The sequence below is a fragment of the Neoarius graeffei genome, chromosome 17 (assembly GCF_027579695.1).
Source record: "Neoarius graeffei isolate fNeoGra1 chromosome 17, fNeoGra1.pri, whole genome shotgun sequence".
Lineage (NCBI taxonomy): Eukaryota > Metazoa > Chordata > Actinopteri > Siluriformes > Ariidae > Neoarius > Neoarius graeffei.
The window spans coordinates 35604191-35748369 of record NC_083585.1 but is presented as its reverse complement, the minus strand read 5'-3'; the positions used below and the strand labels follow the sequence as shown (position 1 = coordinate 35748369).

The following is a 144179-nucleotide window of genomic DNA, read 5'->3' as shown; positions in this document are numbered from 1 at the left end:
ATTTAGTTCTCTCTTCTTAACTTAGCATAATTAATGTATACAGTGATCATGACAAAAATACTGATGAAAAGTGGTTAAATGGGATTTAAGAGTTGGGAGAGCCCTTCTTCTTTCACTGTTCCCAACAATAGGAACAGCACAATTGAATTTATTATTATATGGACAACTTTTCACATTAACATCACAAAAATGTAATTAAAATAAGATGCCAGTATTCCTGTTTCTGTATAAAGGGCTTAATTTAAACCCATAACAGTTAGGTGCTCATACCTTAAATTTATAGTATTTCTTGTTTATCAATTTTAAGATGAAAATATCAAAATGATAAAATACCTTCTAAATTCTTCCTGGCAGAGGTACATATTTTAGTTCAGTTAAACTAAAAAAAAAAAAAAAAGGAACCCATTTTGCTTTTTATAATCAAATATACAGTAATATGCACAGCAGTGAACTTGCCTTGGTTGGAGGTTTACAATTTATAATAATGAAATAAAAGCACTTCACTCCAAAGCAACGTGAAATGATAACATCATTAACACCATTATGCCATGATAGTTCTAGCTAATTCAGTCCCTGCTGATGAATTACCAAAAAAAAAAAAAATATTGCACTTTCCAGAGTCTGGGCACAAAGAATGTGCCAACAGAATGTCTCACTGGTGTCAGGAAATTCAGAACATCCAAAAATATTATAAGAGCTGGCAGTAAACCAGTACAAAGCTAAACCCTTAATTCTGAAATGAAATATAGTAGAGATTTGTCTAATAATTAAAGATACTTTAATTAATTAAAAATGTTGGGGTTTTGGGCGGCACGGTGGTGTAGTGGTTAGCGCTGTCGCCTCACAGCAAGAAGGTCCGGGTTCGAGCCCCGTGGCCGGCGAGGGCCTTTCTGTGCGGAGTTTGCATGTTGTCCGCTTGGGTTTGCTCCGGTTTCCCCCACAGTCCAAAGACATGCAGGTTAGGTTAATTGGTGACTCTAAATTGACCGTAGGTGTGAATGTGAGTGTGAATGGTTGTCTGTGTCTATGTGTCAGCCCTGTGATGACCTGGCGACTTGTCCAGGGTGTACCCTGCCTTTCTCCCGTAGTCAGCTGGGATAGGCTCCAGCTTGCCTGCGACCCTGTAGAACAGGATAAAGTGGCTACAGATGATGAGATGTTGTTGTTTTTTTTAGTATTTGGAGTTATGTAGTTTTATATATAAAACACACATCTATCTATCTATCTATCTATCTATCTATCTATCTATCTATCTATCTATCTATCTATCTATCTATCTGTCTGTCTGTCTGTCTGGACACAGTCAAGAATAAAAAAGAACTGTAATTGGGTGGGTTTCCCAAAAGCCTCTTAATGCTAAAAGCATCGTAACTAGGAGAGACAGTGTTCACTGTGCTGCTCGCTCTACCATTTAACAATGATCATTGTGCTGCAGTGGCTTTGGGAAACTCAGGCCTTTATGAGAAGAGGATTATATTTATCCCCATAAAGTCTGATTATTTGTGGCAATGTACATTCTCCTGCTACTTTATTAGGAACACATGTACACCTGCTCATTCATGCAAATACTCAATCAGCCCATCATATACAGTAGCAGTGCACTGCATAAAATCATGCAGATACAGGTCAAGAGCTGGACAGATGAAGACTGGAAATTGACCAGGTGATATTTTTATGCCTCCGCCACCTTAAGGTGCAGGAGGCATTATGTTTTCGGGTTTTCCGTCTGTCCGTCCGTGCATGCGTCCGTCCCGAGACCTTGTGAACACGATATCTCAAAGGCTAATGAAAGGAATTTCACCAAACTTTCACCATTTATGCGCTTTGGGACAAACATGAACTGATTAGATTTTGAGGTTAAAAGGTCTAAGGTCAAGGTCACTGTGAGGTCAAATGTCTGTCCGAAAACCTTGCGAGCACAATATCTCCAAGGCAAATGGAAGGAATTTCACCAAACTTTCACCATTTGTGCACTTTGGGACAAACACGAACTGATTAGATTTTGAGGTTAATGGGTCACAGGTCAAGATTACTGTGAGGTCAATTGTCCATCCCCAAACTTTGTGAACACCATATCTCAAAGACTAATGAAAGGAATTTCACCAAACTTTCACCATTTGTGCAATTTGGGACAAAGATGAAATTATTAGATTTTGAGATCAAAAGCTCTAAGGTCAAGGTCACTGTAAGGTCAAATGTCTGTCCGAAAACCTTGTGAACACAATATCTCCAAGGCAAATGAAAGGAATTTCACCAAACTTTCACCATTTGTGCGCTTTGGGACAAACATGAACTGATTAGATTTTGAGGTTAATGGGTCACAGGTCAAGATTACTGTGAGGTCAAATGTCCATCCCCAAATCACAACTTAATAAGGCGTGTAGTCTACCAGGCGGAGGCATCCCCATCGACGCCGCTGGCGTTGAGTTCTTCTAGTTTCCAATCTTCAACTGCTAGAAATGCAATCAACTAGTTTCGGTGAGCCTGTAGCCACTATGGCATCAAATTTCTATTCTTGAGTAACAGAAGTGCAACCTGATGTGTTCTTATGCTGTTGTTGTAGCCCATCTATCTCAAGGTTCGATATGCTGTGCATTCTGAGATGCTTTTCTTCTCAGCACAATTGTAAAGAGTGGGTATTTGACTTACTTATTTACTGATTTCAATTACTGTAGTTTTCCTGTCAGCTTGAACCAGTCTGACCATTCGCCTCCTACCTCTCCCATCAACAAGGTGTAAACTCCAGTGGCTGTTGTGGATGAAAATCCAGCAGATCAGAAAGTTTCTAATATATGCAAACCTGCCCATCTGGTAAAAAGACACCAAGACCAAGAGCTGATGCTCTTGACCTGTATCGGCATGATTTTATGCATTGCACTGCTGACACTTGATTTCTAATTAGATAATTACATGAATGTTCTGGGGTACAGGTGTTCATATTAAAGTGGCCAGTGAGTGTATTACAAGATGGAAATAAATAAAAGCACAGGAAATAAATTTCCCAGTGTATCACCAGTATATTTCTGCTAACTACTGTATGTTCCAGAACATAACACATTATGTTTTATTAGAACCCTCTACATATAATTATTTCTGGCTAATTAAATACATAATCAACTAATTAAAGTGACTTAACTTTATAGGAGTATTTTAAAGGACATCAGCAGTCTCCATTAAAAAAAGCAACCTACAATTTATGCTTCTTATTGCATTTTTTTCATTTATTACACGTCTCTTTCATAATAAACTCATGCAGAATTAACTGACACTCATTCTTGGAAAAACAAAACAAAACAAAATGAAAACCCATGTAGAGTTTATATCTGCCGGAAGGCATTGGGGTACTGTTTACCTCTCCACTAATCTCTGTCCAAATGTCAGCACTTCAGAGCATATTAATTTGTTATGAATGGCATATTATAAAAACCAAAGTGCCGCCTATTTTCCTTCCATTGTGTTAGGGATGAAAGGGATGAATTTTCTACATAATTAGTAAAAAACCAAACAGATGGTTAAAAAAACCCTACATTTACAAAATCTGTCTCTACAGACTTGTAAAGTTAAGGGTATTGCACTTTTTTTTTTTTAAATTGAATCTCACTTTAAGGTGGCATGGTGGTGTAGTGGTTAGCGCTGTTGCCTCACAGTAAGAAGGTCCTGGGTTCGAGCCCAGCAGCTGACGGGGGCCTTTCTGTGTGCAGTTTGCATGTTCTCCCCATGTCTGCGTGGGTTTCCTCCGGGTGCTCCGGTTTCCCCCACAGTCCAAAGACATGCAGGTTAGGTTAACTGGTGACTCTAAATTGACCGTAGGTGTGAATGAGTGTGAATGGTTGTTTGTTTCTCTGTCAGCCCTGCAATGATCTGGCACCTTGTCCAGGGTGTACCCTGCCTCTCGCCCATAGTCAGCTGGGATAGGCTCCAGCTTGCCTGCGACCCTGTAGAACAGGATAACCAGCTACGGTACAAATAATGGATGGATGGATCTCACTTTAAGATGCATATAATTTGGAATATTAGTAACACTATAATATATTTCTAACTTTTTTCTCTTTAAGGACATTTGTCATGCTTAATTGGAGTTTGTAACTGGTGCAAAATGATTGCCAAGTGTGAACATAGAAAAAGTGTCAAAGTACTATAGTTTTAGACCCTGGAGGGAAAAGGAATAAAGAAGAGAGTAGTGAGCATACGTAGCTCTTGTGGGTATCTGATACTGTGTGAACTGTTCTGGGTGAGCTTCAGTGTTTGGCTGGAAGGCTGGTAACTTCAGGTTACTCTATTCATGCAGCTGACTTGGGAGCAGTCAAGCTGGTTCTTGCTGTTGATGTCCAAGAAGCAGATCTGCAATATTCACCAGCATCTCACTGAACGTTTGATATTAGGTTTGCACAGAGCCTATACAACTTCAGAATGTGGTCTTATTTATAATATGAACAGTTTGAAAAGAAGGAAAAGAGCCATAACAGTGTTTAATCATCAAATAGGCAGACAGTGATGTGAGCTGCAGCTCCAAGCCTTTTATCCCAGGGCCAGGAAATGGCAGATAAAACCATCTGAAATCATCTGTCAGCTTTCAAGACTTTAAAAACTGTAAGGCTTCAAAAACATTAATATTACCTTTGTATAATTGACAGGGGTGGGTTTTAAAGAAATACGTAAATATATAAATAAAGAAGATATAAAAAAAGACCTGAGTCTGCACAGAGGCTTGCTGCTTTTACCATTGAAAATAATGAGTATGCTCCAGGGAGAAATGGTAGCTGTAGAGCTTGTTAGCTTGCTTGTTTGTTTCAATGTGCAGTTGAGAGGCAGGCATTGAGTGAGACATTTGTACAGGATGTCAGCCAGACAATCCCCTTGAAGTTGTAGGCTGTTTTGCATGGGCTGCTTCTTCACCTTCATTATGAAAGAGACACAACCTGTGAGATATAACCTGGCAGTCATGGGCCTTATTGATTGTACATGCCCACATAGTCAACACAGACATCTCCCTTTCAGTTAGAGCTTCAGGGTTTCACTGTCAGATTGAGAAAACCATTCACAAATTGACCACATTCTGAATGCAGGTGTGCATCAATGACATGACCACAAGGTGAAAAATCTCTGGTACCCTTCAGCTTCACCTTACAGTGCTTATCTAAACATCTAAAACTGAAAAGGCATATTGTTAGTTCTTTAATATATCATGAATTAATTTCAAGCTCTGAGCTGCTTATGGGTGTGAAGCATTTTGTACTGCCACAAGTAAAATGCAATTAATCCAGATGTCCAAAAAAAAAAAAAACCTCCAAAAAATTCCCAAAGAACTATCTTTAAATGGGTTTAGTCCCACAAGCCAACCCAGAACATTTTTTATTTTGACACAGTGTGAAACTACAGACCTCCATCAGATTTTCAATAAAAATCTCATTCTCATTATCTCTAGCCGCTTTATCCTGTTCTACAGGGTCGCAGGCAAGCTGGAGCCTATCCCAGCTGACTACGGGCGAAAGGCGGGGTACACCCTGGACAAGTCGCCAGGTCATCACAGGGCTGACACATAGGCACAGACAACCATTCACACTCACATTCACACCTACGGTCAATTTAGAGCCACCAGTTAACCTAACCTGCATGTCTTTGGACCTCAATAAAAATCATTTCAAAAATTCATCAAATCTTTGCAGCAGATTTGTTTTCCTTAATAGAGGCAGAAAAAAAACCCAAAGTCACATACTAAGCAAATTAGCATACATTACACCATGAGTCAAAATATTGCCAAATCAGAGTTATTTGGTAGTTAAATACAGTCCTCTCTGAAAATATTGGATCGGTAAGGCCAATTCTTTTATTTTTCCTGTACAGTGATGGTATTTGGGTTTGAGAACAAAAGATGAATATGAAACAATAGATCAGAATTTCAGCTTTTATTTCCTGATATTTACATATAGATGTGTTAAACAACTTAGAACATGACACCTTTTGTGACAGACCATCCAGTTTTTCAAGTGATTAAAAAATATTAGAACTGACAGGTGTTTCTTGTTGCCCAGGTATGACCTGTTAGATTGATTGTTTAAATAATTAACAGTTGGCTCTGTACATTATTATTTCATTTTGCAATGAGTGTAAACCTCTGTGCCACTTATACAACCTATCCATATGACAGCTCGTGATTTATGCTGGATTTTTTCACGGTTATCAACTGGCAGCATATTTAGCAGATGTATATCCAATACTTTTAGTATTTTCTGCGTTCACAGCTTTAGTCATTTTTAGCACTTTCTGTGTTCACAGCTTTAGTTATTTGAATGGCTTTTTTTTTTCTTGCCTGCAATGATGAAATGGGTCTGCAGCCAGCCTTATGCAGATTGCCTGCTGACATACGGCTCTCTAAAGCAGGTGCTGTTTCACAGATGATGGATGACACATGAGTCAAACTGACAAACAAATGCTGTTAGCACTAAAGTGACAATTTTTCTTGCCGCATATTAGCAAACTGTGGGCTTGCAATAATACAGTTTGGCTCAGATGGGTGACACAGAGCATAACTGTTTCTTTGGTAAGGGTCTGTAGGTTTACATGAAGATGTAAAGCCCATCCAGGGAAAAATGCAGAACATTAATTTTTTTTCTTCAGTTGCAAGTATGGCAGCATTCCAATAAAGTATATCAAACACACCAGACAGTAAAATAGCGGATTTGCTATATACATCCACTTTTTATTATCCCATAGTTATCCCGTTCAAGAATCATTCATACTGTTCCTAACATGCATACTCATAAGATTTGGATAAGGGTTCTATATGCTGAAGATAGTTATTCAGGATTCTGTCTGTACTACAAATTGTTTGTTCACCACTTCTTGATTAAATTATTTGCTGTGCAGTTTCCAGATGAGCCAATTACACTGCTTGTCAGCAGAGCAGTGAAGAGGTGTGTCCACACACAGCTAATCAAATCACCCCAAAATAGAAAACAAATTATCTGACAACAGGTTGCAGTATGCAGGGAAATAAAATAAGCCTATACAGGTGAATGTGAAGAATTTCAAAAAAAAAATTGGGTAAAAGAAATCAAGAAGGTATTACATTGTGTGGACATATACAGTAAGTGAGATGCGATTTGTCTTGTGTGACTCCTTTATTCTTTGAAGAAATGTAACTGCAGCAGGCGTGCTAAATAACATTTCATTAAAAATGAAAGAAAACTCTAGCCAAAAGAGAACTCAGAACAAATTCCTGTCTCCCAGAGAAATGATGACCCTTGGATCATTGCAATTGTTAGAGTGAATCTTTTGCCTTGGATACCAAGCAATATATCACTTTGATCTCTGCATATATATTACATATAATAAAAAAATATTCACACAAAATGGCTAGCTTGTCAAATATTACAAGAGTGAGCCTCAGAAATTTCATGTTTATATTTGAATAGTTTCTTATGACAGCACTGCCTGAAGGGAGCATCCAGTGAAACTTCTATTTATGGAAGGCTCCATGAAGTCATGAGATATGGAAGGCTCGATGAATATGAATATGAATATGAATATGCAATGAAGCAACTGCTACAAATTCAGGCACATGCATACAAATATTTGACTTCAGAGCAGTATTGGGATTTGACAAGACTGTGTTTGATGATAATTAACTGGAATGCTTTTCAATTAACAGGTGTGCCTTGTCAAAAGTTAATTAGTGGAATTTCTTGCCAACAGTAAATAGTAAATTATAAAAAATACAGTAAATAGTCCTATTCGAGGGGGCGGCACGGTGGTGTAGTGGTTAGCGCTGTCGCCTCACAGCAAGAAGGTCCGGGTTCGAGCCCCGTGGCTGGCGAGGGCCTTTCTGTGTGGAGTTTGCATGTTCTCCCCGTGTCCACGTGGGTTTCCTCCAGGTGCTCTGGTTTCCCCCACAGTCCAAAGACATGCAGGTTAGGTTAACTGGTGACTCTAAATTGACCGTAGGTGTGAATGTGAGTGTGAATGGTTGTCTGTGTCTATGTGTCAGCCCTGTGATGACCTGGCGACTTGTCCAGGGTGTACCCTGCCTTTCGCCCGTAGTCAGCTGGGATAGGCTCCAGCTTGCCTGCGACCCTGTAGAACAGGATAAAGCGGCTAGAGATAATGAGATGAGATGAGATGAGATGAGTCCTATTCGACAACTGTAGTAATCCATATTATGTCAAGAACCGCTCAACTAAGTAAAGAGAAACAATATCCATCATTACTTTAAGATTTGACATGTCTTTTAATAGCCCTGTGATGACCTGGCGACTTGTCCAGGGTGTACCCCGCCTTTCGCCCGTAGTCAGCTGGGATAGGCTCCAGCTTGCCTGCGACCCTGTAGAACAGGATAAAGTGGCTACAGATAATGAGATGAGAATGAGATGTCTTTTAATTAATAAAAATAAAGAAAGACCATGAATTAGAAGCTATGTGCAAACTTTTGACTGGTACTGCATGTACTAACTCAGTGTTCAACAGATCAAAAACTATTTTATATTTTAAATTCCTAACAATATTCTTGATGAGGTTTCATGAGGCAGCATTTCATTGGCCTTTATCAAAACAAATCTAATAACACACTTAACTAAACTGAACTAAACTAAATAAAATGTAATCTAATACAAAAAATGAGCTAAAAGTGTTGACATGCTGTAGATATGAACACTATTCTATTTCGTAACTGGAGTAAAACTGCAGCAGAGGGAGACGACCTTGGCATGATTAAAGATCTATGGCTCCGGCATGCTGTCTCAGTGGATTTTCTATTCTGCAGTGCCATGCTTTCTCCCATAAAGTAGTTCATACAAATCTATGGTGGCTGCAAGATGTTAAATGGAACCATTTCACTTTTAAGCACCAAACTTTACGGAAATTTTCCAGACTGTGCAGTGACCTAGACCTTCACAAAACAACAAGATTAATATGCCAGTGTCAAAGAAAACAAAACATGAATACATATGTATCTCCATATATCCATATATGGGATATATATATAGTTATATATAAATCCACCTGAAGGTTTGACATGGTTGAGTATACAGAGACGCTATGACGGAATTGCCCTGTGCTATCACCAGCGGGCTCATCAGTTAATCTGCCACCTGTCTTGGGGAGTTTCAGCCCTCTTATAATCAAGACTCCCTCGAGATGAGGGGCCAGCAGTGCAAAAAGAAGGGCGCCATTTCCCGCTGGTGAGCGTAAAGATTAACAGCAAGTGGTGCCCTTGTTTTTGCACTGCTGGCCCCCCACCTCAAGGGAATCTTGATCGTAAGAGGGCTGAAAGACTCCCTCAAGGTGGGGGGCCAGCAGTGCAAAAAGAGAGCACCACTTCCCGTTAATATATATATAAAACAGCCAGTTCTTGGCTGGCAGTAGTGGAACCCAATGTGGACTTCTGATGTTGTAGCCCATCCACCTAAAGGTTTGACATGTTATGTCATCTGAGATGCTTTTCTGCTCACCACAGTTGAAAAGACTGATTATTTGAGTTACTGTATTTCTGTCATCTCAAACCGTTCTAGCAATTCTCTTCTGAACTCTCTTATCAAACATTTGCTTCTGTCTGCAGAACTGCTGCTCACCAGATGTTTTATGTGTGTGTGTGTGTGTGTGTGTGTGTTTGCACAATTATGTGTAAACTCTAGAGACAGTTATTTGCAAAAATTTAAGGTGATCAGCAGTCTACTCAAACTGGCACGCCCATTCCAAATTCAAAGTCACTGAGATCACATTTTTCCCCATTCTGATGTTTGATTTAAACATTAACTGAAAAATATTTGAAACAACAGTGTCACTCACTCACTCCAGATGTGTCCAGAACCTAGTGTCCTAGACTGACCTTGGTCTCAAGACCAGTCTCAATACCACTTTTTGAAGTTCTCAGTCTCATCTCAGAATTGACCACATTTTTTCTTGGTCTTGTCTTGGTCTCAGACATAGAGGACTCAGGATTTTATTTCAAGACCGTTCAAGACCACAATTGCGCAGATTTCACTAAACTGCCTGTGTATTGCCTGATTTATTTGTTAAAATCATTACTGTGACTGGATGTAAAATTTCCTGATTCAAATGCAACCAATAACATGACTCACTGCTAATTTGAAAATTTTCTGCCTGTTAATGGCTGTTACCCTCCCCACCCCCTTCACACACACTGGTCTGGACATGGTATTGACTCGGTCTCGCTCTGGTTTGTTCTTGATCTTGACTTGGCCTCTGTCCCTCAGTCCTGGTCTTGTCTCGGTCTCGATACACTCTGGTTTTGGTCATGACTTGGTCTTGGTTGAGGTGGTCTTGACTACAGCACTACCAGAATTACTACCAAAACTGTAATTAACTGGCTAGCTGCAGTGGTTAGCTCATTAGTAATAACAAACTTTCTAGGTGTCCACATAAACTACTACAGTTAGGTCTATAAATATTTGGACAGAGACAACATTTTTCTAATTTTGGTTCTGTACATTACCACAATGGATTTTGAACAAAACAATTCAGATGCAGTTGAAGTTCAGACTTTCAGCTTTAATTCAGTGGGTTGAACAAAATGATTGCATAAAAATGTGAGGAACTAAAGCATTTTTTAAACACAATCCCTTCATTTCAGGGGCTCAAAAGCAATTGGACAAATTAAATAATTGTAAATAAAATGTTAATTTCTAATACTTGGTTGAAAACCCTTTGTTGGCAATGACTGCCTGAAGTCTCGAACTCATGGACATCACCAGACACTGGGTTTCCTCCTTTTTAATGCTCTGCCAGGCCTTTACGGCAGCGATTTTCAGTTGCTGTTTGTTTGTAGGCCTTTCTGTCTGAAGTTTAGTCTTTAACAAGTGAAATGCATGCTCAATTGGGTTGAAATCAGGTGACTGACTTGGCCATTCAAGAATATTCCACTTCTTTGCTTTAATAAACTCCTGGGTTGCTTTGGCTCTATGTTTTGGGTCATTGTCCATCTGTATTATGAAACTCTGACCAATCAGTTTGGCTGGATTTGAGCACACAGTATGTCTCTGAATACCTCAGAATTCATCCGGCTGCTTCTGTCCTGTGTCACATCATCAATAAACACTAGTGACCCAGTGCCACTGGCAGCCATGCATGCCCAAGCCATCACACTGCCTCTGCTGTGTTTTACAGATGATGTGGTATGCTTTGGATCATGAGCTGTACCACGCCTTCACCATACTTTTTTCTTTCCATCATTCTGGTAGAGGTTGATCTTGGTTTCATCTGTCCAAAGAATGTTCTTGCAGAACTGTGCTGGCTTTTTTAGATGTTTTTTAGCAAAGTCCAATCTAGCCTTTTTATTCTTGAGGCTTATGAGTGGCTCGCACCGTGCAGTGATCCCTCTGTATTTACTTTCATGCAGTCTTCTCTTTATGGTAGATTTGGATATTGATACGCCTACCTCCTGTAGAGTGTTGTTCACTTGGTTGGCTGTTGTGAAGGGGTTTCTCTTCACCATGGAAATTATTCTGCGATCATCCACCACTGTTGTCTTCTGTGAGTGTTCAGGTCTTTTTGCACTGATGAGTTCACCAGTGCTTTCTTTCTTTCTTTCTTGCTCAGGATGTACCAAACTGTAGATTTTGCCACTCCTAATATTGTAGCAATCTCTCAGATGGTTTTTTTCTGTTTTCGCAGCTTAAAGATGGCTTGTTTCACCTGCATGGAGAGCTCCTTTGACTGCATGTTTTCTTCACAGCAAAATCTTCCAAATGCAAGCACCACACCTCAAATCAACTCCAGGCCTTTTATCTACTTAATTGAGAATGACATAATGAAGGAATTGCCCACACCTGCCCATGAAATAGCCTTTGAGTCAATTGTCCAATTACTTTTGGTCCCTTTAAAAACAGGGTGGCACATGTTAAGGAGCTGAAACTCCTAAACCCTTCATCCAATTTTAATGTGGATTCCCTCAAATGAAAGCTGAAAGTCTGGACTTTATGTCCATGTCGATTATATAACTATAACTTGAATATGTTTCAGTAAACAGGTAAAAAAACAAAATTTGTGTCAGTGTCCAAATATATATGGACCTAACTGTATGCTAGTCATTTAATGTTCAGAAATGTTTTCATAAAAAGGGGAATGATCACAACGTATTGCTGTCATGCAGTCATGAATCCACCCAGAACTCCATTTCCCAGAAAGCACCATAGCCTTCAAACATGGCTGCCATGGACTACATCTCCCAGTGCACGTGTGCACGCACACACACACACACACACACACACACACACTGACTTACCAAACCTTGGTATTTTGTGATTGACAGGCTGTTTATTGATCTCATTTTGCTTCCTGGTTTTTGTATGTTGCCTGGTTCATGTTGTTTGCCGATCACATGTTTTTTGACATTGTTTTTTGCACCAGTCTTCTTGAACTTTAATACAACTTCTTAGTGCAATTGCATCCGCTTACTGTCTGCATTCCCGACAATCACGTTATCATTAGGAAAAGTGTTGTGCTCAGGTCACATGAAGGCTAATATTGTTAGTAAAGTGCTGTGAGAATACCTCTGTGAGAAAATAAGTACTATTCCGAGTCCAAAATCAGCATCTGTAAAATGCTACTGCACAGCACACACTGAACTTTCACCATCCAGTTGTTGACTATTGAAGTAATTAGTGTGGGCAGGAAAAAAAAAACAGCATGAAAATTAACCTTAGATTTAAGTTACTTTGGAGCTTTTCCTGCAGGACAGTATCTGAACAGAGTTCTGACTTGTTGTTATAATTTATTGCTGCATACAGTGTCATTACAAAACAAATGTCTCTAATCAAAAGAAATACATCAATAAACTGTGTGGTAGCAGAAAGAGTAGATTTATTGATGATTCAGCAAACCATGAGTTGGTATAAATGAGTTGGTCTTGAGAGCGACTGATGTATTGAGAACTTAATACCCTTTTTATGCTGCTGGCCCTTCCCTGGTAGAGATTACACATTGCTACAACTTGCCACTTCTTCGTGTCTGAGGATAATGCTCATCTGAGTACTGTTGTTTCTTGCTTTAATGTTTCCTTACTTCTTGAGAATACCATTCTAATGTACTCTTCTTCTGATACAAAACGTAGATAAAGGAAATAGTAGTTTCATAAACTAATATACATTATATGTTTATCAGAAAAATATGCAGCCATGGGCATTCCATGTCTGTAGCGAAAGTTAGGATGCAGTCTGCTTATTAGAACAAGGCATTCCACTGGCGCGCCATCCAGAACATCTGCCACCTCAACCTATCCACTACTGAAAAGAGTAATGATTTCTCAAAGACAGCAGAATCAACAAACAGAAGCCTTACTACCATCACAATAAAGTTAACATACTTTCTGTCCCTACTAGCATGCATACATGAAAAATATTTCCCCCAACAGACATGATGCGGTTATCTAGCCAACATCTCAGTAGCGTTTGTGGAATAAAATTGAACGAGAGAGAGAGAGAGAGAGAGATAGAGAGATGAATGCTTTCTACTGGCTGTGTTACTTGTGTTTACCATATGAAAAGCACAAGCTTTATGCAAGGAATGGGCTGTCATAAATATGCTTTAAAAAAGTAAAATTATTTATTACATATTGATCTTATTCAAACAGCATAGTGGTAGAGGTGGCTGATGTTAAACTATGTTGGTGCAGAATGTGGTATACAGAGCATTCATGCAAATGTTTGATACGATGGTGTGCATCACAGGCTTGTGCCAGAATATTGATATTCGTTGTATAGAAGGTGCTGTAGATAAGTTATATAAGTCATATTCATTGTTTGAATTTTGTGGAAACTCCTAAGGGACTCTGATTAATTGATAGCCTTAACTCTTATATAGCTGTGTGTGTACTCACATATTTAACGTGACAATCATTTCCATGAGAAACAGTAGGGTAGTATAAAATCATTCATAAAGTGTTTCTTCAGTGCTTTATTCAGATAAACAGAGATACACTATAGTATGCTGTTGACTAATCAAAACGGGAAATTTAATTCATATATGGAATCCATCCATTATTCGTAACCACTTATCCTGTGCAGGGTCGCGGGCAAGCTGGTACCTATCCCAGCTGACTATGGGTGAGAGGTGGGATACACCCTGGACAAGTTGCCAGGTCATCACAAGGCTGACACATAGACACAGACAACCATTCACACTCATACCTATTAATTTAGAGCCACCAATTAACCTAACCTGCATGTCTTTGGACTGTGGGGGAAACCGGAGCACCCAGAGGAAACCCAAGCAGACACGGGGAGAACATGCAAACTCCACACAGAAAGGCCCCCATTGACCACTGGGCTCAAACCCAAAACCTTCTTGCTGTGAGGTGATAGTGCTAACCACTACACCACTGTGACGTCCTTATATGGAATGCACTACATTAAAAAAAAAAAAAAATCATACAACTAAATAATGCATGCAATCCTACATGCAATACAGTAGACCTAGAACCTACCGTATGGTCATTGCTGATGTTTACTTTTTGCTCCATTGCAATGCAACATAGTGGTTGAACATTATTGTAATGGACCACACTAAGTTAAACATTCAGAGTTAAACAGTGATGTAATTAGGTAAGGACATTTTCACATGTCGTACTTTTTAAATGAACCAAACTCAGTCTTCATAAAGTAGACCAAAACGTGGACCAACAGAGAAGGGACTTGGTCTTTTTGTGTTCACATTGTGAGTTCACTTAAAAGAGGACTAATTTCTCTTTCTAGTCCATTTAAGCTCTGATGGGGCCTCAGTCCTTTTTCTGTTCACAATATAGGTTCTCTGGAGCTCTCAGACCTTTATATTTTATTTTTGGAGTGTCCCATTGCAATAACGTGATCTGTCGATGGCAAGCCTAGAAGGATAAAATATAATGGCAAAAGGTGAAGCAAACCTGGAGTATTTTGTGTTCACAATGCATAGGTTAAGCCACCCACAATGTGGACCTGAAGCAAACAGAACCGACGTGGTTTCAGTTTGGTTCATTTCAGAGAAGTCTGAATTGGTTTGGAGTGTTCACGTATGTGCAAAACAAAATGCTGACTAACCTCTCTGAATTCGTTTTGATGGCTGAAAGGGATCAAGTGTGAAAACACCCTGAGTGTTTATAGGGGAATCCCAACATCCTTTATTCATTCAGCTTCAATAAGTGTTATATCCTGGTCAGGGTTATGGATCTAGAGCCTATTCCTGCATAACGCAATTCCAGCACCCTTTCAAGAGTATTAGTACTTATTAAGTAGCCAAAATGTGTCCGGAGTATTGTTTAAAAAAATAAAAACCTTGAACAAAGTAGCAATATCTATCATACGTTAATACAAATCACCCATACACTAGAACAACCCCAGTGATAAACCCTCAGTGTCAAATCAGTTAATGGTAAAATTTTAAAAGTATATATCTTGTGTGTGATGTGTGAAATAAGATTGTTAGACATACTTGTTTGTGCAGTGAAAACCGGTGACATGATCTCTCGTGTTGTTCTAGGTGTAACACATATCTCTAATGACTCATATTAATCAAGTAAGAAAAGTCTACTATTGTCCCTCATTATAATTTATTATAATACAGAGATAGCAAAGTTATTGCATTCACAGGCTGTTTCAAAAAGTCTTGACGGTCCGAGTTATGAACTTATTTCTTTTCATACTTTTTTAAGTATCAGGTGTCCAATGAACAGGGGCTACATTATTCTAAACTTTTCAGTATCTCTCTGACAAGTAAGTCTTTAGCAGTGTAACAGTGTAACTTTAACTCTGTATCACTGCATCTGAACCCTTCACCTGTTTGTTTTTCCAGTCACTTTCTAAATGAGGAAAATTATGCTGAGGTCATAATTGGTTCCACCAACACACTACCTGGTCCTGTGGATTTTCATCAAAACATAAATGGCATACATGTAATTACCATTTACGACCAGAGTCCTACAGTGTTTTTCAGTAGATCAGAACCCTGGCAACAAGAATAAAAAATGACACCTGTTTTGATTAACCTACTGCATTTAAATCCAATGAGAGTTTGGGAGAGCTGAACACAAGCTTCTGAAAATCTGCACATGTATAGACACAGACAAACTTAACCCTTTGATGCAAAACGTATGCACAGCCCTTCTAATGCACAACATGGGTCAAAAATGACCCACATTCATTTTCCAGGTTATTTCATGCTGACTGAGTTTTTCTTTGCTCTATCTTTTGAAATCAATTTATTTTATGATTGAATATTCCAAGTATTCTTTAAATATCTTGTTTTTAATTACCACAAATCATTAATTTAATTTTTTATTTCCTACTTTATGAACAAAAATACTTTTTATATTACTACACATGGGTCATCTAAGTGTGATTTAAAATTAAATGTCTTAATACTATAATAATAATTTGTTTCAAGTAATTACTTTAGCAGTGAATGGGGCCAGTTATTTATTTATTTATTAACTATGTAGTTAGCTAAGCCAACTACAATAAAATTAGCTAACTAAAGTAGATCATGTCAACAGCTCGGTAGCTAATAGTAATTACTTGTAACTTTCTGACAAGTAATCTACAACCCCAATTCCAGAAAAGTTGGGACAAAGTACAAATTGTAAATAAAAACGGAATGCAATAATTTACAAATCTCAAAATCTGATATTGTATTCACAATAGAACATAGACAACATATCAAATGTCGAAAGTGAGACATTTTGAAATTTCATGCCAAATATTGGCTCATTTGAAATTTCATGACAGCAACACATCTCAAAAAAGTTGGGACAGGGGCAATAAGAGGCTGGAAAAGTTAAAGGTACAAAAAAGGAACAGCTGGAGGACCAAATTGCAACTCATTAGGTCAATTGGCAATAGGTCATTAACATGACTGGGTATAAAAAGAGCATCTTGGAGTGGCAGCGGCTCTCAGAAGTAAAGATGGGAAGAGGATCACCAATCCCTCTAATTCTGCGCCGACAAATAGTGGAGCAATATCAGAAAGGAGTTCGACAGTGTAAAATTGCAAAGAGTTTGAACATATCATCATCTACAGTGCATAATATCATCAAAAGATTCAGAGAATCTGGAAGAATCTCTGTGCGTAAGGGTCAAGGCCGGAAAACCATACTGGGTGCCCGTGATCTTTGGGCCCTTAGACGGCACTGCATCACATACAGGCATGCTTCTGTATTGGAAATCACAAAATGGGCTCAGGAATATTTCCAGAGAACATTATCTGTGAACACAATTCACTGTGCCATCCGCCGTTGCCAGCTAAAACTCTATAGTTCAAAGAAGAAGCCGTATCTAAACATGATCCAGAAGCGCAGACGTCTTCTCTGGGCCAAGGCTCATTTAAAATGGACTGTGGCAAAGTGGAAAACTGTTCTGTGGTCAGACGAATCAAAATTTGAAGTTCTTTATGGAAATCAGGGACGCCGTGTCATTCGGACTAAAGAGGAGAAGGACGACCCAAGTTGTTATCAGCGCTCAGTTCAGAAGCCTGCATCTCTGATGGTATGGGGTTGCATTAGTGCGTGTGGCATGAGCAGCTTACACATCTGGAAAGACACCATCAATGCTGAAAGGTATATCCAGGTTCTAGAGCAACATGTGCTCCCATCCAGACGACGTCTCTTTCAGGGAAGACCTTGCATTTTTCAACATGACAATGCCAAACCACATACTGCATCAATTACAGCATCATGGCTGCGTAGAAGAAGGGTCCGGGTACTGAACTGGCCAGCCTGCAGTCCAGATCTTTCACCCATAGAAAACATTTGGCGCATCATAAAACGGAAGATACGACAAAAAAGACCTAAGACAGTTGAGCAACTAGAATCCTACATTAGACAAGAATGGGTTAACATTCCTATCCCTAAACTTGAGCAACTTGTCTCCTCAGTCCCCAGACGTTTACAGACTGTTGTAAAGAGAAAAGGGGATGTCTCACAGTGGGAAACATGGCCTTGTCCCAACTTTTTTGAGATGTGTCGTTGTCATTAAATTTAAAATCACCTAATTTTTCTCTTTAAATGATAAATTTTCTCAGTTTAAACATTTGATATGTCATCTATGTTCTATTCTGAATAAAATATGGAATTTTGAAACTTCCACATCATTGCATTCTGTTTTTATTTACAATTTCTACTTTGTCCCAACTTTTTTGGAATCGGGGTTGTACTCACTCTCAAGGTAACCTAAACATAATCAATTTTTTTCTAAGGTAATGTTAGAACAATTGAAAAACATTACTTACATGTATTAGATGGGCAAAGGGCGCTGTGCTGAGCTGTGAAATGTCTGACACAAGCACAATTCACAGTTCCCACCAAACGCTGGAGTAAATGCATGCGGGTCGTTTCTGACCCATGTGTGTAAACTCGATGTAGAATTACAAAAGCTGTGCTTGTTCATAACTTAAGAAAGGAAAAATAAAAATGATGATTTGTGCTAAACAAAAACAAGATATTTACTGCATATTTGGAAAAGTAAATGACAAAATGAATTTATTTCAAAAGTATATCATAGAAACACTCAGCCATACATGAAATAACCTGGAAAATGAATGCAGGTCGTTTTTGACCCATGTTGTGCATTAGAAGGGTAGTGATACAAAAAGGGTTTTTATTCAAAAAGTAAGAAAGGAAAAAAATAAAATAAGGATGTATGATGATCAAAAAAAGTTAATTGAGGAATACCTTGAATACTGAATGATGGAATTAATTTATTGCAAAGATATAGAAGATAAAAACTCAGCCGGGTCACTTTTGACCCATGTTTTGCATCAAAGGGTTAATATACCTTTATTGAAGTATGGAGGACAAAATTAGCAAGTATGTATAAATTATATAATAGTATTTGTACTATTTCAGCTTTATTCTAATGTTATTTTTATTTTCATGACAGTGGATCTAAGGCAAAGGTAAAAAGAGGTTAGACTATGAAATGTGGAGATACATGAGACCCATAAGCTGCTACCTTTTTCATGGATCCCTGAAAATCTCCCTACTTCTACACAAAAACAGTTAAGAGGCTAGCTTCAAATTTAGCTAAAAGGTTATTTAATTGGATCTGGGAAGGAGCATCTCAGAGATTAAACCTGGGGTTTAGAATAATACAATGGCCTGAATTCGTCATGTGTATTATTTATGGAAATACAGAACTTTCTCAGAACGTGTGGTGATTTTATATCCTAAATGTAACCATGTACACATCCCTTGATGTCATCACATAAGCAATAATTTGGTTTATGATGATTGTATTTTGATTCATATGTAATCACACACACTGATTTCCTCTTATGCTGGTTATATTAATTCAAAGCCAAGTATCTTGATTTTCAGTAAAGAGTAAATGAAGTTGATTCGATTAAAAGTAATAATAAATTGATTTACGAATGATCATAATTACAGTAAACTACAGTAAAGATATCTCATCTCATCTCCTCTAGCCGCTTTATCCTGTTCTACAGGGTCACAGGCGAGCTGGAGCCTATCCCAGCTGACTACGGGTGAAAGGCGGGGTACACCCTGGACAAGTCGCCAGGTCATCACAGGGCTGACACATAGACAAAGACAACCATTCACACTCACATTCACACCTACGGTCAATTTAGAGTCACCAGTTAACCTAACCTGCATGTCTTTGGACTGTGGGGGAAACCGGAGCACCCGGAGGAAACCCACGCGGACACGGGGAGAACATGCAAACTCCACACAGAAAGGCCTTCGCCGGCCACGGGGCTCGAACCCGGACCTTCTTGCTGTGAGGCGACAGCGCTAACCACTACACCACCGTGCCGCCCAGTAAAGATATCAAGATTGTTTATACTGAAAGGTTGTTTTCTGTTAAATTACAAGCCTATTCAAAAGTGTATATGTAGCAGTTTGTTATGAATGAGTGGCGCACAGAGGACGGCAGGACAGAGATCAGGTTGATACACGTAATTTATTGTCACACTTTTCAGTCTAACAACTGTTTTACAGTTTACAGACACCCACACACTCGGCATCTGGTTCCGGGAAGAGCCCCTCTGCTCTCGCTCTCCCTCCTTAAATAGGGCGCGGCCACTGGGAAGACACACACAAACACAGGTTAATTGCAGTCAGGTGTAGCGATTCTGCCACTTACCTTCCCTGACTCCGCCTTCCTGTCACAGACCGGCGCTTGACCACGCCCCCGCTGCCACAGTATAATTCTAACTCCAGCACCTGCAGTGTTATCATATGTTGTAATGAGTTAACCAAGACCAGGTTGAATTCTGGAGTGTTTTGCATTCTAATATAATACATTTTATCAAGTTATTCTGAATTGGGTATTGTTACAAGCTGCAATGTGCATTTTCTTTTCTTTTTTTAATTCTATGGTGTGGTAGACTGGTCAACGCCACGAGTGTTGTCCTCATTTGCATCTGCAGCTTGTATCAATCTTTAACCTGATTTGACTCCAGTCATTTTGAACCATGTATTGTACGCTTTGAACACTGTGTTGTTCATGACGTATCACTTCTTATCATATGTTTGATTCTTCCTGAATTGACCATACTGGAAAATTTGGCTCGGTTGACACAAAATATGAGAAGCATAAGATGTACTGCCCAAAAGAAAATGCTGAAGTGGTATGACATGATATGTTAACCAATAAGATTATTTGTATACACTGTTTTTTTTTGAAGCTGTAGAAAATGAGAACTTTGTGATTTTGAGTTGATTCACTCTGCAGACCGAACACAGCTTTTATTAAGTGATTTAATAAAAGTCTAAACTTTTCTACACTGAAAAAAGTAACCTATAGAATTTACCCAATAAATCTGAGGTAACAATTTGCATTGACTTGTTTGGGGTAGATTTCATTCCATATACTGAGTATAAAATAACTGAAATAAAAAGCTATGAAATACTTAAATAAATTGGGTAAAATTTACCTCACATTTATGTATCTGTTCAACAGCTACTTTCTCACTGAAATTGGGTAAAATTATCTCTTGTTTGCTAGTAGGTAATCCCTGATAATTACTAATCAAAGGTAATTAATATCACTTAGTAACCATTACTTATTCGGAGAAGGTAAGATGTACCCCCCCCCCCCAAAAAAAAAGACTTTCAGATGGTTCATTATCTCAATGTTTTTAATCCATAAAATCATCAAAAAAACAAACAAACACAGAATAAAGTGCAGTACAACAGCTTCACACAACATTTCAAGTAATGAACCTGTTTTATAACTCACTAACTAACAGCCGGAGAGAGGAAGATGGCGGTCCGAGAGTTCCCTGTCCCGCTCACTCAAACGCGCACTCTGACGCATACGCAATTTGGAGCACAGGACTCACGGCTTTGGGGTATATTTTACCATATTTTTCCATGTAACGGTTGTTACTGTTAACGAATAGGTAGCATATGTATAATTTACCCATTACTTTATAATTCCTTGGCTGACTGCAATAATCGAGTAAATTTTATATGGTTTGCATAGATTATATTTACCACTCTCCAAAATCACTTCTTACAGTGACAACCTCTTGGACTTTGAATCATTTTTGCCTGGAGAGTTTGAGAGTTTCCATGACAAACTCAGGGTATTTGCACCAGCTGCATAGATAAAGTGGAGAACCTATGTGGTGGAAGCAGAGTTATTATAGTCTTGAAATTTTCATTAGTTTTTATTTTTATTCCTTCTTTCAGTCTGTTTTTTAATTTAACTTTAGTTTTAGTCAGTTCTACAAATGCATAAGTAGTTTTATTTTTATTTTTATTTTGAGAAGTTGATTAGTTTTAGTTTAGTTTTTATCTATTTTTACTGTTAATTTTAGTTTTTCAAGTATTGCTCAGCCATAGGTATGCCATAATAACTAGATAGGACACAAGCTGTTTACTTCTGGTTTACTTTCAATTCGACATAATTGGTTTGCTGAATCTTGTCATATATCCCATTTTGTGTATTGTGTTGTCAAATGTTTCAATGGAAATAGGTGTCTTAACACTGAAATAATGCTTAGCAATAATGCAATTATGTGATGAAGTTTTGTGATCACTCTGAACATGTCAAACAGGAATGTCAATATTCAGCAAGCTTTTTTTTTTTTTTAAATGTTTTAGCCAACATGAAAAAAATCAACATTTTCTCAACTAAATGAAACTGATATTATGACAGGTCAAAATATCATGTGTTTTATTAGAGGTTTTTCTGATAGAGAATTCTCCTTTGTTCTTTACAAGTAGAAGCTTTATTTATATTTTCAGATGTTGCTAAGTATTGCTTAATTTAAAATTACTATAAAGCAATGATGCTTGCTTTTCATATTTGCAAGTTGTTTCAGTTGTCATACCTGTAATGACATTGAAACTTATCATTGTAGATGAGAAAATTTAAATATGTTTTTGAGCTAAATGAAAACAGGGGAATCAGCTTGCTTAACATGCTGTTCATTCATGGGTAAATCCCTCTGGTAAAGTTAGTTTGCAGTTCGCCATTTGGAATTCTACAAGCTATAAAACCGCAAAATTAAATCCATACTTAAAAACAGGAAAAAATATGATACAACTGTGACTCTGCTAGGGTGGCACGGTGGTGTAGTGGTGCCTCGCAGCAAGAAGGTTCTAGGTTTGAGCCCAGTGGCCAATGGGGGCCTTTCGGTGTGGAGTTTGCGTGTTCTCCCTGTGTTTGTGTGGGTTTCCTCCGGGTGCTCCTGTTTCCCCCACAGTCCAAAGACATGCAGGTTAGGTTAATTGGTGGCTCTAAATTGGCCATAGGTGTGAATGTGAGTGTGAATGGTTGTTTGTGTCACCCCTGCAATGATTTGGTGACTTGTCTAGGGTGTACCCCGCCTCTCACCTGGGATAGGCTCCAGCTTGCCTGCAACCTTGTACAGGATAAGCGGTTATGAATAATGGATGGCTGGATGGATGTGACTCTGCTAGAGGAGGCCAGATGTGGGGGACTGGTAAAGGGATTATTTGTCAGTCAAGCAACTAAGAAGCCAAGTATAACTCTGATGGAGTGGGACAGATCCACAACTCAGATAGCCTGATAAACATATGGAGAAAAGATTCTTTCATCTCATTTTGGCCTTTGCACAAAACACTACATTTGGTGGAAAACCCAACATTGCTCATCATCCTGCACACCATCCCCACAGTAAAATATGGTGGTACTAGCGTCATGTTGTAGGACTGCTTTCCATCGGTATGGTCTTGCTGGTAAAGCCAGACAACTCATAGCTGACTGCTTTACCAGAATACCTCACAAGCCCTTATTATGCAAAGAGAGCACGAAAAGTCTAGCACCAAATCATACACTACCGTTCAAAAGTTTGGGGTCCCCCAGACAATTTTGTGTTTTCCATGAAAAGTCACACTTTTATTTACCACCATAAGTTGTAAAATGATAGAAAATATAGTCAAGACATTTTTCTGGCCATTTTGAGCATTTAATTGACCCCACAAATGTGATGCTCCAGAAACTTAATCTGCTCAAAGGAAGGTCAGTTTTATAGCTTCTCTAAAGAGCTCAACTGTTTTCAGCTGTGCTAACATGATTGTACAAGGGTTTTCTAATCATCCATTAGCCTTCTGAGGCAATGAGCAAACACATTGTACCATTAGAACACTGGAGTGAGAGTTGCTGGAAATGGGCCTCTATACACCTATGGAGATATTGCACCAAAAACCAGACATTTAGTAGAATTTAGCTAGAATAGTCATTTACCACATTAGCAATGTATAGAGTGTATTTCTGATTAGTTTAAAGTGATCTTCATTGAAAAGAACAGTGCTTTTCTTTCAAAAATAAGGAAATTTCAAAGTGACCCCAAATTTTTGAACGGTAGTGTATATGTTTTGTTCTCTACTGAACCATGAACAGAGAGCAGACAAATGATCAAGAGAGAGCAGGGTGAGCAAGATGAATAACACTAACTTCTGCAACTCTCTCACTCTTACTCAAATTCATTGCCTGGGAAGGATCCACAAATTGCAAAAATGAAACTCAATTAGTCTCCCCTCTAACTTTCCTCATCACCATCATTCCTGATCTCGCTCTCTCCAGTCTTACTCAGTTTATCAGGTTGCACAGCCTGCAGCTCACGGGCCACTTTAAAACTTAATCTAGCCTTTGCCATTCCTCTATCATCCTTTACTAATAACTGTGCTGTCCTAGACAATGTGCCTGCTCCCCCAAGGCACAGACAGATAAAATCCTTAGCCTTCAGGGAGACAGCCATGGCTGAGATGGAATAGAATACTCTCTCTTTGTCAGGTCACTGAAGAATGACAAGCTGAATGTAGAGCAAAGAGCCCAAGTGGGACCACAGGTAGTGATCAGATAGATCAGAATAAGTTTATCATGGATTGATGTGTTTTCAGTAATAATACATGATGCATTCTGTGTGTTGTTTTTATATACATATTCACTTTTGGGTTCAGCAAAATTGTATGCTCATTGTTTGATATGACTCTATGTATAAAGCTCACAAATAATTGCTCTAAACATGATGTTATGAGAGATTGGTATGAATTTGAATGAGTAAAGATCATGTGGTTAGATTTAATTTGGTTTCATATAAACAAGCTAGGGGCGGCACGGTGGTGTAGTGGTTAGCGCTGTCGCCTCACAGCAAGAAGGTCCGGGTTCGAGCCCCGTGGCCGGCGAGGGCCTTTCTGTGCGGAGTTTGCATGTTCTCCCCATGTCCGCGTGGGTTTCCTCCGGGTGCTCCGGTTTCCCCCAAAGACATGCAGGTTAGGTTAACTGGTGACTCTAAATTGACCGTAGGTGTGAATGGTTGTCTGTGTCTATGTGTCAGCCCTGTGATGACCTGGCGACTTGTCCAGGGTGTACCCCGCCTTTTGCCCGTAGTCAGCTGGGATAGGCTCCAGCTTGCCTGCGACCCTGTAGAAGGATAAAGCGGCTAGAGATAATGAGATGAGATGAGATAAACAAGCTTGTAAGAACAGGTATGAATGCTAAACCTATTCCCAACCCTAACCTTAAAGTGCATGTCACGGGTAAATTCAGGAGCAAGATCAATGTAATTCTCCTATTTTATATTAAACTTTGGTCAAATATCTCTCTCATTTTGCATTTTGTGCAATTTTTTTACCTTGCGCAATACCAGAAAAATTCAGTTGAAATCAAGCCATTTGAGGCGAATTGGTCCGCCTCTGAAAAACTTGGCATTTGGATTTCCCGTTAAGATTGATTTTCGTGATGTCGCGTGCGGGACGCCTCCTTCTGAGTCCTACATCAGCGCTGGTTTGCTTATGAGAAAACAACCGGGTGGTTTTCTGCAAATTTCTTCAACGTTATCACGTAATTATTAAAATGGTTAACAGATGTATCGTAGGAGGGTGTAGCAACACCAATCATGATGGGATTAGTACTCATCGTTTTCCAAAAGACCAGACAATGAGAAAGAAATGGAAGCGCTTCGTGCAAGGCTCCCGGAAGCTGAGGACCAAAGCAGAGCCAAGAAAAAGACCAAGAAAATCGGCGATTCATAAGTTGACTGTTGCCAGGGTAAGAAATAGGAGAGACTATACTCTAAATTAGGTGTTCCTGTGTTTGTGTGGTACACGGATAATGTTATTTATTGACACACACAAAAGTAAACAACACAAAAGCGCTGGGCGATAATACACTTATATTAGATTATATTAGATAGAACTTTATTGATCCTTTTGGGAGGGTTCCCTCAGGGAAATTAAAAAGATACAGTCCACAGCCTGGTAAAAAGCAGCCAAAGTAGCATGTTTAAAGTCACCAGAAATGACCATAAATGCTTCAGGGTGCTGTGTTTGCAGCCTTGCTGTGACAGAGTGAATCCCCTCACATGCAGCGGCTGTGTCTGCCCTCGGAGGGATGTGAACACAGATGGTGATGCTAGCAGCTCCATGTCCAGGCAACATAAGACTGTCTTTATGGAGAAATGTCCCGGGTTACACCAGCAGTTGTTTACGTAAATGATGAGTCCCCCACCTTAGCCTTTCCCGCATGCTTTAGTGTCTCTGTCAGCTCTCACAGCAGTGAATCCCCGCAGGTCCACGTTAGCATCCGGTGCAAGGTGTGTTAGCCATGTCTCCGTAAAAATAAACAAGCTGCTCTCCCGGTAAATCCCCTGATTGTTCAGTGCGGATATCTCATCGACCTTATTCGGCAGTGAGTTCACATTCCCCATGATAATGGAGGGAATGGATGGTTTGTAGTGCCGCTGGTTGTCTGCTAGCCTAGCCTTTAGCTTAGCCCTAGCTTTGCAGCCCCTGGGTTTCCTCCTCAGGTCCGCCAGGATGGGGTGTTGTATCCCGGCTCGTCCCATTGTTTTCAGGGCCAGCAGCTCCTCTCTCAAATAAGCGAGAAAACTGGCTCCTGGTTGCGTGTTAAAGTTAAAAATATCCATGGGATATGAAGAAAAACAATCTTCGTAAGAAGAGCAGAAAAGTAAAAAGGTGGAAAAAAGAGGGTTAAAGAGCTAAAAACTACAGAGCTACTGGAGAGGCAGCCGTCTCACACAGTGCCCAAGATCACACTTTCTTTACATTTTACAGTACTTCACATGTATCAAGGGATATGCATGTCAGGGCTTGAGAATTTGGGACCTGTCAAACACATTAAATGTATATACAACCCTGCTTAGCCGATTCCATGTGTGTAGCTTATGAAATCTTTCTCCTACAGTAGCCAGTACTCTTCTAAATGAAGAAATAGTAGAGTAGAGTAGAGTAGAGTAGAGTAGAGTAACTTTATTGATCCCTAGAGGGAAATTAAAGTGTCAAGTAGCTTATACAAAAATAAAAAAAAAAACAAAATAAAATAAAAAAATATATATATATATATAAATACATAAAAGTAATTAGAAAAAATATGATTTATGTAACAATAAATAGATGAGCATTGATACATGAATCCACGGGTTTAGAAGCTGAAGGTGACAATTCCATATTTCAATGCAAAATCGCTAGCTACTAAACTTGGTCTACAGAGGCTGTGCACTGAAACCATGCAACCTCTCGTAGCCTGCTGGCGGTTCTGCAGGTAACGTCACGAATCTGGCTCCAGACTCCCTTGGGATATTTCCAGATGCGTTTTTTTATTTTATTTTTTTCTGCTGTAGACAGAAGGAGCTGCAAAGATCCACAGTGGAGATGGGAGTATCTGTCCACAGGACCCCTTTAAGCCATACATTCCACAGAGTGGGGCTTTATGGAAGAGTGGCCAGGAAAAAAGTCATTGCTTAAAAAATCATGTTTGGAGTTTGCCCAACAGCATGTGGCAGACTTCCCAAACACATGGAAGAAGATTCTCTGGTCAAATGAGAAAGAAATTGAACTTTTTAGCCATCATGGGAAATGTCATGTGTGGCACAAACCCAACACCCTCAGAACACCATCCCTACAATGAAGCATGGTGGTGGTAGCATCATGCTGTGGGGATGTTTTTTAACTGCAGGGAAAGGAAAGCTGATCAGGACTGAAGGAACGATGGATGGCACTAAATACAGGGCAATTCTGGAGGAAAACCCATTTGAGTCAGCCAGAGGTTTGAGACTGGGACAAAGGTTCACATTTCAGCAGAACAATGACCCTAAACATACTGCTAAAGCTACACTGGAGTGGTTTAAAAGGAAACATTTAAATGTCTTGGAATGGCCTAATCAAAGCCCAGACCTCAATCTAACTGAGAATCTGAGGCATAACTTGAAGATTGCTGTACACCAATGCAACCCATCTAACTTGCTGGTGCAGAATGAAATTATTTTATTATGTAACTATAATCCGGGGCAGCATGGTGGTGTAGTGGTTAGCGCTGTCGCCTCACAGCAAGAAGGTCCGGGTTCAAGCCCTGTGGCCAACGAGGGCCTTTCTGTGCAGAGTTTGCATGTTCTCCCCGTGTCCGTGTGGGTTTCCTCCGGGTGCTCCGGTTTCCCCCACGGTCCAAAGACATGCAGGTTAGGTTAACTGGTGACTCTAAATTGACCGTAGGTGTGAATGTGAGTGTGAATGGTTGTCTGTGTCTATGTGTCAGCCCTGTGATGACCTTGCGACTTGTCCAGGGTGTACCCTGCCTTTCGCCTGTAGTCAGCTGGGATAGGCTCCAACTTGCCTGCGACCCTGTAGAACAGGATAAAGCGGCTAGGGATAATGAGATGAGATGAACTATAATCCGATGCCTTTGATGTATATTGAAGATCTGATATTTCGACCACATCTCCAGTGAAGAAGTGCTATAGAGAAACAACGCATGTAGCCTACTTGACAATCACCAAAAAACAACTATGTTTGGCTGGCCACATCCTCCAGATGGAGGGCCACTGAATCGCAATGTGGCCATGAGATGGAGACTGCCTGGGAGAAAAACGTTGTCCAGGATGCCTTTGTCAGACATGGAGATGCACCTTCATTGAAGATTTGAACACTTTGGATGTTGCATGGGATGAAGCCAATGATGTCACAAGTGACCTGAAATGATGGCGTGATTTTACCGCCCAATATGATACTACTTAGCATGGGAGTCTAAGTAATCTAAGTCCAAGTAATTTTAATTCTATCAAAACAAGACAACTTTGTCAGAACACAATGTCATACCATTGTAGATGCACTACTGGTAACACTTTAAAGGTTCATTAATAAACTATTTAGAAGCATACCTTATGTAGTTTGTTATTAAATAAATATAATCTGTAAAATTATAATTATATAAAATTATATTTATGACATTTAGCAGATGCCCTCATCCAAAAAGCGACTTATAACTTGCATCCTCATGACAGGTCAGGGACTAAAAGTTGCATGAATTGGGGAGGTTAGTACAGTATGGTAAGAATACACAAGAAAATAATTTTTTTAATGATATACTGGATATCATGGCATGGTGGTGCAGTATATCATATACTGTACCATATCATATACTGTATATCATGGCATGGTGGTGCAGTGATTAGCACTGTCACCTCACAGCAAGAAGGCTCCAGGTTCAAACCTGCTGGTCGACTGTGGCCTTTCTGTGTGGAGTTTGCTTATTCTCTCCATTGCACATTCTTCCTCAGGCTTCCTCCCATAGTCCACAGACATGCGGATTACTGTAGATCAACTGGCTACTTTAAATTGCCCATAGCTGGGAATGTGAGTGTGAATGGCTGTCTGTCTCTCTGCGTTAGCCCTACAATAGACTGGCAACCTGTCCAGGGTGTAACCTGTCTCTTGCCTGAAGTCTACTGGAGGCCATCCAAAAATGCAATAGAATCTGTACTGCATGACCCAATTTGGAATTTTTTATATCAACGAGACGATATTGTGGCACATAGTATACTGACAATGGCACACCAGGACATACATATATTTGCACACTCATCAGAGTAACCAATGCAGTCTGGAAAAAAGATCCTTCTATATAAACATTGTATGTTTTTTTTTTTATTGAATGTAGCTATATGGGGCAGCTGTGGCCTAAAGGTTAGCAAAGCAGCTTTATAACCAAAAGGTCGCTGGTTTGATTCCCTGCACAGCTGCCCACTGTTCTGGGTATGTATGTGTGTGTGTGTTCACTACTTCAAATGAGTTAAATGTAGAGAAAACATTTCACTGTGCTCTCATGTACATGTGGCAAATAAAGCCTTAAAATTCCAACATTTTTCTCAGGGTCATGTAAAAGTGAAGGCATTAAACTCTTTATAACTTTATTGGATGGCGATTTTAAATTGGCTCATAAAGCAGAGACAAAGATATTAATTTCCAATGACCAATTATATATACCCCATAATTATTAAGCCAGTATCTCACTGGGCTGCAACAGCTTGCGACAACTTGCGAACGTCATTCGCAAGAGAGTTTCAAAAGTGTCTTGAAATATTCGCGGGGCTTCTCAATTTCCTCGCATGAGTTGCAAAGTGTTGCTCCTTTGTCGCTGAAATTTTGAACATGTTCAAAAATTTCGTGCAACAAAATTTCTCTCAAAATAGCCGCAAATGTGTCGCTGGTGTCACTAAGCCATCACGAACCCTTCTCAAGTCGGTTTCCATGAGACAGGAAGTGCGAGTGTATCTCACTGGGCTGCGACAGCCTGCTACTAGTTGGGGACACAACAACTGCAATAAAATATGCGAATATCAATTCAGCGTGATTCCAAGTGAAAATTGTCGCTAATTTGCATATTTTATCGCAATTGTTGTGTCTCCATCTAGTCGCAGACTGTCGCAGCCCAGTGAGATACTACCCTTAGTCTTTATCATTACACCACCCAATCTGTTCCAATACCTTTGTTCAACTAAAAATTGGGTGGTCTGCATCCAAATGTGCCTTGTTCTAATTTGTTTAACACATCTGTATGTAAATATCAGGAAATGAAAGCTGAAATGAAAATTATCTGTCATCTCATATTCATCTTTTGTTCTCAAACCCAAGTGACTTCTATGTATAGTAAAACAAAAGAATTGGCGTTGCTGTTCCAATACTTTTGGAAAGGACTGTGCCTCATTATGTTATTTTGTATCAGTGAATGTATACAGGAAAGAGCTTGTTTTTTGGTTGACTTTAACAATACATTTTTAGAAATAAATGTTAATAATCAAACAAAACTTTATACTTATTAAATTTACGTACAATATTTATACAAGCATAAAATAGCAAGATAGCATGCTTCATTGGGTTTCTACTGGAGCTGTGTTGGGGTACTTCAGGGGGTTTTCATGAAGACTGGGCTATCCACCAAGAAGTTTGCATTAAAAGAACCAACAGTGCAAAGTTGAGACATTTGATAATTTAATTTACTAAAATATTAAATTTCACCAAGAGTGATGAATTATATATATATATATATATATATATATATATATATATATATATATATATATATATATATACACACACACTCTGATAAACATTTCACTTCTGCATTTTATTTGAAATTTTACAGGGAAGATGGGCTTCCCCTGTAGTCTTAAAGCAATCACCTGTGTACAGAAATGCACCTGTCAAATGAGACATTAGATCAGTCTTCACCACTCTACAGTGAGCATTTCCATTTAAAACACTTCAACTAACATTTAAAATGTCATATTTTGAACATTTTAAGAACTTTCCGGCTCCCAAGAATATCCTGGATTGCACTGAGCTCAAATCTCAAACACCATCTTACCTCATCTTTCAAAGTGATATGTACTCAAGATACAAATCCCAATGCATCATGAAAAATGGAACATATATAACAGCAATTAAAATTTCTTCATGCACTCAAGATTTGTTGAATTATTCACTGTGGAAATGACAATCACTGTTAACAAAGGTTTCCTCATGAGTCTTTTTGCATGCAAAGTGCGTTACCACTAAGCCTGATCATGAAACACAGGAAGTGTGCACAAAAATATGATGTCTGAAGACTGGGAGCAAACTAGCATTTTCTTGAATTCTGGCCAACTACAGGGGCAGCAACAGAACCTGTTCACCCATTTTAATGATTTCAATAAAGATCGCCTCACAGCAAGAAGGTTCCGGGTTCGAACCCAGCGGCCGACGAGGGCCTTTCTGTGCGGAGTTTGCATGTTCTCCCCGTGTCTGCGTGGGTTTCCTCCGGGTGTTCCAGTTTCCCCCACAATCCAAAGACATGCAGTTAGGTTGATGTGGGGCGGCCTTGGGCTGAGGTGCCCTTGAGCAAGATACCGAACCCCTGACTGCTCCCCGGGCGCTCTGGGCTGCCCACTGCTCTGTGTGTGTGTGTGTGTGTGTGTGTGTGTTCACTGCTTCAGATGGGTTAAATGCAGAGGATGAATTTCACTGTGCTTGAAGTGTGCATGTGACGAATAAAGGTTTCTTAAAAAAAAATAAGTGACAGCTTCTCCATCTTAAGCTCAGGGTGTACCGGCAAATCATAAGCAAATCAGGGCAGCATAGTGGTTCAGTGGTTATCACTGTTACATCACAGTGAGAAGGCTCTGGGTTCAAACCTCATGGCTGGTAGGGACCTTTCTGTGTGGAATTTGCATGTTCTCCCTGTGTCTGTATGGGTTTCCTCCAGGTGCTCTAGTTTCCCCCACTGTCCAAAGACATGCAGGTTAACTGGCTACTCTAAATACAGCCATAGGTGTGAATGGTTGGGTGGGAACTGCTCTATGTCCTTGATGTCCACCCTGGGTAGCTGTCCTGAGCTAGCTAACAAATCTGCAGTAAACAGTCAACTATGGCTGACATATGAGAAGAAGTAGATAAGCAAATCATCATGAAACATAAAGATTTAATATCCTAATTTTCAATATTCCACAATAACAGTTTGTAGTGTATTTGAGTTTTGTGCAGCAACATAGTGGACACTCAGCTGTCTATCATTTCATTTCTAATATATATATTACAAAATGAAAGCAGGTTGGCACGGTGGTGTAGTGGTTTGCGCTGTCACCTCACAGCAAGAAGGTCCGGGTTCGAGCCCCGTGGCCAGCAAGGGCCTTTCTGTGTGGAGTTTGCATGTTCTCCCCGTGGGTTTCCTCCGGGTGCTCTGGTTTCCCCCACAGTCCAAAGACATGCAGGTTAGGTTAACTGGCGACTCTAAATTGACCGTAGGTGTGAGTGTGAATGGTTGTCTGTGTCTATGTGTCAGCCCTGTGATGACCTGGTGACTTGTCCAGGGTGTACCCTGCCTCTTGCCCGTAGTCAGCTGGGATAGGCTCCAGCTCGCCTGCGACCCTGTAGAACAGGATAAAGTGGCTAGAGATAATGAGAATGACAAAACGAAAGCAACTGAATTTCATTCGATCTACTCACTTCCATAATATGTGATTTCATGTGCAACATATTTGCAAATATAGTGTGCCTTCACCATCTCATCTCTCATTATCTCTAGCCACTTTATCCTTCTACAGGGTCGCAGGCAAGCTGGAGCCTATCCCAGCTGACTACAGGCGAAAGGCAGGGTACACCCTGGACAAGTCGCCAGGTCATCACAGGGCTGACACATAGACACAGACAACCATTCACACTCACATTCACACCTACGGTCAATTTAGAGTCACCAGTTAACCTAACCTGCATGTCTTTGGACTGTGGGGGAAACCGGAGCACCCGGAGGAAACCCACGCGGACACGGGGAGAACATGCAAACTCCACACAGAAAGGCCCTCGCCGGCCCCGGGGCTCGAACCCAGGACCTTCTTGCTGTGAGGCGACAGCGCTAACCACTACACCACTGTGCCGCCCCTGCCTTCACCATATTTAAAAAAAAATTTCATTATATTTTTCATCGCTTTTAATCTAGCAAAGTTGTCTACTGCTGTGGTCTAAAGTGAAAAGGAGTGAATGCTGAAACATCTGCATAAATCAGTCAAAATGAAGCCCAAGTATCATGCACATCAAAATAAATTCTGTAGTAACAGGAATGCAATGTTGCAATTTACAAATGCAACATTATCCAGAATGTGGACCCAAACGTTTAAGAAATTATTATAGAAGAAGACAACAGCATGACCTATAACAACATGCAAATCACTTATATCCATAAAAGGTTACAAATTGCAAACAATGACTATATTGATGTGACTGTAAATGACAATAGCAAGATGAATGCTGAACTGAACAGACACAACAGAAGAACTATTCACATACTCGCTACTCACCTGACCTGGACAGGACACATTTATTTTCTGCACAAAAATAGCTCTGAAAAACAAATGAAAACAAAAACAATGTGGCATTATTTACATGGCAGAGTATTACCAGAGAAGATCAACATCTGGTGCACTGAATAAAATACTGGACTGAGATTTACTCAAGAAAGTGTGGTACAATTTCCACACATAAAGTCTTAGCTTCAGACTGAGGCACTGTAATATCTCTAATTATTAACTCAATTAAATTAGGTTTTAGTCATACGATATGCACTTCATCATGCTACCATGTCAAATGTAGAATCAAGTCAGCTACTGTACATAGTTTATAGTGTTCCTTTGTTTTATGTAAATTTTACTTACTTGTCTCATCCAAGAGAGCTTAACCACTGTAAAACCAAAATGCAGACATGCAAACCCCTGACTCAGAAACGCAAAGAGGATTTACCAAGAAATCTTTACAGATATTTCATACTACATTAACCTCAGGCCTTAAATCCAACACAAAATAAGAAAGACTGAAAACAACCCATCCAAAATATTTCAAAATTAAATCATTTAAAAGTTCTGCTATGCAAATCGAGTAAAAAAAAAAAAAAAGACCATGCTCTGTCTTTAATATGCAATCTGTTCAAGTAAACATTATATGGGTAGTTCTTCGGTAACAGAATTACATTCACAGCAAAATGTGGTAACTTTTTTAGTTGCAGTACTCAAGATAATGGTATTAAATAAAAAATTTCACACTGGATGGGGCATCTTTTGACCCTAAAAAAGCATAGAAAAATTGGCTATGTTTAACTCTGAACACAAACTCTTATGAGGAAAGAAAATTCAGTAATGGAATTACGCCAGGAAAAAATGAACTTTCATTTCTTAAAATTCAAACTAAGATTTCTCTGAAGCGACGTTGCTATAATTGGGGTGATGATTTTTAAATATGGTTAATTTGGCCTCTCTGCTGAAGAATTGCCCATATTATCATATTATGTTGTTGTGTTCTGCTGCTTTTGGTCCCAAAAATAGTTGAATATACTATATTACAGGCTTGTAATTCCTATATGCAATTAAAACTCATCTCATCTCATTATCTCTAGCCGCTTTATCCTTCTACAGGGTCGCAGGCAAGCTGGAGCCTATCCCAGCTGACTACGGGCGAAAGACGGGGTACACCCTGGACAAGTCGCCAGGTCATCACAGGGCTGACACATAGACACAGACAACCATTCACACTCACATTCACACCTACGGTCAATTTAGAGTCACCAGTTAACCTAACCTGCATGTCTTTGGACTGTGGGGGAAACCGGAGCACCCGGAGGAAACCCACGCGGACACGGGGAGAACATGCAAACTCCACACAGAAAGGCCCTCGCCGGCCCCGGGGCTCGAACCCAGGACCTTCTTGCTGTGAGGCAACAGCGCTAACCACTACACCACCATGCCGCCGCAATTAAAACTATTATTGAATATTAACAAAACGTGGAATTTATTACTATTCCTCAATGTGGAAGCAAATATAAAAATAAACCACTTTAGGTAATCTCTGGAAAATTGAATATAATAACTAGGCATGCACAGGCATCCCTGGTGTAAGGTTCTTGATATATCAATTTGCTGAGGTATCACTAGCAGAGAAACAGATTTATACTATTTTACTTCATAGTCTGATGAATGGTTATATTTATCAGGCTATATGAATACAGTATCAGGGATAATGAAGAGGAATGCATGTATGAATATGAGAGTAATAAAAGTGCTTTTACAACCCCAATTCGCAAAACGTTGGGACACTGTGTAAAACATAAAGTAAAACAGAATGCAATGATTTGCAAATCCTTTTCAGCCTATATTCAATTGAATACAGTAGAAAGACAGGATATTTAATCTACATGTGCCAAATGTAGCTTGACATTGTCTTGCTGGAATAAGCAGGGACGTCCCTGAAAAAGATGTCGTCTGGATGGCAGCATATGTTGCTCCAAAACCTGTATGTACCTTTCAGCATTAATGGTGCCTTCACAGATGTGCAGTACCCATACCATGGGCATTAATACACCCCTATACTATCACAGATGCTGGCTTTTCAGCTGTCACCTCTGTTGCCTCATAACAATTTACTTTTAATAATTTGTTTATGTTCTTCATCTCAGAAAATAAGAGTGTACTTTTTTACTTTTGTTGTACTTTTAATGATGAACATTATATGGTCATTGAAATTGAGTTAGAACTGGCTGATGCTTTCCTCCTAAAGAAAGTCTGGTTGAAAGGACTGAAATTAGGTTGTAAATTTATTTCAGCAACTCTTGACAGAGGATTTGACACATAAAACAATGCAGTCTGACAAGCAGGTGTGCTTTAAAATGTGTGTGTGTGACTTGACAATAGCTTGTGTCATTATGTGAGAGCTTCTGGCTTAAATGATCCAACAGGTAATGCAGAGTGTTATGTTGATTTAACTGTAAAGCCTTCTAAGCCTTTTGGTGATACTGCACGAAGCTACATGTCTGACCTTCTTTGCTCCCTTTTCCACCTCCGGAAACTTAAGTTCTTCTAATCAGTAACTGTTAACTATTCCATGATCTCAGAGGAAGTTTAATGGTGACCAGGCCTTTTTTGTTGCTACTCCAAGATTGTGGAATAGTTTACCATTGTTTATAAAGTGATCCCCTACAACAGGCATTGTTAAACCAATTTGAAAACCTATTTATTCTCCATGGCATTTGCATCCTTGTAAGGTCTCCATCATCTGGCTACCTGTTTTTATCTTGTTATTGGTTATATTTGTCTTTTGCCATCTCTCTTTTATTTTATTTTATTTAACCTATTTGATTTCCTAATTGTGGTCTTTTCATTTTACTTTATTCTGGCTTAATCTTATACTGATTTAATTTTAATGTGCAGTACTTTGGTTGACACTTGCTGTCTTTTAAATGTGTTATCGAAATAAAACTAACTTGACATTTAACCACATGGAGTTTGGTGGACCTTTTAAAGCTGATCATGACGATGATAATTGTGATGTTTGCGCCGTTACATATCCACACCACTAGTTGGCGCTGTGCCGACAATGATGTATGGATGCATATGTGGTCTACATGCACTTATTTGATACTAATAAAATGATTGCAGTTCTACCCTTCAGACATGTCCCCTGCGCATCCTTCATAGCATGGTAATCTAGAGTAGTAACCCACTGAGACATAACAATAATGTCAATGCTTGCAATATTTGAAGTGGAATGAATATAACCGTGGCAACAGGAAGATCAGGCCTGGGATACTCTCCTAGTTACAACATCAGCAAAGTCACAGGAAAGGAGAGGCGGCATCTCCTCCAGGAGGAGGTCCGGGCAGCAGTGGAGGAAGTATGTGCCAGCAGGATGGTGGGACTTGACCAGCAAGGAGCCTGGACAAGGTGGGAGAATGTGGAGTAGCACAAGATCACCTGGTCAGACTTCTGGCGGTCTGACTTTCACTGCATCACATTCCTGGTCCAGGCAGTGTATGACACCTAACCAAGCCCCACCAATCTCCACATTTGGGGCAAGGCAGAGTCACCTTCCTGTCCTCAGTGTGGCGGGAGAGGAACCCTGAAACACCTCCTTAGTAGCTGTCCTAAGGCCCTGGCTGATGTTCGCTATTGCTGGTGCCACGACCAGGTGCTGAAGGTGCTTACAGAAGTGGTAAGTACTGCCATCAACTCCAACAAGTTCCATCCTGGGAAGGTTTCCATCAACTTCCTAAAAGCTGGCGAGACTCCCCCACCACTGCGGACAAGACTGTGCCTGCTTTCCACAACCCTGGACTGGCAGCTGAGAGTGGATCTTGGAAAACAGCTAAAGTTTCCAGAGCACATCACCCATTCTACACTCTGCCTGGACCTGGTCATCTTCTCAGACTCCACCAGACAAGTCATTATGTGGGAACTCACAGTGCCCTGGGAAGAAAACATGGAGGAGGCCCATGAGAGGAAATTGGGCAAATACCAGGAGCTTGTGGAGGATTATAGAAGCAACAGCTAGCGAGCTTGCTGTTATGCCATCGAAGTGGGCTGTTGAGGTTTCATAGGCCGCTCTCTCTGCAAAGCCCTGACAGTGCTGGGAGTGAATGGAGCACAAAGAAGGGAAGCCATACACTCCATCACTGAAGCCACAGAAAGAGCCACAAGGTGGCTCTGGATGAAGAGGGGAGATGCAAACCGGGACCTGATCAACCCCGGCTGGGTCACCTGGGTGAGGGGGTCTGATGTTGAAAGACCCGAAACCCCCAATGACCCCGACACATCACTGAGGATGCATTCCAGTGCATCATAGAGCTGTATCTTGAAACCAAGTCCCATTTAGACAGTATATGTTAAAATGACCAGGTAAGTTTTAACCTAATCTTCAACTGTCCAGTTACATACAAATAGCTCCGCGGCATGAAAACAAAACGCCAATGCAAGTCTAAGGTACTTGGCTCGGCGGCCAAAATCATAATTTAAAAAAATTAACAGACCCCGCGGCTGCACCAGTAATAGCCTTCCTGACTCGCACCGAGTCAACGCTAACCACTTAATCCGCGATCCCAGTTTAGGCGTGTAGGGGACTAAACACTCTGAAGTGATGAATTTTCACCCCCGCTGCATGGGGGGTGACGTCAACGACACATATTCTTACGCTATTTGCGCACAAAGCGGACCATATATGAACACATACACCAACATAAACGGAGATAAACTTAGCCTACAAAGAAAGAAAATGGATTCACAATATTGTGATTGAATTCGTTTAATTCGGAAGGGGAAAGACTACTCCCGTAAACTGACTGCATATTACAGGATATTGCAGAGAGTGCACTTGTAAGTGTACATGTAAAACCCCCACCCGCACGACCCCTCCGTCTATAATACATTATATTTTCATAAGAAAACAATTAAGTGATCTGAGTCTCCGTTGAGGGGGCGGGGCTGTAGCCACGAGGGGGCGACGCCCCCTTTCGCCCCCCCCACGGCGCCGGGCCTGGGTAACTATAACTGTACAGCTCTGGTATACTATCCAGCCAATTCTTTCTAACTCCTTGTCTACTGAATGTCTTTTTGGCTTGAAATATAATCCAATTAGCATAGGCCACTCACTGGAAAATTACCATAGTGAGCTTTCAGTTGTCCTCATGCTGATTGAGAAAGTTTAGTGAGTGGCTATGAATACTGATCATATGAAATGGTAATAAAGGCATATCCTTCTCCAAATTAAATTTAATTGATTGATAGTCCAGTACTGGGCTCACAAGCTATCATGCTGCAGTCTCTGTGCTTGCAGAGCCCTGGGGTGGATAAAAACAGAGGGCTGTTTAACAGTAGCCTACATAGCACACATCACTATATTCACAGCACAGTTCTGTGTATTGACACACTTCAAATTGGCAGGCAAGGTTTGTACAGATCTTCTGAGATTAAAGGTTATTATTTTTTTCAATAAGTGAGATTTAAGCACAACACAAGGTAATCAAACCTTTTATCCAGTATAACAGAGATTGACATTTAAGCTAAACGTACAACATATAGCTTTGGTGGAATGCCAAAGACAGTGTGTTTTTATTGAATATAAGGCACTTTTTTATTTTTCTTTTCTTTTTAAAAAAAATCCTCTATTGACCTGTTTCAGCACATTTGGATTTACATGACATTATTACCTATAATTAATGTTTATGTACCAAGTTATAACAGACATGCATTTATGATCTACATGTACATCACAGATTAACCTCACATCAGTTGATGGTTGTCTGGAGAGGCACAGTCACATACACTACCGTTCAAAAGTTTGGGGTCACTTTGAAATTTCCTTATTTTTGAAAGAAAAGCACTGTTCTTTTCAATGAAGATCACTTTAAACTAATCAGAAATACACTCTATACATTGCTAATGTGGTAAATGACTATTCTTAATTTCTAGCTGCAAATGTGTGGTTTTTGGTGCAATATCTCCATAGGTGTATAGAGGCCCATTTCCAGCAACTCTCACTCCAGTGTTCTAATGGTACAATGTGTTTGCTCATTGCCTCAGAATGCTAATGGATGATTAGAAAACCCTTGTACAATCATGTTAGCACATCTGAAAACAGTTGAGCTCTTTAGAGAAGCTATTCTGACCTTCCTTTGAGCAGATTTCTGGAGCATCACATTTGTGGGGTCGATTAAATGCTCAAAATGGCCAGAAAAATGTCTTGACTATATTTTCTATTCATTTTACAACTTATGGTGGTAAATAAAAGTGTGACTTTTCATGGAAAACACAAAATTGTCTGGGTGACCCCAAACTTTTGAACGGTAGTGTAAACCACATAAAAAGAAATTGAATACGTTAACAAAATGTGAAGCCACCATGCTCACATGTGTTGGGTTATATTTAACAAGCTTGTTGCTATGGTCACCATGCTCACCCTGCCCTCCATGGCTGGGTAAAGAGGAAGAAAATTAGTGGTCATGAGATGGTGAACTCACTGGAAGAAAATAGCTCAGAAGACATATCCAGAAAGCTGAAATATAAAGAGGGCTCTTAATTCAACCAATGCACTTTTTCCCCCCTGTACAATGGACTTAATATAACAGTAACATCCAGCATACATTGTTCTCTACAATAGATAGGTATGCTATGGAAGGGGGGGAAAGATAATTTTCCTTTTTGCTTTTATAGTTCATGTATTCCACTGCTTGCCATTACCTGTCTCTAGTAATTGTGTGGATGTAGAAGTGTTCATTTAGACCTCCTGATAGAATCACATTGTTTTCTGAACTATTCTCCTGGCAGATTAAAACAATTATGCCACAACAGTGATCACCAGGGTCTAATAATTACAATATAAATACGTCTCTGCTGATGGACATAATCTGGCAACATGACAGATATATTAAATTGCGGATATGTAATTCCCAGACACATTTAAAGCAGGATCATGGTGCTTCAAATGGTGCCATGGCAAATGCAAACTGAGACACAACCAGCATTTTTATATATATATATATATATATATATATATATATATATATATATATATATATTTGTGTGTGTGTATATATATATATATATATATATATATATATATATATATATATATATATATATATATATATATATATATATATAATATTTGTGTGTGTGTGTGTATATATATATATATATATATATATATATATATATATATATATATATATATATATATATATATATATAATATTCTCCAAGGCTCTTATGCTTTATCATATGGAATATCAGTATGACTGTATCAGATACTAAGATGGATATTATTATTTGTTTCTCAATATTGTAGAATTGAATGCTGTGGAGGATTTAAAAAGTGCTCCAGTGTTGCTGTAATGTGATGCACATAACTTATCCCCAATGCAGAGTTAACCTTAGGTTCTTATATATACATTTTCATTCAGTGTATACCCCAGTTCCTAGCCTGTGTAGGGAAATGAATAGGCTTGAAATGGGCGGCACGGTGGTGTAGTGGTTAGTGCTGTTGCCTCACAGCAAGAAGGTCCGGGTTCAAGCCCTGCGGCTGGCAAGGGCCTTTCTGTGCAGAGTTTGCATGTTCTCCCTGAGTCCGCATGGGTTTCCTCTGGGTGCTCCGGTTTCCCCCACAGTCCAAACACATGCAGGTTAGGTTAACTGGTGACTCTAACTTGACCGTAAATGTGAGTGTGAATGGTTGTCTGTGTCTATTTGTCAGCCCTGTGATGACCTGGTGACTTGTCCAGGGTGTACCCTGCCTTTCGCCCGTAGTCAGCTGGGATAGGCTCCAGCTTGTCTGTGACCCTGTAGAACAGGATAAAGCGGCTAGAGATAATGAGATGAGATTAGATCTTTTATTGAAGACCACTACATAAGTTTTCTCCAGGACATCCTAAAGACTCTCAGTGAGGTTTAAGTCAGAACTCTGTGGTAGGCAATTCATGTGTGAAATTTATTTCTCACGCTCCCTAACAAACTGAAACCTTTTTCATTTAATTAACCTCACTAACAAGTGGTATTCTTGTGGCTACACTGCTGTTTCGTCGTAGTCCTGTGAGTTCCCATTGCATTGTGCATGTGGATATGTTCTTACTTTCACTATTAAACACAGTTCTACTATCAAATTCATTCATTCATTCATTTATTTACAATTTAACTTCATCAAGCGATTAAGTGACCTCCAATCACAGTCAGTTAAGATTTTTTACAACCACATTTCTTTTGTGAAGTTGATAATGCACCACTATCCTCCCAGGTTTTAATAATGTATTGGACAGTTCTTAACCCAGTTCCTGTAATTTAAGCAATCACCTTAGTTGTTTCCTTTGCTTGACAAAGGCTGATAATTTGACCCTTCTGAAACACAGTAACATCTTTTTTACAACCACAGGATATGGCTTCCAACATGGTTGTTTAAGAAATGAGAAGCTACTCACTGCATCATTTAGGGTTAGAAGAATTGTTGGCAGCTGAAACACATTAATCACTTCAATAATTATCCAACCAGAGGCTCTTAAGTATTTGCTTATTTAAATCTGATGCGACTCAATGCAACCTTTTTTTTTTGGCCAGGCAGTGTATATGTACAAATTAGTGTTATGTTGTTTGCATATACATAGTACATACCATTTATCATGATGATAATGTACCCTAAACAATGTAATTTCCCAAGAAATAATGTAGTATTCCTTTATGTGCATTAAAACTCCAACAGTTACAGTGCCAAAGTAAGCATCTCTCTTTTGGCGAATTGTAATACCAAGACTGCAGCATTAATGAATGAGCAAGCATATTTGGGCAGGTTTGCAGTCATTATTAATAAAACCTACAATGCAAAACAAACAAGCAAACAAACAAACAAAAATGCTCAAATAGGCTGATGTCACACGTGGATACAACTGATCTTAGTACATTAAAACACATTCATTCATTGGTTAAATGAAAGTGAACAGCTGAAGCATTGTCATCACAGAGTGAGTGTGTAGTTTAAAGAGTAAGAAAATGGCTCATTACAGTAAATCTTCTTCTTTAAGGGTATCAAATACCTAAAGATTTTGATTTAAATTCTTCCATGCAATAATACGTCTTCTTCTCTTCCATTACTAAAGTCCCACTTTTAATGACAGGTTTCCATGGTGACAAATAAGAAGTGAGAATTCATTTTGGCTGCTCTTAATAAAAGTTACAAGATTAATTACTGTGCACAGTCCCAATATATAAACGGGTATCTTTATCTCAGTCAGAGAGAAATGAGCTATTTACCCTTAATGGTGTTGTACCTGATGTACAGTATATGATTTTGTAAACTGTAGTATGATACATTTAACAGTTATTCCACATAATCGAGTCGTATATGTGCTGATAGCCGACGAGGCATGGAGCTCCGAGTTGACTATAAGCCATGTACAAGAAGATTGAGTGGAATAACTGTTTTATTATAGCCACATTGACTGGATTTTGAGAAACAGAGCATTTTTATTTTTATTTTTTGCAAATTCAATAAATAAAAACTTTACACAAAACATCTGACAAAATCATTTCCGCTTAGAATGTGAACAAATTGGCAAAATGACAGTAGCAGTTTGTGAAAAATGCTATAATAATTATTAAAAAAAAAGATATGTTCTTACCATGAAATACTTTCATTCCATATTTTGTTGCTTTTTTGTATTTTTTGAGGTTTTGTTTTCGTGTCAAGTTTTTATTTCGTCCTTGGTTGGTTTAGTAACACAGGCCGCCATTTTCTTCTTCTTCTTTAGGTTTTTGTTTGTTTGTTTTTTGGCAGTTGGCAAACCAACTTAAAGGTGCATTACTGCCACTGACTGGGCTGGAGTGTGGAACAATAAATATTGGGGGAGGCACTATATTCTTTTAGCTATTTCTGTTTCTTTTAAACACTTAATAACAAAGTGATATATCTGACTTGATGCGCTCCACCATTTTGTTTTTCTCTACTCACAGTATATGAGCTGATATCCTAGTAGTAGAGTAAGCAGTCAGAGCGTGCGATTGCTCATTGAATCTGGATAGAATAAAGTAAAATACCCAATGTTAAATTGACATCTACAGTGTTTATCTATGAACATTTGGACCCACACCAAGAGATATGTATTTATGTATTATATACATACAAGCACACCCCAATTTACCATATATACATATAAGTTACTATATGAAACGCTATCACAGGAGTAGCATTAGCTACTAAGCCAATAAAGTGAAAATGTGCTGCTGTGTTAAGGACACCAGTTGGAAAAAAAAAGAAAGAAATGAGATCAAGAATACCAGTAATAATATTTTGAGATAGGTTATAAGGTGTACTACGAGAATAAAGAAGTTATATTTTGATGAAAATTATGATATTAATACATAGTATGAGAAAAAGGCCTGTTACATCCCCAGCTATTTTTTCATTCATTCATAGCCAGGATTGAATCCAAGTTGGGCCAATAACCGTAGTGATTTTCTTTTTTAACATGTTTTAATCAGATTTGTAAAGATGTGATGAATTAGAAAATATCCACACATTTGGCCACTTGTGGGCCTGGTTGCAAATGTCACACTTGCTCACTCTATTTTACTCTCCATCTTTCTCGTGCACTCTCTGAGTCTCTTTGTGTAGGAAGATAAATATGTATTTTTCACTACCTCCCACTTGTAATCTGTTAACATGTACGCCTCTGTTTTAGTACACTAAAAACCCTAAGTGGTGGGAGGAAAAATCAGAGACCACTTTTCATATCCACAGTTTCTATTATCTATTGCCTCTTCCACATCTCCAGCCCCCAGCTACTGTTGCTCTTGGGGCTTGAGGCATCTTAAGAAGAACTGAAGGAGAGTAGGAGGGCCAAATGAAAGAATGTTTTGTGTGGGTACAGAGCAGTAATCCCTTCCAGACAAATGTGTCATGAAACAACTGAAATCCTACTTGTTAAAATCAATCAAGTTGTCACTAATATAAAGTAGTGCTTGATGTTAACTGTGTCCAGAAACACTGTCGACTTCTCTGGGCTCGGAAGCATCTGGGATAGACCATCACACAGTGGAAATGTGTATTGTAGTCAGACAAATCAGTATTCCAGGTCGTTTTTGGAAGAAATGGATACCGTGTATTTTGGATCAAAGACGAAAAGTACATCCAAACTGTTACCAGCAACAAGTCCAAAAGCCAGGGTCTGTCATGGTATAGGGTTGTGTCAGTGAACTTGGCAAAAGTAACTTACACTTCTGTGATGGCAGCATTAATGCAGAAAAATACACTGAGATTTTGGCACAACGTATGCTGCCGTCAGGATGACATCTTTGCTAGGGATGCCTCCATTGTAATTAATTCAAGAAAGTAAAAGAATTATAAATAGAAAATACGAAAACTCTTTGACTACATGTTAGGATTCTAGGTTAACTGAGCCCTAATAAATTCTCTTAATTTTTTTAATAAATGGTATTATTTTTGGGTTAAAAAAAAATGTTACAATGAGACAGCATTATGAACCCATACACATCTGGAAAAAAAACTCCCAAACATCAATGACTATCCAATGTTAAATCATGAAGTATGCTGTTGGTTTTATTACCTGAATTCTTGATAAATCTCTTAAATTACAAATTGCTGATTTAGGAGCTTTGAAAAACATTTGTTTATACTAATAAAAGTGGTTGCTGGAAAATCAGCAGTGTCAGCATGATGTTTAGTTGTCTACCCTGTTTATATTATGCTGCAAAAATGGCATTACTTTATTTTATTCTGTTGGCAAATAACTTTCTAGAAGTTACTGTTTAAAATTAGCAGAAGGATCTGACAATAAAACAAGAAATTTTCATCTCAAAATGCATACAGAGGCAGCATGGTGGTGTAGTGGTTAGCACTGTCGCCTCACAGCAAGAAGGTTCTGGGTTCAAGCCCAGTGGCTGACAAGGGCCTTTGTGTGTGGAGTTTGTATGTTCTCCCCATGTCTGCATGGGTTTCCTCTGGGTGCTCCAGTTTCCCCTCACTGTCCAAAGACATGCAGGTTAGGTTAATTGGTGGCTGTAAATTGACTGTAGGTGTGAATGGTTGTTTGTCTCTATGTGTCAGCCCTGCGATGATCTAGTGACTTGTCCAGGGTGTACCCTGCCTTTCACCCATAGTCAACTGGGATAGGTGCCAGCTTGCCTGTGACCCTGCACAGGATAAGTGGTTATGGATAATGGATGGATGGATGCAAACAGGAAATATAAGATACATTTGATTGTTTTCCAAATATTCACTTTCTAATGTGTAATTTATTGCAGTGTGATTTATTTAAATTAGTTTTGGGATTGCATTATGGGAAAGAAAGAAAGGAATTTGATTTATCATGACCAGTGTGATTGGATCCATTGTGTTTCATACAAATGAAGTTGTAAGGAAACACACTAATGCTAAAACTACTCCTAATCCTAACCTCTTTGGAACACATCAGATTAACTGAGTCATATAAATTATTATGAATTTGCAAGTGTAAAATTATTGGGTCTTGTTTTGATACAATCAAATGATACTATCGTCACTAAAGCAAAAATCCAGTACAGAAGCTATAGACAAGAAATACTTGAAACCAAACCCTTAGAATACTATATAATTAATTAGTAGGATTTAGTAAAATTTATGTTTAATCCAGAGATATTTAAGAATTATATTTAAGAACTATATCCATCCATTCATTATCTATCAGTGTTGCAGGGGAAGCTGGAGCCAATCCCAGCTGACTTCAGGTGAGAGGCAGGGTACACCCAGGGTACCCAGAGGAAATCCACGCAGGCCCAGGGAGAACATGCAAACTCCATACAGAAAGGCCCCAGTCAGCAGCAAGGTTCAAACCCAGAACCTTTCTGCTGTTAGGCGACAGTGCTAACCACTGCATCACCATGCCACCCTTGAAGAAATATAGATTATGGTAAAAGATAAAAATATTTTACCAAGCTTATATGTGTTTTTGTATGACAGATCAGTCTGTAGTTCATATTACTGAAACCCTGCATCAAAGAATGACTAATTTCAGAGACTGGTTTCCTCTTTTACACAGCATGTTGTTTAAAACTCAATATAGCGATCTGCTTTGCTCATAAGAAGAGAGCAACACAATTTATTGATTTCTCAGTTTCACTGTTTTTCTGACTTGCAGAAGTTCCAGGGAAAGAGAAAATTGTCTTGATTAATGTGTTTTGGTCCAAGGGCATCACCAGAAGCTAGAGGAAAGCTTAAAAACATGTGCGTACCCTGAACCTCATAAATGAAAAAAAAATCCATGCTTCTTTTCATGCCTAAGTCATTTGAACTGCATTGGTGCTGGTCATACATCCATAAAGTCCTTCTTTAAATAAAGCAGAGACTAAGCTCAAACCTGCAAGAGGTTAAATTAAAGGGCTGGAATGATACCAATTAAAATTTTTAATACTCAACCGTCTTTAGTGATTTTTTTCCTTTCAAAATGTATGAACTTTAAACTTCTTTCTGGCATAAATTAAATTGATAGTTTCCAAAAAAAAAGAAAAAAAAAGAAAAAAGTGTCCATTCAATTATGAAGGCAAGATAAAAACATTTTTTAAAATACTATTGGTTATTGTGCCACTTTAAACGTTCAACTTGAACTTGTGAAATATTCAGTATTACATAGTAAACCATCTATTAAATAAACGAATATAATCAAACCTGAGGGGAATACACAGTTGACAGCAAATAAATTGCAAAATCAGGCCTGTTTAATAGTTCATGAGGCACTGCAGCATAGTTTCACTACGATTCACCTGCTTACGGGCTGTGGGCTTGGCCTTCTAATTACGTTTTTGAGCTGCCTGCCTGTCACACTGATGGTGACTACACTGAGAGAAGAGATATTGGCTTCTGGGCTCTGGTTTCCACCTTCCTACTTGTATTAGTCAGCAACACCGCAGGTGAGAGCTGTGCTTTGTGACACATCCTCATGTCCTACTGCTTAATGGGTGAATCTAGGTACTCTGTAAAATGCCTCAGAGGCTTCTTGATTCCTTGAATGGCAACACATCATTGTCATGTCCAACACTGATAACCATGAGGTCCTGAAGGGGATTGAGACTCAACAAAGTACTTCTCACGGTGAATTAGTACAAAAATCAATTTCTCTAGTCAATTTAGATTTTCAAATTCCCCAGTCTGTTCCATCCACATTGAGTTTGGCAATGGCTCCCACATGTGATGCAGCTTGAATAGTAGATTGCAGTAGGTCTGATGAATTAAAACCATTTATAATTAGCCATTGAAAATGTGCCAGAGATAATCATCAATGAAAATTAGAGGGTGCTCACCCTGATGTGTTCCTATCAACTTAAAATGAGTAAAATGTGGAAAAATCATTTCCTACCGTACATTAACTAGGACACTTAATTAGGCCACTCTGTCACCCTATTGAAGCCTAATTCCTTTAAATGTAGAGCACGATAGAACAGATCAGAAAGCAGGGAGGATTTAAGGGCACTGTATCTACAGACAGAGATGAAGAATCAGAGGTAGTAAGTGGTGTTGTGAAATGACAGTTGTATCCATGTTGTCTTATGAAGACTTACCTAGAGTTCCTGTCAAAAGACAGGCGACTCTATCTTCCAGAGATAACCCTCTTGGCAGAGCATCATCTTGTTGATTGTTGTGAGAAATCCGGGTGAACAAATAAAGGGAAGACATAAGCAGATCATAATCCTAAAAATAATTTATAATACCATATTTTCAAAAGTGTAAATGCTTTCTAGAGACAGGGGTTTCAGTCAGAGGCAAGCAGATGATGGCCATGAAAGTTAATCTGGAACTGTAAAAGAAATGATCCAAAAAAACCAAAATTTAAATGAGTGTCGGAAACAGTAGTAAGATTGATGTTTTAATACAGACTTCAGCAGATTGAAGTAGAAAAGGAAGTAACTAGCTGGCTAGTATCAATTTTAAGGCAGCTGCTGACTGAATGGTAGTCTTACATTTCCTCATCATTATAGCATCTCTGAAACTGTATAAAAAGTCAAATTAGTGCATCATTAGAAAAGGCCTTTTGCTATTTAAAAAAAGCCATGTAAATCTTGCTCGATTTATATCAACTATTGAACTTTTTGAAATTTTATAATAGTCTATCAGAAACATGAACTATTACTTTTGCTTTATTTGTGAAAGGTAATTACATTGATTAATTTGCTTGTACTTTTTTAGTGGTTTGTTTAATTTTTTTCTGTATTATGTGCCTTTTAAGACTGTAGTCGTTTAAGAGTTCACATAATTTTCTTTGTTCATTATTTTTCTAGAAGTTTCCATTTAAGAACATAACTCAATGTTATTCTCTTCACATTTTATACACTTAAAATCATATAATATAATCAATTTCATATTTTCACCTCCACATTATTCTATAATGTAGGTATGTGACAAAAAAAATTAACTTGTGTCTATCATAAATGATACCATTGAAAAGGGCCTGAAATAAACTTTAAAATTCTGTTTACATTTCAGTGTCAAGTAGGAACAAAGTTATGCCACTCTGAATGTTGAAAAATCTGGCTAATTTTGGTAAATTGTTCTACATTTAAAAAAAGAAAAGAAAAAAAGGGAAAATGATCATTGAAAGTGTGACCACTTCCTAGAAAGATACCCTGTTAAATGTTATAACCTCTAAATCTTTTGACATAACTCAATAATTTAAAGTCCATAAAATAGTAAGCCAGCTAATTTACTAATTAATCCAAAAATGAATTAGTTAAGTAAAATAAATGAATTAAGAATGAATTAAATGCAGTGTGAACCAAAACATGACCATAACGTCCATACTACTTGGAATTTTTAATGAAATTTTCACTATTCAATAGATGATCCATTTCAAAATTTTCAGTCATTGTCTCATAATTTTTTATAAATCAATAGTAAACAACATATCAAATCCCTTCCCACAGTGCCAATCTCCGTAGCCCTCAGCCTCTCACATAGCTAGGGTTACAGTGGGGGGCTAGTCCTCTGGTAACCACAAGAGTTTGACTCCCCACTCACATCTGTATTGCAGTGTGCCTTGCCAGTAGGTACCATTTTTATGATGGTCTTTGGTATGACCCAACCGTGAGTAGAACTCACAATCTTCCAATCAAGAGGCAGACACACTAACCACTAGGCCACTAGTAAACAACATAAATTACCACAAAACATAATAAATGCATGATATAAGTAATATAAATCATGATTAACAACTTCCAGCCAGATTTCTGCAACTTCCACCCAGACATCCATTTTGTATGAACCTCAAAAACGTGATGTTCCAAATTACTTGAAAATAACAAGTGATGCAGACAGTTGCATTAAGGAACAAATAAAATATTTGACACTATTAAAGCTTATCTTCATATAATGTGTCAGTAACTTTGATGAACCAAAGTTTTGGTAACTTCATTCACACACTTCTACATCTATTTACAAAAAAAAAGAAAGAAAAGAAAGACGAAATGGTGGAGGATTTTGTGGATTACCGTATGTCATCAGTACAAGCATACTCTGGGTAGTCCTAAAATACAGCTTCAAAACTAAACTTAAGTCATGGTAGTGTGTGTGTGATCCAAGCCTGGTCAGCAGCAGTGAACTTGGTGATAAGTGATTAGATGGCCTGATTTTCACATACCTATATCATGCAAAGTTAGCAATAGGGTAACTTTATATTAACTGACACTATCCACTAATCATGATGATTATATTCACAAATATACTGTCCCACTGGTAAATACACTGTTAGGCTACATATTTTGGTTGTAATGGGTAATTAGTGTTGTGGAGAGACTGTTTTTTTTTTAAACCAAATATACTTTATTGCACATTAAAATGATTTGCTCTTCTCAGATAGCCCTGGTGCTTCCTCCTTTCTAAAAACTCGGCTTACAAAAGCATAGTCCATTATGGTGCAAATCTAATAAAGGCTGCTGCTCACAGACCTTGCAAACTTAATCTAGTCTGACATGTCCCTCACTGCTTTCTGGACATGCACACAGCATTCTGCCCTTGTCTGTGTCCAGCGATGTGTCCAAAAGCAATCTCTCACTGTATATTAAAAACTCTGTTCCAATCAATCATCTCTTTATATTTTGTGATTAATCAATAAGTAATTGAGAATTTTATGGAGCTTTAAAATAAATATTTATATTTGTAGAAAATCTTATACAAAATACTAATTTCAAAACTGTTCTAATTGTTAGGCATTCTATTAATTTCATGAATAATCACAAATATTAACCACACCCTAACCGTTTGGACTTGTGAAGCCATCTTTAAATGGAATTTCATGGGAATTGGACACAAGCCAAGGTAACTGCTGTAGTGAAAATGTTAAGACAATGATATACAGCACAGCAGAGACAGAGTAGGCAGGTTTCGCTGTTTTCTGGCACTGTGCCTCTGAGCTGTGCCCTCTGTCTGACAAAACTGTCCAATTCATTTACAGGCACTGTGGCAGTGAAATTAATTAAGCGCTAACCAGTTCCAGAGGGTTATCATTTCCCTGGAGACAAAGGCATTCAATCAGCTATGACCCCAAGTACTATGCGGCATAACCTTGCTGCAATTCTCTGACTGCCTTTAGGTGTGAGACACATTGCTAACACAGCAGTAGGTGTGAGATTTATCCTTGGAAATTTACCAATTCAGGATGTGAGAGACCCATTTTGTGCTCGCTGTTGGGTCTCTGACCATGATTTTACCTAAAAAATAATCACATTTCAGATATGTAGACTACTTATAAGACTACCCCATGGGACTGGAAATATTTACATATTATGAAAGATAGCTACCTGGACAATAGAGAGACTGAATCCTACAAAGGACAGCAGCTCTTGTTTCATGAAATATTTATAAGTGAAGAAGCTGCATCTCTCAAATGTTCGCATGCATTGAATAAGCAATGCATCTGATTCCTTCTTCAAAGCAAAGTAAGACTTAAATGTTACATAATTAATTTGGGGTACAATTTTCCTCAAAGTTTTACAATGTTATAATGAGAAAATTAGATTCCATCAATGTATCTGGTTAAAACTAATCAATGTATATTGCATATGTATGCCTTTTATGCTAGCTTGGACTGTACATGCAGGACAACTGATTCTTTTTTTCCTGCTTCTTCTTAAACATGCTTTTTTCCCCCTCTCTCATAGTATCTGAATAGTAAAATTATTTATTGGGCTCACAGTGATATATTTTTTGAGCCCTCTTTTTCATTCTTGTTGACCTCATAACTTTATATGTCAACCTCTCCTCGTGTATATTGGTTTTCTTTCTTTCAGGCTAAATCCCACTACAGTTACTGGTAATGCACTTCTATTTTGTGCAGCTTTTTCTCTCATGCATGCATCTCAGGTATGACCTGTATTACACCTGGCGCAGTGTCTGCGAACAGACTGTTATTGCAGTGTATCAAGGTCATTGAGGAGTCCTCAGGTGGCAGAGTCATTTTCTAGGTTGAAGTATTATCAGCAGATAAGTTCTTGGTGAGAAGATTTATCTTCATAGAAAATAGAAGTTTTCAAGGTAAGGCATCGTTGAAAATAAACATCATTGCAAGAAGTAATTTCAAAACCAATGGTGAACATAATTATGAAACAAGTGATGTTTCAACTGATTACAAACAAATTATACAAAGCCCATGAAACACCCAACATAGGTTTACACCAATAGAATTGTGAATGTACACATGTTCCAGTGTTTTATAATGCACACACTGACCTGATCGAGTAGACTTTGTGAAAGCAGCAAAATAGCTATAACCAGATCATTCCAAATTTTTTTTCCAATTTTATCATAAATGCATTCAACTACATGGTCTAGAAACACAGCATTTTCTGCATGTAATATGCAGCTTTACCACTGCAGTTCAGCAAAAAATTTCCAAGATAATTTAGTGAGTGCATACTGTAACTGTTTATGAGAAGCCACAAAAGATGAACATCACTGATTGAGCTTTATATCTGGCCTAAAGAAAGAACCTTTTTATAACTGCTATTAGCTCATTATGTTTTAGAAGGTAAATTAAGTTTATTTATTAACTATTCTTTGGGAAAGATTCTTACTTAATTTTTCATGAGTACAGATAGATACTTTGTTGTTGTTGTTGTTGTTGTTTTTCTTCAGTGGGAGGGTGTTTTTTTTTTCTTTTTTTTTTTTGGGGGGGGGGGGGGGGGGGGGGTTGGCCAGACATTGCAGTGCTATTTATGAAATGTCTATTACTCTTTTATCAATGTACATATTTGGAGAACAATAAATTTTAGTCCATTCACCGGTGTCTAAGGATGAATTCCTAATAATAATATTTTTTTTTAAAAAAGGACAAAATAAGACCTGGCGACTTGTCCAGGGTGTACCCCGCCTTTCGCCCGTAGTCAGCTGGGATAGGCTCCAGCTTGCCTGCGACCCTGTAGAACAGGATAAAGCGGCTAGAGATAATGAGATGAGATGAGATGAGGACAAAATAAGACTTCCAATAGAAACAAAATTATTTTCATATTTAAATTTAAAGGTAGACCCCAAAATCAGCCTGTTCTATCCTAACGAGTTTTCATACCATTCAAAAATGCTTTAAAACCAAGGTGTTTTTTTTCCATTTAAAAAAAATGCACAATTACCTGGCGCACACAATAAAGTTTCTGGTGCAAATGAGAACATTTTCAGTGTGCATGAGAAAGTATCTGGTGTACACCAGATACTTTCTCTTATTTATTTATTATTGAGAATTAATAATTCTCAATAATATATCAGTCCAGGCAATTTAATTTATCAGTCTAATAAATTATTGAGAATTATTAAATTTTAATTGTGTTTATTCAGCCACTAAAGGCTAATGCTACCCAAGGGCTCTGACTGGTCATGCAAGTGAAATATGATTCAGTCCAAAAAAAGAAATCTATTACTATATCCAATACAGCATTTAATGTTTTATATTTTTGGAAATTTTGAATGTTTGACGGGCGGCATGGTGGTGTAGTGGTTAGCGCTGTCGTCTCACAGCAAGAAGGTCCGAGTTCGAGCCCCGTGGCCGACGAGGGGCTTTCTGTGCGGAGTTTGCATGTTCTCCCCGTGTCCGCGTGGGTTTCCTCCGGGTGCTCCAGTTTCCCCCACAGTCCAAAGACATGCAGGTTAGGTTAACTGGTGACTCTAAATTGACCGTAGGTGTGAGTGTGAATGGTTGTCTGTGTCTGTGTGTCAGCCCTGTGATGACCTGGTGACTTGTCCAGGGTGTACCCCGCCTTTCACCCGTAGTCAGCTGGGATAGGCTCCAGCTTGCCTGTGACCCTGTAGAACAGGATAAAGCGGCTAGAGATAATGAGATGAGATGAATGTTTGACTAATGGTTTGGGCGGCACGGTGGTGTAGTGGTTAGCGCTGTCGCCTCACAGCAAGAAGGTCTGGGTTCGAGCCCCGTGGCCGGTGAAGGCCTTTCTGTGTGGAGTTTGCATGTTCTCCCCATGTCCATGTGGGTTTCCTCCGGGTGCTCTGGTTTCCCCCACAGTCCAAAGACATGCAGGTTAGGTTAACTGGCGACTCTAAATTGACCTTAGGTGTGAATGGTTGTCTGTGTCTATGTGTCAGCCCTGTGATGACCTGGCGACTTGTCCAGGGTGTACCCCGCCTTTCGCCTGTAGTCAGCTGGGATAGGCTCCAGCTTGCCTGCGACCCTGTAGAACAGGATAAAGCGGCTAGAGATAATGAGATGAGAACGAGACTAATGGTTTGCTGACTGACATAACCCCAAGTTGCGAAAACTGTTTTCACTGAAATGCACCAAGCATAACAGTAATATGTGGCTGAAATTTTCAAGGAATTTCAAAAAAATAAAATTCAGCCACTCAATTGTATAGTAACTTCCTTTGGGAAACAAATATGTATACTCAGGTTTTCTTTTGTGCATCCTGGAACAGCATACTTGCACTTCCTCCCCAATATGTCCTTCTAAGGAACTGTTTGCGAAATAACTAAATGACTCTGCCCAATCTTATACAGTATATGGTCATGAAGAATGGTACCAGGCATGGTCATACCTATCAACAACATGCCTATTTTCTTTCTATGGCCATTACAGACCAGGAACATAATAGTCCACTTTGAAAGTCCTAGTATGCCCCAAAGTCACATCGACATACTGTAAAACAACAAGAAAAAAAATTTCCATAAACTTTTGATTCTCTAAAACAGTAAGAGCTAGTAAGCAAGACTTGTGAGTCTTGTTTAGTGGTGGTCGTGTTTCAGCCTTCCTTACCTTGGCCATGTCTCTGAGCACCGAACACCTTGTCCTTCTGGACACTCCAGGTCGGTTGCAGTTCTAGAATATTGTGGCACTGGAGGATAATGGGTTCCTGGTAGCTTCATGTTTAATCCTTCTCAAGTTTTTTGCGGTTAATTTGTGTCTTTTCTTCTCCACACATTTTTTGCGAGCCTGTTGACTATTTGCAACAAAACGTTTGATTGTTCTGTGCTCACATTTCTATAGCTTAGCTATTTCAAGAGTGCTGCATCCCTCTGATAGGCATTTTACAATTTTAGTCTTTTCAGTGTCTGTTAAATCTCTTTTTTGGCCCATTTTGCCTGAGATAAAGAAGCTGCCTAATAATTATGCACACCTTAATATAGAGTATTAATGACTTTAGGTCACACCCTCCCTCATTACACAAATAAATACCACCTGAGAATGCTTAAATCCAATTAGCATTCAAGTGTATCTAGCTTGCGGCTGGAAAACATGCATAGAAATAATGGTAGGGTCAGAGTACTCAATTGCCTAATAATTGTGCACACAGTGTATTTCAGACACCTTTTTATTAATTATATAATTTGGATGTTATATATACAAATATCCATATAAACAAATCCATATATATCCATATATTATATGGACACAAGTGTTTTACTGGGAAATACACCACTCGTGTTTTTCATACGTGCTACATCTGGGACATGGCAAACCAAAACCATGACATAAATCTCTATATGCCACTCATGAGGATATCAATGAATTGTTTTGATTAACTTGCATAATTTTTGTTTATGAATGTGTCTATATAACAAAAGAACATCACACATTGGCTTGCAGATATGAAGTTTATCTTCTCGTGTTGAAACTATAATGGCAGTTCACTTGTGACTGTTAGTGTTCACTCCTCAGTGGCAGAAAAACTCAACCATTTCTTTTCCCGGTTTGAGACAACATCGCCATACTCAATCACACTGCCCCCACCGTCTACCACGTCTCTCACACTCACTCTCTAGGAACACCAAGTAAGACGTGTGCTGAGATGGTGAATCAAAAGAAAGCTACTTGACCGGACGGAGTACTCGGCAAGGTACTCAAAGCTTGTGTTGACCACAGGGCTGGACAGGCCATCTGGCGTACCGGGCAAAATCCCGGTGGCCTAATGGTCCAAGTGGCCTGACAGTCCAAGATATTAATTAAATAATAATTATAATAATAATTTTACTTTGAAACCGGCGGTCCGGCGCATAATATAGAGTCACGGCGCCCTATTGGTCTATTTTCAGTGGACTGAACCAATCAGCGGCGCTCTGGCTCCCCCACCCCTCCCATGCCCCTTCCCTGCACCGAATCAGCTCCGCCGAGATTTTGCCCGGTTCGTAGATTACCTGTGGAAGGATGGAGAAACCAAAATGCAAAGGCGGCGCGGCGAGACTGCGAGAGAAAAAAATTAAACAGCTCGAAGCAGACGCAGCAAAATGCTCAAAAATAACAGACCTGTTCACTGGAGGGACTGTTGTAGCCTCCACATCATCCCAGTTTGAGGTTTTTGAAAGGGAACCCGATGCCGAGGGACAGAATGAGGGAAGTGTAGCACAGCAGCAGCCGGTAAGCAAGCAGTAACGTCAGGACTAACTTAGGATAATAGGGACTTTAAGGTGATGGAAGTAAGCACTGTTAGCTCTATATCACACGAGAATCATGAGCAACTGTTATTTTTACATGCCGTAGCAGTTGCATTAAATAGTGCTTTGCTTTCGTTTCTGCTCTACCATGTGAGTTCCAGATATATTTATTTAATCAATTAATTATTTATGGAGTAGTTTATAAATTGCAATATTCTGTCCCTCTCTTCCTGAAGCCAGGCTCTTGTGGCAGGTGAGGTTGAAGAGAGTGAAGACACAGTAGATTACTTTTCACGACCAGAGCCTGGTAGGATGCAAGCGTTTTTAATGCATCATCCCAAACAAGATGCTACAAACGCAATTGTAAAGAGGGTGTTCACTAACAAAGATGGCACAAGCAGGAAGTGGCTGACATTCTGTAATCAACATCACGCTTTATTCTGTTTGTATGCTTGGCTTTTAGCAAGACTACTGATTCCAGCATATTCATAACTGGGATGTCAGACTGGAGACATGCCCACCAGAGAGCTGTAGAGCATGAAAAAAGCATGGCACATAGAGCCTGTGCTGAAGCTTATTTCTTAAACTGTTCAGAAGCTGACATAAACAGCTTTTCCTTTCTGTCTGTGTACTTGTGTGTGTGATTGGCTGCAGGTGGGATGATTATGAGTGTGTAGGTGTGTCCAAGTAGCAGATTGGACTGAAGACCGCAGATAAGGTCAGTTCCTCCCAGCTTCTGGGGGCTCTCTTCCAACCATGCCCCATTGTGTGCAAGAAGCATTTTAAATAAATCATTGACTGCATAGTTACTGTGCATTTGTTGGTGTTTTTTGGGGGCCGGGAATTCTTGCTTTAAATGTTGCACCATTTCCCCTTGGCCAGGATGTAACAACCGTAAAAAAAAATGTACATTGCTTCACGGAAAACATACTTAAACAAGTGCAATGAGAGATAGCAACCTGGCCCCAACTGGTGTGTTTGGCTCCTCGTAAAGACAGCACACACACACACTGCAGGGGGACAGACAGACAGACTAACAGACAGGGTCATTGCAATACCTGGCCAAACCTCCTCCGGGGGGGCAGGTTACTAGGTCCTTATCTTTATGAGGACCCCCGAGAGCTGGTCAAGTTGACCAGCTCTCGGGGGTCCTTATAAAGATTTTCAATCTTTCCCTGTCACAAGTCACAGTCCCATCCTGCTTAAAATCAGCTACTGTTATCCCTGTCCTCAAGAAGCAAGCCATCAACAGTCTTAATGACTACAGACCAATAGCGCTTACATCAGTGGTAATGAAATGCTTTGAAAAACTGGTGGCACAGCACATCAAAGACTGCCTTCCTCCAGCTTTCAACCCTTACCAGTTTGCATACAGAGCAAATAGAGCCACTGAGGATGCCATCAACACAGCCCTCCACACTGCACTGAGCCACCTGGAACACCCTGGCACCTATGCAAGGTTGCTTTTTACTGATTACAGCTCAGCTTTCAACACAGTCATCCCTGGAAGACTAGTGGAAAAGCTGTACAGTCTGGATTTTCCCCTATCCACCTGCACATGGATAAAAGACTTTCTCACCAACCACCCTCAGACTGTTAAACTTGGCTGCCACAGTTCCTCCACCATTACACTCAGCACTGGCTCCCCACAAGGCTGCATTCTGAGCCCACTCCTCTACGCTTTGTACACCTATGACTGCACTCCCATCCACACCTCAAATGCAATCATCAAATTTGCGAATGACACCACAGTGGTCAGTCTCATCACAGGAGGTGATGAGTCAGCATATAGGAACGAGGTCCAAGAGCTATCTGTATGGTGTGCAAACAACAACCAGCAAACTGAACATCAGCAAAACCAAGGAGATGGTTATTCACATCAGGAGACACAGAGATGAACCTGTCCCACTCCTCATAAATGGGGTAGAAATGGAAAGGGTCTCAATCTTCAAGTTCCTGGGGACGACAATCTCACAGGACCTCTCTTGGTCGGTAAACACTCAGACAGTGGTTAAAAAAATCCCAGCAGTGGCTGCATGTCCTGAGGCTGCTACAGAAAGCCAAACTAAATGAGAATCTGCTAGTGACATTCTACCGCTCCATTGTCGAGACTGTGCTGGCATACTACATCACAGTGTGGTATGCTGGCTGCTCAGCAGCAGACAGAAGAACCCTCCAGAAGGTCATCAAAACAGTAGAGAAAATTATTGGCTGTCCTTGTCTTCTCTGGAAACCATCTCCAACTCGTAGTGCCTTAGCAATGCCAGCAACGTCATCAAGGACAATTCTCACCCTGGTCACCCTGGCATTCCTGGATGTAACTCCGTATTGTAGTGCTTGACAAAGGTTTGCTAAAGTAATCCCAATCCTGTGTGGTTATATCAGTTATAGATGAATAATAGTTCTTGATACAGTGCTGTCTGAGGGATCGGAGATCATGAGTGTTCAGCTTAGGCTTGTGTCCTTGCCCTTTATGCGCTGAAATTCCTCCATATTCCTTGAATTGTTTAATGATATTATGTACCATCGAGGGTGAAATATTCAAATTCCTTCATATCTTTCTTTGAGGAACATTTTATAATTTTCAATCTTTTCACATATTTGTTGACAAACTGGAGATCCTCAGCCCATCTTTGCTCCTCAAAGACTAGGCCTTTCCAGGATACTGATTTTGCACCAAATTATAATTACAGTCACCTGTTCACATCACCTGTTTCAAATCAAATCAAGTCAATTTATTTGTATATGTTTAACAAAAGGCATTGTTGCAAAGCAGCTTTACAGAAAAATACAGATTTTAAACATATGAATTAATAAATTTATCCTTAATGAGGAAGCCTGTGTCAATGGTGGTAAGGAAAAACTCCCTGAGACAACATGAGGAACAAACCTTGAGAGGAACCAGACTCAAAAGGAAACCCATCCTCATTTGGGTAACAACAGATAGTGTGATTATAAATAACTCACTTCTATAAGTGTGTCCTATATGGTCAAAAAGTGCAATTGTGGAATCAGGAAATTCATGACTGTTCTGACATGAAGTGCATTTTGTTGAAGTTATCAACTGTTCATTGATGGAAACTTGAATGCAAAGTTTTTCATGACAACTGCAGTCTTAATGTTATCATGGAAATTGTAGTCCTAAGCCATCATAGTAAAAACTGTTTGCATTCAGTGTCAGAGCCATCTTCTAAGTGTATCTTTAGTCTATCCATATGGGGCCATCCTCCACAGGAACAAAGTGATGAGAACCTCTGCCAGAAGAAGGGCATCAGGATGGATCAGGGCTGTACATATGGGGCCATCCTCACAGGAGCGAAGTGTTGAGAACTCCAGCCAGAAGTAGGGTATCAGGACAGATCAGGCAGGTCTAGAGAGCAGGAGAGAGAGAGAGAGAGAGAGAGAGAGAGAGAGAGAGAGAGAGAGAGAGAGAGATTGTTAGGTATGCCCGTTGTCACCTAATGGTTAAGTACAGTGTATATTATGTGCTGGGTGCAAGCAGGCAAGACTAACTATGACAGCATAAATAAAAGGGACAGCCAGAAGGTAACAGACATGAGGGTGCCCTGGGACATAAAATGGCCAGCCACTCTACTGTCAACAAACCTGAGTGAATGTGTGTGTGTGTGTGTGTGTGTGTGTGTGTGTGTGTGTGTGTGTGTGTGTGTGTCCATACATCCCGGTTTACCCTGACAGTCTATGCCTAAGAACCCTCCAGATCTGCTCCTTTATCTAATAAACAGCTATTGACAAAAGGCTTGATTAAACAAATATGTTTTCAGCCAAAACTTAAACATGGAGACTGTGTCTGAGTCCCGAACACTACTTGGAAAGCTGTTCCATAACTGTGGGGCTATATAAGAAAAGGCTCTACTCCCTGCTGTAGCCTTCACTATTTGAGGTACCAACAAATAGCCTGTACCACTTGATCTAAGTAGGCATGGCAGGTCATAAAAGACCAGAATTTTGCTCAGGTACTGAGTGCGAGACCATCCAGTGCTTTATAGGTCAATAGTAGTATTTTATAATCAATCAGAAATTTAATTGGGAGTCGGTGCAATCTGAATAAAATAGGGGTGATGTCATATCTTCTGGTTCTAGTCAGGACTCTTGTTGCTGCATTCTGGACTAACTGGAGCTTGTTTATGTACTTACTGGAACATCCAGACAGTAAGGCATTAAAGTTAATCCAACCTACAGGTAACAAAGCCATGAACTAGATTTTCTGCATCATGTAGTGAAGTTATAATTTTTATAATATAATCACATCATTATTTAATTGTTTTACCTCATTACTAGGCCTAAACTGCCCCTGACTCAACTTCTTTTGGAATATGTTATAGGTTGGAAATGCAGGAATGGATGCATATTAACAAATGAAATGAAGTTGACTCTACAAAATATGAAATACCTTGGGTTCATACTGCCTGCAATGAAATACAAGTCAAAGTAAATTTAAAAATCAATGCTTTCATTTTATTTGCATTTTCCACACTGTCGCAACTTTTTCTGATTTGTGGTTGTATTAACAAGGTGCTTGGGTTGTCATACAGGTTAATGTGCTCAGAATGCACGAAAAGTTTTGTGTTATTGTGTTGTGTTCTCAAAGTTGCACCTGTAATTCAATAACCATTAAAATCCTTGAAAATGATATTTGAAGCCTACTGCTGCAATCCACAGCTTAATTTGTAATCAGATTCTTATTACACAGCAAGAACACCAATAATCATCAGTCTAACCTATCAACCTTGTGCTGAAATTATTTTATGTATGAGACAAAGTTGCAGATCTCTTGTCTTGGCTTCAGATCAGTGCACAATGGCATCATTCTCTCTTAAAGTATGCATTGAGGCAGAAGGCCTTGATTTCCCATGATGCAAAAGCACTGAATGGAGAAATTACATTAGCTTTTCTCACAGCTCACTAAATCAGTAACACCATTTCATTTCACATTCAGCTACACTGCTTTCCTCTTGCATGTCTGTGGTGATATGTGCCTCAATCAAAAGAGCATCGCCTTGAAATTGAGAGAGATGTGTAACATTAGTAGCGGACATTATAGGTTAATCATTGCTGTATGTAACCATTTTCCTCTTGGACTGAGGCGCTTTTACTTATCTTTTTATGACAGACAAGGGTGACACAGAGGACAAAAGCAGATGGGTTGGGGATTATGCTCATGTCAAATAATAATGGATTATATCCACCCAAAAGAAACTACAGCAGAGTAGGAAAAAAATATATCACATTAAAAACTAAAAATATTGAAGTGAAGGAAAATGGATAAAATTTATGGAACTTCTAAGAATGTAAGTACCAGAATAGCTTTCAAATAACCTCAACAACCAAACTGAATGGTGATTACAAAAGGAGGAGGAAAAAAGACAGATGTGTGTAATGTCTTGCCATTCCTCCTTTGTTCTTAAATGTCCTCAAAATAGTTTATTTCTCAGATGGAAGAGAGGATTTTTGGCTAGCTCTCATATTGCAAATAGAGGTCAGCCCATAACAGAAATGTCTTTAGCTCAGGTGCACAATGTCTGCTTCCTCCTCTTTACTGGAAACCACTCACTTTATCTCTGCCACAGACTGTAATCCTTCATAACAATGTTACTAGACACCCATTTTAAAAGAACAGCCAATTAACTTAATCGAACCGATGAGAAAAATGCATCAGTTTACTCCTGCTGACAGGAAATGGGGTGGTCCCACACAGATACTTTATTTTTGTTACTAGCTTTCTACTCCATCCTAGTATCCAAAAACAACTAATGGTATATCACCATTTTATACATACAGTATATACTCACTATAATATTCAACCAAATTACTGTCCAAAATTCTCGTCATGCTTGACTTGCCTTCCGATAACTTCAGATACAAAAAATGCCACGTGCTGTCTTGTTCTGTGTAGAAAATGTATTTCTGTCGTGTCCCGAAACTTGAATTCTGAGCAGCCCCCCACCCCTACCCCACCTCCGGCTTATTACTCAAAGGTAGTTTTTCAAACAGCAGAAACTAAAAAAAAACTCAAAATGTATGCTCTTGTATTTATTATACAATTTTAATTGGTATAATATCACAGCATTGTTACCTGTCATGCCTACAACCAACACAATATAACCAAGTGAATGTGGACGCCTGACCAATATCTACTTATTGAACATCTCAGTTCAGATTTAGTCCCTCCTTTCCTGTTATAATAATCTCCATTGGGAAGGCTTTCCACTCAGTTTTGGAGCATGTCTTGTGTCCATAACAGATAAAAAAAAGCATTATTGAGGAGAGGAGGCCTGGTGCACAGTCAGAATTCCAATTTGTCCCAAAGGTGTTCAGTGGGGTTGAGGTCAGAGCTCCGTGCAGGCTACTAGAGTTCGTTCATACCAACCTTGGCAAACCATAACTGTACGGGCTTGCTTTGTGCACAGTGGCTTTGTCACGCTGGAATAGGTTTGGGCGAGGCTCAAAACTAAAGTCTTAATGTACAGTGTCTTGCAAAAGTATTCATCCCCTTTGGTGTTTGTCCTGTTTTGTTGCATTACAAGATGGAATTAAAATTGATTTTTTTTTTTTTTGGGGGGGGGGGCGGTAGCACCATTTGATTTACACAACATGCCTACCACTTTAAAGGTGAAAATTGTTGTTTTATTGTGCCACAAACAATAATTAAGATGAAAAACAAAACAGAAATCTGGAGTGTGCATAGGTATTCACCACCTTTCATATCTCATCTCATCTCATTATCTCTAGCCGCTTTATCCTGTTCTACAGGGTCGCAGGCGAGCTGGAGCCTATCCCAGCTGACTACGGGCGAAAGGCGGGGTACACCCTGGACAAGTCGCCAGGTCATCACAGGGCTGACACATAGACACAGACAACCATTCACACTCACATTCACACCTACGGTCAATTTAGAGTCACCAGTTAACCTAACCTGCATGTCTTTGGACTGTGGGGGAAACCGGAGCACCCGGAGGAAACCCACGCGGACACGGGGAGAACATGCAAACTCCGCACAGAAAGGCCCTCGCCGGCCACGGGGCTCGAACCCAGGACCTTCTTGCTGTGAGGCGACAGCGCTAACCACTACACCACCGTGCCGCCCCACCTTTCATATGAAACCCCTTAATTAAAACCTGGTCCAACCAATTCACTTCATAAGTCACATAATTAGTTGATTAAGATCCACCTGTGTGCAAAATGTCACATGATCTGTCACATAATCTCTGTATGAATCAACCTGTTCTGGAAGGACCCTGACTCTGCTACACAACTAAGCAAGCAACCTGAGAACCGAGGAGCCTCCAAACAGGTCAGAGACAAAGTTGTGAAGAAGTATAAATCAGGGTTGGGTTATAAAAAAAAATCCCAAACTTTGAATATCCCACGGAGCACCATTAAATCCATTATAGCAAAATGGAAAGAATATGGCACCACTACAAACCTGACAAGAGAAGGCCACCCACCAAAACTCACAGACCAGGCAAGGAGGGTATTAATCAGAGATGCAACAAAGACACCAAAGATAACACTGAAGAAGCTGCAAAGATCCACAGTGGAGATGGGAGTATCTGTCCATAGGACTACTTTAAGCCATACACTCCACAGAGTGGGACTTTGTGGAAGAGTGACCAGAAAAAGCCATTGCTTAAGAAAACACATTTGGAGTTTGCCCAACAGCATGTGGCAGACTCCCCAAACACACGGGAGAAGATTCTCTGGTCAAATGAGACTAAAATTGACCTTTTTGGCCATCATGGGAAATGCCATGTGTGGTGCAAACCCAGTACCCTGAGAACACCATTCCTACAATGGAGCATGGTGGTGGCAGCATTATGCTGTGGGGATATTTTTCATCTGCAGGGATAGGAAAGCTGGTCAGGATTAAAGGAAAGCAGAGGTGGAAAAACTGGATTGACAAAGTAAAAATCCTGCTTAGGTTTTCCTTCTGCCTGTGCTCTCAGCACAGGTGATTTCACCAATTAGCTCATCAACCTGGCTTAGGGGATGTGGTAATTAGGATCAGCTGGTTCATTGAATTGGCTGGAGCAAAAATGTGGCAGGGTTTTTACTTTCTGCACCTGGGTTTTTCCACCTCTGAAGGAAAGATGGATGGCACTAAATACAGGGCAATTCTGGAGGAAAACCTGTTTGAGTTGGCCACAGGTTTAAGACTGGGACAAAGGTTCACATTCCAGCAGGACAATGATCCTAAATGTACTGCTAAAGCTACACTGGAGTGGTTCAAAAGGAAACATTTAATTGTCTTGGAATGGCCTAGTCAAAGCCCAGACCGCAATCCAATCGAGAATCTGTGGCATAACTTGAAGATTGCTGTACACCAACACAATCCATCTAACTTGAAGGAGTTGGAGCAGTTTTGCCTTGAGGAATGGGCAAAAATCCCAGTAGTTAGATGTGCTAAGCTAATAGAGACATACCCCAAGAGACTTGCAGCTGTAATTGTAGCAAAAGGTGGCTCTACAAAGTATTGACTTTTGGGGGGATTTAATGGTGCTTTAATGGATTTAATGGTGCTCTGTGGGATACTCAAAGTTTTGGATATTTTTTAAAACCCCTGAGCCATACTTCACCACACCTTTGTCTCTGACCTGTTTGGAGGCTCCTTGATTTTCATGTCGCTTGCTTCGTAGTGTTGCAGAGCCATGGTCCTTCCAGAACAGGTTGATTTATACAGACATCACGTGACAGATCACATGACACTCTGATTGCACACAGGTGGATCTTAATCAACTAATTATGTGACTTATGAAGTGAATTGGTTGGACCAGCTCTTATTTAGGGGTTTCATACGAAAAGGGGTGAATACCTATGCACACTCCAGATTTCTGTTTTTTCATCTTAATTATTGTTTGTGTCACAATAAAACAACAATTTGCACCTTTAAAGTTGTAGGCATGTTGTGTAAATCAAATGGTGCTAACCCTCCAAACATCCATTTTAATTCCAGCTTGTAATGCGACAAAACGGGACAAACACAAAGGGGATGAATACTTTTGCAAGACACTATATTACAGAAATACAGTTTCATAGCATCACCTTAATAGGTTTTGTAAACCTTTTGTCTCCACAGAAATGTAACTTCACATAAATCCACCCCTACTTTGTAATTCCTCTTCTGGATGTTGACAATCACAGGAGACTTTTTGATGGGAAACATTCTTCTTTCTTAACCGTACACACTGAAACTCTCTGAGGGCAAACCTATCTCAGTTGTACCTGTTTCATGTCCTCACAGTGTCTGATTTAAGGCAGAGCATACAACTGATAAACGGTGGAGATAAAACAAAACAGGAACTTTGCTGCAGAAGCATACATTTTCCTTGTACTTTTCTACCCTCGCTGGCAAATCTGCAAATCTTTCAGTTTGTTTTCAGAAACATAGTTTATATTTTATATAGTCATATGGACCAAGTCCTGCCCTTTCTAAATCCATTAGTTTCTTAAACATCTGTTGTATAATGTAGTCATCATAAAAGCTTGAGACATGGTTTACTCGTAAGCAAATCTGTTCTTCAAAAACAGCAGATGCAATTTGCTAAGGTTATTTCTCTTGGGCATATTATCTTGACAACTCATCAGAATAGACATTTTTACTTTTGACTAATTTAAAACTTATTTTCACAGTGAATCGTGAGGCGTCTGGCTCCTTGTCTGTGGCACTGTCAGCCTGCCTCCCAATCCTACTCTTTACATTCCCTGCCAGTCTGCTCAAATACCAAAATTACAGGCCAACTGCTTTGATTGACAGGCTGCTCAACCCTGGCCATCACTGTGCTCAGTTGCAACAGTCCAATTACTGGACCCAGGCCAACCAGAACCTTAATCCCACGGCTGACTGCTCTGGTACTAACACCTCACAAACGTCATCTCATACTGCAGGCAAAGAACTGATGCAATAGGAGGGACACCTGGAATCATGGAACAAATCCAAATTATTAGAGAATACACTTACCTTAACTAGTGTTGTCAACATATATGGCGGTAAGATGACCTACAATACATGAGTAATACCTTCCTGAGCTAATAAAAACAGACTAAACTCTAACCTGGAGTTTTTACTACTGTAACAGATCAGGAGACTCAAACACACTGGAAATACACTGCTTTATTTCTTTTTTTTTCTGTGTTCTATCCCCTCCTCCTAATTTGTGACAAACAAAAAGTACAGTACTGTGCAAAAGTCGGGTTATTATATCAGTAGCAAAATAGGAAATTTTTATTTCCCGTGGTATAGAGATTTTAATAGAATAATATAATGAGCAATGGACCACCCAGCCAGTCTGGAATTTCCCTGCAGAGTCATAAGCAAGCGAGTCTGCACTGTTAAAGTTTTGCTGCTTCTTGATACTCATCGTATTTTTAATATTTAGAAAGTTACCATTTTATTGTTTTTGAAAGTACCTTTGCTTTACAGATGGCTACGAGCCTTGCCAAATGAGTTCAGCTTGGCAGATCACCCTTTAGTAGTTGAAATCACTCTCATTAGTAAATACAAAAATCTTCAACACTAATTGTATGAATGTTTAGGAGCCTGTGTTAAATGGTATCCTAAACTCAGTACAGCATGCTAGATAAAACTAGCCAACAACTAACGTCATTAGAGCTGCCTTTTTAATCCAGGCTATGCCTACAGTTTGCAGTAGTACTGCAGTATTTACTGCAATCTTATCCCCTCCAAAACTTGGGAGGACATGTCCCCCAGATTAACTTTTATATGTGGTTCTTGATCAGTCACATATCTAAGAGGTGGTCTGTTGTGCAAAACTGACCAGAGACTTCTGGATGATATCCTACTGAAAAATTAATGTTTCTTAAAATAACAAGGGTGGCACAATGGTGCCGTGAGTAATGTTGCCATGGCACAGTTCCAGGGTCCCCAGTTCAATCCTGAACACAGATGTGGAACTCGGTGGAACTCAGATCTTTGTGGAGTTTTGTCTTCTCTGCATGGCATGGGTTTCCTCCAAGTTCCAGAAACATGTTGATAGGTGTATTGGCTTTGCCACTAATTACCTCCGCCAAGGAGGTTATGTTTTCGGTAGTGTTGGTTGGTTTGTTTGTTGGTTGGTTTGTCTGTTAGCAACATTGCGGAAAAAGTAATGAACGGATTGCTCTGAAATTTTTTCCAGAGGTTTGACTGGGCACAAGTAACAATCCATTAGATTTTGGTGGTGATCTGGATCACCTTCTGGATCCCGGATTTTTTTAAAGGATTCTTGGCGGAGGTCTGCACTCTCCGAGTGCTTTTCTAGTTGTGAATGTGTATGCATGGTGTCCTGTGATGTTTCAATCCAGAGTGTATTCTCACCTTGTGCCCAGTGTTCCTGGGATAGGCTTTGGATCCACCGAGACAAAGATGAAGCAGTTTTTGAAGATGGATGAATGTGATTAAATCATCCAAAAACAAGACCTCTGTCAAAGAATCTGTCTTATCCTTACAGGTTTGTAGATGTTTATTTGCAATAGTGTGATTTTTTTTCCCACATATTTCGGGTTAAATATATCACTTACGTACACAGCAACCCTATGGAATGAGAGGGTTAAAGCTAAATTCTGATCGCATACAGCAGCTGTAGAGTTACCGTGCACAGGTGAATTTATTTATGCATGTGTGTGTATATGTAAGAGACCCTGAGTCACTTGAGCCAGTCTGTCACCAGTCTGACAGTAAATCTGTCCATTCACATGCATATAAATGTAAGGCCCATTCTTGATAGTTTCCCCACTCGTCCACCTCAAACCCCCATGGGATTCTCCTGTCAAACTACTGAAGTCCACTGCATCAGCAACGTTGCTGTGGAGCATGCATTTTCCTTTAACACAAAAAGCAAAGCAGTCCTGTGCTTTTGTCTGGGGTGTTTGTGTGTGTTTCTGTTTAGCTGGGGGCTATTTTGATATGCTATAACTACATGCTGTCAGTGCATGAACTGTAACGACTCTGGCCACTCCTTTTAACATCATCATTTAGCTCTTTCACTTCCTCCTAAAATGCACAGGTCCTGCCTGTACTTGTGAAGGTTTGGTATGTTTCTGAGAGTCATCACCAGTTCTACTACTGGCACTGTGCACTACTAGGAAAGGTAGTAGTAGTGATGAAAGGTTTCAGCTATCCTGGAAAGTAGCAGTTGTAAGATGAGTATGGTGACTGGTAAGATGAGTATGGTGACTGAGGTTGTGGTATAATCTCAAAGATGCTTTATCAGGAATATCAGTTTTGAATTATTGTACGTTTGATTCTGATGAATGAGTGAGGCCCCTCAGATGAGTGGCAAAACATATTTGATTATACCATGTCTCCAGTCATTTTGATTTATTAGTACTACTTGATATCATCATTACTAAGTGCCATGCTCATACTTACGGTACAGCTTCTTATCTGCATAAACATTGTTGGTGGGGTGCTAATTATTTTCATAATTACCTTGATTCATTTAGAAAGCCTTTTCTGGACATAGAGTATACAGTTGTTCAGAAAGCATAACTGCATGTATGTTGCTATTTCACTGGTGTTCTTGCTTGTTGGCATTCCACTCCTCATTACATGCTTTCTATTAAAACAGCTGTCATGGTGGGCCTTGGGGAATAGATTCTTCTGACCATAGGATATCAGAGCCAGTCACTATGATTGAGTGCCATTAGAAAACACATGGGGACAAGCTACATTGGGTTCAAGTGAAGTACATGTTGAGGCACAACACAGAAAGGACAAAATTCTTCCTTTAGGGTAGATAAAATAACAGAACTTGTCTTCAGAACAATGATCCATCCATCTACCCATTATCTGTAGCTGCTTATCCTGTTCTACAGGGTCACAGGCAAGCTGGAGCCTATCCCAGCTGACTATGGGCGAGAGGTGGGGTACACCCTGGACAAGTCACCAAGTTATCGCAGGGCTGACACATAGAGACAAACAACCATTCACACTCACATTCACACCTATGGTCAATTTAGAACCAACAATTAACCTAACCTGCATGTCTTTGGACTGTGGGGGAAACCGGAGCACCCAAAGGAAACCTACGTAGACACAGGGAGGACATGCAAACTCCACACAGAAAAACCCTCGCCAGCCACTGGGCTCGAACCCAGGACCTTCTTGCTGTGAAGCGACAGTGCTAACTACTACAGCACTGTGCCGCTGGCCAGAACAATGATAAATTGCTCAATTATTAACCAAAAACTTAACAATATCGTGTTTAACTTTTCATAGCAGGCAGTTGCTACCTTTGGCTTTCTTAAAGGCTTAAAGGCTATTTATAATGGCTTTGACTAAGGTAGCACCGATATGAAGCTGAGGATATTCCATTTTGTTTTACACAGTGGGACAGAGAGGTTTAATCTGATTTGCACCAATAGCAGCTACACTATATGGCCAAAGGTTTGTGGACACCTGACCATACCACCAGTATGTGGTTCTTCTCCATAATATTGCCACAAAGTTGAAAGCACACAATTGTATAGGGTGTCTTTATATGCTGTAGCATTACAATTTCTCTTTACTGGAACTAAGGGTCCAAACCTGTTCCAGCATGACAATGCCCTTGTGCATAAAGTGAGGTTCATGAAGACTTGGTTTACCAAATTTGGTGTGGAAGAACTCAAGTGGCCTGCACACAGCCCTGATCTCAACCCCACTGAACACATTTGGAATTAATTGTAACGCCAACTGTGCCCCAGGCCTCGTCACCCAACATCAGTGATCTCACTAATGCTCTAGTGGCTGCATGGGCAAAACCAAATAGCCATGCTTGAAAATCTAGTGGAAAGCATTCTCAACAGCAAAGAGAAGACTCAATCTGGAATGGGATGCTCAAGTAAGATGGTTAGATGTCCACAAACTAGCATTTTATCCCCTTTCTCCTCTTCAACATGGGTGACACGGTGGTGTAGTGGTTAGCACTGTCGCTTCACAACAAGAAGGTTCTGGGTTTGAGCCCAGTGGCCAATGGGGGCCTTTGTGTGTGGAGTTTGCATGTTCTCCCTGTGTTTGCGTGGGTTTCCTTCGGGTGCTCTGGTTTCCCCCACAGTTCAAAGACTGTTCAAGGTTCACAGTCCCCCACAGTTCAAAATTAACGTGGGGCAGCCATGACCTGAGATTGGGCCGAAGTGCTTCTGAGCAAGGTACCTAACCCCCAACTGCTCCCTGGGCACTGCAGCATAGCTGCCCACTGCTCTGGGTATGTGTGTGCGCATGTGTGTTCACTGCTTCAGATGGGTTAAATGAAGAGGAGAAATTTCACTGTGTGCTTAAGTCTGTGCTTGTGTGTACGTGTGACAAATAAAGGCTTCTTCTTCTTCTATGTCCCATTATGTACATCATGTCCTCTTGTGTCTTGGGATTAGTAAAAAGCAAAAATCTACATAGTACACTTGAGAAACAAATATTCTGACCTCATAAATTTGCATGTTTTACATTTGAGGCTCTTATTATAGTTGTCTATTCACGTTGGGTGAAGAATGATGTTTGACTTTGAATTAAGTGACAAGGTGTCATGGCAGGTTTGGTTGAAAGGTGTATGGGCTGCTTTTAAAACACCACCATCAAGTGGTCATAGTCTGTAAATGCTCATAATTCATACCTGCATGAGTGCATGTTCTCTTCAGAAGGACATGACTTTAAAGATGATTAAGCTTCAGTAAATATTATCCTTCCTTTCAACATTCATTTAATTACACTCATTAAGCACATGCAGAAAAAATGCAACAAAAAAACTACCATTTGTACAGTGGTCTTGGGTCTAAATTTATAAGAAATATACAGTATAGTTTAGTATATTTACTGTTTTTCATATGAAAAGATTATATACTGTTTCGGAAAGCAGTCTCTAGTTTGATTATTTTCTTTGACATCACATATCCTTGAAAAATGATGGAATGTGTAATGGAACTCAGTCCTGAGGTCTGTGCTGCTTGTTTATTCTGCACCACAACAGCAACCATGATAAAATCAGAACAATAAGTTATGGCTGGTCACTCTTCAGAGATGTCATTTCAACAAGCCTGACAGAGGAATTAATCATGCTTACATGACCAAGAGCTACACCAGCTATAATTACAGCTTCCCAAAGCGTGCATCACAAGTACAAATAGAGAAAGTATGAGTCTGTGCTGAGAAACCTTAGCATCTCAGCCATAACACACACACTTTCTAAAAAAAAAAGAAAAGTTGGGATGCTGTGTGAAACATAACCCTAGTTATTTATGTACCAGTCAAAAAAGTTTGGACACACCTACTCATTCATAGGTTTTTCTTTATTTAGACTATTATTCTAAAATGTAGAAAATAATGACATCAAAACTATGAAATAACATCTCATTATCTCTAGCCGCTTTATCCTGTTCTACAGGGTCGCAGGCAAGCTGGAGCCTATCCCAGCTGACTACGGGCGAAAGGCGGGGTACACCCTGGACAAGTCGCCAGGTCATCACAGGGCTGACACATAGACACAGACAACCATTCACACCTACGGTCAATTTAGAGTCACCAGTTAACCTAAGCTGCATGTCTTTGGACTGTGGGGGAAACCGGAGCACCCGGAGGAAACCCACATGGACACGGGGAGAACATGCAAACTCCACACAGAAAGTCCCTCACCGGCCATGGGGCTCGAACCCGGACCTTCTTGCTGTGAGACGACAGCGCTAACAGAGATGCCTACCCCAAATTTTGAATTTCAGTATTCTTGAAAACATTTTTCAGTATTTTGGAATGAGTTTCAGTAACATTAATTTATGCGCATTTCCATTATAAAGAGGTGTATATACCAATATGTTTAACATTTAAATTATTAAAAAGTACTGTTTTGTGTGAATTGAATAAACAAAACACGAGCAGCCATCTCAATTGAATTTCCACTCAACAAATTTCTAGAGCATACAATATATCACATTTTTCTAAATACAATAGTGTTCCCTGTTTGCAGACATTAAGGTTGACTACCAATCATTGGTATTGAATGTAACTCCTCAAAAGTATTATATTATATTGCCTGGCAAAATGTTCTACCTGTTAACGGATTCTAATAAAATTTTAAAAAAATTCTTATTTCATGCCAAAGAGAGTCTGACATTATCTTAATGTCCCAATATATAAATACTTCAGCATAATGCTTCAGATGAGACATTGAATAAAATGACATTTGTATTTAAAACAGTGGAATGATCAATTTTTTGCCACAATCCCAAGAGCACTAATCATAAAATTCTGTTTTTGATCATACTACATGTACATTTGTACTTGCAACACTGAAAAGACTTTGAATTAAAGAAGTACAGCCAGTGTTTGATATTTCAGTGAATAAAAATCAGACATGTAAAAAGAAACTGAATAAGTTTAACTCACATTTCATGGCACTAATTGGCAAGTTCAACTCCAAGCATAGGTCAACCATCACCGCTTCAGCACGTGTCACGTTCCGTGTCTTTTCATCCACAGATTTCGTAAAAAACTGCTGGATACCCCCAGATTTACTTTCCGCCTGACTCGCCATTTCAGCATACTCCATATGTTTTTTTGTAGTTGACATGCCGCGTGCAGTCATCGCGACCACCATGAGTGATGTTAATGTCAGTTCTACACAGTTTGCAGTGCGCGTATCCATTGCCCTTTTGACTGGGTGTAATGCACTGTATATCGTGGGAGGAACACCTGAGACCTGTGCTTCACTTGTCCCGATACTGAGCGTTTTATTTCCACGACTGAGAAGCAGCACCATGCGTGTGTGATGTCGAGCGAAAATAGCGCGAACAAATGTGCGGTATATGCGCATGTCACACACAGCATGTGCAGTATCTGCGCACATAGACATATAAACATAGACGCTGCATTGAGCTGGTGGCCCCGTTACTGGGATACGTCAGAGTGTCCGCCATATTGGATGTGGCAAATCTTCCCCGTAAACCAATGCAAGTAAATGGACTGAACTTCATAAAGCCCCTTTCTACAATAATATTTAACTCGATGCCTTTTATTCACCCATTAACACATACACGTATATATTTGGAAAACAAACAGGCATCAAAACAACATATATAAAACTTTTAATGTGATGGTTATAAATAGTGTGCGAAATACCCATCAATATTCCGTGGGAGGTGGGACCTAAATTTCCTCAACATGCAGCAGGCCACTTTTTTTTTTTTATTCCGCTGCTACTATCGTAGGCTACTAACGACATCTACACATCAAGGCATGTTTTGGAGCTCAGCGGGGATCGTGTAGAATAATGTGCTGTGCTTACGCTGCTGAAGCCGTGCCGTGCCGTCTCCACATCACTTTCATTAAATGCCGTGCAGATAGGCTATAAAATGTCTCCAAAAACAATTTTTGCAATATACAGTGCTCTTTGGAAAAAAAAATCAATTAAACCATACAATGGGATTGCTCTATGTGATTGCTTCACAGTCTGACATGCTTCCAATCTCTTCTATTTTTGAGTGTGCCATCACCATCTGACAGCTGGTGGTGAAATTGGTTGGGTGGGCTATGAAATAAACTATATTATATTCGTTGTTTGGAGACAGGTTTCACTGAGCGGCTATTATGCACGAGACTTCATATTAGCCACAAAGTCAGGAAAATCTGTTCGTAAAATTACGTTATAATGACCAAATACAATGAAAAGTATTTTTCCAGTCTCACCTGTGAAAGGTAATCCCATGCGATCTCGTTTGGATGGTAAACCTGTTGGTACAGTTAAACGCAACACATGAATGAGGCATCTTTATTCTCCACTTTGCCACATCCAATATGGCGGTGAGGATGACGTATGATTCTACGCGGAAGGCGGTGTCTATGTTTATATGTCTATGTCTGCGCATGTCACACACAGCATGTGTGGTTGTCGTAAAAATAAATAGCCGTGAATCGCTCATGGACTGAAAAAGTTGCTTGAACATTTAAAAACAACTCACGGGAATTTTTTAAGACTTTATAATAATTCCGTACAGAATAACACTGTTTGCCGTAACATCGTATTTACGTAACTTCTCCATACAAAATACGGCCAATCCGTACTAGTAGGCATCTCTGCGCTAACCACTACACCACCGTGCCGCCCGTTTACAAAATATGTTTCATATTTTAGATTCTTCAAAATAGCCACTGTTTACCTTGATGCTGCTTTGCACACTATTGGCATTATCTTAACCAACTTCGGGTAGTCACCTGGAATGCTTTCCAGTGAACAGGTGTGCCTGGTCAAAAGTTAATTAGTGCAATTTCTCACCTTGATGCATCTGAGACCATCAGTGGTTGGGTCGAGGTCATGCTGATACATGGTAAATAGCCCTATTAGACAACTGTAGTAATCCATTTTATGTCAAGTATCTCTTAGCTATCCATCCATTATCTGTAGCCGCTTATCCTGTGAAGGGTCACAGGCAAGCTGGAGCCTATCCCAGCTGACTATGAGGGACTAGTACGGACACCCTGGACAAGGTCACCAGGTCAGTGCAGGGCTAACACAGAGACAAACAACCATTCACACTCACACCTACAGTCAATTTAGGCCCTGTCCACACGGCAACGGATTCAGGTGAATCCGATAAAATTTTTTATCATTTCGGCCTGGCGTCCACACGGCACCGGCATTTTGGGTGCCCCAAAACGATATTTTTTGAGAATGGTTTCCAGAGTGGAAAAATCTGGCAACGGCGCCGTTGCAAAATCGTCTGGATGAGTAGAACTGATTTGTTTACGATGACATCACAACCACATGACTAGAACAAGCAGCACTCTCGCGCGCATCATTCGTAACAGCAACAATGGCGGACCCCAGAGTAGTAGTAGTTTCAGTGCTGCAGTCACTGCTAAGTTTATTCGCATTATTGAAGCAAAATGTACAGGTGTTATACCAACTAGGCAAGCAGCAGAGACGCTTACACGACCACACGCGTCCACCACGGCGTGTTCCTGTGAGTGCTTCACGCCGGGTAGAAGAAGGGGTTTATGCGCATGCGTCCTACTTCTTCTATTGTTCTGGTGTCTCTAATGGGACCATCTTACAGCGCACGTAGAGGTGTGGCATGTGTATTGCATCATTTTCAGCAAGCATTGCGTTGCCAAATGTACCTGATATTTTACTGATCCGTTGCCCATGTGGACGCGATTTTTTTTTACCCGCTAAAAAAAAAAATCTTGTTGCCGTTGTCGTGTGGATGTAGCCTTAGAGCCACCAGTTAACCGAACCTGCATGTCTTTGGGGGAAACCAGAGCACCCAGAAGAAACCCACGCAGACACAGGGAGAACATGCAAACTCCACGCAGAAAGGCCCTCACCAGCCACTGAGCTCGAACCCAGGACCTTCTTGCTGTGAGGCGACAGTGCTAACCACTACACCACCGTGCCGCCCCGACTGCTCAACTAAGTAAAGAGAAACAACAGTCCATCATTGCTTTAAGACATGAAGGGCAGTCAATCCTGAAAATTGTATCAACCACAGTTGCAAAATCCAACAAATGCTACAATGAAGGCGCTCATGAGGACTGTCCCAGGAAAGGAAGACCAAAACATCCTTCTGCTGCAGAACATAAGTTCATTAGAGTTACCAGTCTCAGAAATCACCAATTAACAGCACCTCAGATTAGAGCCTACATGAATGCTTCACAGAGTTCAAGTGGCAGACACATTTCAACATCAACGGTTTGGAGGAGACTGTGTTACTCAGGCCTTCATGATCGAACTGCTGCAAAGAAACCATAACTGAGGGAAACCAATAAGATGAAGAGAATTGTTTAGGCCAAGAAACAGACATTAAAAAGGGGGAGCAGATGGGATCGGCGTGTGTGGTTCCCACCATGACACATGAAGGTGGTGTGATACTTTTCAATTTATTCAAAATTGGAGGTCCATTTTTAACCAGCATCACTACCATAGCATTCTGCAGTGACATGCCATCCCATCCCATCCCATCTGCTCTTAGTGGGACCTTCATTTGTTTTTCAACAAGACAATGATCCAAAACACACCTGCAGGCTATGCAAGGGTTATTTAACAAAAAAGGAGAGGTAAGAAGAGCTGCATCAGATGACCTGGGCTCCATGATCACCTGACCTAAACCTGAGATGGTTTGGGATGAATTGGACTGGAGAGTGAAAGAAAAGCTACCAACAAATGCTCAAAATAGATGGGAACTCCTTCAAGACTGTTGAAAAACCATTCCAGGTGACTACCTCATGAAGCTGGCTGAGAAAATGCTGAGAGTGTGCAGAACTGTCACCAAATTTAAGCAAAAGGTGGCTACTTTGAAGAATCTAAAATAGAACACATTTTCCTTTGTTTATACACTACTTTTTTTGCTGACTACATGATTCCGTGTGTTATTTCATAATTTTGATGGCTTCAGCATCATTCTGCAATGTAGAAAATAATAAAAAAAAAACAAGATCAACTGTGAGCTACTGTTCACTTACGTATACCCCCGCTTTCGCTTATATCAGAATGCAAGCAATCGAAGGAATAGGACACTTACTGTATTATGAATGTTGACTTCAACAGATAATTAACCCTGAAACAAGTAAGTAAAGAGCAGTGTTCTCCCCAGGGATTTCATATAGCATCCTGGTAAACTGTCATTTTGAAATAGCATTTTGGTTCTTGAAATAGCGTCAAAATCCACCCTATATGTTTCGTACATACATTCAGTCAGTAAACAGGAAGTTGACGTGCGACAGACCTGAAAACGGTATACACGGTATAGAACCCCAAGCTGAAACTTGACACCAAATATCAAGAAAGTTGTGATTTGTAGTTGCTGAGAAAAGTGTTACAAAAATTTTGTAAATCCACCCTATGTTTCGTAAATACATTCAGTCGGTAAACTGGAAGTTGATGTGCGACAGACCTGTAAATGGTATACACGGTATAGAACCCCAAGCTGAAGTTTGGTATCAAGTACCAAGTGGCTATGATTTGTGGATGCTGAGAAAAAAGGTATTTCAGACAGATGGAGATATGGATGGACGGACAGAGGTAAAAAACCAGTATACCCTCCCTCCTTCAGAGCAGGGGTATAATAAATAAACAAACAAACAAACAAACAAAAAATCACTGAATTAGAAGGTGTCCCCAAACTTTTGACTGATACTATATCCAGCCATTGTCTATAACACTCTGGGTCATGAGGGAGCTGAAGCCAATCCCAGTTGACTTCAGGTGAGAGAACAACCATTCACACTCAGTCCTGTGGGCAATTTAGAGTAGCCAGTTGACTAATCTTCATGTCTTTGGACCCAGAGGAAACCCATTCAGGGACGAGGAGAACATGCAACCGCCACACAGAAAGGCCCCAGTCAGCCGCAGAGTTCAAACCTGGAACCTTCTTGCTGTGAGGAGACTATGAGAGAGAGAGAGACTCAGCCACATAAGAATGATGAAGAAAAAAGAAAAAAGTGTTCAGAGAAACAGGATGTTTTAGACAAAAGTCCTCAGGTGTGCAAGCCAAGTGCTTCTGAGGCTGTTAGATGGGAAAAAAGTTAAAGTGCTGATGACACGTTTTTGACATCTTTGGCGATGTTTTATAACATAAGTAATTCCCGAGGATCCATATATTAATTCACGAAGGCGCCTATTTTACAAGTTATGATAAAAAACGCGGCTATTTGGGCAAATTTGACGGGGCTGCAGCACCCAGGAGACGAAAGAGGAGGAGGAGCTATATGACGTCAGCGAAAGAACCTTCCTCCTAACTTACCAGTTTGTTGTTGATGCGACAGGTGTTCAGTTTATCATTATTAGTATTTTTATTAGACATTATATATATATAGTTATTATGCCTTCGCGTTGTGTTGCCAGCTTTTGCTCCAAAACCCACAAGGATGGGGTAAGTTTATTCAAGTTTCCCAGAGATCCCGAGCTGCATGCGAAGTGGGTGAAGCAAGTCAGGCGCACTCGTGACAAGTGGGAGCCCTCAGCAACATCCGTCCTGTGCTCTGAACACTTCGATTTGGATTGTTTTGACACCCTTCCCAGCTTAAAAGAATCTCTTGGGTGTTCAGTTCAGCACAAACGTGTGCTGCTACCATCAGCAGTGCCTACACAGTGTTGCCAGTTTGGGAGGTTTCCCGCCCAGTTGGGCGGTTTCAAGTGCATTTTGGTGGGTTTTGAACATATTTTGGGCTGGAAAACTTCAGCAGTATCTAGCAACAGATACTGCTGAAGTTTTCCAGCCCAAAATATGTTCAAAACCCACCAAAATGCACTTGAAACCGCCCAACTGGGCGGGAAACCTCCCAATCTGGCAACACTGCCAGTATTCCGGAGGGGGTCTACTAGTAGCTATGCCAGATCCAAAGACAGTCCTCCTGTCAGAACATGTGTTGTGAAACTACATAAGATAAAGGTACATAGAGCTATAGATTCTACATGATAATCATAAATGTAATCATAAAGTCGGCGTGATATCAGTCATGTATTTGCTTGTGAAAGCTTGCGGCTTTCATGTAACTGCCGCCTAGCAACGAGAGGCAAAGGGTAAAGAGGGTAGGCTATCATAGATTCTATTCGGAAGAGATCAACACAATTCTAGACTCCCAGAAGAGGAAGAGCTAGCACTAGAGAGTTCACCGGCGTTTTCATGCGCCATTTCCATTGAGTAGAACAGCCAGTGAACCGCAGCGTGTTCTTCCGCTGACGTCACAACATGGCCGCAAGCCACGGACCCAGTTTTCTTGCGCTGTGCAATTAAAAGTTGGATATTCACGTAACAACAGCTTCTTTTCACGTAATTATAAACAGAAATCTAACATGTTTGCCATGTTGTATAGTTTATTTAAGAAATTGCATAGAGTCATGTTCGTGTCATCAGCCCTTTAATATTCAAAACAGTAGCAGTTAAAACATGGCATTCCTGTAGAACTGCCTATATAGTGTACATGTACTACACAGTTACCTACATATAGCAACTAAAGCATAAATAAAAATCCATGAAAAAAAAAAAGACACTGCTCAATATTTCTACTCAAACATATTGGTTAAATAAAATGTGTTCCCATTGTAGCAGGTGAGCGTATAAATCAGGAGACAGTGATATTCACTATGGTTTGGCAAAACATTTAATATTTTATGAGAGTTAGCCATGAGGGAATGGACCTACAGTATTTATCGATTTAAAGTCTGTTTTGTCTGAACACAGACATTCAGTGGTTTTGCAGAAACTCGGCTCAGCGTGCAGTTGAACTGTTCACTAAAAGCCTGTAGTAACAACGGAGCTGCCTCTTCGATTGTGACATCCCGGCCAAGCTCTTGGCTGAGTGAGGTGACCCCTTTTCCCACAATACCACAGGGCACAATGTGGTCAAACCAGCTCATGTCTGTGTTGCAGTTCAGTCCCAAACCATGAGAAGTGATGTATCTACCACAGTGGATACCTGAAAATATATTGGTAGGTTACCATTCTTTTATTACATTTGAACTTCAGTTTGTGTAAAACAATGGAGAAGAAAAAAAAAAAAATTACCAATTGCACATATTTTGTTATTTCCAACCCAGACACCAGTGTCTGGTGAGGTGGTGGCTTTAATTCCAAACTTGCCACACATCTTAATCACTGTTTGTTCCAGTTCATACACATACCACCTCACACTCTTCTTAAAGCAGCTCAGGTTAAGAATAGGATAACACATCATCTGCCCTGGTCCATGAAAGGTTATAAGACCTCCACGGTTTGTTCGAAAGAATTCTGCACCCAGATCTTTCAGCCTCTGCTCCTCTTCAGCAGGGTACGGTGCTCTCCGAATGCCAATAGTGTAAACAGGATCATGTTCACACAAGAGTAAAGTGTTTGGAGTTTGGCTTGAAGAATCAAAATGCTGTCTGATGTATTGCTGCTGTATCTGTAGGGCACTGCGGTAAGCAACTCTCCCCAAGTTCACAATGCTGACTGAGGGCTTTCCAGGTGACATCTTTGCAGGATTGCACCTTCTGCTGTCTGACCTGATGAGATATTAAACATATATAATTATTATACATGCAAGACACTTTTTCGACGGAATAAAAAAACATGTAGTCTATTCCCTTCTAGCAGGTTTCATTCATTTGGTTCAATAGCATGCGATATTGTTAGCATATCACTTATCCTACGTGTATTACGCCACTATACTCAATGGAGAATGAGTGTTGAACATGGTTTACGATATGGCATGGTTGTCAAGACAACATGACGTCACACGCCGGAGCTGACGCAAATATCCAATGAGAAAGCTTTCTGCTGCGCATGCACAGAAGCATTTATTTTTTCACCGGGAAAGAGAAAGATGCATTGAACACCCGAAAGACTATCAAAACTTAATTAGATATCCTTCAGCATATTTACAAGCAGTAGCAAACCATTACTATCAGAACTGGGACTTCAGTTCATCCAAAACTTAGCCAGACACACCAAAAAGCAACAGAGCAAAGGATTTTGCAAGGGATTAGTGGTAGGGTGCCAGGAAGCTCCGTTGTGTGTAGAAGTCGATGTTGATTTTCAAAGTAAGTAAATTACATAGGGAAAAGAATAAGTCTGAGTGAAAAAAAACTGTGGTGAGCATGCAGCATGGGGGGGAAAAAAAAAAAAAAAAAAGAGTCTGGAGACAGAAATCTTAGTTTCTCAGTCGTTAGCCTGTGCTACTTGTTCTCGATAGCGCTGGCTTGACTGCTTTATTAGCATTCGCTAACACTACTGATGAATGCTACACCAGCTGGAAGGTTACTTCACTGCTGCGCTAGCAGCGGCAACTTGCGGGTAAGCTAGCGTTGGCCTTCGAGAATGCTGATATGCAGAGTGCATATGTATAATAATAATAATAGCTTTTTTTTCATAGTATATCAGACATATTCCATTCACCTAGCATGATACTGAACTTGTCTTTGACTCGTTCAATATCATGTTAGCTGAATGGAATATATCCAATATACCACTCAACACAAGCCAATATTATTTAAATATAATATTTAATATGAGCCTTAGAATCTGGTCTACAGTCAGGTGGGAATACATAAAACCAGTTACTTTACCATTACAGAAGACTGAGTGGGAATGAAAATTTGTTAATGAGAGTGGCAGCTACAATTGTCAACAGTCCATAATTATCAACACCTTTTCAGATTTACCAGTAAAAAACAATTTTACAAAAAGGTGAGTTTCAGTTACAGCAATTATTATTGGTTAATTAATCAACAGGAAGACCCCCCCCCTCGCCCTTTGTTCTTGTCATCTGATGACACAGCTCGTTACCTGAGATGGAATTTTTTTCAGCATGATCAGCAATTTGAGAAAAACCAGGAGATCATCATCGCAGGTAAGCATGGTGGAAAGATCATGGACATGTTTTCATCACATCTCATTATCTCTAGCCACTTTATCCTGTTCTACAGGGTCGCAGGCAAGCTGGAGCCTATCCCAGCTGACTACGGGCGAAAGGCGGGGTACACCCTGGACAAGTCGCCAGATCATCACAGGGCTGACACATAGACACAGACAACCATTCACACTCACATTCACACCTACGGTCAATTTAGAGTCACCAGTTAACCTAACCTGCATGTCTTTGGACTGTGGGGGAAACCGGAGCACCCGGAGGAAACCCACGCGGACACGGGGAGAACATGCAAACTCCTGGACATGTTTTTACTTATCAAATTGACCAATATTTCATGATCTCCTTGTCGAAACCTACTTTGTTTCTTACTCTTTCATTTGACAGTCACCATTTTGTATCTAAATGCACGTTTGAGAAAAGTCACATGAGGTGTCAATAATAGTCATCACTTTCACCGGTGTCCACCATTATCGACACCCTGTGGAATTAAGTGACATTTACAACTGTTATGGATCCATCTTGGTGTAACATTGTTGAAGTAGATGAAGTACTTAAAAAAAAAGTGCTGTGATTTATAAGATTTTTTTTTCTGATTCATAACAGAATGGAATGTTTATAGAGTATTTGGAATCCAATTGCAATAGAATTAGACCAAAATTAAATTCCTAGCATATTTTTTAAAAAATTACATGCTTGAAATATTCAGATTTTTTATTCCATTCAGAAAATGTGTGCGTGTTATTTACAAGCTGGGAGGTCCGTATCGTGAAATACCGTGACCGAGGTCTTGAAAGTACTGAGCGAGGCCCTCTGGACCAAGGTCAGTATTTAAGGCCGAGGTCACGGTATTTCACCATATGGACTGACCTTAAGCTGGTAAATAATATATTTATTTTTTCCTTTACCAAATTCTAACAGAAAACGAGAGCGGCCAAAAGGGAAAACCGAGCCGCCATTTTGAATCCTCATTCATGGCTGTAACTACATTTTGCCACCTATGTAGTCCCTGCAGGGCTGACACATGGAGACAAACAGCCATTCACACTCACATTCACACCTACGGTCAATTTAGAGCCACCAATTAGCCGGAGCACCCGGAGGAAACCCACACAGACATGGGGAGAACATGCAGACTCCACACAGAAAGGCCCTTGCCGGCTGCTGGGCTCGAACCCAGAACCTTCTTGCTGTCAGGCGACAGTGCTAACCACTACACCACCGTGCTGCCCCATACCAATTATTATTTTTTTAAATATAAATAATCATCTGGATGTCGATAATTGTGGAACGGCGTCGGTAACTGCGGACAAAGGTGCCGATAATTGTGGAACGGTGTCACGTGATCTGATACACTAAGCAATCGGAAATCAACTACTTTTTTCCCCAGTGGAAGTTTGAGTAATTGTTCATGCACAATTTACGTATCATAAGTCTTTTCTACTTTTGCAACGGCCAAAAGATTAAGGTGTCGATAATTGTAGCCGCCGCTCTATTCTATACCGTGTTGTTATTGTTGTTTTTAAACCTGATGCATTAACAGGTTTCCTGTGTGAAAGGCGCTTTGGTGACACTAATTGAGTGATTGAGCACTCATGTTACCATAATTTCGTTTCTAGCACAAATTCAGATGTGAGTAAATGAAATTAAAATCAAACAAGTACTGTCCCAGACGCGCCGAGAAATGCAGTGTGCTCAACACACCATGTCCTGCAGTGTGCTCAGGGGCGCCGCCAGAAATTTTGGGCCCCCCAACTTTCAACAAAAGCAGCAATCTTAAAGCATTTATGGGTTGTATTGCTGCTTACCTCCTTCTCCAAAGGGGGGTTCAGTGGTTTGGTAGGGCGGAGGTCCCCCTGAGGCTGAATCTGTGCATATTTAGGGCACCCCATTAGTTATGAAACTGGTTATTAGCACTAGTTATTAGCACCAGCATAACGTAATATTTCATCTTGTTTATCACACAAGTCAGTTCAGTTATTAAAATGGAAAAAATGTCACTGTACAAACTGTAAAAGTGTTCTCTTGATAGGCTAATCCAACCACGTTCATACTGTTCATTTACCATTCGCTAATATTTTGAACACACGTGAGCGATAGCTACCTTTCTTTGGGAAAAACTGAGTGACCAGTTGCCTGCCTCTCTGGTCCCTCTCAGCTTTCAGCTGCCTTTCTTTACGTTTTTTGACAGCCACGCTTCATATTTAGCGATCATAGACTGTACGCACTCCACTGCTGGCTGGCTGGCTGCTGCACCGCGACACAGCAGCAAGTAGCGTTGCACTGATCAGCACACAGATTTAACGCATCGCGCTTCTACTAGAACTGGACCGTACCATTTCGCAAAAGGGGGAGGGTTAAATGACAATATGTTGAAGAACTCAAGAAATAGACAACCTTGTTCAATTAGCTCATTTTACCAGATGGAATATTGCATTGTTGTTATTTCAAAAGTCTTATTAAAAACATTAAACGCATATTATCAGCCCCTTAAAGGGCCCCATGGCAGTGCTGGGCCCCTAGAATTGTTCTAACCTTTCCCCCCCTGGCGGCGCCCATGAGTGTGCTCAACACACCATGTCCTGCAGTGTGCTCAACACTGACACAAGAATGTGTTCAGAACATCAGCGCCACTTATCGATAAGACGCACTGACTGGTCTACTGTCAAAACTATTGGTTCAAATTCCACCAATCAAACGGCATTTTATTAACAAATCCAAAACAATCATTACAGACTGTATGAATCAGATATTTCGGAAAATGTGGAAATGGTGCAGGAAACCGTGCTCTCTTATCTTTAATAACATTAGGACACTTTCCTCCTCTACCGAACTCATTCATCACACACGGTTTAATGACAATAACATTTACTTTAACATTTCATTACCTGCTAGACTTAATCGTTCTGGATGTCGTTTTGAGAAATTCGACTAGTGAAAGTAATTAATACTATTAAAATCTAAGTGTATTTAAAATGTTACTTGGACGGCGCCATTTTGGCCAAAGAGCTTAACCGAACAAACAAGAGACGCAAGTAAGTAAATAAATAAACAAACAAACAAACAAACAAACTTTACGAAACACTTCGTTCAAGTTCAGTAGAAACAAATTGATCTATATTTTTAAAAATCGCCTCAGGATTTATTTCAATAAGCATGCTTGAGAGTGTGATAAAGACACTTCAACATTTTTTTCAACAGTCTTGCTATTTTTTTTTCCCCACAGTCGAATGTAAGTAGATGAAACTTCCAACATCAGACCATAATACATCAATTACACTCCTGTGTACTGAACTCAACACGGCTGTATCTGTTTAATAATATATAAACTATGTAGACAAACTCTACTGCTTTATAGACACAGAACAGTACTTACACATCTCCCGTCTTTCTCAAACATCTTTGGGCTTGTTCTTCTTCCTTGGGGGTTTTACGGCAGTTGGCATCCATTATGTTGCATCACTGCCCCCTTCTGGTTATATTTGTCCATTACGCGCTTGTGATTATACCGGTAAATGTCAGAAAGCTAAACAAACACTTTCTCCCCTCCATTGTGCAGAGGCGGACAAAGTACCCAACTTCATTACTTAAGTCAAAGTACAGATCCCACTGGTCAAATGTTACTCCGATACAAGTGAAAGTTGTCCAGTCAAATTTTTACTTAAGTTAAAGTACTGAAGTACTTGCTTTTAAAAATACTTAAGTATTAAAAGTACATTTTCTGTCAATACATTGTTGTATCATTGCCACAACGCTTACAAAACCTAATGCTGTGACCAAAGACAGAAATGTAAATTCACAAAATGAACGCATGCTGTGCCATCATGGTGGTTTAACGTTAAAGTGCCTATCACAGGTAAATTCAGGAGCAAGATCAATGTAATTCTACTATTTTATCTCATCTCATTATCTCTAGCCGCTTTATCCTGTTCTACAGGGTCGCAGGCAAGCTGGAGCCTATCCCAGCTGACTACGGGCGAAAGGCGGGATACACCCTGGACAAGTCGCCAGGTCATCACAGGGCTGACACATAGACACAGACAACCATTCACACTCACATTCACACCTACGGTCAATTTAGAGTCACCAGTTAACCTAACCTGCATGTCTTTGGACTGTGGGGGAAACCGGAGCACCCGGAGGAAACCCACACGGACACGGGGAGAACATGCAAACTCCACACAGAAAGGCCCTCATCAGCCACGGGGCTCGAACCCGGACCTTCTTGCTGTGAGGCGACAGTGCTAACCACTACACCACCGTGCCACCCCTCCTATTTATTAAACTTTGGTCAAATATCTGTCACATTTTGCATTCTGTGCAATTTTTTTTTACCTTGCGCAATACCAGAAAAATTCAGTTGAAATCAAGCCATTTGAGGCAAATTCATCAGCCTCTGAAAAAACTTGGCATTTGAATTTCCTGGCAAATATTGATTTTCATGATGTCGCGTGCGGAATGCCTCCTTCTGAATCCTACGTCAGTGCTGGTTTGTTTCTGAGAAAACGACCTGGTGGTTTTCTGCAAATTTATTCAATGTTATCACGTAATTATTAAAATGGTTAACTGATGTATCGTAGGAGCGTGTAGCAACACCAATCTTGATGGGATTAGTACTCATCATTTCCCAAAAGACCGGACAATGAAAGAGAAATGGGAGCGCTTGGTCTACACAGGCTGTGCACTGAAACCATGCAACCTCTCGCAGCCTGCTGGCGCTTCCGCAGGTAACGTCATGAATCTGGCTCCAGACTCCCTTGGGATTTTTCCAGACGCGGTTTGTTATTTAATTTTTTTTTCTGCTGTAGACAGATGGCTTTGTGCAAATTTATCCTTCTGGATGAGTGTGTAAAGGGACATACTTTCATATAAAAAAACAAGAAATTGGTCCAGAATATGCACTTTAAGCTAGCTAGCCAGTGAAGCTCCACCTGACATCCTAGCAAACTCTTTTCAAACTCAAAATCATATTGGGTAGCTAACGTTACTAGAAAAGAAAGATTTCTACATTGTGTTTATTTGGCAAGATTATGCAAAAACATATTTCTGAAAGCACTTCAGATAAGTTAACGTTATTCATGTTAGCGTAACTCCATTTTTACATGCTAACTAACAGTGTCCAAGTTAACTAGCTATGTGTAAACATTAGCTGTGGACAAGGCGATGGCAACTTGGTAGGCAAATCCATAGAAAGTCATTTGACTAACCAGACTGCATGGATATGTTCACAACGTTATCACTAGCTCTAAAAGCACAGACAACTTTGTTGCAAGCTTTCTCTTGGAATAAAACATTTATATACCTCAATATGCTTCCACAGGTTAGACGACAAGTTTTTGTAGGCTGTGATGTGGTTCGTTTTCGGCAAACAAAGCAAACATTTAAAATGAAACAAATCTTTAATCCTTTTAGAAAACTCAAACATGGGTTCATGGGCCATGAGTGCGTGCATTCTCCAGAAGAACCGCCTCCTTCCATTCTGCCATCAACTGATTGTGTTCAAATAATACTGCTGAGAAATCACTGAACTTGATTTTATCCAGTCTATGGACGTGTGACCCTAGTGATTACTGACAGGCTGTCTCATTGTCACCTGCAAAAAAACCAATCACATTTTAGAAAAGAAAAAACATCCAATTTCAAAGTTGTGTCATAGTAATGAGGACCTTGATAGAAATGTAGTGGAGTAAAAAGTGCGATATTTGCCTTTCAAATGTAGTGAAGTTAAAGTCATAAGTTTTCAAAAAAAATACTAATCAAGTATAGTACAGATACTCAAAGTGTAAGTACAGTACTCAAGTAAATGTACTTCGTTACTGTCCACCCCTGCCATTGTGTCCCCGCACTGCAGCACATCTTTAGTCCTGGGCACTTCTTGTCCTAGGCTCTGTAGTTCTCTCGTCATTTCCATCCTCTCTTCTTTCATACTTGCCAACTCTACTGATTCAAGAAGTAGTCTTCCACTTTTCTAAAACCTACCGCGTTACAAAATAATCAGTGAACACTGTTAGATTTGTTCTTATGATCTTGCTTCAACTATTTTCGGCACAGCGGATACAAGAATATAGCGTCAAATAGTCATATTAAGTGAAGTAGAGAGCCAATGGAACGACGCATAACAATGTTGAATCTGAATTGTATCGCTCTATTGTGCCATCCCATTGGTTCTCGTTATGGTTCTACCCATTCAGGAATGAGCTGAATGGGCAGAACCATATTTGTAAAAACCAAACATGGTCTGGTGATTGTGAACAATGAAAACTCTGGAAAAAAATGTTTACCATGACAAGTTCAAGGCAACATCATCCAGCATCAAAGCACTGAGGCAAGGTGAGAAGCATGCATTTTGTGAAGTACATCGGTCCGATTTCCCAATTAATTTTCTTCAAATATGGCATTCAGAATGCAGGAGAATGTATTATTTTACATGTTTTTTTCCCAAAATTTTACAGGGGAGCATGCCCCCAGAGCCCCCCAGAAGGGCTTCAATCTGATGTACCGCTTATCATTCTCTGGGGGTTGGCAAGTATGCTCTTTGTACCTTGCTTATGACAACAGGACATGATGCACTGACTCCACTGCTTGACAATACTTGCAATGACCAGTTGGATGTTCCCCCATGATGAAAAGCGTGCTATTTAAGTTGCTGTGCACAACTCTTCGTCTACTCATGACTACTTGCTCCCTTCTGCTGGTTCCTCCAATTCTTGTCCCCCCCACCCCCACATTTCTGAGTACTGTCCCAGTACTGCTGCAAATGATTGATTATTCCCTTCAAAACAATATTTTCCCCCTCTGATTTTGAAAGTTTAATACTAATTTCCAGACTTCTCTTTCTGACCGCCTCCTTCGCTAGCTTGTCTACTTTTTCATTCCCAGGAATTCCACAATGTACTGGAACCCACATGAACATGACATATTCCCCCTGGCTAGCTCGCCCTAAGTTTGTGAAAAACAGTTCATACAGGGGGCTGCAAAAGTAGGTATACAGTAATGAAAAACAAACTATTCGCACAAAATGTTATTTTATTGATTATACAAACATATCAATAACAACATATCAATAATAAACATATTAATCCCTCAAATGTTCAAACTGTTTGCCCCTGGCATTCACACATTCCACTAGTCGAGTGTGGACACCCATGCACACTCTGGCACAAAGGTCTTTATCAGCATCAATTTCCTGGCAAGCCTCCCGCATGAACTGAATCATGGCATCAACAGAACGAGGCTTGCGTGCAAAAACCCTATCTTTTACACATCCCCAGAAAAAGAAGTCCATAGGGGTGAGATCCGGCGAACGTGGTGGCCAGTCAACGGCTCCCCGACATCCAGTCCACCTGTTGGGAAATTCTTTGTCAAGTAGCGCACGCACATTGAGTGCGAAGTGCGGTGGTGCCCCATCCTGCTGAAAGTAGAAGTTGTCCTGCTGCTGTTGTTCGCGTACCTGTGGTATGATCGTATCCGTCAGCATGTTCAGATACACATGTCGATCGACAGTCCTATGCAGAATGATAGGTCCAACGACACCTTTGCAGGACAGGCCAGCCCACACTGTCACCCCAGGTTGATTGCGCTGTTGCTCAATCGTGACTTCAGGGTTTTCAGTTTCATCGTACACACAATTGTGCCGATTAACGGCACCTGATAGCTTAAAGTTTGCTTCATTGGACCACATGATTTTGCAGAGAATGCTGTCACCCTCTCGTTCCTCGTTCAGGATGGCTTCGCAAAATTGTAAACGCCGATCCAAGTCATCTTCCAATAAACCATGTATCAATTGTGGCATGTACATTTTCAGTCCTACACGGTACATCAAACGACCCAACGATCTGCGTTCAATACCCAATTCAGATGACGCCCTGTTTTTTGATTTCTGAGGGCTCTGGGTGAACCCTGCCAACACACCCATGTGGGTCCCACATGGGTTGAATGTGGGCTGCCCAGCTGGGCTCCAGTCGGTTTTGGCCAAGGGTTATGCGGTGGCCCCATGTGGGCAAGCCCAGTTGGGCTAAAAGTAGGTTTCATATGGGCCCTAGCTAAAACCTACTTGGGCAACCCAGGTTTCTCCCATCTGGGTCCCACACGGCCCTGCCAACACACCCATGTGGGTCCCACATGGGTTGAATGTGGGCTGCCCAGCTGGGCTCCAGTCGGTTTTGGCCAAGGGTTATGCGGTGGCCCCATGTGGGCAAGCCCAGTTGGGCTAAAAGTGGGTTTCATATGGGCCCTAGCTAAAACCTACTTGGGCAACCCAGGTTTCTCCCATCTGGGTCCCACACGGCCAGGGAGACTCGCATTGCATTCTCTGGCGTTGTCACGGTGACTGGTCGACCACTCTTCGGCGAGTTGTGGATAGACCCCGTCCGCTCAAATTTGGCATGTATCCTGTAAATCATGAGCCTCGTTGGTGGTGACGATGCGAATGTTTCTCACCACTGTTCTTGCACACGTTCACTATTCTCTGTCTTCCAGTACTGTTTCAAAATCCATTTGCGCTCCTCGCCCGTTAAATTACCAGTCATTGTTAAATTTCCACTTTACCTGCAAATAATAGCTGTATTATAATAAAAATTATGAAAATAAAAATATTAAAAATAGTCTCTCATCTCTCATTATCTCTAGCCGCTTTATCCTGTTCTACAGGGTCGCAGGCAAGCTGGAGCCTATCCCAGCTGACTACGGGCGAAAGGCAGGGTACACCCTGGACAAGTCGCCAGGTCATCACAGGGCTGACACATAGACACAGACAACCATTCACACTCACATTCACACCTATGGTCAATTTAGAGTCACCAGTTAACCTAACCTGCATGTCTTGGGACTGTGGGGGAAACCGGAGCACCCGGAGGAAACCCATGCGGACACGGGGAGAACATGCAAACTCCACACAGAAAGGCCCTCGCCGGCCACAGGGCTCGAACCCGGACCTTCTTGCTGTGAGGCAACAGCGCTAACCACTACACCACCGTGCCACCCAATTTGAAGAGAATATGCCTGATATTTCCATTCCTTTGTGGTCACCCATGAGGTGGCTGAGGCCAGTTTTGGTCCATTATAATGGAATAACCATATGAAAATAGAATGGATTGGTTGAAAGAATTTAAAATATAACTACTTTGGCAAAATATCTTCAGTTTCACGTTGCAATTTATGATCTATGGCTTTTTGCCGGATTGCTTTGAATGTTTTTCAAATAGTGGCATATCCATGGATGTGAAAATGGTGACTCATTATTTGGTGCAGAGGCTTCTGGGAAGGGTGAGCCAGCCCCTTTAACATCAGCGACAGGGATGAGTAACTGCATGACAGTTCACTAAAAACTTTGTAAATTGTGAAACATGAAGAAAAATTATGGAAACGATGAACAAAAATGTTGCAGAATGGATATAACATAACATTCTGGCAAAAGACTTTAATTAATTACATGTTCAATAAGTAAGTATGAATTATAAAACACTGAACTTTGAACATTACACCAGGGAAATTTACCCATCTTTTTTAGTCCAGTGCCTGAGAGTGCCATAACTAGATTATCCCACAGGAAAACGTAATTATGCACCATCACATGAACTCAATTTCATTTATATGTGCCCTAACTGAATTTCTGAAGTGCATTACCCAATTTGGAGTACAAGAATTTGTTCATATTCCTCTTTTACTCCTCCTTTTGGGGAAAAAGGAGATAGTTGTTCTAAGATCTTACAGCATTCTACAAGAGCTAAGGAAAGACAGCATCAAGAAATGATCATGAAACATCAAAGAATGATACTCCTGTGTGTTTTGATCATGTTGGCCATTGCTGGTAAGCGTTCATTAGTTTTTGCTAAGTTTGTTAGTCGCAAGTCACTGTTTCATGCAAATCTGAATTGGGATACCGGTATGTTATGTATGATGATGATGATGATGATGATGATGTGCCTGTGTGGATAAATCAATAAAGTGATGGTTCTTCCTTGAAAAAGAAATGAACAAAATTATAGTCTGCATTTTATATTTCAGGTGAAGGAAATGCAATGGTGGCGTTTCCCTGGGGTTGTACAAACTATAGTGGTGTGTGCCGTCCAATGTGCCTGCCTACAGAACTACCCTTTGGACCTTTTGGTTGCTCAAAAGGATCTGTGTAAGTTTAAATGACCTCTGTGTTTTATTTACTGTTACCTAGCTAATCGTCACTGATTCACTCCTATCCTTGAATCAATTAACCTGTTCATTTATTTATTTCAGTTGCTGTGTCCCTCACATTATTTTCTGAGGAATCATGACGTTACCTGTCAGTGTGCATCTGTAATCTTTTTAGCATTCAAAATTGTTCAGTATTTGACACTGTTATAATATGTCTTCATAAGTTAGTTATACATAGTTTTTATCAACACCCATAAACTAAATATCATACCCTGTATGCTAAACACACACACACACACACACACACACACACACACACACACACACACACACACAGAGTACCAGTCAACCAGTCAAAAGTTTGGACATACCTTCATGTTAAATGGTTTTTCTTTAGTTTTATTAATTAAAAGATACTTCATGTCTTAAAGTACTGATGGATGTGGTTCCTCTTTCCTTAGTTGAGCGGTTCTTGACATAATATGGATTACTACAGTTGTGGAATAGGGCTATTTACTGTACTTTTATTATTTACTATTTGATCTCAAACACATTAAGAAGGCAAGAAATTACACTAATTAACTTTTGACGAGGCACTTGTTAATTGAAAAGCATTCCAGGTGATCACCTCATGAAGCTGGTTAAGAGAATGCCAATAGTGTGTAAAGCATCAGCAAGGTAAACGGTTGCTATTTTGAAGAATCTAAAATATGAAACATATTTTGTTTTTAACACTTTTTTTGTTTACCACATAATTCCATATATGTTCCATATGTTATGTCATAGTTTTGATGTCTTCAGTATTGTTCCACAATTTAGAAAATAGTCAAAATAAAGAAAAACCTACGAACGAGTAGGGATATCCAAACTTTTGACTGGTACTGTATGTTGAATGTTAAGTTATTTACAAGTTCATTCCAAATTAGCTCCTGCTGTTACATTTTAACAGCTATAAACAGTCATTCTCCCACCAGCATGAAAGTTTATAAGAATTTGTAAAAAAAAAAAAAAAAAATGCAGAGTGACTCTCATGAAGCTGTTGATAGAAGATAGTAAAATGGCAGTAAAAGTAAGTAAAAAGGGTTAGAAAAAAATCCACATTTTGGTGAAGTAATATCATCTCACACTGGGAAAAAAAGAGAAAAATCCAACCTTTAATTGAAATAAATTTATTCAGAGAAAAATAAATCTGTCATCAAGAAATAATTATTTTCAACAAAAACGCGTGCCACACATGCCATAAAGATAGATAAATCAGTATGCTATTACACATAAATATGTGTAATGTTATTTCATGTGGAATTACAGCAATCAGTTAGTACAATGAATACAGCGATCTGTTTACTTACACTAGTTCCAGCAAAAGCTACAGCACTGGTTCAAAAACAGTGGATCTATTTGATAACTTGTGGATAACTTGCCTGGAAAAGAGGGGATGCTGCTTGTGGCTGAGAGGACAGACCTTGTCCCTCATGGAGAAGTTTAAGTATCATGACGTTCATGAGTGTTGGGGGGAAAAAAGAAAGTATTAAATTGCCAAACAGATCAGCGGGAGTGGTGTTACAGTCACTGTACTTGTCTGTGCATGGTTGTTCCCTTTTCCTTATGATTGCAGCAAATACTTTTTTTCATAAACTAGTAAATGTATACAATAATACTTGAGTATTTGCTCACTTTTCTTTCTAACATTTTCACCCACAGAATCCGTTACACTACATTAAAATACCGATGTAAAACATTTCGTATCACATTAACACCACTTTTATTAAAATTGAAATTATTTTCATGCTGACATGAGGCTAATTCGATTTGTTTTCAAGTTATTGATGTTTGGATTAAACCCATTCTTTTGTAACTATGCTATCAGCTATGTTTCTATCTATAATAATTTAACAATAACACACACAATACAACAATTACAAACTGATCACCTCTACCACTGCATGATGATGATCTAAGATTTTTGGATGAATCTACAATATGTCTACTCTGAAACTGTTGCAATAAAATTTTCAAATCTTCGCAGTAATATGTTTATTATTTCATTGTTTTTGTCCACCACAATATAAACGTTATAGAGGAACTTTGAACAAGGCTTTAAACATTCTGCCCACTTTACAGTCATGTCATATCATATATCCATGAAAAGCTTTAAATATCATGTGTCCTTTCCTTTGTACTTTCCTTTATAAACTTTAGAAACCACACAAAATAGTGTGGAACTACAGTGGTGCTTGAAAGTTTGTGAACCCTTTAGAATTTTCTGCATAAATATGATCCAAAACATCAGAAGATTTTAAGACAAGAAGACACAAGAGAACCCAATTAAACAAATGAGACAAAAAATATTATATTTGGGGGTGGCACGGTGGTATAGTGGTTAGCACCGTCGCCTCACAGCAAGAAGGTCCTGGGTTCGAGCCCAGTGGCCGACAAGGGCCTTTCTGTGTGGAGTTTGCATGTTCTCCCCATGTCTGTGTGGGTTTCCTCTGGGTGCTCTGGTTTCCCCCACAGTCCAAAGACATGCAGGTTAGGCTAATTGGTGGCTCTAAATTGACCATGGGTGTGAATGGTGTGTCTCTCTATGTGTCAGCCCTGCGATGACCTGGCGACTTGTCCAGGGTGTACCCTGCCTCTCGCCCATAGTCAGCTGAGATAGACTCCAGCTTACCTGCAACCCTGTACAGGATAAACAGCTTCAGATAATGGGTCATTTATTTATTAAGGAATATTATCCAATATTACATATCAGTGAGTGGCAAAAGTATGTGAACCTTTGCTTTCAGTATCTGTTGTGACCCCCTTGTGCAGCAATAACTGCAACAAAATGTGTCCTGTAACTGTTGATCAGTCCTGCACATCGGCTTGGAGGAATTGTTGCCCATTCTTCTGTATAGAACAGCTTCATTTCTGGGACAATGGTGGGTTTCCTCACATGAACTGCAACATTTCTACTGGATTAAGGCCAGGACTTGTTGCATGACCCACTTTCCCTTGAGATTCAGATAATGGACAGTCAAGTCAATGTATTTGTATAGCGCTTATAACAATAGACATGGTCACAAAGCAGCTTTACAGAAAAATAAATATTTTAAATATATGAACTAATACGGCGGCACGGTGGTGTAGTGGTTAGCGCTGTCGCCTCACAGCAAGAAGGTCCTGGGTTCGAGCCCCGGGGCCGGCGAGGGCCTTTCTGTGTGGAGTTTGCATGTTCTCCCCGTGTCCGCGTGGGTTTCCTCCGGGTGCTCCGGTTTCCCCCACAGTCCAAAGACATGCAGGTTAGGTTAACTGGTGACTCGAAATTGACCGTAGGTGTGAATGTGAGTGTGAATGGTTGTCTGTGTCTATGTGTCAGCCCTGTGATGACCTGGCAACTTGTCCAGGGTGTACCCCGCCTTTCGCCCGTAGTCAGCTGGGATAGGCTCCAGCTTGCCTGCGACCCTGTAGAAGGATAAAGCGGCTAGAGATAATGAGATGAGATATGAACTAATACATTTATACATCATAAATTTATCCCTAATGAGCAAGTCTGAGGTGACAATGGAAAGGAAAAACTCCCTGAGATGACATGAGATGAAGATGTGGCCCAGATGCAGCAAATTGTATACACATTTAATTAAATTAAGCATGATACACGATACAAATGTTTTGAAAATGTTAAATACAAAAATGTAGAAATATTAGCAATCCGTTGGTAAAGACTGATTGCAACATCTGTTTCCACCCTCGAAATTGCACGCCTTCTTAACTCTCACTCAGTGGATGATGCTGAAATGCTTATCCATGCCTTCATTATATCACTCATAGACGACTGCATTGTCCTAGTTTCTGGCCCCCCAGTTAGGACAGTTGCTTGTTTACAATACAATCAAAATTCAGCAGGCAGATTTCTCACTCATACTAAGTGTACAACTCACATCACCCCGATTCTATATAATCAACATTGGTTTCTTTTCACATTCTGAGTATAAACTGAATGCAAGATCCTTCATGGCTTTGCTCCCACAAGACCAGCTACATCTTTACACCACTTCTCATATGTTAAGGTCAACTGACTCTGGATTATTAGTTATTCCCAAATATAGGCATTCCTCCGTGCGTGGAGCTTTCAGTGTCGCGGCTCCAAAATTATGGAACTCACTTCTCAAAAAAACCTCAAGGAAATTTCCTCCATCTCAGAACTTATGAGTCACCTGAAAGCAGATACGCAGAACCTTTATTTTTAAATAAATATCTGAGGGGATAGTATCTCCATCCTTGACTCTTGTATGCTGCATAAATGGGAATAAAAAAATATATATTTTTGAGAGTTAAAATCGACCGCAAAGTTGGCATTCGAGCTGCCCCGCTGAGCCAGCCAGCCCTGAGTGCGTGACGTCACAGTGGTAACCGGTTTTAAGGCCGAGGCCTTTTACAGCTATAGACCAAAGTCATATAAATAAAAATTTATGGTGAAAGTAAGAAATACCGTTACCAACTTGCTCAACTAAGACTGATTTGACTTCATTGATTGTGGGTTGACTCTCATTAAAACAGGATGGGTGTTATAACTTGTGCAACATGCATGTGCATGCATGCATTTTCACTGATAAAACGTAAAAGGCGAATTAAATAATCAGATGAACTGAGACAATCACATTCTGAAGCAAATTAAATAATCTTATAATGGTAACTTAAACACAATACAAGTTACATGTATTAATCTAAATGCAGGTAAACGTGTTTTTGTTTTTTTTAATCTAAATATGAGTCGGAGCTCACCCGTCTGTGTTCTCGCTTCTTGAAGGCCAATCTTGTGGCAGATTGTTTTGAAGCAATCTGACTTTCAGTTGTTAATTCAGTTCTCTGTTCATTCACTTCTTCCATGTAAGGGTGAGATGGCAGCAATATCCAGTTTAGAAATAAGACGACTGGCTCCACTCATTCTCTATTTTGTCCATACAGAGTACTCCGCCATTACTGTTGGGCTCAGGCAATTACTAACACCCGGGATGGAACGGGACGTCACTGGTTTTAGCAACAACCGCGGGAAGGTCACTGCCCAAGCGATATGTCCCGTCCCGTTCCAACCCAGGTTTTACCAACAACCCTCGGCTCACTCTGGAAAAACTGGTGCAACTGAACTTTGCTTTTTGAAAAATAAATAAATAAATAAATAAATAAATACTTTCCTTTTCTTGTAGTTTTCTTTTCCTTTAACTGTTGATACTGCACTCTCTTTCAATATGGGCTTATAGCTAACGCTCCTCAACAGATCAGAGGTCTCATACGAGTCTTCAGTAAAATGTGCAGAGGAGAGACCACTTCATAGCTGCCCAATGTGCCCATGAACTTCTCGCAAAACGTGTCCAAATCTTGGCAGTTTGAACATTCTTGGGCCATGAATGCAACGTAAATCCACCTTCTGTCGTGTTGCTGCACTCGCCAGCAACACATCTACGTGGCATGGCGATAAATTAGCTCAAAATGGAGGATCGGAGTTGCAGTTAGCTCTGTGTTTTAGTCTAGCGGAAATGGCGATGAGACCGATAGACTTCCTGCTGTGACGTCACAGATGTCAAGGTCATTCACTCAGACTGCTACCTATATGAATCACTTTAATCGTAAAAATTACTATTAGATTTATTGTTAATGCTTAAAACTATTCTTGTGCCATTCTTGAGGTCTCAAGGCATTTATAAACGAAAGTGAGGCCATGGTTCTGTGCATCTGCTTTAAAGTGCATGTTCTGGACCAATTTCGTGTTTTTTTTATATAAAAGTATGTCCCTTTACACACTCATCCAGAAGGGTAAATTTGCACAAGGCCATCTGTCGACAGCAGAAAACAATAAAATAACAAAATGCGTCTGGAAAAATCCCAAGGGAGTCTGGAGCCAGATTCGTGACGTCACCTGCGGAAGCACCAGCAGGCTGCGCGAGCTTTGCACGGTTTCAGTGCACAGCCTGTGTAGACCAAGCGCTCCCATTTCTCTCTCATTGTCTGGTCTTTTGGAAAACGATGAGTACTAATCCCATCAAGATTGGTGTTGCTACACCCTCCTACGATACATCTGTTAACCATTTTAATAATTACGTGATAACGTTGAAGAAATTTGCAGAAAACCACCAGGTTGTTTTCTCATAAACAAACCAGCGCTGATGTAGGATTCAGAGGGAGGCGTCCCGCAGATCCAAATGCCAAGTTTTTTCAGAGGCGGACCAATTTGCCTCAAATGGCTTGATTTCAATTGAATTTTTCTGGTATTGCACAAGGTAAAAAAAAAATTGCAGAGAATGCAGAATGTTACAGATATTTGACCAAAGTTTAATATAAAATAGGAGAATTACATTGATCTTGGGGCGGTACGGTGGTGTAGTGGTTAGCGCTGTCGCCTCACAGCAAGAAGGTCCGGGTTCGAGCCCCGTGGCTGGTGAGGGCCTTTCTGTGCAGAGTTTGCATGTTCTCCCCGTGTCTGTGTGGGTTTCCTCCGGGTGCTCTGGTTTCCCCCACAGTCCAAAGGCATGCAGGTTAGGTTAACTGGTGACTCTAAATTGACCGTAGGTGTGAATGTGAGTGTAAATGGTTGTCTGTGTCTATGTGTCAGCCCTGTGATGACCTGGCGACTTGTGCAGGGTGTACCCCGCCTTTCGCCCGTAGTCAGCTGGGATAGGCTCCAGCTTGCCTGCGACCCTGTAGAACAGGATAAAGTGGCTAGAGATAATGAGATAAGATGCACTTTAACTCTTACCTTTTCTCTATATTTTAAATCTGTCTAGTTGGGTTGGTATCTAGTGTCTGTTTTGAGTTTATTTTGTTTGCTTGTTTTTTAGTTGCTACCCTATCATTAAGTTTGAGAAAAGTGCTAAATATATTAAACTATTTATTGCTGTTATTTTTATTTATGAGGCCGGCACGGTGGTGTAGTGGTTAGCGCTGTCGCCTCACAGCAAGAAGGTCCGGGTTCGAGCCCCGGGGCCGGCGAGAGCCTTTCTGTGCGGAGTTTGCATGTTCTCCCCGTGTCCACGTGGGTTTCCTCCGGGTGCTCCGGTTTCCCCCACAGTCCAAAGACATGCAGGTTAGGTTAACTGGTGACTCTAAATTGACCGTAGGTGTGAATGTGAGTGTGAATGGTTGTCTGTGTCTATGTGTCAGCCCTGTGATGACCTGGCGACTTGTCCAGGGTGTACCCCGCCTTTCGCCCGTAGTCAGCTGGGATAGGCTCCAGCTTGCCTGCGACCCTGTAGAACAGGATAAAGCGGCTACAGATAATGAGATGAGATGAGAGTTTTATTTATTTATAATTCATTTGTGGTGTCTTAAAAACTGACCTCCGACTCCTAGTGGTGCTTTATGGACCCCTGGGACCTACTGAGAACCAGACATTAAACTGTAAATATACATTTTGTTTCCAGACAGAAAACAAACAAAAAAAAAGTGAAAAGTTTCTGTATTCTGTAATAAACATAACTCGAGCTTTAACAGTCGAACAGAAGACCGCAATATTTAAAAGAAGAAAAAAAAGTGGAAGTGTGATTCGTTTACAGTCCCCTGATGCAAAAATGGGCGGGGTTTGTTTTCAAACCAAGCAAGTGAGAAAGCAGCTGAAAATGGCGGCGGCGGGGTGCGCCGGGTCTGTCAGCGGACTGGGACAGCAGGCTAAAGCGAGGCCTGGAGCCGGTTCTCATCACCGTCATGTGCGCGGTCTTACTCTGGAGGAAGCTCGGTGTCCGGTTTGCCTGGAGATTCTGCTCGAGCCCGTGACTATGCCGTGTAGACACTCGGTTTGCCTCCACTGCTTTAAGCGGACGGTGGAGTGCAGCGGGTTGTGCTGCCCGTCGTGCCGGTTGCGTGTGTCCAGCTGGGCCCGAAATAAACAGTCCCGGGAGAAAAGCCTCGTCAACACGGAGCTCTGGGACAGGGTCCGCCAAAGTTACCCGGAAAGATGCGGCCGGAGATTAGAGCAGAGGGACCGAGTCATGGCTTCAGAAGGTGATGTAAACAAGCTGTTTTAAAGTTCAGTTTATGCGAAACACACAGGGATGTTTAAAGTTAGCTAGCTGTTCGTGGGGAAAAAAAGAAGTTACCCAACAAAACTGTACAGTTTTAAGTAACTTAACCGCAGGTACGAAAAGATACGGGATGATTTAATTTAAGCCTGAGAGTCGATTCTTAAAAGAATCGGGTCAAAAGAATCGACTCTTCGACTCCAGCCAGAATGGAAAGTCAATTCTGAAGCTTTCGGTTTCAGTCGTTGATTTCTAAAATGGTATTTGTTTATTATGAATGAATGGGAGGGGGGAATTCTCGTTAATAAACACCCTACGTCACTCGTACTATTAATAATACATTATTATTATTGTTGATTATTATGTATTATTACTTTTTTTTAAATCTTGTAATAGATCACTTCTGTTTCAGTGTACTTATTTGTGAAGTCAAGAAAATGTACTCTTGGAATCGACTGTATTGATTTTTTTTTTTTTTCAATTGGAGTTGACTCCAAAACTCAGAACACTCACAGTATTATCACTGGTGCGAAATTAGCACTGACAGCCCGTACGATTGGGTTCGAGTGCTCGTTGTAAATATTCTCACCACATTTTAGTTCAGACTCAGTTACAGTGCACTGCGCTGGGTGTCCTGTGTGTGTGGGCGGCGCTGGGTGTCCTGTGTGTGTGGGCGGCGCTGGGTGTCCTGTGTGTGTGGGCGGCGCTGGGTGTCCTGTGTGTGTGGGCGGCGCTGGGTGTCCTGTGTGTGTGGGCGGCGCTGGGTGTCCTGTGTGTGTGGGCGGCGCTGGGTGTCCTGTGTGTGTGGGCGGCGCTGGGTGTCCTGTGTGTGTGGGCGGCGCTGGGTGTCCTGTGTGTGTGGGCGGCGCTGGGTGTCCTGTGTGTGTGGGCGGCGCTGGGTGTCCTGTGTGTGTGGGCGGCGCTGGGTGTCCTGTGTGTGTGGGCGGCGCTGGGTGTCCTGTGTGTGTGGGCGGCGCTGGGTGTCCAGTGTGTGTGGGCGGCGCTGGGTGTCCAGTGTGTGTGGGCGGCGCTGGGTGTCCAGTGTGTGTGGGCGGCGCTGGGTGTCCAGTGTGTGTGGGCGGCGCTGGGTGTCCTGTGTGTGTGGGCGGCGCTGGGTGTCCTGTGTGTGTGGGCGGCGCTGGGTGTCCTGTGTGTGTGGGCGGCGCTGGGTGTCCTGTGTGTGTGGGCGGCGCTGGGTGTCCTGTGTGTGTGGGCGGCGCTGGGTGTCCTGTGTGTGTGGGCGGCGCTGGGTGTCCTGTGTGTGTGGGCGGCGCTGGGTGTCCTGTGTGTGTGGGCGGCGCTGGGTGTCCTGTGTGTGTGGGCGGCGCTGGGTGTCCTGTGTGTGTGGGCGGCGCTGGGTGTCCTGTGTGCCGTATTCTGCTGCTTTTAAGCAGCTCGTCGGTTTTCCTACTCGGTAGTGTGCGCGTGCTCCACACAACCATTAAACACAACAACCCAAGAATTTGTCACTTCAGCAGAAACCCAAGCAGAGTAACAACAGTATTTCACTGCTGAAACCAGACTGATTCACCTTTTCCTCATGAGATACTTTTGATTTTCCACTTTACAAATCATTTAAAAGTTCAAAATATTCCAAATCATACTGGAAGAGTAAATACTTAAAACTGATGCTTTTGTTTGTTTGTTTGTTTGTTTGTTTTTTCCAAGGCATTACATTACATTTCTTAAATGTGTATTCAGCTATGCAGACAGCTGTAGGGAAACTCAGTTCTCTGTGATTTTGTAAACTGGATTAAAAAAAAAAAAAGTGAATGCATTTTCTACTTGCCTGTGAATCTAGAAAGCTTTCCCTCTTGCATAATATTCAGACTGGTCAGCATGCTTGCATGTGTTTTGGGGGCGTGGCTTTGGAGAAAATTTAGGGGAGGAACGGTATGTACTAGTGCATCTCAAACAATTAATATTGTGAAAAAGTTCATTTTTCCATCAGTTGTTTAAAAAAAAGTGAATGTTTTAATGCATTCTAGACTTTTTACACGTAAACAAATGTTTCAAGCATTTTTCTATTTTAATTTTAATAATAATGGTCTACAGTACAATCTCATAATGAGAATATTTTATTTTAAGTTTGAGTAGAACAGTATAAATACCATGTTTTCTCTCAGTCTAGTTTAGTACACACAACCACAATCATGGGGAAGACTAGAAAAGGTGCACAAGCAGCAAGGATGACCGCAGCCTTGAGAGGGTTGTCAAGAAAAGCTGAATCAGGAACTTAGGAGAGCCTCACAAAGAGCGGATTGAAGTTGGTGTCAGTGCATCAAGAGCCACTGCATGCAGACGTCTTCAGGAAAAGGGCTACAACTGTCGTATTCCTAATATCAAGCCACTCCTGAACCAGAGACAACATCAGAAGCATCTTACCTGGGCTAAGGAGAGAAAGAACTGAACTGTTACTCAGTGGTCCAAAGTCCTCTTTTCAGATGAAAGTAAACTTTGCATTTCATTTGGAAATCAAGATCCTAGAGTCTGGAGGAAGAGTGGAGAGGCAGAGAATCCAAGGTATGAAGTCCAGTGTGACGTTTCCACAGTCTGTGATGATTTGGGGTGCCATGTCATCTGCTGGTGTTGGTCCACTGTGTTTTATCAAGTCCAAAGTCAATGCAGCCGTCTACCAGGAGATTTTAGAGCACGTCATGTTTCCATCTGTTGACAAGCTTTATGGAGATGCTGATTTTCCTTTTCCAGCAGGACTTAGCACCTGCCCACAGTGCCAAAACTACTACCAAATGGTTTGCTGACCATTATATTACTGTGCTTGACTGGCCAGCCAACTCACCTGACCTGAATCTCATAGAGAATCTATGGGGTATTGTCAAGACAAAGATGAGAAACACCCAACCCAAAACTACAGACAAGCTGAAGGCCGCTATCAAAGCAACCTGGGCTTCAATAACACCTCAGCAGTGCCACAAGCTGATTGTCTCCATGCCACACTGCACTAATGCAGTAATCTGTGGTAAAGGAGCCCCAACCAAGTATTGAGTGTATAAATGAACATACTTCAGAAGTTGGACATTTCTGTATCATAAATCCTTTTTGATTGATCTTAGGAAATATTCTAATAATCAGAAATCCAGTATCTCAAATTTTCGTGAGCTAAAATAATCAAAATAAAACCAAAAGAGTCTTAAAATATTTCACTTTACATATAATGAATATTGAATATATGAAAGCTTACCTTTTTTTAATTAAATTACAAAAAATAACTTTTTCACCATATTCTAATTAAGATGCATGTTTATATAATTTTATACCATGATTTTTTGCTCTCGTAGAAATAAGAGAGTAAAAAAAAAATCATGGTATAAAATAAACATTCTTGTTAGAACTACTTTTTTGTCAATTAAAAATATGTGGCAAATTACTGACAACCCAAAGGATTTTTAAATTTTTTTTTTTTTATTGCGCTCCTTTGGAAAAAAGATTCCCAAGGAACTCTTGCCTTTAACCGTAACTTGTTTCCCTGGCTTATAAATATGATGTTGCACACATTTATAATCCCTTTGTTATCCATTACGTTACGGGAACAAAACATTTGACACGAGATGGTTGTTGCCAAAAAATAATTTTCCTTAATGTTTTTTTGCATAGGTGATTAGTTTGCTGTGATTGATTTGGTATGAAGATCTTTGTTACAGGATTGTTCCAATGTTTTTTCTTTTTTTGTCATTTCTTCCACAGATGTTTTCTGTTCACCTATACAGATCTGTACGCCTGGAGAAATGCGACAGGAGTATGATAAACAAAAGAATAAGGTTAGTTGACATAGTCAAAAGAATTATGGTTGTGTAACTGAAGGATCTCCTTATTTAAAGGTGCCATAGAATGGAATTGTCACACATTTTCCAATCAATGAAATTAAAAAAAAATTAATCACGATAATTATCAGGCTGCCCTCTCCAGGTTGGTGGAGAAGTTCTGCCTCAAGTGGAAGAGTTTAAGTATCTTGGGATCTTGTTCACGAGTGAGGAAAGGATAGAGCGTGAGATCGACAGGCGGATCGGTGCGGCCTCCGCAGTGATGCGGTTGCTTTACCGGTCCATCGTGGTGAAGAAGGAGCTGAGCCAAAAGGCGAAGCTCTCGATTTACCGGTCGATCTACGTTCCGACTCTCACCTATGGTCATGAGCTTTGGGCAATGACCGAAAGAACAAGATCGCGGATACAAGTGGCCAAAATGAGTTTCCTTCGCAGGGTGGCTGGGCGCTCCCTTAGGGTGAGAAGCACAGTCACTCGGGAGGAGCTTGGAGTAGAGCCGCTGCTCCTCCACATCGAGAGAAATCAGCTGAGGTGGCTTGGGCATCTCTTTAGGATGCCTCCTGGACGCCTCCCTGGGGAGGTGTTCCAGGCATGTCCCCCCGGGAGGAGGCCCCAAGGAAGACCCAGGACACGCTGGAGGGACTGTGTCTCTCGGCTGGCCTGGGAACGCCTTGGTGTTCTTCCCGAGGAGCTGGCCGAGGTGACTGGGGAAAGGGAAGTTTGGGCTTCCATGCTCAGACTGCTGCCTCCGCGACCCAGCCCCGGATAAGCAGCAGAAGAAGACTAGATGAATTATCAGGCTGCATAATCTTAGTATTTCCTAGCTGTAATTGCGTTGTTTAAACAGCAAAGGGCACAATAACGTACAAGGGAATGGCAACTATACCATAGACGGAAGTAACACAGCTCTAATGCCGTGGGGGGAAAAAAACGATCCAAAACCAATCTAAAATGGGAAAGATCTGGCTATTGTAGTTAGCTGTTATTAATACAGTAGGATGTTATATTTTACAGAAAGCTAAAGAGAAGCAAATGGGGTTGTACAAATGTTCATAAATGTGTCTTTCCTTAAGAAACATTTGTTATTAACTTTTTTCAGTTTTAATAAAGGGAATATTTTAGTTAATAGGCTATTATATTTTATGCCAACTTTTACAAATGTGGGTAAATATTGTTATCTAAAATTTATTTATTTTTTTAAGAAGAAACCTTTATTTGTCACATGCACACTTCAAGCACAGTGAAATTCATCCTCTGCATTTAACCCATCTGAAGCAGTGAACGCGCGCGCGCACACCCAGAGCAGTGGGCAGCCACACTAGAGCGCCCGGGGAGCAGTCAGGGGTTAAGTACCTTGCTCAAGGGCACTTCAGCCCAAGGCTGCCCCATGTTAACCTAACTGCATGTCTTTGCGACTGTGGGGGAAACTGGACCACCTGGAGGAAACCCACGCAGACATGGGGAGAACATGCAAACTCCACACAGTAAGGCCCTCGCTGGCCGCTGGGTTTGAACCAGCAAACCTTCTTGCTGTGAGGCGACCGTGCTAACCACTACACCACTGTGCTGCCAGTGGAATATTAACGTATTCCTTTTGTTTGTTTTAAACAAAAGGAATATGTTGTTAAAGATTAGGAAAATGTTGCATGGCTTTTTTTTGTTTGTTTGTTTGTTTGTTTTGTTTTTGTTTTTTATATATATACCAATATCATGAAGTGAATTGAACTGGATGAATGATTGTGTGCCCAGTATTTACCTTGGCATGGTTGAAAAAGAAACTTTCAGTACATGGAACTGATATGCTGTAAACCTCAAACACTGTTGTCTCCGCTTTCAAATGCAGTTCAGGCATGTTCAGAAAGAGGGTGTTAAACCAGGCCAGTTTCAAAATCTTGTAGTGTTTCATTATTGTCCAGACTCACCAATATTCATGGCCCAAAACTTGCATATGAGCAATTCCAGCGTTATGGACGTGACACTTGAACTCAAAATGGCAACAAATGACCCAGTGCATGTTTTATCGTCTCCCAGTATTTAAACAGGTGTTGCATATTTTAAGGCTGTACCATACTGGAGAAGTGATAGAACAAGAACAATTCCCATAGTACATCTAGGGCATGCCAGAAAATGCCAATAAAAGATGCGTTATGGATGTGACAGAAAAAGTATCACTTTTCTTGGGTGACTGTACATTTTTATCAAACTCTGTGAAATTGTAAACCTAATGTCGAAATGGAGATATCCATTTGATAGAGGGGTCCAAGGTGAAATATTAAAAAATCTTTGTTTAAAGTATTTTGTATTTCATGCAGAGTTTTGGAAGGAAAAGTCAGCGTTATGGATGCGACGAAACTCCGTTATGGATGTGACGCGTCTGAAATGGACATGGCATATGTTTAGAAAATCAGCAATTTAACCACCATAACCCTTTGAAAAACTCTCTAAATATCAGCTAAAACTATCAAAGTTCTTAAATAATATTTAGGATGGCTATTGTTTTGCTGTTTTGTGGATTTTAGCATACATTTCTGTGGCTTGTGGCAATAATACAGAATTGTACATGATCAAAGTTGATTTTAGCTTGGGTTTTACATTATAAGAAAGAGACTGACAGTGACATATTAGGTTGGTTACAAATTGGTTCAACTTATTCACATCCTGTAAAATACAGGCCTAGGTGATATCTCTGGGAGTGGTTTTGATGCATTACATGCTGCTTTATTTTTGCATGGTGAGGTTGACATTTACATGGAATTGCCCATATACCAGCCCTCATTTTAGCGCAGGCAATATTACTTACGCTTCTGGCACCAGTGGCTGCCTAGCCAGGAGCTTCATCCACTTTCCTTTAGGATCAATAAAGTATCTACCTACCTACCTCCTTACCAACCAACCAACCATGGACCTGCACAGCTGAAATGGCAACAGTTCTGCAGGTATTGTGAAAAAGGAAAAAAATGACAAAAGGGCTCACAAACTTTCAAGCACCACTGTAGCTAGCCATGCTGTGTGAAATTAATTTATTTATTTTAATCCACTTTTTGACAATTAAAGCCAGATCATCTTAAATTTAAAGTTCCATAGTTAGCTAACAAGTTTAATTTACTTTGTTGTCAAGATCAAAAGCAAATACCTAGTTTGGGTAACTTTAATTACTAGGATGCTCCAAGTAATTATCCTAGTTAACTTGACAGTATGACAAACTAGCTTATGTACAAGGAGGATCATTTTATCCTGCCTGTATGCCATTCAAAGAAATAGCCTGTGTTGTCATATACTGTAATGTTGAGGCTGGGCATTGCTTCTTAGCGGCACTTCTGGGTAGCGTTTCCGGACTGTGTTTCCCAGAGTGCGCCGCGGCCACACCCGCTGCAAACCAGCCAATCGTAGCAGAGCTCAACAGCATATTAATGAGCCCACCACAAAAGGGAATATAGCTTGTTTCATTCTAGGGCCAAGTCACAGGATTGTAAATACGTGTGTAAAAGCACACATCAGAGAACAATTTAAAATTCTGGATAAATGCATTCTCTGGCACCTTTAAATTGATACCTGAACATCTTGTGATATTTGTTGTGTTATAGATTACATAATGTGAGTATGATAATCTACTTTAGACACACAGCAATGATTTGAACATTGTGTTTCCAGATGATGATGGATGAAGAAACTGAAGACAGAATGAAAAAATTACCCTGCCGTAAGAAAGGGGAATGCGGACTGCAACATTCTCAGGATACTGTATGTTTGTTTTTGTGTTTGTTTTGTATGTTTTAATAAATGGTTCAGCAAGGAGTGTTGGTGCCTCAGAGCTTGAACTTTAGTTACTGTCTGTGCACAGATTCTTATTTTCCGTGTCCATTAGGTGGATTGGCTACTCTAAATTTTCCCAGGGTTGTGTGTCTCTTTAGCCCTTTTTACACAGCCTGTTCAAGGCAGGAGCCTTGTGCCTTTATTCCGCCTTGTGTTCTGTGTAAAACATCCACATGCAAAACATAGACCCTCTGTTGCAAGGTTTCTCTGGTTACCAGTAATTTACCATTCCTGGTAAAGTTGACATTTGAAACTATATAGTGTCATCATTGCACAAATTTCGATAGTTAACATTACTGTATTTTGCTGCTTTTTTTCCCCTTATACTGTGAAATGTACCTTTTAAGAGTTTGCTTTTTTGCCCACCCTTTAAGACTAAGCCGGCAGCTCGTGGGTGCGATGCAAGTCTAACACCAACAGAGGAAGAGCTCTGTCTCTGATCGGTTAGCATGCCACACAGCTTCCTGTTATCTAGCTACGTTTGGGAAGACGCTATGGATTTGGCAACTGCTGAACGAACTAGTGACCTGGGTAAATCTGCCTCAAATCACCAGCTTTCAGGAAATGTTCCTACCTGACCATTTCAGATTTGCTTCATACTTTCAAAGATTGTCATTAGTCCCAATAAACAGTGTGCAAAATTTCAGCCTTACATCTTTGTTAGTTTTTGAGATTTTATTTGGTTCCGTATAAACAACCAAAGCCGGAATAATGAGGCATCTTTATGGCAATATTGCAGAATATCTGTGTAAAAAGGGCTTGTGTTTTGTGTGTCTGTGCCCCCCCCCCCCCAAGATTTGTATCCTATCCAAGTTATATGTCTGTCTTACTTCCAATGTTCCCTTTATAGGCTTCTGATCTGTCAAGGCCCAGACCAGGATAAAGCAGTCGCTAGAGATAAATGAATGAAACAATCTTAGATACTGGACAAAACAGAATTAGTAGAAACCAATACTTTTAGTATTCAGTATTTTAGGGTTTTGTTTTTTTTTTTAGACTCAGCAAAACACAGCAGTAAAAATTTTCAGTTGATTTGATCAGTCAAGTACTAGTTAAAACACAAATGTTCATACATAGTTGTATTTTTCAGTCTTTAGGAGTGCTGTCAGACTCTGAGAATGAAGAACCTAGGAGAATGAGAACCAGGCATGCATCAGCATTTGTGCGCAGATCAAGGTTTTCTCCAGCCTTATGTAGAAGGTAACAACACAATTCCTAACAAAAGTTTTGCTTTATACTGCAATTTATTGTATAGGGTTTGTAAATTATTTTTCATGTCCATCATTTTGTTGTTTTCATGCAGTCTGTACAACATCAATGTACAACGGAGCCAAAGCTGTACTGACTCTGAGGAAGGACGAAGAAAAGTCAGAGCTCAATCGCACCTTTCTTTCCCAGAAAAAGTATGACAACACCTGTAAAATGATTTCAGTTCAGACGGTCATGCTAAATATACTGTATATCAGAGTTTATGATGTGCATGGGTTGAATTGTGTTCCATCACCATCTGTTGTTAAATCATTTGTTCAGTTTTTCTGTTAGAATAATAATTTTTTGTATGTCCCATTCCTGTAGGCTAGTATCTGTCATAGTTTCAATGCTGGAATACTCCTATCCTCTGAGAACAGTCGTTCCTTCTCAGCACCAGTTCTTCCCCTTGACAAGAAGCAACACTGGCGTTCCATCTTGGCCTCTCCTCCTTCCTCTTTAGTGCCTCACACTAAACGCGAGCGATCCGTCAGCCCAGAGAGCAATGATAGCATCTCGGAAGAGCTGAACCACTTTAAGCCCATAGTTTGCTCACCATGTACGCCACCAAAGAGACTCCCAGATGGCCGGTTAATGGAACCCACCATAGTAAAGTCCACGCCCAGGAACCTGACCCACAGCCTGCAGAAAAGCACCAGCTATGAAGCCAGTCCTAGCATCCTACAGAAGTGGAAGCAGGTTGAACTAGATCGGCAGCGTGTCAAGTTCTTGTCCAAAGAGACCATCACCAGTCCAGTGGCACATGATTACAGCATCACTCAGAGCTCTGAAGAAGACCAAGAGAACAAATCCTGTAACTGTGGTCCCATGGAGAAAGGCTTGCAGGGTCAACATTGCACTTGTACTGCAAACTTAAACTTGTCTAGAAAGCAGAGGGAAAAGTCTTTGCTTTATAATAAGCGGCAGTTGATTTTTGATCAGTGTAATAGAGATGATGGGTCACATTCTAAAAATGCACAGCCTACGTTGATGGTACTTGGTAATTCTGATGCTCACAAGCAATGTGGTGCTTGTGAACCACATTGTTCACCTTCAGGACAAGTTGAAAACTTGAAATCACCCACGGTGGACAAACATACGGGAGTAAGTCATAATCAGGGTGTGGAGGACCTTCAGGACTTAAGGAATGAGCCCACTGTCAGAAGTTGTGTACTTAACAGACCTACCTCAAGAAGGGGCAAAAAGAGGAGCCAGAAGACCAAACATTTAGAAGAGACTAAGAGGATAAAAATATCCAAGATTGAAAGCCATGATAACTGTGACCCACAGTGTAGACAAAATGATCTGTACCTTGAACGGATCCATCAAGAACAAATGGACCGAGAACTGGCAGTAAAGCTACAAAGACAGTTTGACCAAGAAGACCAGAAAGTAGAAAGGCATAGGATGAGTTCTGATAAGTATCCTCTACGGTCCTGGATTTGTGTAGATAGTAGAGCAGCTCATAATCCACGCAGGTCAGGAAGGATTTCTAGGAAGATAAAACACTTTTAATTGAAATAAAGGCTTAAATCAAGTTATTGACAGGGGACAAAAGCAAACCAGTCTGACCTCATCTGTGCGACACAATGCTGATGGCTTTTGGAATGGTCTTAGTGACTGGGACAACTATGTTTATGCTTGGGTTGTGGGTTTTTTTTTTTCCATACTATATATCTCAGAGAATTGTACCAAATAACAGCTCTTTTCTTCGATGAAAAGCTTGCAGAATTGTTTGCCCTTACTGTTTTTGTCTTTAATTTGGCACAGCCTAATCAACAACCAGAAAATTCCTATAGGACTGTTCTTTTTGGGGCATTAAACATAAATACTAAATATAATGATGAAGTGCATTATTGTTATAAATATATTAGTTCATGTTTAAAAAGGAAATGCTGAGTGTTAGTTATAATTCCTTACTTTAATGGGCAATTAGCCTCATTTTTAAGTGCTCAGATTGAAGAGTCAAAAGCCTGAGTTTTTGCCCAAGAGTGTCCTACAGTGCCTGTCTCAAATTAGATTGATTATGGATAGCACTAGAAAAGCTTTACGTTATCCAACTTGCTACATTTATTCTTAACAGAGGTTCTTGTCTTATCTTGCTTGGAAATATTCTTTTCTGTTTTATTTTTAAATTAATTTATATTCAGAGTTTCCCCCTATGTCCATGAGGTTTTTCATGTCTTCTTCTTCCACTGTTAGAATCTGACATGATATATTTTTATGGTGTCGAAAGTTTTTGGCCAGCTTGACCTTAAATATATATATTGCACTATATGCTTGAATAAGCATACACATATTGTATTTAATCACTGTAGACTTGGTCATCTTAAAAAAAACAAAAAAAATCGCTGTGAGGTTTTATTCATATGCCAAATTTTTATTTACATTTCTCCATTATGTTTATTTTCTGATACACGTTCTGCATTTTCTGGTCAGTACTGTATTGGCTCTAAATAATTTTATTAAAGCTTGTTTTGACTGTATATTAATGTGGATGTATGCACAAAGAGTAATGGATTAGCTTTCTGATCTCTTTGACTTTTAAAAGTATTGGAAGCATTAGACATGCATATTTGACCTGCGTTTGGAGAATTGTTTGTTTGTTTTGGAAAAAATGTGTGAATGATGGGACCAAATGCAAGTATTCTTATTTTTTTTAACAATATTCCAATCATTTGACCTTTTTAAATCACAAGATCATGTGCTTATTAGTTCAGCTTAACTCTATTAGTCTGCATTATAATGTTGTTAATTAGCAGTACGATTTAATTAGTTTGTTAAATTTTATAATGCTTATTTTCACAAATTGACATTTCATTGTTTCCACAAGGAAGGGAACAATGTTATTAAAATAAATCATGCATATTGGAGCAAATTAATTATAAATATGTAATAAAACACTTTTCTTGCTTGTCTATGTGGGTTTCCTCCAGGTTATTGAAGATGAGTGAATATTTGTTTAAAATGTTTTATATTTTAGTTCAAAACTGTATTATTTTAATGACTGGTGGCTATGGGGATATTGGCCACAAGGACAGTTCAATGTGGGATGTTAGCTGGCTATAGTAGCTTATCTGTTCAGGATAATATGAAATCTGGTTAAGAGAAGTCCAACTGTGACAGTGAGATGAAAATAGAATACTGAAAATTGTAATAGTATATAAATGTTTTGTATAAAATAATTTAATAGGAACACCTGTACACCTGCTCATTCATGTAATTACCTAATCAGAACGTCAAGAGCCTCAGTTAATGTTTCCATCAAATATCAGAATGGAGACTTTGTAGCATGGCTGTTGGTGCCATAAGGGCTGGTTTGAGTATTTCAGAAACTGCTTATTTCCTATGATTTTCACATAAGCAGTCTCTAAAGTTTATACAAATTGGTCCAGGGGGAAATAACACCTAGTGAGGGACAGTTCAATCAACATGTCTTGTTGATGAGCAAGATCAGATGAAAATGACCAGGCTGGTTTGAGCTGACTGGAAGGGTACAGTAACTCAAATACCCAGTTTTTACACCCGTGATGAGCAGAAATGCATGTCATAACATACAAGAAATCGAACATTGGGGCATATAGGTTGTAACAGCAGATGACCATTGGGTTCCATTCCTGTTAGACAGGAACACAAATTGGAGATTGGTAAGCACCTGAACTGTCCAGCTTTCAAATGATCACCAGTATACTAGCCTGTCTATAATTTAAGTGATGGCGTGTTTAACAACACTGGTGCACGTGTGTGTGTGTATGTATGTATTAATTAATTGGTTACACACATGGGGTGGCACGCTGGTGCAATGGTTAGCACCGTCACCTCACAGCAAGAAGGTTTGAACCTCATGGCTGACGGGCCTTTTTGTATGCAGTTTGCATGTTCTCCCTGTGTCTGTGTGGGTTTTCTCCGGGTGCTCCGGTTTCCCCCACAGTTCAAAGGCAGATTAGGTAAAAATACCCAGCCACTGGGGTTAAACAAGCCAGTGCATACTTAGCGCCAGTCCCAAATCCAGATAAATTGGGGAGGGTTGCGTCAGGAAGGGCTTCTGATGTAAAACCTATGCCAAATCAAATATGTGGATCATGATGATCCATTGTGGCGATCCCTAATGGGAGCAGACGAAAAAAGAAATATATATTATATATACACACACACACTAGTGCAGCTCAAACAATTAGAATATCATGAAAAAGTTCAATATTTTCCATCATTTATTTAAGAAAGTGAAAATTTTCTATTTTTTAGACTCATTGCACGTAAACTCAAATGTTTCAAGCATTTTTTTGTTTTAAGTTTGATTATGGCTTACAGCACAAAAAAAACTCAAAATATGAGAATATTTCATTTCGAGTTTAAGTAAAACAGTATAAATACCGTGAATCTCTCAGTGTAGTTCAGTACACAAAACCACAATCATGGGGAAGACTGCTGACTTGACAGTTGTCCAGAAGGATCAAGCCACAAGGAGGGTAAGCCACAGAAGGTCATTGCTGAAAAGACTGGCTGGAAAAGGTGCACAAGCAACAGGGATGACCACAGCCTTGAGAGGACTGTCAAGAAAAGTCAATTCAAGGACTTGGGAGAGCTTCACAAGGAGTGGACAGAGGCTGGTGTCGGTGCATCAAGTGCCACCACGCACAGATTATTTACAAATCATTGTTTTCAGGTTTAATTTCAAGATACCGTCCCAGCTTTTTCTGATTTGGAGTTGTATTTTAAACAAGAGTGCTCTGAGAGCACAATATCCCCTGCTGGCAACTATGCCATAACTCTGGTAAAATGTGACTGAATAGAACGAAATTGCAATATGCATATTACCGACATATAACAAAGAATCCTGTCACGTTTTGTTAAATTCCTCCAAAAATTGTGACAGGAGTTGATTTCAGAAGGTGAGTACCCTTCCCGGGATGGATGGACAGACATCGCCATGGCATAATCCCTCTTCGGGCCTTTCTGCCAGCGGGGGATAAAAATGCCATTTGGGGGGCATGCACACAACCCAAAGCTATGAACAATCAATGTCATTGCAGAAACAAGTTGTCAACCTGTGTAAAGTTTGTCAAATTTTCTTGAGAGGTCCCGAAAGTTAGAAATTTTTGTATCTGGTGACAGCAAACTCTGCCCTTGCAATCTTGAACCAAGTAGTTCTGCTTTAGCTTTTGTACAAATCTAAGTCCCTGACCAAATCATTCGATTCTGGCTGTGTTATCAGATGAGGATAACTAGGCATAAAGGGTTCAACATCTGGTTCATGGGTTGTGGCACCTTTCTGCCTCATCTCAGCTCCATGTCTCTCAGGTGGCACTGGTCTCACAGCTGAAGGCAGATGGTTGTATTCAGTAGATTTCTTATCTTTAGTACAGAAGCCAGATACATTGGTCAGACAGACGTAACAGTCCGTCATGTGTCCTTTCTGTTCTCACGATATCACTGGGAGTGCAAGTTCTGCAAATGGCATTGACTTTTTATGACTATCTCTGAGTCAAGCTCTGAGGTTGACTGCACATGTTGCACAACAACTGTGAGGAGCCCAGGGTTTTGGTCACCAATATTACAGTGGAAGTAGAGCTCAAGGGTTTTCTTAATAAATGTAGTCATGGTGCGTCTTTGAGCCTTAAGCACCATATGTATCGCAATTGTTAATGAGACATTTCTTCTGTGTTAAACTTCTGTATTAATCTTCTGTATTCGCTGTTAATAAGACATTTCTTCTGTATCTTCTTGAAGACAACGAGATGTTCCTATGCTTGAACCGACCAAAACAGTTTGTTTTATGGGCAATATACGTTGTACACAAACATATGACATATATATATTAAGTCTGGCATTTTATATTTATTTATTTAGGGGGGGGGGGGGGGTACAGTGGTGTAGTGGTTAGCACTGTCGCCTCACAGCAAGAAGGTCCTGGGTTCAAGCCCAGCAGCCGGTGAGTGCCTTTCTGTGTGGAGTTTGCATGTTCTCCCCGTGTCCGCGTGGGTTTCCTCCAGGTGCTCCGGTTTCCCCCACAATCCAAAGACATGCAGGTTAGGCTGACTGGTGACTCTAAATTGACCATAGGTGTGAATGGTTGTTTGTCTCTGTCAGCCCTGTGATAACCTGGTGACTTGTCCAGGGTGTACCCTGCCTCTCGCCCATAGTCAGCTGGGATAGGCTCCAGCTTGCCTGCGACCCTGTAGGACAGGATAAGCGGCTACAGATAATGTATGCATGTATGTATGTGTGTGTCTGTCCAGTGTAAAATGGCAAATGGGTATAGATATAGTTGGACCTAATAAAATGGCTTTTGAGCTTATATAGTTTAAAACTACATGCGTACAAAACTAGGGTGACCAGACGTCCCGGTTTTCTGGGGACAGTCCTCATTTTGGTGGCCTGTCCCCGGAAATGTCCCCATTTTTAACCATGACCGACAGACCTGAAAAAAAAAGACTGAAACATCTACCAGATTTCATCAGACACCTCGCGTATTGTTTTGTAGATCACTTTAAGACGGGCTCAGGCCGACAGCAGTGATATTCTAGAACACCTCTGGTGATAGCCTTTCCAGTACTTTGATTGGTGGAGCTGAGGAACAACTTTTTAGTGGAGTGCTAAAATCTTTGCCTAAACTAAAGTCATTCATCCAACTTTGACAGTTCGTTTCAACCACTCCTGGACAGGTGAGTAATTTGCATAATTTGCTGTGATGTGTAGCAGAGTACACATTTTGATTAAGGCTACTCATTTAGGCTCAGTCTTCAATTCAGCTATGGCTACAATTTAGGCTATGGGAGATCGGGAATCATTTGTATCTCATCTCATCTCATTATCTCTAGCTGCTTTATCCTTCTACAGGGTCGCAGGCAAGCTGGAGCCTATCCCAGCTGACTACGGGCGAAAGGCAGGGTACACCCTGGACAAGTTGCCAGGTCATCACAGGGCTGACACATAGACACAGACAACCATTCACACTCACATTCACACCTACGGTCAATTTGGAGTCACCAGTTAACCTAACCTACATGTCTTTGGACTGTGGGGGAAACCGGAGCACCCAGAGGAAACCCACGCGGACACGGGAAGAACATGCAAACTCCGCACAGAAAGGCCCTCGCCGGCCACGGGGCTCAAACCCGGACCTTCTTGCTGCAAGGCGACAGCACTAACCACTACACCACCGTGCTGCCCGTCATTTTTATCCTCAATAATAATAATAATAATAATAATAATAATAATAATGTGTTACCATACCTTGAAATTGCTTGGATTGAAGTAAACTGTTTATTTAAATTGTGTTGTGTGTTTTGTATATTTTTAAATACATTGTTCATTACTAGTGGCATACATGGTAATTAATTTAATATATTTACTTTCATGGGTCTAAGACATGTATTTCAGCAAGCCTACAATTTAAGAGTCTATAAATCTAAACTATGTACCCATACCAGAGATTTTTCACATTGTCTTTAATTAATGTTATCCTAGGGGTGGCACGGTGGTGTAGTGGTTAGCGCTGTCACCTCACAGCAAGAAGGTCCTGGGTTCGAGCCCAGCAGCTGACGAGGACCTTTCTGTGTGGAGTTTGCATGTTCTCCCCGTGTCTGCGTCGGTTTCCTTCAGGTGCTCCGGTTTCCCCCACAGTCCAAAGACATGCAGGTTAGGTTAAATTGGTGGCTCTAAATTGACCGTAGGTGTGAATGTGAGTGTGAATGGTTGTTTGTCTCTCTGTGCCAGCCCTGCAATGATCTGGAGACTTGTCCAGGGTGTACCCCGCCTCTTGCCCATAGTCAGCTGGGATCGGCCTCAGCTTGCCTGTGGCCCTGTAGGACAGGATAAGCGGCTACAGATAATGGATGGATGGGTCTAAAACATCTATTTCAGCTATCCTACAATTTAAGAGTCTATAAATCTAAACTATGTACCCATACCAGACATTTTTCACATTGTCTTTAATTAATGTTATCCTAGGGGTGGCACGGTGGTGTAGTGGTTAGTGCTGTCGCCTCACAGCAAGAAGGTCCTGGGTTCGAGCCCAGCAGCTGATGAGGACCTTTCTGTGTGGAGTTTGCATGTTCTCCCAGTGTCCGCATGGATTTCCTCCGGGTGCTCCGGTTTCCCCCCACAGTCCAAAGACATGCAGGTTAGGTTAACTGGTGGCTCTAAATTGACCGTAGGTGTGAATGTGAGTGTGAATGGTTGTTTGTCTCTATGTGTCAGCCCTATGATGACCTGGAGACTTGTCCAGGGTGTGCCCCACCTCTCGCCCATAGTCAGCTGGGGTAGGCTCCAGCTTGCCTGCGACCCTGTAGGACAGGATAAGCAGCTATAGATAATGGATGGATGGATAATAATATGTTACCATACCTTGAAATTGAGGGTGGCACGGTGGTGTAGTGGTTAGCACTGTTGCTTCACAGCAAGAAGGTTCTGGGTTCAAGCCCAGCAGCCGACAAGGGCCTTTCTGTGCGGAGTTTGCATGTTGTCCGCGTGGGTTTCCTCCGGGTGCTCTGGTTTCCCCCACAGTCCAAAGACATGCAGGTTAGGTTAACTGGTGACTCTAAATTGAGCGTAGGTGTGAATGTGAGTGCGAATGGTTGTCTGTGTCTATGTGTCAGCCCTGTGATGACCTGGCGACTTGTCCAGGGTGTACCCCGCCTTTCGCCCGTAGTCAGCTGGGATAGGCTCCAGCTTGCCTGCGACCCTGTAGAACAGGATAAAGCGGCTAGAGATAATGAGATGAGATGAGATTTTTACTTTCATGGGTCTAAAACATCTATTTCAGCTAGCCTATAAATCTAAACTAAGTACCCATACCAGGAATTTTTCACAGTCTTTAATTGATGTAAACCTAAAGCAGTTGCAGAATTGGCCTACAGTGCACTCTGAGGAAAATCCCACTTTTTATGCAATGCATGATCAAAATACATGAAAATCAGAAATATCACCCCCTTTTTTTATTACAAAGATGAAACCATTAGATGTTTTAATGATATTTTCATCGCCAAAGCGGAAATATCCCCGGTTTTCTTCTCAGAAGTCTGAGCAAAACCTTATGCAAAAACTTCCACAAGAATTTGAATCTGAGCAGCACCATGAAGATGCAGCAGCCGGAAATGAAGCCGCTCGAGCCCTCGGAGCTGTGGTTTCGGCTGCGTGCGTGGCGTTTGAGCTCAGCCAATCAGAGTGAGCCAGGTCACACGGATGACCAGGAAGAGAAGATGGCTGCAAAGAATGGAAAGAACAGTCTGCTACAAAAAGTAAGACTTGGGTATTACATGTCTTAGTTTATGTGGAAACTGTTTACACTCGCTGTTAAACATTTACTGAATCCTAGACATAGTTTTCTTTTCTATACAACCTTTATTACGGATTTTGTTTGTGAGAACAGGCTGATGTACACTAGCAATGAGGATGCTAACAACTAGCAGCTCAAAACGGAAACCTGAAAGGAAAAAAACACAACATCCGTTCTTGAAAAAGAAATTATTTTGATCTTGGTACATATTAGTAAATCTGACCTATAAAATGTGTAGACATGCCTGGTGCCTCGATACACATTTGAGTTACGTTTAAAGTTTGGAACTAATGTTTAATCTTATCCAACAGCACATGCCATAAAGTGCGCCAAATGCACAAGGACCACTTCTCTCTCTCTCTCTAACGACACTGCGGTTGAAGTGTTGAGCCCTGCGTTCCTTATTGCTAGAAAATACAACGCCAAGATCTCTCACTCAGTTAATATCTCGGGCTAGAGTTTGTTTATCCTACACTTAAAAATAAATGCATTTTTATATCAACCATTTGCCATATGTGTGTCATAACTCATGGATGCATGATGATGCATGACACTGCATCTGGCATGTAAAGGATTGTTTCTCAATTATTGAAGATCTAGTATATAAGAATTAAAAATTGGGAATCCTGTTGCCTTTTGTATATCTCATCTCATTATCTCTAGCCGCTTTATCCTGTTCTACAGGGTCGCAGGCAAGCTGGAGCCTGTCCCAGCTGACTACGGGCGAAAGGCGGGGTACACCCTGGACAAGTCGCCAGGTCATCACAGGGCTGACACATAGACACAGACAACCATTCACATTCACACCCACGGTCAATTTAGAGTCACCGGTTAACCTAACCTGCATGTCTTTGGGCTGTGGGGGAAACTGGAGCACCCGGAGGAAACCCACGCGGACACGGGGAGAACATGCAAACTCCACATAGAAAGGCCCTCGCCGGCCACGGGGCTCAAACCCGGACCATCTTGCTGTGAGGCAACAGCGCTAACCACTACACTACCATGCCGTCCCGCCTTTTGTATATCTCATCTCATCTCTCATTATCTCTAGCCGCTTTATCCTTCTACAGGGTCGCAGGCAAGCTGGAGCCTATCCCAGCTGACTACGGGCGAAAGGCGGGGTACACCCTGGACAAGTCGCCAGGTCATCACAGGGCTGACACATAGACACAGACAACCATTCACACTCACATTCACACCTACGGTCAATTTAGAGTCACCAATTAGCCTAACCTGCATGTCTTTGGACTGTGGGGGAAACCGGAGCACCCGGAGGAAACCCACGCGGACACGGGGAGAACATGCAAACTCCACACAGAAAGGCCCTCGCCGGCCCCGGGGCTCGAACCCAGGACCTTCTTGCTGTGAGGCGACAGCGCTAACCACTACACCACCGTGCTGCCCCCTTTTGTATATAATGAATTTTAAAATGTAGGTGAAAATACACTCATGCACGTACCTCTTAAATTTGTCCACTTTTCAATTTGTATATTTCAGATTCTTCTATTTATTTATTTATTTATTTATTTTTAATTCTGGGCGGCACGGTGGTGTAGTGGTTAGCGCTGTCGCCTCACAGCAAGAAGGTCCTGGGTTCGAGCCCCGGGGCCGGCGAGGGCCTTTCTGTGCGGAGTTTGCATGTTCTCCCCGTGTCCGCGTGGGTTTCCTCCGGGTGCTCCGGTTTCCCCCACAGTCCAAAGACATGCAGGTTAGGTTAACTGGTGACTCTAAATTGACCGTAGGTGTGAGTGTGAATGGTTGTCTGTGTCTATGTGTCAGCCCTGTGATGACCTGGCGACTTGTCCAGGGTGTACCCCGCCTTTCGCCCGTAGTCAGCTGGGATAGGCTCCAGCTTGCCTGCGACCCTGTAGAAGGATAAAGCGGCTAGAGATAATGAGATGAGATGAGATTTTTAATTCTATGTATAGACCCCTTTCACATGACGTCACCACGCCGCGAGATTTTGTTAGGCGCCATATTGGAAGACCAAGTACATGCACTCACAATATAAAACAAAGTACGAGCGAGAGTAAAGTGACACCATGGATGATAATTCGGGTTATGTGAGTACATTACCAGCTGCAGAAAGGGCACGGTATGTGGAGAAACTGGCTGTGATTGATGGGTTTGACCCATATGATAAGACTCGGGGCAAGGGAGAATGGAAACATAAGGAGGACCTGACACCAATTCTGCCATCTGTTTGCTACCCAGACATTGTAAACTATTTGTTGTTTACACCAAGTGCCTACACTCAGTGTTCGAACTATGCCGATATTTTCGGGGGGTCCCTTTTTTTCCCTTGGGGGGGGGGCTTGCGCTTGTCTCGGAGCGCGGATCTCCAAACACATGAGAAGCCTATCTTACGCACATATCACGCGGACTCCACACACGCATCGCGTCTGAAGTCATAAGTCATCAGGGGAAATCGTGTCCACATTGGCATGTTCAAAAAACAACCTCGCATCAACAATGATACCACACGCAAGAAAAAAAAAACAGTCAGGCTACTCAACAACCAACCTGGCAGCAGCGAGCAAGCCCCAAACCATCCTAAATTATTATTATTATTAAATTGTAGAAGTCTGGGAGGCTTGCTCCTCATACAGTTATCAACTTGGGGCCAATTTAGCATGTTTTAAATCTGAATTTCTTGCGTTTGCTTACCTCAAAAGTGTCCGCAGATCATGCACAGACTTATCCATTATATCCACAGTTTTTTGCCAAGTCTCACACAGGTTTCTTTCAAGTCTACTGTTGGGCCAATAAATCATAAATAAAACAGCTCAGATTTGTTTGCTTAAGTCGTTTGCCACTCCACTTTATTCTCGTGGGTTCACATACCGCTGCTGTTATTTCCCCCTAATCACGAGTTTGTTGGTCTTCCAAAATGGCGCAGGATCTGTTTACTTCCGGTTTCGGGTGACGTCAGTGAAAGGGGTCTATATAGCTACTTTTGTCTTGGCTAATTTCTTCTAGCTTTACCAATCACCAAAGCAAGTTCCTTGGATGTGAGAATGTAATTGGCAGTAAACTTGATTCTTAAAAAAAAAAAATCTGCTGAAAATTTTAATTCTGTGAATATGTGCTTGTTTTCAGTGGAAGATTGATGAAAAACCTGTCAAGATTGACAAATGGGATGGTGCAGCTGTGAAGAACTCACTTGACGATGCAGCGAAGAAGGCAGATGAAACTTATTTTTCTAGTCATGTTTTGTTAGGGTCATTTTTTATTTATGCTTCACTTACTGTAATTTCTTTTCTATTGCTAGGTACTCATTGAGAAGTATGGTTATGTTGAGAGCTTCAACCTTGTAGATGGACGTCTTTTCATTTGTACAGTCTCCTGCCTTTTTGCCATTGTAGCCTTAATTTGGGACTACCTGCACCCGTTTCCAGAGTCCAAACCAGTCCTGGCATGCTGTGTTGTTTCATATCCTTTACTGCTTAAACAAAATATTTATTCGCACTATACATTACCTTTAAATTGTTGATCCAGCTTTTGAAGCTTAGTGACTATAATGTATCATGTCTGTTTCATAAAAGTTCTCCAAACTTTAAAATTGCAGTTGAATCCTGGATTGTTTAATTGAACATATCCTTATAATAATATCTAAATTCAGTACTTTCACGGTTGTTTCCTTAACGACCTCAAACATATTTCATAATGATGGGCATCCTAACCTTGTATACCTCCTACAAAGAGAAAAACATCTTTCTTGTGGCTTCCCAAAAAGACCCAACTGGCATGGACCCCGATCACATCTGGCAGCTTTCATCAAGTCTTAAAAGGTGTGTGTGTTTAAAAAACAAAACAAAACCCTAACTCCTACCCTTTCCCAGATTTTAGATGTTTGCTTGGAAGTATGTACTAAATGATGGAACTATATTTTGTAGGTTTGATGATAAGTACACACTGAAAGCGTCCTTTACAGATGGAAAAACCAAGCAGTCTCGGGCGACTGAGTTCACGAAATCCGTCAGTACCTTCTTTGATGGAAATGGAACATTGGTGATGGACCAGTATGAAAAATGTGTGTCAAAGCTACATGACACATTGGCGATGGAGAAGAAAACTAAATAAAGTTGAACAGAAACTCAGTGTACCAGCATAGCCCCAGCTCTTGGGGGGTGGGGGTGGGACTATTTCACTGGGAATGAAATGTCTGTCAAATGTTAGCCTTCAGTTACAGGGGTGATAGCGTTCCGGCGCTGCGCCGGATTTCCGGCGTACCGCGGTGCCGGAAAAAAAAAAATCTAGTTCGCCCATTATCCTGTGTCATTCTGAGATGCGCAGATAGACAGTAAAGGGAATTCCGAATTCCCTTTACTGTCTGTCTGCGCATCTCAGAATGACACAGGATAATGGGCGAACTAGATTTTTTTTTTTTCCGGCGCCGTGGTACGCCGGAAATCCGGCGCGGCGCCGGAACGCTATCACCCCTGCAGTTAAGAAATTTGTATCAGGATTGTCATGGTATAACTGTTTGTTTTCACTTGGTGTCACAATATTTGTACTTAAAGGTTCAGTTAGAATAAATGTCTCAGTTTAATATTCTGAGGAAAGGTAAAGTTAATTTTTTTTCACTGATTCCTCATGATGGGGAACATGTGAGTGATTAAAGAAATATTGAGAATCTTTCATAAACACCATTTTGTTTTTTTCAAGCACTGATGTCCCAGAATTTCATTACAGTGGGAAGACTGGAGTGTTTTCTCTCTTACCTTTTTTTTTTCTTAAATTTGCTTAAACAAAAATATCATTAAAGTGATTGGCATCAATTTCTTGTATCTTTTTTTCCCTCCTTCATTTAATTGGTTGTTTACTCAGACAGCTGGAGTTAGAATAATTATGAAATCGCTTCCTTTTTATTGCTTTAAAAGAAAATGTTAATAAACTATTCAAATTCTATTCATACAAAGTATATGTGTAGTCTCTACAGATCTTATTGTTGTGGTAGAGAGACCGGTAAGCATCAGATTAAATAATGATTGATTTGTTACATTTCCCCCCAGACCTTGTTACAGGTGTGAAGCATACACTGTACGAAAGAGAGCCCAGATAACTACACACAGCCATGTATGTGGCTTTGTTTATTTTGCTCTCAACAAATTAATCATAAAATGGTTAAAAAAAAACATTTTATTTTATAATGTTAGACTTGTACACCTAGACAGTTTTATTTGAATAGTAAAGTTAGAGAATAGCTGCAGTGGTTGTCGTTAAATTCGCTGCTTTAGCTCTTATTGTGTCACTGTTTGTCAAAAAAGCATACAATTAAAATAAAGCTTTTGTCTTTTTCACTGTGCTTTTATTCAATCACTTCTTCTGTAAGTGCCATTTCTTTTGAAGTTTAGGAATTTTAACTAGAGTGTTTAATTGTACTTAGTGAAAAGAATGATGGAGTTTTGCTAGAAAACGATTTTCAAATGATTAACAAATGTTTTGGGATGGCACGGTAGTGTAGTGGTTAGCACTGTCGCCTCACAGCAAGAAGGTTCTGGGTTTGAGCCCAGTGGCCAATGGGGGCCTTTCTGTGTCAAGTTTGCATGTTCTCCCTGTGTCTGCATGGGTTTCCTCCAGTTTCCTCCACAGTCCAAAGACATGCAGGTTAGGCTAATTGGTGACTCTAAATTGACCGTAGGTGTGAGTGTGAATGGTTGTCTGTCTCTATGTGTCAACCCTGTGATGACCTGGCGACTTGTCCAGGGTGTACCCCGCCTCTCGCCCATAGTCAGCTGGGACAGGCTCCAGCTTACCTCTGACCCTGCACAGGATAAGCGGTTACAGATAATGGATGGATAAGTATTTTGTGTATAGGACAGCCCAGTACCTGTGTGCATGCATGCATATATATATATATATATATATATATATATATATATATATATATAAATGTGTGTGTGTGTGTGTTAAAATATATAATTAAAAATAATAAAATATATAAACAATTTTAAAATGAGCATTTATATAAAAAAAAGCCAGACTGGTGTGACGACAATGCTCATATCTATGAACATTACACAACAGAGAAAATATCTGCATGCTCTAGTTAATATAGAGGATTAATGAACTGGAATTAACTATTATTATTATTTCTTTTTTTTTTAATGAAGGCTATTACATTGATACTACTCGGAATACAACCCCGATTCCAAAAAAGTTGGGACAAAGTACAAATTGTAAATAAAAACGGAATGCAATAATTTACAAATCTCAAAAACTGATATTGTATTCACAATAGAACATAGACAACATATCAAATGTCGAAAGTGAGACATTTTGAAATTTCATGCCAAATATTGGCTCATTTGAAATTTCATGACAGCAACACATCTCAAAAAAGTTGGGACGGGGCAATAAGAGGCTGGAAAAGTTAAAGGTACAAAAAAGGAACAGCTGGAGGACCAAATTGCAACTCATTAGGTCAATTGGCAATAGGTCATTAACATGACTGGGTATAAAAAGAGCATCTTGGAGTGGCAGCGGCTCTCAGAAGTAAAGATGGGAAGAGGATCGCCAATCCCCCTAATTCTGCGCCAACAAATAGTGGAGCAATATCAGAAAGGAGTTCGACAGTGTAAAATTGCAAAGAGTTTGAACATATCATCATCTACAGTGCATAATATCATCAAAAGATTCAGAGAATCTGGAAGAATCTCTGTGCGTAAGGGTCAAGGCCGGAAAACCATACTGGGTGCCCGTGATCTTCGGGCCCTTAGACGGCACTGCATCACATGCAGGCATGCTTCTGTACTGGAAATCACAAAATGGGCTCAGGAATATTTCCAGAGAACATTATCTGTGAACACAATTCACCGTACCATCCGCCGTTGCCAGCTAAAACTCTATAGTTCAAAGAAGAAGCCGTATCTAAACATGATCCAGAAGCGCAGACGTCTTCTCTGGGCCAAGGCTCATTTAAAATGGACTGTGGCAAAGTGGAAAACTGTTCTGTGGTCAGACGAATCAAAATTTGAAGTTCTTTATGGAAATCAGGGACGCCATGTCATTCGTACTAAAGAGGAGAAGGATGACCCAAGTTGTTATCAGCGCTCAGTTCAGAAGCCTGCATTTCTGATGGTATGGGGTTGCATTAGTGCGTGTGGCATGGGCAGCTTACACATCTGGAAAGACACCATCAATGCTGAAAGGTATATCCAGGTTCTAGAGCAACATATGCTCCCATCCAGACGACGTCTCTTTCAGGGAAGACCTTGCATTTTCCAACATGACAATGCCAAACCACATACTGCATCAATTACAGCATCATGGCTGTGTAGAAGAAGGGTCCGGGTACTGAACTGGCCAGCCTGCAGTCCAGATCTTTCACCCATAGAAAACATTTGGCGCATCATAAAACAGAAGATACGTCAAAAAAAAGACCTAAGACAGTTGAGCAACTAGAATCCTACATTAGACAAGAATGGGTTAACATTCCTATCCCTAAACTTGAGCAACTTGTCTCCTCAGTCCCCAGACGTTTACAGACTGTTGTAAAGAGAAAAGGGGATGTCTCACAGTGGGAAACATGGCCTTGTCCCAACTTTTTTGAGATGTGTTGTTGTCATGAAATTTAAAATCACCTCATTTTTCTCTTTAAATGATACATTTTCTCAGTTTAAGCATTTGATATGTCATCTATGTTCTATTCTGAATAAAATATGGAATTTTGAAACTTCTACATCATTGCATTCCGTTTTTATTTACAATTTGTACTTTGTCCCAACTTTTTTGGAATCGGGGTTGTACTTATTATTACTATATTCACCTACTTTAAAAACATATAAAACTGACCAGGAAACATTTTAATGTATCATACTGAGTTAAAAATGCTTCTTATTCTTAAAATCAGATCTTGGAAAAAGCCACTCTTAGAATGTACTTGGTGTATGTTATTTGTAACAGCGCATAAGATAGGGCCAGACTGCAAGTGTGTAACTGATATGTAGAACCGCTAAGAAGTAATCATCAAAATAATATGCATTATACACAAAAACAAATATTCTAAGATTCAAAAAACTATAAATGGATACTTAAAATGCTGAACAAATTATACAACATGTTGCAAAAGTTGTGGAGGAGAACCAAAAGGAACAAGAAACTATTATCAAAATTGGAAAAGAAGGCAAAAAAAACCCCAGATGTGTGGGAAGATGATGTGGGGATGATGACAAGAGTGTGACCTCAAGACCAAAGTTATCACGTTTTATTTCATCATTGTGTCAGTCAGCTTTGTTATTGTTCTTTTATGTGTTGTGAAATATAGGACATGAGCTGAGCTGCTTTGCTCAAATCCATTACAACCAATTGCAAATATTTAAAAATCAGAACAATAAAAACTCTTTTAAATCACTGCTTTAAGTATTTATCTTCAGTGTAGAGTGTAAATCTGTTTTCTTCTGTAAATTGCCCTGTACATGATTCCTTGCTAGTACATTATATGAATAAGCAGAGAAATATTTAGTGTGCATGTATGTAAACATGTAATATAAGAGGGATTATTGTAAAACGGCAAACAAGATGTACAGGGTAGGAGTGAATGCTGTTCCAGGAATTGATTTGGTCCCGAGTGGTTACGATCTCAAAGCACAGCATCTGGAAATGAACAGAGATAAGTGCAGTACATTTGATCCTTTGAGCCTGTTCAGCATAAAAAGCTAGGTTTAGGGAGAAATTGATTAATAATGTGGTTTGTTCACTGCCTGGCCAAAATGTCACCATTTGGATTTCAAATAAGCAAATACTTAAGAGCCTTTGACTGGATAATTACTGGATAATTAATGTGTTTCAGCTGGCAGCAATTCTTCTAACCCTAACTGATGCAGTGAGTAGCTTTGCATTTCTTAAACAACCATGTTGGAAGATGTATCACGTGGTTGTGGAAAAAAAAGTCACTGTTTCAGAAAGGTCAAATTATTGGCCCTGCATCACACAAAGGAAACAACTAAAATGATTGCTGAAATTACTGGAATTGGGTTAAGAACTGTCCAACACATTATTAAAACCTGAGAGGATAGTGGTGAACCATCAACTTCACAGAAGAAATGTGGTTGGGAAAAAAAATTGACTGACCTTGATTGGAGAGTACTTAGAGTGAAAGTAAGAGCATTTCCACGTGCACAATGTGATGAGAACTCGCAGGATTGGAACTAAACAGCTGTGTGGCCATAAGAAAACTACTTGTTAGTGAGACTAATCAGATAAAAAAGGCTTAAATTTTCTAGGGAGCATAAAGACTGGACTCTGGAGCAATGGAAAAGGTCATGTGGTCTGATGAGTCCAGATTTACTATTCCTGAGTGATGGGTGTGGCAGGGTAAGAAGGGAAGCTCATGAAGCAATGCACCCATCATGCATAGTGGCATCTGTATAAACCTCTGGAGGCAGTGTTATGATCCGGTTGCTTCATTTGGTCAGGTCGAGGCTCAGCAACATTATGGGGCAATAAAATGAAGTCAGCTGACGACCTGAATCTATTGAATGACCAAGTTATCCCATAAATGGATTTTTTCCCCCTTGAAGACACAGGTATATTCCATGACAACAAAGTCAGGATTCATTGGCTTAAATTGAAAATTGAAAGACTGGTTCAGGGAGGAGGAATCATTTTCACACATGAATTGGCCACCATTGAATCCTGACCTTAACCCCACTGAAAGTCTTTGGGATGTGCTGGAGAAGACTTTATGGAGTGGTTTGACTCTCCCATCATCAAAACAAGATCTCAGTGAAAAATTAATGCAGTGGAAATAAATGTTGTGACCTTGCATAAGGTTGTCAAAACAATGCCACAGCGAATGCGTGCTATAATCAAAGGTGGTCCAATAAAATTTTAGAGTGTGTGACTGTTTTTTGGCCAGGCAGTGTATATTGGTTAGTAAATGTTCGCTATTTACTGTTTGCAAATTAAATTAGTGTGATAATAATAGCTTTAAAATATTTAATGTGTAGTACCTGTATCTGTGAGGGCATCCACGGAAACCCACCGTGTATTCTTGGGCATAGCACTGCTTTCTGCAAAGCCCTCGATGGCCACATGTCCAGCCAAGAACATCTGTATCATCAGCTGATAAACAGAACCATCACTCAGTGTAAGGAATCATGCATCCAAACATAACATCCAAACATAAAATTCTTCTGAAACAGCCCCCTCAAGCAGCAACTGATCCTTTCCTGCAAACATGTCATATTATACCTTTGGTAGCTGTCAGCAGCATGATAGTAAGGATGATCAATCCCAATGTTTTCATGCTGTTAGGCCAAAACTTGCAATGTCAGTCATTAGCTGCCTGTGGCAAGCTCCATTTATATACTATTACACCCATAGTGCGGGAGGGGTCGGTGGGAGAGGCTTAGTAATAATCTCTCGTTTACATTTTATTCAAAAACACTAAACTGAACTTTGAGAAAAACAGAGAAAAACAAAAACAAATTTACAAAGAGATTAGAGATAATATACATTGTGTTTCAATGCACACATAAAAATCTTATAAGTACAAAGACAAGAATGAAATATTATGTTTTAATTCATAATTATGATGAGCTTTCTTGTGTCTTCTATCTGCTGTACAGATTACACAGTGTAAATGGTCATTGCAAGCTTTTCTTTATTAATAATTTTGTTTAAATGTCGTATGCCCCTTACTTAAACACACCCCACACATCATTATCATGAATTTCCTTTTCTTAGTATTTATTATCTGTGTATTATTACAGTTTAAAATGTTAAACCAATATAAACATGCAGTAGTGCTGTTGTGGTGGACGAGACACTTCGTCAGCAAAAAAGATTCAGATTCCACAGCAACAGCAAAAGAGGCACATGTAGTCCCTTGTGACCAGACACCCCTCCTGCATATAAACACACACACACACACACACACTAGTGCATGTCAAACAATTAGAATATTATGAAAAAGTAAAAAAAAAATGTATTTAATTGAAAAACGTAAACTTTCAGATATTCTATATTCATTACACGTCAGGTGAAATATTTCAAGCCTTTTTTGGTTTTAATTTTGATAATTATGGTTAAAAGCTCATGAAAATCAGAAATCCAATATTTCAAATTATTAGAATATTTCCAAAGATCAATAAAAAAAAGGATTTACAATACAGAAATGTCCAACTTCTGAAAAGTATATTCATTTATATAAATAATTAAAAAAATCTGCTGAAAATATAACAAATAATGAATATAACTGCTGAAAAAGTTAATGCTGACACCTTTCTGTTTTAGCCAGGATTAACTTGTTCAGCAGTTTGTGCCATAGTAGCTCTTCTGTGGGATTAGATCATATGGGCTAGCCTTCGACACCCATAACCCTGTCGCCGGTTCATCGGTTGTCCTTCCTTGGACCACTTTTGGTAGGTATTAACCACTGCATACCAGGAACACCCCACAAGATGTGCCATTTTGGAGATGCTTCGACCCAATTATCTAGCCATCACAATTTGGCCCTTGTCAAAGTCACTCAGATCCTTATGCTTGCCCATTTTTCCTGCTTCCAGCACATCAACTTTGAGAACTGACTGTTCTCTTGCTAACTGCCATTGTAACAAGATAATCAATGTTATTCACTTTACCTTTCAGTGGTCATAATACCTTTCATAAAACCTTTCAGTGGCTGATCATTGTGTGTGCGCGCGTGTGTGTGTGTGTGTGTGTATATATACAGTGGTTAGTATGTCTGCCTCTCGACTGGGAGATCACGAGTTCTACTTGCAGTCAGGTCCCCTAGCGAGACACCACAATGCAGATGCGAGTAGGAAGTCAAATTCTTGTTGTTACCAGAGAACTGCCCCCCCCCCCCATATATATATGGATGATGTTTTGCCCCGACCGGGATTCGAACCCTTATCTCCTGCGTCGTAATTACCACTGTACTATCCAGCTGAGATATATATATATATCTCAGCTGGATAGTACAGTGGTAATGCTCACCGACTACGACGCAGGAGATCAGGGTTCGAATCCCGGTTGGGGCAAAACATCATCCAGTAATGGTCCTTAGGGAGGGTCCCATTCCCTGATATATCAGCCTACCTCAGGAATGAGTGAAGACATAACTGATAGAGTCATACCAGCTCAGACGTCGCCCAGTTGCTAGGGAACCAGGGCAAACTGATGAGAAATGGGCTACTGGAACCAGACATCGATGGACGAGGACAGAAAATACGGATTTGCTGGAATGCTACTATACAAGCAATCCCAGAGAGAGGGGATACATGCAGCGAATGTGGGACCATTGGATACTTCGAAACCCACAATCAAGGCTAACAAAGCAACAGCTATTAGCCCAGTGTTCCAACATCCGTAATCGAAATCTACTATCACAACTAGAGATTAATGAAATACAACAACGATGCTACAGCCTCAACACAACAGCCTCAACACAAGAGCTGCTGACCTGAGAAGGAAGATCGTGACCCAACTGGAAACCTGGAGCCCCTGACGAATACCAAAGCTGAGTTGCCAAGTACCTTCAGAAGATCTACTAGTAGATGTGAATGCTGCTCTTAAGACAATCTCCACAAGAACCATCACTGGTCATCAACAAGCAAGTACAGCAACAGTAATCATGGACACAAGGTGGGCTCGGGACATAACAATCCACCATGGAAGAGACGATTAGAGGCCAAGATAAAGGCAGCACAGAGAGAAGTTAGCCAGCTAGCTGAACTACAGAAAGGGAACATGGTGAATAAAGGGGCACCCAGGAAGTACAACTCACTCTCCATACCAGAGGCACTCGAAACTGCCAAACAGCGACTAACAGCTCTGGCCACCCGGTTGAAGAGATACACCAAGGAGGGAGAGGCCAGAAGAATAAACAAGCTGTTCTCCACTGAACCAGCCAAGGTGTACTCTCAGTGGCAGGGGAACAACAACCGGTCAGACCCACCAAGAGCTGAGGTGGAAAAATACTGGAAAGACATATGGGAAAGAAAGGCATCACACAACACCGATGTCCAAGGGTTAGTGGACCTAAGAGCTGACCACAGCAACCTCCCAGAACAAGAACCAGTAACCATCTCAATGGCAGACGTCCAAGAAAGAGTGCCAAAGATGAAGAGCTGGACAGCACCAGGCCCCGATATGATCCATACGTACTGGCTGAAGAAGCTAACTGCACTCCATGAATGCCTAGCAGCACAGATGAACCAGCTGCTGAGGGATGGAACCCACCCAGAATGGCTAACCCAAGGCAGGACAGTCCTAATCATGAAGGACCCCCAGAAGGGACCCATCCCATCCAACTACCGGCCAATTACCTGTCTCTGCACAACATGGAAGGCCCTGTCAGGCATCATTGCGGCAAAAATGAGTAAGCATGTGGCTCAATACATGAGCGAGGCACAGAAAGGGATTGGCAGTAACACCAGAGGAGCCAAGCACCAGCTACTGGTCGATAGAACAGTTGCCCGAGACTGTAAGAAGAGACAGACCAACCTGTGCACTGCCTGGATTGACTACAAGAAAGCCTATGACTCAATGCCACACACATGGATACTGGAATGTCTGGAACTGTATAAGATCAACAGGAACCTAAGGACCTTCATCCAGAACTCAATGGAAATGTGGAAGACAACCCTAGAGGCCAACTCAAAACCCATTGCCCAAGTCAACATCAAGTGCGGCATATACCAAGGAAATGCGCTATCACCACTGCTGTTCTGCATAGGCCTGAACCCCCTCAGTCGGATCATCACGAAGAGCGGCTATGGGTACCGATTCCGTAGTGGGGCAACAATCAGCCACCTGCTCTACATGGATGACATCAAGCTGTATGCCAGGAATGAGCGAGAAATAGACTCGCTGATCCACACCACCCGGATCTACAGCGATGAAATAGGGATGTCATTCGGATTGGACAAGTGTGGCTGGATGGTCTCAAAGAGAGGCAAGATGATCCGGACTGAGGGGATTGACCTACCAGAGGGCAACATAGGTGATATCCAAGACAGCTACAAGTACCTTGGCATCCCACAGGCTAATGGAAACCATGAAGAAGCCACAAGGAAGTCAACCACAGCCAAATACCTCCAGAGAGTAAGGCAGGTCCTTAAAAGTCAGCTGAATGGTAAGAACAAGGTCCGAGCCATCAACATGTACGCACTACCAGTCATCAGATACCCCGCTGGTATCATAAACTGGCCAAAGGAGGAGATAGAAGCCACAGATATCAAGACTAGAAAGCTCCTCACCATGCATGGAGGGTTCCACCCCAAGTCCAGCACCCTGAGACTATACACTAAGCGGAAAGAGGGAGGCCGAGGGCTAGTGAGCGTCAAGACCACGGTCCAGGATGAAACATCAAAAATCCGAGAATACATCAGAAAGATGGCCCCAAAGGATGAACTGCTAAGTGAATGTCTCAGGCAGCAGAACCCTGATGAGAGTGCAGAGGAGGAGGAGGAACAGACAACCTGGAGAGACAAACCCCTACATGGCATGTACCACCGTCAGATAGAGGAAGTGGCTGATATCAAGAAATCCTACCAGTGACTGGATAATGCAGGACTGACAGACAGCACAGAGGCACTAATCATGGCAGCACAAGAACAGGCCATAAGCACAAGAGCCATAGAGGCGAGGATCTACCAGAGTAGATCAGACCCAAGATGCAGACTGTGCAAAGAAGCCCCTGAAACAGTCCAGCACATAGTAGCAGGGTGTAAGATGCTAGCTGGATCAGCGTACATGGAGAGGCACAACCAAGTGGCTGGGATAGTATACAGGGACATCTGCAACCAGTATGGAATAGAAGTACCCAAGTCCCAATGGGCCATACCACAGAAGGTGGCTGAGAACAACAGGGCCAAGGTTCTGTGGGACTTCAGCTTCCAGACTGACAAACAGATCCTGGCTAACCAACCGGACATAGTGGTGGTGGACAAAGAGAAGAAGAGGGTGGTGGTGATAGATGTGGTGATCCCAGCTGACACCAACATCAGGAAGAAGGAACATGAGAAACTTGAGAAGTATCAAGGGTTGAAAGAGCAGCTGGAACGGATGTGGAAGGTCAAGGGTTGCGTGGTCCCCGTGGTAGTGGGGGCACTTGGGGCAGTAACCCCCAAACTGGGAGAGTGGCTCCAGCAAATCCCAGGAACAACATCTGAAGCCTCAGTCCAGAAGGGCGCAGTCCTAGGAACATCGAAGATACTGCGCAGAACCCTCAAACTCCCAGGCCTCTGGTAGAGGACCCGAGCTTGAGGATGACATGGATACCACCCCCCTGCCAGGGGTGAGAAGGAGATTTTATATATATATATATATATATATATATATATATATAAACTGGCATATTTTCACTCATCTAATGACTGACTAATATCCCATCCAGGGTGTATTTCTGCCTCATGCCCTGTACTCCTGGAGTGTACTCCAGATCCACTGCCATGCTGACCAGGATGAAGTGGTTACTGAAGGTCAAAGGAGGAAAGAATAAAAGAAGCTAAAATTTTCATTAATTTTCTGACTGTTCTTGTCTAATCTTGTCCAACTGGTCAGATCATCTGGTCCTTTTGTGTTATAAGATCATCCCCTTCAGGATAATGATTTTACATGTGCACAATCAAAAACAACAATGTTACTGGATTTTTTTTTTTCAGAGACAACAATTTGTATTTGTTATTTATTTAAAAAAAGTTATAAAAGGATAATAATAATAATAATAATAATAATAATAATAATAATAATAATAATAATAATAATAATAATAATAATAATAATGTGTGCAATACACTTGTCTTAATGTGCTCAAAATACTAAAGTTAAAATAGTTTTCTAATTGTTTAAAAAATATAAACCAGAAATTGACTAATGAGGTGGGGTTTTTTTACAGTTATGAAAGAGACACATATACAGAAGTAAAATTTCAATGATTTTTAATTTATTTTTAATTAATTAATAATTTTTTTTGTCATGCCAGAGCCAGAACTTCGTCTAGAATGTCAGTTGATCTTGATTTCTGCTCTTGCATAGTAGGCAAATGTTATTGGGAAGGAAAGAAATTCTGCAAGGGGGCGCATGCACTAATATATGCATATGTTCTGCCTGCATCTTTTTGTCTGATAAGAGGAGGTGCATGGGAATATCAGAGACCCCCACTAATTCAACACAGATGTTCAATGGACTTGTAGGACTTTATGGTTGTGTTTGGTATATAATGTCTATTTGGTAGCTTAAGCTCATGTTAGGTAAGAAGCCACATTACATTTGGTCCGATGTAAAGTGGGCCGGACAAAAAATAAATACATTAGTTTAATGACCAATAAAATCAAATAAAATCATGTTCAGTGTGGAAGCAGGGGCGTGGCCAAGCAGCAGTCTGTAAATGGAGGGCGGGGTCAGCGAAATTAAGTTGCTAAGTCATTCCACCTACTGTCAATTAATGTGTGTGTGTGTGTGTGTGTGTGTGTGTGTGTGTGTGTGTGTGTGTTTGACAGGGACGGAGCATAAAAGGAGGGAGAGAGCAGAGAAAAGGGGCTCCCTCCTGACCACAACACATGTGCGTGTTGAGTGAGTGCTGAAAAGCTGAAATAAGTGAAATAAAGTGTTTGTGTGTGACCATCAACTCTCACCTGCCGTGCTTCTGTGCTCCACCCACATCAGGAACTGCTACAGTGGTGCCAAAACCTAGGAGCACAGAAGGGGACCACCCCATGGAGTCCTCCCCATTTGAAGAGCTCATCCTTGCCCTCGCTACCTCCCAGCAGAACCAGCATCAAGTGCTGATTGCCCTCTGAAAGGAACAAGAGCAACACTTCGAAGCCTTGATGCTGGCCCAGCAGGAAGATCGCCAGACGATCACCTGCTCGCATCAGCAGGGGCGTCGACCACCGCAGCCGGCACCCTCATGAAGATGGGCTCGCAGGACGATCCAGAAGCATTCCTCGCCCTCTTCAAGCAAGCAGCCAAGGCACGCCTCCTCCCACTCCTGACTGGCGAGGCACAGCTTGCAGCGCAGCAGCTCCCTGCTGACAGCTGACTGGTGTATGCTGACCTGAGGAAAGCCATCCTGCAGCGGGTCGGCCGCTCCCTGGAACAACATCGCCAGTGCTTCCAGACGCTGGCATTGGAGGAGGTCGGCCGGCTGTTTGCATTTGGCCAGCAACTCTGGGACGCCTGTCAGTGGTGGCTGAGGGCAGAAGACCGCGACGCCAACGAGATCATCAATCTGGTGGCACTGGAACAGTTTATCTGTCGACTTCCGGAAGGAACGGCAGAATGGGTCCAGTGTCATCGCCTGGCGTCGCTGGAACGAGCCATCAAGCTGGCGGAGGATCATCTGGAGGCGGCTCTGACGGCAGGCAGACAAGGTGTCTCCCCTCGCTTCTCTTCTCTCTCTCTCATTTCCCCACCCCATTCCCCTGCCGCGGAGGCAGCGGCTGGCTCCTCCCCAACCAGCCCGTCGCACCCGTGGTGTCCTCCCATCTTCCTCTTCCATGTCTGTGTTGTCTCCTCCTCAGGTGAGTGACACCCATAACACCAGTGCAGAGGGAAAGCCTGGGCTGGTGTGCTAGCGCGGTGGGGAATCGGAGCATCTCCAGAGTCAGAGCTCCGCAAGGGAGGTGGAAGCTGTAATCCGGATCCTCAACACACCAGAAACCACCCCCGATTGGGCCAGAATGTATCGCATACTAGTAAGTGTTCAAGGGGATACATATCACACTTTGGTGGATTCTGGTTGTAATCAGACCTCAATTCACCGCCTGGTGCAAGGTGAGGCATTGGGGAGAGCACAAGTGGTGAAAGTGTTGTGTGTGCACGGGGATGTTCACAATTATCCCTTAGTGTCTGTCTGTATTCTATTCCGGGGCCAAATGCATAGAGTGAAGGTAGCGGTTAGTCCTCGTCTCACCCACTTGTTGATTTTGGGTACTGATTGGCCAGGGTTTAAAAAGCTGATGGAATATTTAACACGTAGTGGGTCCTGCACTAGTAGGTCATGGGAAGATCCCGGTGTGGCATTGACTGGAGAAGCTGTCACAGAGCCGTCTATGTCAACACTGCGTCCAAGTGAGGAGCAGCCCGCTCCTCCTCCCTCTCTCGGGGATTCCCTTGGGGATTTCCCATTAAAGCAGTCGTGAGACGAGACGAGACGAGACTCTTCAGTCAAACTCTTCAGCCAAGCGCAGCACCGACCTTCCCTTATTTTGCTATTGTAAAAGATGGATTGTACCGAGTGACACAGGACACTCAAACTAGTGAACGAATAACCCAATTGTTAATCCCAAAGACCCGCAGGGAGCTCGTATTCCATGCGGTTCACTTTAATCCCATGGCTGGACACTTGGGACAAGATAAAACACTAGCCCGAATAATGGCCCAGTTCTATTGGCCAGGGATTCGCAGGGATGTCTGTCAGTGGTGTGCGGCGTGCTGTGAATGCCAATTAGTAAATCCCGCGGCCACTCCAAAAGCACCGTTGCTCCCTCTTCCTCTAATCGAGACCCTGTTTGAGCAAATTGGGATGGATCTCATGGGCCATTAGATTGGTCAGCACAGGGATATTGCTTTATTTTAGTTCTGGTGGACTATGCAACGCAATATCCGGAAGCAGTGCCTCTCCACAATATCTCAGCATGCAGTATTGCAGAAGCGCCCTTCCACTTTATCTCCCGGGTCGGGATTCCAAAAGAAATCCTGACAGACCAAGGCACGTCGTTTATGTCATGCACACTGCACGAACTGTATGGGTTATTGGGGATTAAGTCTATCCACACCAGTGTCTATCACCCACAAACGGATAGCTTAGTAGAGCAATTTAACCAAACACTCAAGAACATAATCCGGAAATTCATAAGTGAAGATGTGCATAATTGGGATAAGTGGCTCAAGCCCCTGTTATTCGCAGTATGAGAGGTCCCGCAAGCCTCCACAGGGTTTTCTCCATTTGACGTATTATATGGGCATAAGCCGCGTGGCATTCTGGACATACTACGGGAAAACTGGAAGGATGGACCTTTACCTAGCAAAAACGAAATCAGGTACATTCTTGACCTGCACGCAAAACTCCACACCCTCACTCACCTAACCCAGGAGAATGTGCGGCAGGCACATGAACGTCAAATCCGGCTATATGACAGGGGCACGCGCCTTAGAGTTCACACCAGGAGACAAAGTGTTCATATTATTGCCCACATCAAGCTCCAAATTAGTCACCAAGTGGCAAGGGCCCTTCGAGGTCACATGGTGAGTTGGGGATGTCGACTATGAGGGGTGGTGAATGGATAGGGGTGGGGCATTGCAAATCCACCACCTCAACCTTTTAAAACACTGGAATGAGGGGGTCTCCGTGGCGTTGGCATTGGTAGTCCCAGAGAAGGCGGAGCTGGGGCCGGAGGTGAAAAAGATAACATCTCGGACCACTCCGGTCCCTTGTGGAGACCACCTCTCACCGGCCCAACTCATGGAGGTGGCCAAGTTGCAAAAGGAATTTTCCGACGTGTTCTCGCCCCTTCCTGGTTGTATCCACCTCATAGAACACCACATCGAAACACCCCCGGGGGTGGTAGTGCGTAGCTGCCCTTACCGCTTGCCCGAACACAAGAAAAAGGTAGTTTGGGATGAACTCAAGGCCATGCTCGAAATGGGCATAATTGAGGAGTCCCACAGTGATGGGAGCAGCCCAGTGGTCCTGGTTCCCAAGACCGACGGGTAGGTCCGGTTCTGTTTGGACTATAGAAAGGTCAACGCGGCATCTAAATTTGACGCATACCCAATGCCTCACATTGATGAGTTGCTTGATCGGTTAGGTGCTGCTTACTTTTATTCGACACTGGATCTAACAAAGGGATATTGGCAGATCCCCTTGACTCCTCTATCCCGAGAGAAAACAGCCTTTATCACACTGTTTGATTTACACCAATTTGTCATGCTCCCTTTTGGGTTGTTTGGGGCGACCGCTACATTCCAGCGGCTTATGGACAGGGTCCTCCACCCTCACGCTGCCTATGCGGCCGCCTATCTAGACAATATAATAATCTACAGCCATGATTGGCCGCGGCACTTGGAACTCCTGAGGGCCATTCTAAAGTCGCTGAGGTGAGCGGGCCTCACAGCTAACCCGAAAAAGTGTGCAATTGGGCGGGTGGAAGTACGGTATTTGGGGTTCCACTTGGGTCATGGGCAGGTGCGTGCCCAAATTAATAAGACTGCAGCGATTGCGCCCTGCCTGAGGCCCAAGACCAAAAAGGAGGTGAGATGGTTCTTGGGGCTGGCTGGCTATTATTGTAGGTTTCTACCTAATTATTCGGACGTCACCAGCCCACTAACCAATTTCACTAAAAAGGGGGCTCCAGATCCGGTCCAGTGGACAGAGTACTGCCAACAGGCCTTCTCTGAGGTAAAAGCTGCACTGTGTGGGGGGCCACTTTTACACTCTCTCCTTCTCTCTCCCCTTTATTTTGCAGACTGATGCATCGGACAGAGGTCTGGGGGCCGATTTGTCCCAGGAGGTGGAGGGCGAGGAGCGCCCCATGCTGTACATCAGCCGGAAACTGTCGATGTATGAAAGCAAGTACAGCACAATTGAGAAGGAGTGTCTTGCCATCAAGTGGGCAGTCCTCGCCGTCCGATACTAACTGCTGGGGTGCCCTTTCACTCTCTGTTCAGACCACATGCCCCTCCAGTGGCTCCACCGCATGAAGGATGCCAATGCGCAGATCACCCGTTGGTATCTCGCCCTCCAGCCATTTAAGTTCGAGGTGATCCACAGGCCGGGGGCACAGATGGTGGTGGGAGACTTCCTGTCCCGTCAGGGGGGGAGTCAGCTTCAGGCTGGATGGCTCCCCGGCCTGAGTCGGGTGGTGGGGGTATGTGGCAGAGGGGACGTGGCCAAGCAGCAGTCTGTAAATGGAGGGCGGGGTCAGGGAAGGTAAGTGGCTAAGCCATTCCACCTGCTGTCAATTAATGTGTGTGTGTGTGTGTGTGTGTGTGTGTGTGTGTGTGTGTGTGTGTGTTTGATAGAGATGGAGCATAAAAGGAGGGAGAGAGCAGAGAAAAGGGGGTCCCTCCTGACCACAACGCATGTGTGTGTGTTGAGTGAGTGAGTGCTGAAAAGCTGAAATAAGTGAAATAAAGTGTTTGTGTGTGACCATCAACTCTCGCCTGCCGTGCTTCTGTGCTCCACCCACATCAGGAACTGCTACATTCAGTCATCATATAAGTATTTATCAGAAAGATACAATTTGAATGCACAACTGAATTAAACAGATGAAAAGATTTTATAAACATAATTTATTTTATTAGATTTTCTTTAGGCAGCACAGTGGTGTAGTGGTTAGTGCTGTCGCCTCACAGCAAGAAGGTCTGGGTTCGAGCCCTGTGGCCAGCGAGGGCCTTTCTGTGCGGAGTTTGCATGTTCTCCCCGTGTCCGCGTGGGTTTCCTCCGGGTGCTCCGGTTTCCCCCACAGTCCAAAGACATGCAGGTTAGGTTAACTGGTGACTCTAAATTAACCGTAGGTGTGAATGTGAGTGTGAATGGTTGTCTGTGTCTATGTGTCAGCCCTGTGATGACCTGGCGACTTGTCCAGGGTGTACCCCGCCTTTCGCCCGTAGTCAGCTGGGATAGGCTCCAGCTTATCTGCGACCCTGTAGAACAGGATAAAGCAGCTAGAGCTAATGAGATGAGCTGAGATGGGTGGCATGGTGGTGTAGTGGTTAGCACGATCACCTCACAGCAAGAAGGTCCTGGGTTCAAGCCCAGCAGCTGATGAAGGCCTTTCTGTGTGGAGTTTGCATGTTCTCTCCGTGTCTGTATGGGTTTCCTCCGGGTGCTCCGGTTTCCCCCACAGTCCAAAGACATGCAGCTTAGGCTAATTGGTGGCTCTAAATTGACTGTAGGTGTGAGTGTGAAAGGTTGTTTGTCTCTGTGTCAGCCCTGCGATGATCTGGTGACTTGTCCAGGGTGTACCCCGCCTCTCACCCATAATTAGCTGAGATAGGCTCCAGCTTACCTGCGACCCTGTACAGGATAAGTGGCTACAGATAATGGATGGATGGATTTTCTTTATATATCATGCAGTGGTTAGCACTGTTGCCTCACAGCAAGAAGGTTCTGGGTTCAAGCCCAGTGACTGACAGGGTCCACATACAAGTGCCTTTGTATATGGAATTTGCATGTTCTCTCCATGTCTGTGTGGGTTTCTTCTGGGTGCTCCGGTTTCCCCCACAGTCCAAAGACATGCAGTTAGGTTAACTGGCAGTTAGGTTAAATTGCCCATAGGTGTGTGTGTGTGTGTGTGTGTGTGTGTGTGTGTGTGTGTGTGTGTGTGTGTGTGTGTGCACAGAAAGGAACTGGCCACCCTACTGCTGCAATTCTGACCAAGTCAACGTCAAGTTCACCTCAAGCCCGGATTGGGTTCAGCAGTGATGACAACAATACACCTGCTCATTCATGAGCAACTATCTAGTCACCCAACACTCTCAGGAAATAAAGTACATTATTGTACCTTGATGGGTACAATGGCTTGTCACTGGGGCAGTACCCTCTAAGGTACTTATTTGAACCCTTTATATACAGGTTGGAAACATATATGTACCTTTCTGGCCCTAAAAAGGTACATACAGTTACAGTGGTGCTTGAAAGTTTGTGAACCCTTTAGAATTTTCGATATTTCTGCATGAATATGACCTAAAACATCATCAGATGTTCACACAGGTCCTAAAAGTAGATAAAGAGAACCCAGTTAAACAAATGAGACAAAAACATTATACTCGGTCATTTATTTATACACTTTTAATGTAGCACCAATAACCTGTTTGTCGTAATATTTGCACTACTTCACCACTACTACCTCTGCCATCTCTCATCAATGCAATTATTATGTACAATAATATGGGTCTTAAACTATTTTTATACATATATATATTATACAGAGTCTACCTGTAATGTGCTATTTTTTCTGAGCCCCTCAATAAGGCAATATTTCTATACTTTTTCATGGTAGATAATGCAAATAGCCCTCTGTATTTAATCTTTCATTTGTCTAATTTTTATTTCAGTTTTATTTTGTTATCTGTATGACATTTTCTTGCAACTGTAACACATGAATTTCCCCGATGTGGGATCAAGAAAGTGAATCTAATCTAATTTACTGAGGAAAATGATCCAGTATTACATATCTGTGAGTGGCAAAAGTATGTGAACCTCTAGGATTAGCAGTTAATTTGAAGGTGAAATTAGAGTCAGGTGTTTTCAGTCAATGGGATGACAATCAGGTGTGAGTGGGCAGCCTGTTTTATTTAAAGAACAAAGATCTATCAAAGTCTGATCTTCACACCACATGTTTGTGGAAGTGTATTATGGCACAAACAAAGGAGATTTCTGAGGACTTCAGAAAAAGCATTATTGATGCTCATCAGGTTGGAAAAGGTTACAAAACCATCTCTAAAGAGTTTGGACTCCACCAATCCACAGTCAGACAGATTGTGTACAAATGGAGGAAATTCAAGACCACTGTTACCCTCCCCAGGAGTGGTCGACCAACAAAGATCACTCCAAGAGCAAAGCGTGTAATAGTTGGCTAGGTCACAAAGGACCCCAGGGTAACTTCTAAGCAACTAAAGGGCTGTCTCACATTGGCTAATGTTAATGTTTGTGAGTTCACCATCGGGGGAACACTGAACAACAATGGTGTGCATGGCAGGGTTGCAAGGAGAAAGCCACTGCTCTCCAAAAAGAACATTGCTGCTCATCTGCAGTTTGCTAAAGATCATGTGGACAAGCCAGAAGGCTACTGGAAAAATGTTTTGTGGACGGATGAGACCAAAATAGAACTTTTTGGTTTAAATGAGAAGTGTTATGTTTGGAGGGAGGAAAACACTGCATTCCAGCATAAGAACCTTATCCCATCTGTGAAACATGGTGGTGGTAGTATCATGGTTTGGGCCTGTTTTGTTGCATCTGGGCCAGGACGGCTTGCCGTCATTGATGAAACAATGAATTCTGAATTATACCAGTGAATTCTAAAGGAAAATGTCAGAACATCTGTCCATGAACTGAATCTCAAGAGAAGGTGGGTCAGGCAGCAAGACAACAACCCTAAGCACACAAGTCGTTCTACCAAAGAATGGTTAAAGAAGAATAACATGAATGTTTTGGAATGGCCAAATCAAAGTCCTGACCTTAATCCAATGGAAATGTTGTGAAAGGACCTGAACCGAGCATTTCATGTGAAGAAACCCACCAACATCCCAGAGCTGAAGCTTTTCTGTACGGAGGAATGGGCTAAAATTCCTCCAAGCAGGCATGCAGGACTGATTAACAGTTACCGGAAACGTTTAGTTGCAGTTATTGCTGCACAAGAGGGTCACACCAGATACTGAAAGCAAAGGCTCACATACTTTTGCCACTCACAGATATGTAATATTGGATCATTTTCCTCAATAAATAAATGACCAAGTATAATATTTTTTTCTCATTTGTTTAACTGGGTTCTCTTTATCTACTTTTAGGACTGTGTGAAAATCTGATGATGTTTTAGGTCATATTTATGCAGAAATATAGATCTAAAGGTTTCACAAACTTTCAAGCCCCACTGTAGCTTGAGGTCCAATAATGAACCCTAGGGGGACAGAAATGGACTTCTACTGCACCCCTATTTCTGACAGTGAATCATGCAGTCATGCACAATGCATAAAATCATACAGATACAGGCCAAGGGCTTTAGATAAGGGAATGAAAAATGTTAGATTCTATATGACTTTTTGCTGTTCAAAGTGTCGTGAAAAAAGACAAACGTGTTTCGCAGACGAGACACAAAAAATCTGATTTGACCCACTTACATCCTAGCATCCCAGTTTAATCAATAAATATTTTGTTATATCATGGCGAACTTTATAACTAAATTTAACATTATCAGTACCAATGTGATCTTACATAACTGATCAAGTCAAGTCAAGTTTATTTGTACAGCGCTTTTAACAATAAACATTGTCGCAAAGCAGCTTTACAGAATTTGAACGACTTAAAATATGAGCTAATTTGGTCCCTAATCTATCCCCAATGAGCAAGCCTGTGGCGACAGTGGCAAGGAAAAACTCCCTCAGACAACATGAGGAAGAAACCTTGAGAGGAACCAGACTCAAAAGGGAACCCATCCTCATTTAGGCAACAACAGACAACATGACTATAACATTAACAGTCCTAATATAAAGTCAGTTTTGTTGATGCTATAAACCCCCCCACCTACGGAAACCCGAGCGCAAAATGATTCACGACAACCGCAGTCCCAAAGTCAGCAAGTCAACTGCAGCCCTAAAGTCAGCAAGTCAACTGCAGTCCTCAGCCACAAAAGCACCACCGCAAGAGTCCAGAGCATCCTCCAGGTGTGCCCCCAACTGTCCACATGGGGCCACCCTCCACAGGAGTGATGCAATAAGACTCCAACCAGACACAGGGCACCAGGATGGATCAGGCGGTTCCGAGGAACAGAAGAGGTCAGCATCTCGATCCCAGGACTGACATGTAACTCAGAGGGACAGATTTGGGGGGAGGGAGAGAGAGAGAGAGAGAGAGAGAGAGAGAGAAACACAGGTTGTTAGGTATGCCCAATGTCACCTGAATAAGTAGGAACAGTATACATATTGCACTGAGTACAAGCAGGGACTCCGGCAACTAACTATGACAGCATAACTAAAAGGGGAGAGCCAGAAGGTAACACAGGCATGAGGGAGCCCCGGGACAAAGCAGCAGCCACTATACCGTCAACAAACTCGAGTGAGCAAGTGAGTGGGGACTGACAGCATCCATACATCCCAGTTTACCAAAACACTCTGTCTGAGGACCCTCCAGATCTACTCCTTTACCTCATAAACACCATTAACACAAGGCTTGACTAAACAGATATGTTTTCCGCCTAGATCATACTGTATCATTCAAGTATCATCAAAGTTTTTTTTCCCCTTCTTTCTTTTTTCCTCTCTTTTCTTTCCTTTTTTCCCCTTCTCTTTTAAACTTTATTAAGTACAATTAAACAGAGCGAAATCAAGAGCAAAATACAGATATGAACAAGACATTCCAAGAACAGACTTAAAAAATATATAAAGAAAAAGGAGAAAAAAACAGAATAGACAAGAGAGTAATTAAGTGTGCGAGAGCATATTTCATGTAAACAAATTTAACGATTTGCAAATGTTGATAGTCTTTAAAGCCTTTGTGTTTTTCGATGAAGAGATTGTCCTCATATAGTCTATTGTTCAAGTTCTTTTTTAA

General features: G+C 41.0%; 3 protein-coding genes across 6 annotated transcripts; 2 read left to right on the top strand and 1 right to left on the bottom strand.

Annotated features, from left to right (window-relative positions):
* Positions 1-79206: 79206 nt before the first annotated feature.
* On the bottom strand, positions 79207-85115 carry lipt2 (lipoyl(octanoyl) transferase 2). Of its 4 annotated transcripts, none has more exons than XM_060898113.1 (4): positions 85087-85103; positions 83519-83578; positions 79871-80346; positions 79207-79781 (listed from the first exon to the last, which is right to left on the bottom strand). In XM_060898113.1, exons 3-4 carry the CDS (start codon positions 80313-80315, stop codon positions 79513-79515), a joined length of 714 nt encoding a protein of 237 aa, XP_060754096.1. In that variant the 5' UTR covers positions 80316-80346; positions 83519-83578; positions 85087-85103; the 3' UTR covers positions 79207-79512. The 4 variants fall into 4 exon arrangements, with proteins under 4 accessions (XP_060754096.1, XP_060754094.1, XP_060754097.1 ...); XM_060898111.1 differs by lacking the exon at positions 85087-85103 and adding an exon at positions 84599-84703; XM_060898114.1 differs by lacking the exon at positions 83519-83578 and having other exon boundaries at positions 85087-85115.
* A 14259-nt stretch (positions 85116-99374) lies between these two features.
* Positions 99375-111408, top strand: rnf169 (ring finger protein 169). The gene is given in 7 exon segments (XM_060944100.1): positions 99375-99413; positions 99416-99812; positions 103535-103608; positions 107263-107352; positions 108515-108624; positions 108728-108827; positions 109000-111408. Coding segments are annotated over 7 exon segments (1998 nt in total). The 3' UTR covers positions 110188-111408.
* Positions 111409-117825: 6417 nt separating this feature from the next.
* Positions 117826-122167, top strand: spcs2 (signal peptidase complex subunit 2). The gene is made up of 5 exons (XM_060898110.1): positions 117826-117914; positions 121052-121135; positions 121224-121388; positions 121613-121743; positions 121849-122167. The coding sequence occupies exons 1-5, from the start codon at positions 117876-117878 to the stop codon at positions 122033-122035; spliced, it is 606 nt and encodes a 201-aa protein (XP_060754093.1). The 5' UTR covers positions 117826-117875; the 3' UTR covers positions 122036-122167.
* Positions 122168-144179: the final 22012 nt, after the last annotated feature.

What these genes read in the sequence shown, in the direction of transcription:
- lipt2 (XM_060898114.1), bottom strand. Translation starts at nt 80,315, where the DNA reads ATGTCACCTGGAAAGCCCTCAGTCAGCATTGTGAACTTGGGGAGAGTT. An exon ending in TAACAAAATATGTGCAATTG is followed by an intron (nt 79,782 to 79,870) that starts GTAATTTTTTTT and finishes ATATATTTTCAG; the next exon opens with GTATCCACTGTGGTAGATAC.
- spcs2 (XM_060898110.1), top strand. Translation starts at nt 117,876, where the DNA reads ATGGCTGCAAAGAATGGAAAGAACAGTCTGCTACAAAAA. An exon ending in TTGACGATGCAGCGAAGAAG is followed by an intron (nt 121,136 to 121,223) that starts GCAGATGAAACT and finishes TTCTATTGCTAG; the next exon opens with GTACTCATTGAGAAGTATGG. An exon ending in CTTTCATCAAGTCTTAAAAG is followed by an intron (nt 121,744 to 121,848) that starts GTGTGTGTGTTT and finishes TATATTTTGTAG; the next exon opens with GTTTGATGATAAGTACACAC.